We start from the raw sequence: 139570 nt of genomic DNA on the forward strand, positions 1-139570 counted from the left end.
AACCTTCAATTTTGAATGCTGATCTACAATTAAAATTTCGGGAAAAAAGTATGTTTTATCATTTTACTACGATTTTCTATATTCGGGAATTTTTACGTCAAAATAATGGCTTATTTTGAGCATGTGGTTATTCAATAGTCAGCAATAAATTGTAGTCATTAAAAAAAAAAAAATTATGTATGTTTAGTTAAGATTAGTCAAATGGTATTTTTGTCCATTTTGATTAGTTAATAATTTTAGTGGCTAATTTACAAATATTAACGAAACGTTGGCTAAAATGAAATTCAGCGTTTCTAAATGGCTACTAAACTACAATGTCTTATCTAAAAATGTTTTTTTTTTCCGTAAAGGTAAATTTTTGTCATTTATCATTTCATATTTGAAACATTTTGAAAGTATCTTCTACGAGTTTTTAATCCTAAAAACACGGATAGATTTAATATTGTAGTTTTTTGTTGTGTGATAATTATTTATAAATTAATCCTAAACAAATCATGATATTGCCTGATGAAAACGTATATTTTTTTTTTATAGAAGAATAACCAAATAATTAATTGTCGCACCTCTAAGTTTAGCAAAATAATTGAGATTTAGTCAAACTTAAATAATTCGCAAATGCCCATTAAAGCTTAGTTTTTTGTCTTATTTGTATTTAGAATAATAATCTCTAAATATGTTATGTGACTCTTTATTATTCGATTATCAAATCTGGTGCGCGACCATATTCATTTCATCCTGCGCATTCGGACGGCAGAAAATCGTCGGAACGGAATTCCGAGCATCGACTGCGCCTCGTGGAAGAACCGTCTACCGCTGGATGAAGGACGGAAATTTCCTTCCGCGGACGTGGCGGAAATGTCAGAGGAGCGCTTGACCCGGTCGCTGACCTGACGTTTGAGTTTTTTTTTTTTTTTTTTTGGTTTCATCTGGGCCGTTGGATATAAAATCCAACGACCCAGATCATGTCTGCCATTGTTGCAGGTTTCTCGCAGCTCGGAAGGAAGGCGTTCCGTCAAGTTCCGTCGAATATTCACTCGGCACGGAAATACCATTTCCGGACCCACGGAATTTTCGTGTGAAACGCGACGGAAAGCTTCCTTCCGGGAGATCGTCGGAAGGTCTTGTCCTCGGTACGGCATTTCCGATTTCGTCCGTTGCCCAGCTTGATATTCATTATGTGTTTTAACTGCGATATTTAGAATTTTAGATTGTATGTACTTTATTTTCTTTTTTTGATAAAATAGATAACAAGGCTTGAAATAGATAATAAGGCTCGTTCGTATGTACTTTATTTTCATGACTTCTGTTTACAATGCATATAAATAGCTATTATTAAAAAAAATTATTATCAGAATATAGATAGCTATTTTAATAACGTAATTTGTTGTTTTTATATCGCTTGACTATCCATAATTGCTAACATTTTTAGAATAAATAAGGTATATTAGTCTCATTGAGGTATATTATTTAAACTTTATGTTCTACATGCTCTACCAATAAATTATATACTATATATTATTATTGATGTCGGATTCGGTCACTCAATGACCACGAAACTATAAATTATGTTTAATGTATCGTATTATTTATATTTATGTGGATCTCAAGAATTCGTCGCATTTCAATCGAATAAAGCTAAAATATAACAAAAATAATAGATAATCAACGAAAATAAATAGCAAATCAAAATGTATGCTCTTATGAAATACTGATCGAATTAGTACAATTGAGGTCGAGCTCGACGCACTGAAAGGTGATGAGCTCAACAGGGATCTTACATATTAATTCGACAATAATAACGAAAATGATTAAAATAGTAACAAGTGGTTTTCGTCGTCTAGATGTAGTCTATTTATAGTTGAGGCTGATTCATCTTGATCGTCCATCTGGAGGACACGTGGTCGCGATGGAGGTCGTCAAGGAGCTCATTTCATTGGTTGGCCTAAGCTTCTCTCGGGCTGACGACGTGAGAGCTGAAACTCAATTATGCTAGAGAAGAGAGGATGCATCGGACGTGCTGGACTTGGGCTTGCGACGAGGTGAGCTCATTTTGGACAAGCTTCGTCCAAAATGAGCTGAACTCAATTATTTCACACAATCACTTGAGCTTAGACCCAACTGAACATTTTAAGTGGGGTGGTCAAATCCTACCCCTACAATTATTATTTGTAATCTCCATCATATTTGAATGAGATTTCTGATTTTTGGCTATTTTACAAAATTGTCAGTTATTTATTAAATTCACAACGTGTAGCAAATATGACGAATTGACATAGATAGATTTTTACTAAGATAAATACTGTAGCAAATTGTTTTCATCAACAACAATCAATTTTTTTTTTTTTTCACAATGATGTGATTATTATCGTGTATAATGTATTTATTGTCGCTCCTATGTTTTGAATTCATATTTCATTCATACATGTAACAATAGATTCTTTTATGATAGGGAGCAAAAAAGAAAAAGGTAAAAAAAAGTGGGGCATGGACCACTAAAATAATACAGCAATGACACTGTAAAAGAGGAGACATTAGATTTTATAAAGATGTGCAAAACCAGAGTTTTATTGTTTAATTTAATCCTTAGATTAATAATTAATTAGTGGTCGAGGTCTACACCTTTTATAAACACTCACCCACACACACTCTGTTATATGCCCCCACGCCTCCTTTTATTTAATAACCATTCATTCTTCCTCTTCTTTTTCTTTAATTCTTTTTTTATTTGTCTAATAAATATCCGACTACATATTTTTGGTATTACCCATTCTATTACGGGCTCCAAATAAATCCCCTGGATTCTGGAATTGAATCGATTTCATTTCCCGAAAAAGAGTTTTAACAAGTTATTGGTCGTGGATTTGATGTGTATAAGAGAAGGCAGTCATTGTTGTTGGACTAGACATAACTCTAAATTATCAAAAGTTTCCAATGAAAAAAAAGGTATATGATTTAAACTCTAAATTACGTCATTTTTACGTAATTATGGCTTAAGGTTATTACACGTAGAAAAAACAAAAAAACAAGAGTGTGAAATGGTTTGGGTGTTGGAACGAAAGAAAGTGAGGAAAGGAAGAGAAATTGGGATGAGAGCTTCAAACTTTATATGATAGTCGTCTAATAAGTTGCAATCTTTTTGACCATTGGACCTCTCTTTTTATTTCTTTATAGGGATGCTATTCATACATTGAATCCAAAGCAGTGATAAATAAATCATAGAATCTTGATTGGATTATTATGTGTTGCGTTTCATGTAAGTGGAATTAGAAGCAGTTGATTAGTTCACCAAAAAAAAAATAGTATTAAGAAAGGTTAATAGGCATTGAATCGAGCCACCAGGTACATTGTGACATGATGAGAGAAGGAATCTCATGTCAGTCTTTTTTGGTAGAGCACAAAATAGTTAATTTGCAGCGAGTGATGATCTTTTTTTATAATTACAAGACCCTGTGAGTCTTATTATTACAAAGTACAAATGCAACGCAGGATCTAGATTTGGCTGCTCCTAAGCTTGTATTACTCTCAGTAATTGAAATTATATATTGTATAGTAGAATGGTTCATCAGCGGAAGACGAATTTTAAAATTTATAAATGAAACACAACACTTGAGTGATAATCAAATGGAAAGAAGGAAGGCCAACACACAAAAGAGGGGGCGAAAAGAGAGTGACAGACAAAGACAGCACAAACCGAACTAGTAAAGTATACAGGCCTTGCTTTTCAACAAATAAAAATAATAAAATGATTTTTATTTGCAAATGATGATGAGTTGGTGTAATGGGCTGGAGAGAGTTGTCGGAGAAGAGAAAGGACTGGGCTTTGGACACTTGAAAATGGGCCACTTCAAGGTAAGCTTTTTAAGTGTACCTTAAGAAGCAAGCTACGGTTTTAGGACCAAAGTTCTTCAGGCAAGAGATGTGTTCCTTGCAGGAATTTTAGCCCCTTCTTCGGATCGCACTTGACCAACCAGAATGGACTGTACTCTTCCAAGATTTGCTTGATTCTGCTCCGGACTATTAACCGGGAAAGCACTCCTGATACGACGCTCAGTGTCTGCTCTGTGCAAGCCTCAAAAGCACGCAAGAAAAGAAAGCCAACTGTATAGTGGAATTGATCAAACCCAAAGCGAAAAGAGGCACGTCTTCGTCAAGTGCTATGGAATTTGATCTCGAATCCACGCCTGATTGCTCAGCAACATTTAGCAAAGAGCACAGGAATTGGAATATTCCATACGGTTAACTCATCAGCTACGACTCGTGAATATCATCCACTCCTGATATTGCTAAACCTATGGAAACCGTAGCATTGAAATTTTCTGATTGTTTGGTTTCCACTGCATGCTCGCTGCTCAGCACAGAGCTCTGTACAGCAAATAATGACAAAAAAAGTTAGCAGAGAAATCCCCACATATACATAAATATCACAGTGAGACAATGGGGTATAGAAAATGAGTAATTTCACTCTCTTTTCTCAAGTCTCGGCAACAGATGATGTTGGTAAGTGTAAGATGTTATACGTACAACATTACAGAGGAAGTGGGATCACTATTCTACCCAAGAGCCAATTCATATTTCTGAAAATACCGAAACTAAAAATCATCGTGAATGGCGTATGATCTGCTTCTCAACAACTTATCAGTGGCAACTCCAAACTCAAGGAGCTAACTATCATCAAGCAATGATTTGACTACACCGTGCCATTATTTTCTCAGTTTTATATTTCAGGTCAGAAAGAAAATACTAAGTAAGAAAGCAGGAAAGGAACAAGCATTCCTACGTCTGAGTTGCCAAGATCAGGCCGTTGCAGTAATTCGCCTTTTGTTCCCACTTGGTGGACTATACGCAAACATGTGTTCACTATATCGGAGATGCTTTACTCTTCAATCACATCGAGTGTCAATATCTTATAAACCGACGACAGAGCAACATCGCGTTTATGCTGTGCCAGCGGTGCTTCCATGTAAAAATCTCCTTACGCAAAGCTTTGAAAGACTGAATGAAGTAGTGTTCGAGCTGATCATCGCCAGACATATCTTTCCATTAGCATAGTATAGTTTATAAAGTAAGGGACAAATTTGACGAATGATTTCCCATGATCTTGTAAATTACATTCGAGGTTCAAACAGCTAAGAAAAATTATGAAACCCCAGAAGCAGGATAACAGCAATTCAACCCGATCTTAAAGCCAATAACTTTCTTACCATCATACAAACAAGCCCATTTAAAAAAAAAATGGTATTCATCATAGAATGTTTTAAGCGTCGTGATAGAAAATTTCACATTCATATCATTTAAAAACCGTGATTTAGGCACATCTGAACATGCTAGACCCGAATCAGAAAATCGACAACCATGCCATATATCTTTCACATTTTTTTGAGACTTCTAATCTCATGAGATTATATGCAGATACATTTGTGCAAATCAGGGATTATATGGTTGAACTAGACACGAAAGGTACAATTTATTTTCTCTTGGGCATCGTTGTATCTTTTATGTTCTCCTTTCTGAGTAATCAACAACAGAATGAAAATTTATCTCCAATAGAAAAAGCATAAGAAATGCAAACCTCAATGCATAAGAATATGGTCTAAGCAAGGTTTTAAAAAACGTTAAAAACGTACTTACTGAGGCGAGACGGTGGTGGTGACGATGAAACGGTGCGATACGGTGGGAGAAGGCGAGACGGCGAGCAATTTGGTATTCTACATTTAATTATATTCAGAGTTAGCGGATACATGGAGGGTGTTTGACATTATATTAATGGGTCATTATCATTTAAATAAATGGGTTAAATGATTTTATGTGTTTTCAGTAAAAAAAATAAAAAATAAAAAATAAAAATCATTCAAGTAATTAAAAATGAGCTTCAATGAAATTTTGACTATTATTTATAATTTTAGTAGATAAGTGAATTAAACTCATTTATAATGTCCATCATTTTAAATATATTAGTTTATTATATATATTTGTTCATATAAATTATATGTATATATATATATATATATTCAATTTTCATTTAAAACGATAAATTATAGATTTTAATAAATTATTATTAATCGTAGTAGCTAAATAAAAAAAATCATCTTCTTCTGTCAACAATTAAAAAATTTAGGATTTATAGTTTAATAAGATATCATCAATACATATCGATTTTATAGTTTTTATAAATAGAAGATATTAATTATTAGAAACAAGTAAATATAACAGCTAACCTTTAAACAAATTAAGGAATAACTTATATATATATATATATATATATATATATATATATATATATATATAGATCTCTAAAAATTATATTTAGAGGGTTTTACAATACATATTAATTGAGTTTTATGTATGATAATTTATTTAGTTATTTTATAATTTACATGAAAACAAGAAAATTAGGTATGTTTATATTTTTCTTGAAAAAAATGATATTGATAAGATGCTTAAGAATTGCGAATATGAATACATTTTATATCGTTTAAATAGTTGTTACTGAACGTAAATTATTTTATTTCCCGTTTGAATTGCTTTTTTCATGAAATTCTCAAACATTGATTTAAAATATCAGCATGAATGGCCTTAAAAATTTTCATTTTAAATGGAGACAATTTGAATGAAATTGCATGTTTAAATGCCGAGCCAAACAGACTCATAGACAACTTATAAGGTGTTCAATCATTTTAATTTATTCAAGTTTTCATTAATTTCTATTTTAGTATTTTTTTTCTTCTTTGTAGATTTATAAATAATGATAAATTTTATGTATATAACAGTGATTTAATAATAATGTGGAGTTCATTTTTCTTTATTGAGCGATGTGATGCATATATTAAAAGAGATCTCATTTTTTTATGTATAAATATTTATAAATAAGGGTGAATTATGCGTATATGATACTAATTTCATAATGAAGTTTTTTTTTTCTTCTTTATTAATCGAGATGATCATAAACATCACATATGTTTATATCAATTTGAGTTTGTTATATGTAGTAATATCATATTACGTATAATATATAAAGTAGAGGAAGGGGGACACTCACAAAACACTGTTCAATTAACAGTGTTTTGTAATTATTATTTTTAAAATAGTAAATTGAACTTTAAATATAAGTAGTGTTCATTTGTATCGGTTTTTTTTTTATCAGAAAGATAAAAATGTCTCTAAAAAAATTTTAAATACATTTTTTTTCAAATTTAAATATTTTTGGACATACCTTTATATATTTATTCCTCTAAACAAAAATATATAACTTATTCGGCAACGCACAATATATATTGCTTGTATAAATATAAAATATAAGATACATGTTATGTTAGCTCTAACAATATATGCATTTAAGAATATATATGTTACTTCTCTTTCTTTATTGCATGGTGACAATGTATATATGATTTAATAAATGATATTTATTTGATGGGGGAATAATAAGAGGAAGAATATTATAGGGGATGATGATGAGTTAGTGTGGGCCTAAAAGAAGGAGAGCTAGAGCTTGTCGGATATGCGGAGAAGAGTGTCGGCGAGCTTATTGAGAACGGAAAGGAGAGAGCTGGACTGGGCTTGCGACGCTTCCAAATGGGCCTTTTGGGCCTCTAAATGGGCCGTTAGAGCATTTGAGTTCCTCTCCAGCACATCCACCACTCTCCTCCTCTCACTCCCACTCTCTCCCTCCTCCTCCTCCTCCTCCTCCGCCGTTCGCTTCCGTTTTCCCTTTCCCCGCTCTTCCGCCGCCGGAGAATCAGCGCCACCGCCAGCTGGCAGTCAGACGAACAGCTGAGCAAATGAAAAAGGGAATGCGATGGAGGGAGCAGATGAGCTACCTGGGAGCACTACCGACGAGGGCTGGGCTTCGACTCTTTCGTCTTCCTTCTCGAAGTCGGAGAATATTCCTTCGTCGGCGCCGCCTCTGCGGCTGTCGAACACCAAGAGAGGGGGCTCCGCCGCCGCCGTCGGAGGGCCGTCCATGATGTCGAAGACTTCCTTGTCGAAGAAGCCTGGAAGCTTCCGCTCGCGGCGGAGGTCGTTGCGCATGGACCAGAACGAGTCGCCGCATTCCTTGATCTTCTTGAAGTCGCCGGAGAGGTTGCTCCACCGCTTCCGGCACTGCACCGGCCCTCTGTTCACGCCGTGCCGGCGGCAGTACGACGACACCGACGCCCACTTCGGCTCCACCGTCTCCGTCGCCGTCCGCACGCGCCGCACCTTGCTCTCCGCCACGCGCTTCCCCTGAATCAGCACCAGAATCTCCTGCCGCGTCCACCGTGGCAGCCGAGGTGTCCGCCCTCCCTCCTCGCCGCCGTTCGCCGGCTCGCCCTCCGACGCCATCCCGTTACGCCGTTTTCGACTGAATAAAAAAAAAAAAAAAAAGAACGATAATAACAAGTCCTGTCCTAAATCCTAATGACGATAATAATTTAAGAAATGCAAAGGAAAAACAAAATAATGAGATATGATTTTTTTTGCAACAAGGAAAGTCATTGACCCTTCCCTTCTTAACCACCCCTTAATTATTATAATTAGTAATAGTAATATGATTTTATGCCTCTTTATCACATATAATTAATTCAGGAGGCTAGGGACCAAGGGTCATTCATTCGTCCGTATCTTACCAAATCTATTCGATTTTAATTACCATTTTATAAAAATGCTTTTTACTTTTAGGCTAGGGAGGGAAGGGATACACTAAAATTTGGTCCTATATACCCCTCTATCATTTTCCTTTTTTGGACACAATTTGTTCTTAAATGCGTTTTGTGATCATTCTTCATTTGTCTCTCTCCCTTGATCCTATACAATTCACGGAATATTATTGCTCAAATAAAAAACATTTCAAGTTTTCATTTTGTAATTAGAAAAGGGAAAAGAAGAAAGAGAGTAAAACAATGGGACGGTACCCTAACCCTACCAGCACTAATAATACTTATAAGCAAGAACAAATCACTTGGAATCAATGGTCTTAATGTCCTACTTAATCGCTAATTGTTGTGCTTATGGATGGCGATGGATGGTCCCTCCATTATTAAAGCCACCCCTTTTTCTATGAGGCTACGTACCACTACCCTTCCTACTGGCCATACATCACCATCCAAATTAAAAAAAAGAGATTTGCTTAAAAGATTTAATCACCCCGCATAATCATAAATTAAAGATGATAATACAAGCCTTACAAAATAGGTTTTGGAAGCGCATGAGCTCATATGAGTCATGGGAAAGGGTTTGGGACCATTTGGGATTGGGACTGCTCACATAAGGCTTGTGATTTTTAAGCCTATCAAAGGTTTATGCCCTTATCTTCAATCTAATCTAATCCCACCATTACCCTTTTTTATGATCCACATAATTAGCCTTTTTGTTATTTACAATAATGTCACCCATTCTTACATTTTTATCTTATTATGAAATATTCAATTAGTTAAATCGTATTTTAATTGCACTTCTGGTGGGTCAACAATATGAACCCTGTAGATCTAATATACAATATAGGTCTAAGATGATTCAAAACTTTGTCCTCTAGATGATTCAATGTAGATCTGATATACATTTCTCCAAATATTACGTTTTCATTTATTTTCATTTTACATAAACGCAATCCACCTCTGTAGCTCCAGGACTGGGCTTGGTTTTATGCATCATCCATGTCCTCAGCAAGATAGAGATAGACCTAATAAACATAAAAACGTCTCGTTTTCAATGCTAATTACTGTTAGTAATTAAATGTGTTATCATTTTCAATTCCCATACCCTACGTAATCAGCTTATATATATATTCAGACATTGAGTAAAGAACACGTAATCCCTCTGTGTTTGTACGTAAACTTCCTCTCCTTACGTGACTCTACCAAAATGTATCAATCAGAAGAGCAACCAAAAATAGGAAACAATTAGAATGTATCGTTAGTCCTGAAACTCATCAATGCACTGTCTTCTTTTATTACACGAGACAAAAAATATCAAATTATTGCGCTTGCACTTCATTGTGTATCATATCTTTATGAAAGAAAATAATTAAATTATTGCTTTCAGTACTTTCGACTTCGTTGTTTATGAAAAATAAACGTCTTAAATTGTTATCCCTGTGCGTGTATATAAGTTGAAAACTGACTTCTATGGCGGAACATGATGTGAAGCACAATCTTTATTTATTTTATACAAACAGTTTTGAAACCAAAAGTAGAAGAGGTAATGAAATATAAAGAATCTACAATTACGGGCATAGTAGTAATTTCACTGTTGTTTATATGTAAATCTTAACTTTAAGGGGTCCATATTCAAAAGAGAAATCAGCATTTGGTAGGATGTCCAACTCCACCGGGATTACGTGATAATATTGTTCATCATCGTACAAATATAAAATTGGGAATTAGGTAGTAATAAGACACACAATCACTGCTCAAAATTAATTTGATTGATTATTTTTTTCCTTCTAACAATTAATTATTGGTTGTTGATAAGAAAAATAAATTCTAAAGCTTTATCAAGAAGGCAATCATTTTTTTTTTTTGGAAGAATCAAGAAGGCTAGTCATCAAATTAGATGTTTTAGGGGTCATTTCATAGAATTTTACCGGCATCTTCATAAAATGATTGTGTAATATCTTCTTTTTTTCCTGATTAAGCCATCATTAATGAATGTCACGTTGCTCGGAATACGATGATGTCGGTGTTTTTTTGAAAAATGAAGCTAGTACAATCGCCTTCTACAGCAAGTGGCACCACAAAAGCATGCCAACTTCTTAATCTTTCCATCAGAACCAACGACGCTGTCGAGTTCATAGCCATAGTCGTATGTGAGCTCCTGCGAACACGAAGTAGTAATGCATAAACAACTATTCAGCCACAAAAATGGCAATGGCGAGAGGGTTCACCTGATGGGGAACTATGTTGTCTGCGGCGAAAAGCACTATTCGAGCCAGCCTGAGGTCTCTGTGAGAGCTCATGACACACTGAACAAACAGGTTTGGCTCGCAGCTGTGATTTATGAACCTCGTAATGTTTCCCTTTGACCCGGCATCGACACAATACTCCGCTCCGCTTTCCGTGCTTCTCTTCACCGCACAATGCCGCTTCCTCGGCAGACTCACACCCCCAAATCGTCTCTGCATTTAAAAAAAACAAAATAAAAACCAATATGATGATGCAAAATGAGACGCGCACAGAGATGTTACGGCAAGTGTACCTCTCGGCTCCCGATCCCGTTAATCGTTTGCAAGCAGTCGATTTCAAAGATGAACTCGTTCTCAGTCGCGGTTTCTAGTTCATCTTCATCGCTCTTCCTAAGCACTCCGATGTATTCACACACGGGCGCGCCTGAAGGGATATAGTCCCACGACCGAACGCCCCAACCTTTATCCAAAGTCCGATACACCTGTTCACAACAATCATTCCAAATTTTGTCAACCTATTCAGTGCGAGCAGATAGTGATAATCACATTACCTCAAGCCGGTATTTTAGTCCCTGCTGCGATACACGGTTTATGCAATCACTTCCACAGCCACAGTTTGGTCCGCATTCAAAAACAACATCCTTGGGTTCAATCAATCTAGGTCAAACAGGGAAATATAACATGAGATCAAGACAAATGAGCTTAACTTCAATTTTTCCTGTGTCAGCATTGTTGAAGTACTCTGCCATAGCAATATCGAACAATTGTTTCACAAGATTGGAAGGAAATTCACAAGATGATTTCATTCATTGTTTCGTTTCTGGAACAGCGTATAGAAATCGTTTTTTACAATTGAAATTATCAACACAATTCAATATGGCTCTGGTTCACACCCATTGGTAGAAGCACTAACCTACCGCCGTTTTGAATAACATAAGGAAATTCGGAGCAATTAAGCTTGGCACAAGAGCAAGCCTCAGGATCCGTACATCTGTCTTTGCATTTACATCCACGAGCATTCGCTGGGATCTTAATGCTGCGTGAGATTTCAATAGAGGTTATGTACGTAAATCCTGCAAAAAAAAGAAAAAAGAAAAAAAAGAAGAAGAGAGGCTACAATCAATCAGAATAGAAACAAGAGCATAAGTGTTAAGACTTATGTCATTGCTATTTAGGTCTCACCTTCTGGTGCTACAGGTGGGTTGTCAACTTCATTTGTAACGGGGATCTGTATACTTTCTTTTCCATTACTAATGTCCTCGCTCACAAGCCTTACAAAACAAAAGAAAGCAATTATAAAAAACTTCAATCAAGATTAATAAGTGCAAACGCACTGCCAATGAAGCTCAGCTCATGTATTTCATACCCAACTATTTCCGAGCGAGCACTAGAGCTGGATGCACGGGCAGAACGGACCTAGAAGACATGTCAAGGGTCTCATTATAAGACGGGATGACACATTTTACAAAAGAAGCACCAGATTATATGTGCAAGTCAAAGCAATGCTCATAGAGCTTAGTTATTCTGATCCCTTAAAACACACACACACACACACGAAAAGTAAGGACCTTGTTCGAGAGCAAGCTAGGTTGTCCAGGAGATCGCTTTAAGCGGAATTTGAAAACATTGAAACCAGAAGCACCCTTTTCTTTCCAATAATCAACAACCTAGAAGAGAGAATAATGTATATAAGTAGTTGGCAAGGTCAGTGAAGAAATCAGGGCAGTGAATAGAAGAGGGGACCTGGTACAAGCCATCAAAGGTGTAAACTTTTTCGGTGTAGCTATTGGCACATTTATGCCCGCGAATAACCCTGACAGGCGTGTCGTGCTTTATGCTATTCTGCGCGCACACCAAAGACATTCATACATGAAACTGATGTGAAAGAGAGGTTAGCAAAGGAGAGACCTTTAGAGCCAAGTTAGCGTCGGTCATGAGTTGGTCTTGGATTTGAAACTTGGTAGCAAAGAGGCCGTCCGCGGCTTGACCCTTGAACACGATTTCTTCGGGACCATCGTCGTCTTCGTCGTCTTCGCCGTTGCCACACAACACGATCGCCACCGCCAGAGGGAGACTATACGGATGGATCACCGCGCTCCCCTTCTTCTGCACGCACAAAACTTTGATGATAAGTATCCAAACAAACTAGTTACGTATAGTATAGATCGGGAATCAAGTAGCTACTAGTTACTATATAACTAGAACGAGAGAGTTAACTTTTGACCTATCTATCTCATTCCTCCCTAGTCTTACTTGTCATAAAAACAAAAAACAAGGACAATGAGGGTTGTTTCTCGCTCTTTCGTGATCAAGCGCAACATTGTGGAGTTTGGATTGAATACCTTGGCGAGGTAGTCCACCGGGGACAACCAGTTGGAGTGCATTCCGGCGGCCACCATCTCTGCCCTGGAGAAGAACTGGAATCCAACCTCCATTCCTGCGCACCCACTTTCCAATCATACAAATAACATAAAACAATGAATGCATTGCGTGCCATCGAATTCGAACCTGGAATCGAGCCCACGATCTTTCCCTGCTCAACGATCTTCTTCGTCTTCGTTTTCGTCTGCCAATTACCACATCGATTATGATCACGCATTATACATAATATATACTTGAATGTGCGTGGAATACTTGCCTCGTCCTCGTGCTTTTGCCACAGAGCGTCTCTCGCTCGCCGGAGGAACTCGATTCCGTGGCGCTGGATCAGAGGGGAAGACGGAACCAGCCACCTGTAATGCTGCTCCGATTCCGACACTGCTTCGCTCTTCTTCGGCCGCCGCCGATGGCTATTGCCGTCGGAAGTACTCCGTCTCCGCCGCATCGGAGCGGGCTTAGGGTTTTGAATTGGAGGGCGTGGAGCGGGAACCACACCTCTTCTTCCCCCAACCTACAACTCACTCTGCACTTTTTATTTATTACTTACCAACTAATAATGCTTCACCTACATCTCAGTAATAATCGGCATGTTTGACTGCTTTCTCTTTTACCCACTCGAATATTTACAAATAATAAAATCACATACAATATTATAAGGAGATTGACCACTAAAATGTGCTAGTTTCCTTTTTCTCTATAACCAAAAAAATAATATCACTATTTAATTGGAACAGAAAATATTTGTAACCATAATATTGCCTCATTTAATTTTTAAACATAATTAATTTATGTCCAACAAAATACTTCTCTCACCCTAAGCATCTAGCTTCAGCGACACTACCTCCTATTATAATCTGAATTTAAAATCTTCTATAAAATGAAACTCTAATTAAAGATTTTTTTTAACGATGTCAAAACACATTGAATATTCAAATTCAGATTACATATGCTAATATTTTGCATAAATATTTAAGTATGTATGCGACCAACCAATAATTCTCGTTAAAGACAATGAGTTTTTCTAGAGTATGTGATTCGTCGTGATGACTCAAGTGATTTTTTGGCAAAGTTATCGCGACAAACCACTGAAAGAAGGCCAATCTGAACAGCATGCCCATGAACTCGAGTAGGAAAAAAAAAAGATATTGATCAATTAATAATGTTCTCACTATATATAGCAGTTTTCGACATGTTAAAACAATACAATTTTTTCGTACACGAACAAATTTGTCACGCGATATTACATTCTCATTATAGCATACTAGGAGAATATTATTGATGACAAATACTGTTCCCAAGAATATTATATATATATATTAATTAAAATTTTCACATACATGTCTTTGTCAATGCTCACCGCCCATTTTCATCTTTTTGAATTATTGATCTCACATACATGCACTGATCACTGCCTTCTTTCTTTTATGTATCGTTGGTTACATACAATTGACCAAAGAGAGAGAGAGAGAGAGAGAGAGAGAGAGAGAGAGAGAGATCACATATTTATATGCCACCAAACTAGATTATGATCATCATTCTCGCTCTTAATATATTTAAATATCATATATAACTTTGGTAAAGAAATCTATGCATATTTCATATATATGACGAACTACATACACATTGGACTTGTTTTACACGTAGTTTTCTTCCTGCATTTTACCACTGTATATGTGTGTGTATTACTAAGATTGTTAACATTTTATACCCCAAATAATCAAACCACATTCATCATATATATGCATTGCATAGATGGTGAATTATGAATAGTCAATAATAATGCGGGCTTTTATACTTGATTACAAAATATATATTATATGTATGCCGAATGTTTTATAAATGAGAATTCGTAACCCTAAAATAAATATATTATTAATATATATCACACCAAAATGTTGAAGTTTGTTGTGTCTTAATTATAGCGTGCAATTAAAATGTGTAGAAATCTCATTACGCTAGATTTAATAAGCAGAGTCCCTCAAAAAAAAAAAGATTTAATAAGCAGAGACACATGTTCAACTAGTTTATACTTTATTTGTAATTTAATAACTCAATCCCCAGTCAAAGATACACTCATTTTCTATTTATCATAAAATCAATATTAAAATAATAGAATATATACAAGTTTTAAATTTTTTGGGCTGATATTTAAAGTAGCATGTGTGTATATATATAGCAGCTATAGCTAGAGGCCTTAAAACACTGGAAGACCAAACCCTATTTTGCTTCCCTTTCCTTTGCTTTCCTTTCTAGAGAGAGAGAGAGAGAGAGAGTTGTTCGATCGGCGGTGGTGGGTAGCGTTGGATGTCTTAATCCTTTGACCTGCTAAAATAAAAGTAGGGCAAAACTAAATACATACATATATATATATATATGTGTGTATATATATAATCTAGCATAGGGATTAGGGAAGGGAGTGAGAAGAAGGCAGAAAGTGTTTATTTGATATAAGCAAAGGTGGATCCGCGGAGGCATGGAAAGTGGGAAGCGCCGTCAGAGAAAGAGAGATCGCCACCGTCGGAAGATCCTCCTTCTCATCACTCCGATCTGATGGTGCAACAACCTCCACCCATGGAAGGTACGTTTTTTAAATGCTCCAACACCATCATTTGATAGATCCCTCATTCATTTGATATCTTATTGGACTTGAAGTGAAGAATTAAAATTTCAAATTAAAATGGCACTCTCTTTTTTTTTTTTTTTACCCCCAAAATCAGTCTCCATTCGTTGTATGATACGTACATAAACAGACAAACTATTAAGTAAAGGCATATATAAAATATAAAAAAAGTCAAGTCAAAGTGTAGATGAGGAGTTCCGTGAGTTTGTGTCTCACGACCAGCATTGTATATAGATGGATATGTTTGACCTTATCTCATTTGCCGGTAATAATTGTCCTCATGGCCTTGCGTAGCATGTAATATAAAATGGGGATATAATGGTGTGTAGGAGCAGGGAATAATAATAATAATAATAATAATAATGATGGGAATGAGACGACGATGAGGCGACACTACAGAGGAGTGCGACAACGGCCGTGGGGGAAGTGGGCGGCGGAGATCAGAGACCCGAAGAAGGCAGCTCGTGTGTGGCTCGGCACTTTCGACACGGCCGAGGGCGCCGCCATCGCTTACGACAACGCCGCCCTCAAGTTCAAAGGCAGCAAAGCCAAGCTCAACTTTCCCGAGAGGCTACTCCCCGCCGCCACCCAATCATCATCGCATCCAGCGCCACCTGTCCCTCCGCCACCTGGCCATTACTACGACAACAACAACATGGCCGATATCTACCACTACGCCCAACTCCTCGCCGCCAACGACTCCGACTTCATCAATTACTCACCACCGATTATGCCACCATCCAATAATATCACTCCTCCTCCTCTTCCTCCGCCTCCTAGTGATGGCCGTGATATCAATACTCAGCAGCTCTTCAATCAGTATCAGCAACAATATTACTTCTCATCGACATCATCATCGTCGTCGTCTTCGTCTCCTCATGATTACCAATCCTACTACCCACCACCACCATCGACGTGATCTTCATATCATGGAAACCCTTTTGTGTCTGTCTTTTTTACTTGTTTTCTACTTACGTTTATGTATATCTATCTGTATCAGTACCGTTTCATGTATTCAACATCTTGGACACCACCCCACGCAACCACCGAGCTCGTTTAATTAACTTTATTCATCCCTATCTTATATATGTATTACTCGACTGCAAAGCAAACTAGCATAAATATTGGATTTTGTTTTCCGTTCACGAAACCATTTGTATGCTTACGTGACCAACTATCATTTGAGTATCTATATATGCACCTTGAATGTTCTCCTGTTTAATCCTTATTACATCTTAGTTTTATATTTATTTATGAGATATGTGTGTATGTCCATATACCGCGTACCTTATGACACGAGAGAAAGGGATGCAAACAACTCTATTTGGTTACCGTACGTGCAAGAGCGAGAAGATCACTAGGACAAAATAAAGTTTTAGACACAACAAAAATCGCGTCTAAAACTCTTAAAGTCGCGTTTAAAGTACGTACCAACAGAGTCGCGTCTGAAATTTCATCAGATATGATAGCAAACGTGAGTATATGCCCGAATTTAGACCACCTGAAATTCTTTCGCGCAGTGACGGGTAAGGAAATAGACGCGACTTGTCGCATCCATTGAGTTTCCCGCTATTTGGCAGCAGCGCATTAGACGCGATTTGTCGCGTCTCTTCATCGTCTCGCCAAACACCGTGACTTACACACACACATAGAGAGAGAGAGAGAGAGGAATGATAGACAATCACTGAAAACACTCGGCGGAGGCGAAGAGGCGGTCGATTTCAGAGAAATCGAGCGTAGAAGATAATCAGAGAAGAGATTTCATAGTGAGGGAGAAAAGAAATTTGGGGGATTTAGCTATATCTAATATTAACCTAATAGAGACGAAGTCGAGTCTATTTTCTTTTAATTCTACAGACGCGACTCAGACTCGGCTAGTCGCGTCTGTTTCTCAATTCTATTTATTCCACTGAAAAAATAGATGCAAATTTTCCTCTTTTATTTTGTCAAATTTCATATAGACGCGACTTTAGTAAATGGATGCAATTTGTCGCGTTAATAGTCAATTGAATTTATAAACAAAAAGCGGGACAAATTTTGCGATCAAAATTTTAGAAACTTTTTTATTAAGACGTCTATATAGAATATGTATTCATGTTGTGTTTCAAAAGAAAAAGGAGAGCGTCAAGGATTTTGCTGAAATTTGCACTTACTTAGTGGAATCATATCAAGCCTAAAATCTCTCGCCTAAAAGACAAGGAATCACGTCTGAAATCTTATATCCATCTTTATCTTAATAAGGACATCAAAATCGTAAACTTATATGTATCAAAACTGATAATGGCGAGCTGTCTCTTCAAGGATAAAAGAGGAATATCTTGATGGAAGTTATTTGGAATCTTGCCTCTATATATACTTTCTCGCAAACAATACATTTTGATATGTTTAAGATAGCATACACACGGATAGCATTAGGTTGCGGCGGAAAACTAAAACGGCTAGATGGACCCGGTTTAGTAACTAGTCATATGCTATATATATAAGCTAAAAAGTCGATCTAAATGAAATATGATGTCGGTACGTGACAATAAATTGTTAAATAACAAAAAGAAAAAGAGGAAATATAGAAAGTTCATCATAAACTTTTGGATTTATCGAAACGTACGCTGTTGTTGCGTAATGATACGAGGGGGAACAATCAAAAGTTTGAGCGCGTGTTAATTTAGTTTGATATCATCATAATTCATAATAATATTGGGTGCAACTAGAAAAAAGCGTACTTGTTATTTAGCAATTAGCATGTGTGTTTGGGCGTCATGCATGTAAATAATTATTATACTAAAGAAAAGTGAGAAAGCGAAGTTAATTGAGAGTTAAGGTTATAAAAGAAGGCGTAGTTTTGAATTCAAGTATTTTTTTATGAGATATTGAGAAAAAAAGAGCAGAAGATGAAGACGAACATGCATGCCTGACTTGTAGTGGGCCCACCAAAATGCTTTCCACGTTTTGTCAATATTTGCGGCTTCTTTTCCATTCACACGCCTTTTCTTATCTTCTCTAGTACTCGCTGATGATGGTCAAATAAAAATAAATAAATAAAAGAAAACGCACGCGTGGTTTTCTTTTTTGGGTTGCCATCTATTTGGATCAAAGTGGGCCACAGCCCAAGTAGTAAGACAGGCCCAAACCCAAAAGAGACGACCCAGATGGCGTAGAAAGAAAAGACAAAAATAGAAAAAACGAATGGCAATAGTCTAGTTAGACTTGAAGGAAAAAGATTCAGTGAAATGGCAGCTTCGAGAGTGTTGTTCGCGAACGTGGCTGCGAGTCCACCGTGGCCAGTGGGCGGCGGAGGAGGAAGAAGAAGAAGAGGCAGGGTTCAATTTGAGGTGAAAGCGAAGGCGGCGGGAGATAGTGGGAGCTACCAGGGTGTGTACGGCGAATGGAGGGTGGAAGAGTCGGACGTGAAGGAGGTGCTGCTTTACAGGGCAGGCCTGGTCAGCGCCGCCGCGTCGCTGGTGGCGGGGTGCTTCTGGGAGGGCGGCGAGGACGTGGCGTACGCCGTGGGGAGCTTTGGGCTGGGAGCGTCTCTGCTGCTGATCCACATCTACGTGACGCCCATCAAGCGCGCTCTCCAGGCCCTCTGGTGCCTGGGCGCCGCCGGCTCGGTGCTGACGTACGCCGCCCTGGCCGCCCCCGCCGGAGAGGGGCTGGTCCGCTACGTGCTGGACCACCCTTCCGCGGTGTGGCTGGTGGGCCCGCTCTTCGCCTCCCTCACCGGCCTCGTCTTCAAGGAAGGCCTCTGCTACGGCAAGCTTGAAGCCGCCCTCCTCACCTTCCTCATTCCCACGCTCCTCCTCGGCCACCTCGTAACCCCACTTCTCTCTCTCTCTTTTCCCTTTCCTGTCTTTTCTTCATTCATATTCTGTGTTCCTTGATTCTCCCAGTCCGGCGTCATGGACGACTCTTTCAAGCTCATCTTGCTTCGGGCCTCGCTGGTGCTTCTCGTGGTGTTCGCCGGAAGGAAGTTCTCGCAGCCCATCAAGGACGACATCGGCGACAAGTCCGTCTTCATCTTCAACGCCCTTCCTCAAGACGAGAAGAAGGCCCTCATTCGCAAGCTCGAGGAGCAGAGCAGCAACCAGAATATTGATTAGATGAACTAGCAACACAAGTCTGTAAAGTAACACATATATAAAATATTTCTTTGCTTGGTTTCAACTTTCTCAAGTAGAGCGCCATGAGTTACATTCTTAGCTTCTCCCGGATCAACCACTAATCGTCCAACTAAACATGATCCTTAATTAGGCTTCTGTCTATAAGACGACAGACTGCCAACCAAAATGGGGAAACTGAACAAAACTACTTCAAAAATAAACTAGTGTTTTTATAAAATAAAAAAAAAAAAGGGAAAATTGAAAATAAGGCCCCCCCGTGAAGGTCATTGGGCTTTGGCCCTCTTGCCCCGAGTCATTGCACCGACTGTTCCCGATGGTGAAGTCTCCGCCGCCTTCTTTCGCTTCTGGTTCTGTCTTCCTTTGCTCTCCTTTGGCGACTTCTCATCCACCGGTTTCGGCACATCTCCGTCAACTTCTGCGTCAGCTTTCAAACCACCATCTTCATCCACGGGTTTCATTTCCTCTTTGCCAGCTCTCTTTGCACCTGATTTGGTACTGCTTTTCGGTGTAGCGGCTTCCTGAACATCAACTTCTGTATCGGCTTTGGCTTCTTCTTCCACGGGTTTCGTTTCATCTTTGCTAGCTCTCTTCACAGCTGATTTGGTATTGCTTTTCGGTGTAGCAGCTTCCTGAACATCAACGTCTGTATCAGCTTTGGCTTCTTCCTCTGCTTTTGTAGGTTCATCCAGAATTTCTTGGCCCTCCTCGTTATCTTCGTCACTCACTTCAGCCTCTTGCTTTGCATCATCTACATTGTCGTCGTCTTCACTTTGCTTCAGGGTTTCTATGACATTCATCAGCTCTCGATTGACCTGTCATCCCAATACAAACAAATTGATCGTCAAGCCCGATGCAAGCAAGCAGGGTAAATTTAGTAGAGATACCTGTGGATTCTGGAGAAACTCGGCAATGTCGATAGAGCAAGAAGGGCATTTCATGATATTCTTCTGAGCGCGCAGGGTTCTTCTGCCTTCACAATTCCGCTGTTTCAATAGGCTTTGGCCGGCAAACACTTGGTCAAGACAAGCCTTGCAAAAGTTATGAGCGCACGGGGTCGTGATGGGCAGGCTCATAACTTGGCGACAGATGTTGCAGCTAAACTCTGCAAATTCCATCATTTTTGTTTTTGTCACTAATCAAGGCAAAGTAAATATTACCCAGAGTCTTGAAAAAAAGAGGTCCATACCTTTCAAAAGCCGCTCTCTGGCAGATATAGTTTGTGCACGGCGTCTTTTGATCACAACCGAGCCATCTTCTTCAATGTGTTCGGTTTGAACTGGCTTCATGCTATTTGGTGGAGCTTTCTTCCAACACCAGCACTCTTTTTCCTCCTGCCCATAATTGTTCGGTGAAAATCTTATCAAATCAAAACTACATGAGAGAGTATCGACATACATCGTAGTCCCAGTGAGGATCGGACTTTCTTTCAGTAACATCATGAGCGTTCTTCAGCTCCTTAATGACAGGGAGCGGCCTTGGGCGGTCGCCGTGGTCATCGCTGTTACACATAGCAGACAGTCAGAGAGTGAGTCGCATTGTAAAGAAGACAAGATGAGAATGTGAGAAAGAGGTGACTAACGCTGTCCACGGGGCTGGTTCGTTGTCGCATCTGACAAACAGATATCGGCACATCTTGAAGCCCTGCATTTCATAAAATCAATCAGGAAAGAGAGAGAGCAGATTGTGAAGAGCAGCGTGGCTCGGGATATACCTGTTTGCCCTCTTTGCGCCAGCATTTCTCGATTCTGTAACAGCCGTCGTATCGGACGCCAGTCTCGGGGGCATAGGCGGAGCGCTTCTCCTTGTGGGAGCGGACGACGCGGACGGGGTAGCCTTTGAGGCAGCTGAGGCGCAGGGCTTGGTTGAGCTTCTCGAACTTCTGGTCGAAGGAGTGGGTGTTGTTGGTGCGCTTGTTGCCGCTGAGGTCTCTGCCGCCGCTGCCGGTGTAGAGGAACCAGTCGCCGTGGTCCTCGTCGTCCTCGTAGCCCCCCGAGAGGGCCACCGACTGGGACCCCACCTTGGACTGCCCCGCGATGCCGGCCACGTGGGGGAAGTGGGCCCCCCACTGGCGGCACTCGAGGCGGTCCGCCCAGGACTCCCCCACGAGGACGCCCTGGCCGCGCGTGGGGTCGTAGTCCCCCGCGATGGGCCCGAAGTGGTCCGACGGGATGGTGACGAAGATCTTGCCGCTGCAGGCGTTGGCCTTGCCGCTCTTCTTGGCGCGCTCCGTGGTGAAGCACGTGTCGGGGCGGTTCTGGTTGTGCACAAAGTGGTACGCCTTGGGCTGCCCCGAGTGGGAGCTGGCCTTGGCCGCCCGAGCCGCCCGGATCGCAAACACCAGAGCCGAGTTGATGCGCGGGTTCGTCGCCACCTTCGCAGGGATGGCGCTCCGGCAGTTTGCGCAGCTGCGCTTCCCCTGACCCGTCCACTTCTCGAAGCATTTCAGGCAGAAGTTGTGGCCGCACGGAGTCTGCAACACCGTCATTATGAACTACTGGTTATCATTCAATTTCACATACAACAAATAAACAAGACAGATAAGATATGTGAAATTGTATGTGCCGAGAGAAGGGGTTACATACGGTGACGGGCTTCTCGGGGAGCTGCATGCAGATGGAGCAGTTGAGGGTTGTGCCGATGAGATCCAGAAGATCGTTCTTGTGGGACGACGACGACGCGACGGTTTCTTTGTCCTTGTCGGGGGTCTTGGACAGGAGCTGCTGGCGGCGGCGGGCCTTCTCGGCGTCGGAGAGGGAGGAGTCGGCCTGGATGGCGCGGACGGCGGTGACCAGGTCGGAGGACGGCACGGCGGAGGAGGAGACATCGGGGGAGGCGCAGTCGGGGCACACCCAGCTTGCCACGTCACCCATGGTGGCGGGGCGGGAGGAGGAGGAGAGGCAGGAGTTGTGCCACGGAGTGGCGCACGTGTAGCACGTGAGAGTCTCCTCCGCCGTCGGAGTAATCTTGCACGACATGCACACGCCGTCGCCGTCGCAGGGGAGCTCCATTGTCGTTGACTGCTCAGATCTCTCGAACCCCTTTCTTTCTTTCGTATGCCGATTTTGGAAAGATTTAATTTGAAAACAACGATTCCAATACTAATACCCTCTCTTCTTCCTTCCTGGGCGCCATTTTGAAATTTCTCTCTCTCTTTTGGGATTTCGTTTTCCCTCTTTTTTGGGATTATTTCTCATTAATATTATAGTTTATTATTTCCCGGTGGGTGTGGGCCACACACACTTCTCCACTCACCTCTTCCCTCAATCAACCTTTCGAATTCTTTCTTTTTGTTTCTCCTTATTAAAATCCTTATTATTATTACTCATTATTTACATTCCAAAAATATTAATTATCTCTATTTTGCCTCAATAATACATAATTACGTATTCTAATATTAAATATATTCTAAGATTACGTATGTGAAACATAAAGTCTATTAGTTTTTTATTTCTATATAAAAAAGTCGTATCACTTCAAAGGTTTAATTAAAATATGTAAAGACTCAAATTTCACTTAGAGACGCGTAAAAAAAAATAATGTTTAGAATCGGTTCGAAGTAAAATGTACCTAACACGTACATCGTGAGCAAAGAGTCGGAAATGATTGCACAATATAACGTTAGAAGAGTCAATCATCAAATTAAGGCAATCGACATCGTAGTAAATCATAATGGTTCCCGCCTTTTTTACATATAAATTAAATCTTTTGATAATATAATTGGATTTTTTTTTTAGTAGTAACATATTGCGATCATGTTCTTTCAAAGGAAATATACAATGTAATCAATCGCAAGGTAAATCAATTATAGAAAAACGAATCTATAATAAATTTATATATTTATCCATCTAAACATAAATTCCCATATGACAAACTTCATAGGCATATTTATGATGTCATGACCATCTTATGAATGTTTTCGACTAGATATGTTAAAGATTTTATACATAATTACAACTCGTCCTAGCTATTGGACAAGACTGAAAAAACTATTTCCGATGACCCAAATTTTCAACACTTCCAAAAGCGGAATTTTTTTTTTTCAATTAAGGTAAGAACTTCTGTGCTATCGAAAGTGGTAATTTCCAATATCATAAAAGCTTCATCGGAAATCAAAGAAAAACAGAGAAAAAAAAACCTTAAGATACTAATAATGGCAGACTGAATATGAGCCATCGGATTTTACATCCAACGGCACAAAACAAACCAGCGGAAACCATTTCTTTTGTATGCGTCAACTACCATTACTGACATGTGTCGGAATTCTTCCTGTCACTTCTGCGGGCACGGAAAACGACCATTTTCGTGAGACAATTTGAGCAAACCGAAGTCCTTCCTCCCACTATCTTCAGTGCCGATAGCCAAGATGAATTACAACTATTGTCTCATTTTACATCGTAATTTTAACTATGTTATAAAATGACGTATATAAAACATACATTTTTCAAGTTCTTATTTATTTTTCTATATCGGAAGCCGTATCATTGATACTGAGAGTTTTATTGCAAGGACTCAAGTATTGATTCAATTAGCAAAATATTACTAAAACACGTAAAAATAAATCGAAAACGTAGATGAAGTAATTAACATCTTATTAAGGCGTCGTACAAAACCTAAATAATCCAAAATTTACGTACATACTACATACACATTTATTTATTTTTAAAAGGATTAGTAGATCTTTGTAATTATAACACTTGATTAACTAATAACTATTCAATCTTAATAATATTATTAAAGTAAATAAAATATCTCAAATTTTTTTTTTCAATTCACGATATGATACCGAAAGAAATACAAAAAAACTATGTTTATCCCCGAACATCTAGTTTGGGTGGCACTACCTCCTGCATGCGAGGTCTCCTATTGCATGATGACATGAGTTCAATCATCCGAGAGAACAATTCGTCTCCATTATTTAATCTTTACAATATTTTTTTTTGTAATATGAGAAAAATTGTTCTGTGTACGTATGAATGAAAAATATATATAAAAAACAGAAACAAAAACTATTTTAAAATGGATACAAATGATTTCGAATGATCAACATTTTCAATGTTAAACATTGAGCTTCAGCATTGCTTCGTCCACGACATGAATTAAGCCATTACATTTGTAGTTGTAATGACTTAGTAGAATGTATTTTTTTTTTTTCCCGGGGTGGAGATTATAGCTCAATACAAGAAGGTTTGATACTCTGTTGCAAGTGGAAATTATTTATTTAGTACTTAATAAAACCGCAATTCATAGACAAAATCAAACTTTTTAAACGAAGTCTGGCTGTTTCATTTACCATATATAGTTGAAATAAAAAGAGGGAATAAATTACATTAGAAAAATGAAAGCGACTCCCTTTTTTTTTTAATCCTTGGAACGTGTGCTTAGAGCAAATTTGTTTAGTCATTCAACATTTGATCATCTCCCCATTGTACAGCTCTACCATAATCCTCTTTAAAAGTAAAACACACAGGGGATGATGGGAGAATGGCGAAGATAAGATATGTATATAAATAATAATAATAAAAAATGTGATTAATTTGGAAAAAAAGGTTAAGAGTTTTGAATGGGGACTAAAGAGAGTTGTCCCCCGTAAATGTCGGGGAGTTGCGAAATGTCAATGTCTTGAAGGAGAGTAGAAGCGAGCTTGGCGTTGTCGACAAAAACGATCTTCTTTTTGGAGTTGGCGTCGACGAAAGGGTACACCATATTCCAGGCGGCCATGAAGATGGGAGGGACGTGGACCATGAAGAGCTTCCCCAGCCTCTCGGGATAGCAATCTTGCAGAATGGAGAGAGCGCCCAGATATCCGCGAATGTCTGAGTTCGAGTACCCCCACCCTCCCACGTCCGCTATGGATATGAACTTCTCGTGCCCGCTCGGCATTCGCGCGCATATCTTGTCCAGAGTGTACACCACAAACCCTGCATTTCCAATCGAATCCAGTGAATAATATGTATGCGTAAACGTAGGTAATAATTACCAAGTTAATCAGTAGTTACGCTTGAAGTCTTGGAGATTGCCCTGCTTGTGCCGGCCACCAAAGACGAGCACGATGGGGCGGCCGGTCTTGTCGAGGCCTTGCATGAACAACTTGTTGTGTGCCAGGTCAGCAGCTATCTCGTCCTCCGACACGAACCCGCGCGGCACGAAAGAGCGCCTCCAACGCCACCACTTGACCACCATGGCGGAGGCCTTGCGCACGTCCATGTCGCGAGCGCGGAGAAACCGAAGAAGCGTCGCGTCGTCCAAATCCTGAGCCTTGGCCTCTCTCTCTTCTCTCATCACCGTCTCCCTCACCGCCTCTATCTTGCTCTTCTCTTCCTCCATCGAATCCAACTTCAGATCAGATCTCTCTCTCTCTCTGTTGCTTTAATAAGGCTGAACTACCAGCCAACCATATTCCTCATCCCCCAAACTCATACCACGAATTTCCAATTCTCATTTATTATTTCTGCTCAGATCTATCTACGCACTACTCGTCCTTGATGCCAAAAAGTCACACACTAACCCTCAACTATAAAAAGACATGTCGTCCTCTAAGCATCAACTATAAAAGCAAAACGACATCACACCACGTCGTCTATAATAAAAAAATAGATTTTTTTGGCTTTTCACTTGAGGCATTTTGGTCCTTAAACTTTTTTTAGAAGCACAATCATCCAACCTCTTACAATTTGGCAAAATTAGTCATTCCGTCTGTTTATTTCACATTCTCATGTGCCTTGAACATGTGGGCTGAATTGTAAGAAAAATTAAAAATCCGATATTTCATAAATTTTTAAAGTCTTATTGTTCCTTTTTTTTTTTTTTTTTTTTGAAGAAACTCACTATGAGTATGAAGTTGCTCAAAATTCAAATATAACATGATTCCATGTGATTTAGAATTAATTAATTTGAATCAAAATATAATCCCAAAAAAATAAGGTTCAATATTTTTTCTTCAGATTTGTTAAGACTTTATGTTTGATTCTTAGAGGAAAAAAAAATCAAAATGGTTGTTCAAACTTCAAAGAGGAAATAGCAGTGGACACCATTGCAAAGCTTGGATTCTCACCATCCCTCGTTTCCCACTCCATCAAGCGTGTATTCTCTGAGTGTCATTTATCTCTTCTTCTTTTTCTTCTTTTCTTCACTCTTAACACTAGAGAAAAAAAAAAACCTCAAATTTATCAAGCCCCACCATGCCGCTCGATCCGTCGCAGATTGTCGATGCCTATGTTCGAGTAATCGGCAGCGAAGTCTGGGACGTGAGCTCTCTCGCACCGTATACCTCTCAGTCTCTCGCCGAAGAAGATCGGAGAAGACATCACAAAAGAGACCCCGAAGGACTTACACGGCCTGAGAATCGACCTAGCATAAGAACAGAATGGAGATTTTTGGCTTTATTTATGGAACGATCAAATTTTAAATTTTTTTATTACAAATCAGCCCATGCACGCAAAGAACGTGAGAATTCTGTGAAATAAACTAACGGAAGGACAACTTTTGCCAAATAATAGAAGGTTGAGGATGAATTTGCTTCCAGAAAAAATTTAGGGACTAAAATGCCTCAAGTGAAAAAAGTTAGGGATCATTTAAGCCAAAAATTTAAAAAAATAAACCTATCAACCAAACACATGCACGCTTGTCTATAGAGCCGCCTATCTTATAATAAAATCTCTATTAAATTAATTTTCAACTATACAGTAGAGGTCAGACTAAAGCAAGCTTATCAAAATATCAAATATATATTCCTAATTATTATATAACCACCAACCAAGTTTCATCACGTACCTACCACCCGTTTCGTCCACCAAATACTTCTGCTTTTTTCCTTTGGTTAGCAGTCTTAAGACTTAAGAATAGATTAAGACAAACAAATATGATGATAATAATAGTATTATAAGGGAAGACATTGGTAATAGTATCACGAATGGGTAAATAAATATTTTGTATAGATTGCATCGCCTTCGTCCATTCTCAATTAGCTGTTTTTACTAACTATTACCAACCAAGCCAAAAAACCAAAAACCCCAATTCGTGTTTCTCCTCTTCTCAACAATGGCTTCAATGGCAACTCCAAGCCCCGCCACGTCATCTTCAACCCTGTTCAGGGCCAGATCTCCTCGCTTGCTCATCGGCGCTGTCTCCAGAGTCCACATCAAACCTTCTTCTTCTTCTTCTCTGAAGAAGCTGTCGCTTCCTATGAACTCCTCGCTCAGGCCATCGTTGCTGTAAGAAACCTCTCTTCAACCTTCTCATCCTTTCAAGACTCGCTTAATTAATCCATGCATACCATGTCGCAGCGTTCGATGCTCGCAAAGCTCGGGAAATGGAAGCGCAGGGAAGCGAACGACGCTGCACGATCTGTACGAGAAACAAGGACAGAGTCCGTGGTACGACAATCTCTGCCGACCCGTCACCGATCTGATTCCTCTCATCTCCCACGGCGTCAGAGGCGTCACCAGCAACCCTGCGGTAATCAATCACGTACATCACCCCAAACATCATAACTTGGATCATTTATCTAACTATGTGTAATCTCCTATTCCAGATCTTCCAGAAAGCCATATCGTCGTCCAACGCCTACAACGACCAGTTCAGGTACCATCGGAGGCTTTTCTTTTAGGTTTGAGTTTGCTCTTCGGAGAAGTGCTCTGTGATTGTGTTTACGTATTTGTTGTGTGCAGAGAATTGGTAGAATCTGGGAAAGACGTGGATTCGGTGTATTGGGAGCTGGTGGTGAAGGACATCCAAGACGCGTGCAAGCTGTTTGAGGGAATCTACGACGAAACGGACGGTGCGGACGGTTACGTCTCCGTAGAAGTGTCTCCCAAACTGGCGGATGAGACGGACGGCACCGTCGAGGCTGCCAAATGGCTTCACAAAGTGGTGGACCGCCCCAATGTCTACATCAAGATTCCGGCCACGGCTCCGTGCATCCCCTCCATTCAGAGAGTCATTTCCCTCGGAATAAGCGTCAACGTCACTGTAAGCTACAAGCTCATACTGAACATCAAATGTATGTATGTATGTGTGTGTGTGTGTGTGTTTAACCTCATCGACTGGATGTGCAGCTCATATTCTCTCTTGCGAGATACGAAGCGGTGATAGACGCGTATTTGGACGGCCTCGAGGCTTCCGGTCTCGACGACCTCTCGAGAGTCACCAGCGTGGCTTCCTTCTTTGTGAGTCGCGTAGACACTCTCATCGACAGCCTGCTCGAGAAGATCGGAACCCCGGAGGCCCTCAACCTCCGAGGAAAGGTAGTGTACTGTATGCTTTTTTTTTTTTTTTTATTTATTATTTGTAATAATAATAAAACTAGTGGGATGGAAGCTAATTGGTTTGGTTTGCAATGGGTTTAGGCAGCGGTGGCACAAGCGGCGTTGGCGTACAAGCTTTACCAGAAGAAGTTTTCAGGGCCGAGATGGGAGGCTCTGGTGAAGAAGGGCGCGAAGAAGCAGAGGTTGCTGTGGGCCTCAACCAGTGTCAAGAACCCTGCTTACCCCGACACGCTATATGTTGCTCCTCTCATTGGTCCCGATACCGTGAGTTCGATAATTGTCGTCTCTTTGCGTTGTTCCATAGCATAACACACGACACGACGTTAATGTGGCAAGCCGGGTGTGTGTACAGGTGTCCACGATGCCGGACCAAGCTCTGCAGGCGTTCATGGACCACGGAGCGGTTTCGAGGACGATAGACTCGAACGTGTCGGAGGCCGAGGGCATTTACAGTGCTCTCGAGAAGCTGGGGATCGACTGGACCGCCGTCGGGACTCAACTCGAGGACGAAGGAGTGGACTCCTTCAAGAAGGCCTTTGACAGCCTTCTCGACACACTGCAAGAGAAGGCCAACTCCCTCAAACTGGCTGCCATGTGATTCCCTCAACTGAGAGGATGAGTTTTGAGTTCAATAACAAAGCTGGTGGCTTTTGTAATTACCTGGTGCTACTGGTGTAAACATCTTCTTCCAGCTCTTTCATGCTTTTCCGTGTTATCAATTATGTTTTCCTTTTATTTTATAAAGCCGTAACTGTAATGGATTTGAGGAGCTTCATAGCTTCCTCTTTTTCGTTGGTGATGTGAAATTATGAGTATGATATGACAATATAGGTATTGAAATTTACGGCCAGATGGATAGAAGAGGATAACGTTGTGACTAGTGAGTGGTTAATATCAAGTCAACAATGCTTAAAATGGACTAAATCTGAAATAAATTTTTTTTTCAGCCCTAAATTGTTGAGGATTTAATAAGTAGTCCTGTTTTTTTATGGCAGTATTGAGTACGACCCATTCCTACAACTGACAACCAGCCCTGCATGTTCACACACGCTAATCGCACCGACATAACCCTTTTCAATGTCCATTTTGTTCATATGAGTTGGTTGCAGAAGAGCAGCCCATAGAGTACCAGAGTCAATCGAGTAGTGTATATATAATATAGTTGAATGGAATTCGCAATAATGAATGTGATCATGACAGTGGAGTGAGACTAATGAGTGATTCAAAGAGGAGTGCCGTTTGGGTTTGGGTTGGGTTCAGAAGCAGCCTATATATATATCCTTTCATTAAATGCTGTGTAACTCTCACTCCTATTCTTAATAAATGAATCTTGACGTGTTAGTGGGATCAACCTCATTAACTCTCTCCTGCCTCAACTATACAATACACCCCAACGCATAACCTCTCAAATCCTTCTGCAACTGTTCGTATGAAACTTACCGAATTGTGGCAAGAATGGACAGCAGAGAGATCAAGTCACCGGAGGCAAGAGGGATTCGTAGTAGCAGCGTTCAGAGGAAGAAGCTGGAGGTGTTCTTCATGGAGTCAGACGACAGGCGAACCGCTTTCGGGCGCGGTTACACCGGAGGAACCACTCCTGTCGATCTCCGCGGCAAACCCATCTCTGATCTTTCAACCACCGGCGGTTGGATCGCCGCCTTCTTCATTTTCGGTACTTTACGCACTCTCTTCTTCACTTTCTGTATGCACACTATAACTGTTGTCTTTTCTCTTCTCTAACTTGCCTTCATTTCTGTTCTTTCTTTCTTCCTTTCTTTCCAGGAAATGAAGTGGCAGAGAGAATGGCTTATTTCGGCCTCTCTGTGAACATGGTTGCTTTCATGTTTTACGTCATGCACATGCCCTTTTCTAGCTCAGCGAACGCCGTCAACAACTTCTTAGGAATATCACAAGCTTCGTCTGTGATAGGAGGCTTTATAGCCGACGCGTATCTCGGCCGCTATTGGACGATTGCAATCTTCACTACAATCTATCTGGTGGTAAGAGATTCAGCACCGTTGTTAATAATAATACTGTGACACACTTAATTCTGGTACCGAAAAACAGGGGTTGATAGGGATCACGTTATGTGCTTCGGTGGATGCGTTGATGCCGAAGCAAGGGCAATGCGACCAGATATCGCTGCTGTTGGGAAGTTGCGAGCCGGCAAAGCAATGGCAGATGATGTATCTGTACACGGCGCTTTACATAACGGGGTTCGGGGCGGCGGGTATTAGGCCGTGCGTGTCGTCGTTCGGGGCGGACCAGTTTGAGGAGAGAAGCAAAGAGTACAAGTCAGAGCTGGACAGGTTCTTCAACTTCTTCTACCTGTCGGTGACGGTGGGGGCGATCGTCGCGTTCACGGCGGTGGTGTACATCCAGATACGGCTCGGGTGGGGGGCGGCGTTCGGGTCGCTGGCGGCGGCCATGGGAATCTCGAACTTGGTGTTCTTCGCGGGGACGCCCATGTACCGCCACAGGCTGCCCGGAGGCAGCCCCCTCACCAGGGTGGCTCAGGTCCTGGTGGCCGCCTTTCGCAAGAGAAACGCCTCTTTCTCCGGCAGCGACTTTGTCGGCTTGTACGAGGTCCCCGGCTCGCACTCCGCCATCAAGGGCAGCAGAAAGATCCCCCACACCGACCGTCTCAGGTACATCATTCAGTTTTCAATGCCGTCGAGAGAATGAAAAGCAAACTGGAATGTGTTTGTGTGTGTGTAGATGGTTGGACAAAGCGGCTCTGCGGCTGAAGGAGGAGGAGGAGGAGGGCAGTGGGTGGCGGCTGTGCACGGTGAGTCAGGTGGAGGAGGTGAAGATCCTTTGGAAGCTGATTCCGATTGCGGCGAGCACGATCATGCTCAGCGTGCTGCTGACGGAGTATCTGACGCTGTCGGTGCAGCAGGCATACACCATGAACACCCACATCGGGCGCCTCAAGCTCCCCGTCACCTGCATGCCCGTCTTCCCGGGCCTCTCCATATTCCTCGTACTCTCACTCTACTACTCCACTTTTGTCCCTCTCTCGCGCCGCCTCACCGGCCATCCCCACGGCGCCTCCCAGCTCCAGAGGGTCGGGATCGGACTCGCCGTCTCCATCGTGTCGGCGGCCTGGGCCGGCGCCTTCGAAAGATATCGCAGGAACTACGCGGTGGAGCACGGCTACGAGTTTCTGTTCCTGAGCTCGATGCCGGAGCTGAGCGCGTACTGGCTGTTGATTCAGTACTGCCTCATCGGCATCGCGGAAGTCTTTTGCATCGTGGGGCTGCTGGAGTTCCTGTACGAGGAGGCCCCCGATGCGATGAAGAGCATAGGGTCGGCGTACGCGGCCGTGGCCGGAGGCTTGGGCTGCTTTGGGGCCACCATACTCAACACCATCATCAAGTCCGCCGCTGGGGAAGGCAACCCCTCGTGGCTATCCCAGAACATAAACACCGGCCGCTTCGATTACCTCTACTGGCTTCTCACGCTCCTCAGTCTCATCAATTTCTGCGCCTTCCTCTACTCGGCGCGTAACTACCAGTACAGGTCAAACTCGAAGATTGGATCCCCCATTCCCCATTAGAAAGATGTGTCGAATGTTATTACCATTGTAACTGTGGTTTGGTTGAACTCGGAAAAGCATACGATTATTATTGAATATGTATATTTAAGTTAGGAGGAATACGAGAGAAATGGTTGATGATCAAGTAGAGTGTTTTATTTATTTATGGATATCATTGAAGTGGGATTTCCAGTACTAGTAGCAAAAGCATGAAACAGCAAACACCATGAGGTGGGTGAACAGAATCAGATGGGTTTGAGGGCGGAGATGCGGTGGTGACGTGGCGTGAGATTGGCAGTGGAGTCGTGAAAGCAGTAAGGAGGGGCCTGCCAGGCGGCGTCGGGGAGGACGGCACCGACTTCGAAGGTCATGACATGGGCGTTCCGTCCTGCAACCAAATCAAAATCAAAATAAAAATGAAGGAAATGCAAAGGAATAGAAGGCATTGATTGAGATTACCGGTGTAGAACCGCCAGTGGACGGGCCTCTTGGTGGCCACGTCCTCGTAGTACCAGACGAAGTCGGCCTTCTCCCAGACGTTGCAGAGGAAGCCGTCGACGTGGCGCTGGCCCAGATAGGTGGCGCCGGAGAGCCAGTCGGGGGTGAGGATGCCGACCTCCAGCTGGGCGGAGGAGCAGGTGAGGTCGCCGTGGAGGGTGTAGAAGAAGGAGGTGCCGTTGTTCCACTCGAGGTCGTAGAGGACGGAGCCCAGCTGGTGGCGGATGATGTTGAAGTTGCGGCCGTTGGGCCAGTCGTACCACAGGTCTATGATCTGCAGAATGCCGCTGTAGTTCATCATCAGCACCGAGTGGAACTGCTCCGGCCACACCTCCGGCTCCGGCGCCGACTCACTCCATGCCACCGCCGTCAAGCCCAACAACACCAACACAACCACCTTCCACCACCACGCCCCTCTTCTACTATCCATCTCTCTCTCCCCCTTTCCTTATCTCTATGGTGTGTGTGGAAATCCTATAGTCGGCAACATAAAAAAACAAAATAAATATATCCTTATAATAATGTGGGGCTGTTTGGTTAACTTTTCCAAAATCGTTTTCTGTTTTCTGATTCTAAATTCTAGAAAACAGTTTTAGAAAACTTGTTTGGTTATAAATTCAGAAAACAGATTTAGAATCATGTTTCTGTTTTCTTTGAAATTTGTTTAGAAAACAGAAAACAATGAAAAGTTGTTTTCTATTTTATCTCTATACAATTGAATGGAAAACATAACCAAACAACATTTAAAATATTCTGAAACGTAATTCTAAATCTGTTTTTTAAATTTAAAAATTAGAATCAGAAAACAGAATTTAAAAACAGAAAAGGAGTTTAGAAAACTAAACCAAACGGCCCCGTATATTTTATATTTCTGCGTTTATTTTTCTAATCTATCTAACAATATATGTTATAGAATAAAAACAACTTGTCCTTCGTAATTCATATTTCGTATGGTCTTTCAGTCTATAACAAAGTCAAACCGTTGGTTAATTGTCACATGAAACTCAAATAAAAAATTATTTTGGTAAAGTTCAAATATTATTAATTTATAAAAAAAGAAAAAAGAAAAATGAAATTAAAAATAAAAGAATCAAACACTCTCTCTCTCTGAGTTCAATCGGAGCCCAAAACAAAGAAGGAAGAGTCCGATCTTCTGACTCAAAATCACTTCAGCCGCCGAAGCTCCAGCGACTTCGAGGCGCCTCCGATCTCTGTACAACTTATGGTGGATTGAATGAAGCTCGTTAAGGAGGGACACGTTGTTACAAAGGTTCTAATTTAAGAGGCATAAATGTTTTAAAATATTTTCAAGATTCAAGCAACATGTTTTCAAAACATTTTCGTCCAATAATTTCAGCTTATGATCTATATTTTTCCATTTAGACGGGTCAAAAATATTGATAATTTTTTTTACTAAAATCACATTTATCACCCTTGGTGTCCATATCAATTTCCTCTTCTTCTATGATTTTTTCACTTTTTTCATCAACCATTACAATATCACATGTTTCATCGATATTAATCTCTTTATCTAGATCTTCTTCTACAACTACTTTGTTGGACTTGTATGATGAGCGTGGCTTTGAAAAGTTGGCTCAGGAAGATTTTTTTTATTTGAAAAGGGGTTTAGGAAGATGAATTGTCGAGCATATGGGTTGTTTAAAAAAATATTGTATATGAGTCTTATGGGACAAGTGGACTTGGTTGTCTTTTAATTTGCTTTGGTTCATGTATGTACTCTCTATTTTTTTTTATATTATATATATATATAATTTTTTTTGTGGGCCTTTTGAGAAAAAGAGACCTAAAGTCTTTGCTTTACCTCTCTTACAGATGGGCCGGGCCTGATGTATATACATAATAAAATGAAGAAAGAATTAGCCAACTAAATCACGAAGAGTGTAAGACTTGCTAATTAGTTAATATTTCATAAATTTTTCAGCATGTGGGTAAGAATATTTCGCTCTAATAACTTTTGATTCTTGGTTTTAAGTGTGGTCTAGCTATGAGCAGACCCCTAATATATGTTTGTCTTGAGGTCAAAAAATGTATCCAAGAATGCAATATAACATAAAAACATATCTAACAATATAGTAGTTAGTAAATTTGATACTTATATACAAAGACATAGACATATATACATGTATAAATAATATATAAATTATGTACGTGTATCATATTATAACATATAAATAATATCATATAATATATATTACAACACAAATACGTTAAAAAATAGAATAAATATCACTTTTGCCCCTGTAGTTTGCCACATTTTTCAAGTTAATCTTCGAACTCTCAAAACGATTTTTTTAATGCTCTAACTTTGTTTTTTAACTGTTTTAGTCCTTCCGTCAAAATTTCCGTCAAAAATTCTGTTAAATGAGTTACGTGATCAATTAAATGAGGAAAATTATATTAATGCCCTCCCTCAGTTATACTTATACCCTTATTCCCTTTTTTTTATTTATTTTCTTGGTTTTAAATGTTAAAAATATTAAAATAAAAATTAAAAACACGCCCTCCCCAATCTCTCCCTCTCTCTCCACGCAAAGTTTATTTGCAGACCCAAATTTCTGTGAACGATGAGCCCATCGACTTCAATGGCTGCCCTTCTTCCTGGAACGTCGTCTGCAGCAGGGGAGCCGAGCTAGGTCTCTTTGGTCGATGAGAGTCTTTGCGTTGAAGGATTCGTCGACGGTTTCGGTGGAGCGGAGCGAGCTGTTGATGAGGTTGGACGAGAGATCCAGGAACCGGATGGCGGTGAAGCCGCTCGGGAGATCGTCGGAGAGGTAGTTGTTCCGCAGCGACACGGCGGTGAGGTTAGGCGACTGGCCGAGGTTCCGCGGGATCCTTCCCGCCAAGGCGTTGTCGGAGAGGTTGATGGTTTTGGTTTACACCTCAATCGAAGTTTCAAAAGATTGTTAGAGAGACAGAGAGACTTTGATTGTTAATGCGAAATCCACAGACATATATACAGATTCAACGATTCTGAGAACGTCCGTACCGGAAACAAACTCGCCGGCGGTGACGTTAATCCCGAGAAGAGAGTCAGAGTCTCCTGAAGAAACTAAATGGCCGTTGATGGCTTTGATCCGACGCTGAGCCGCCGAGGAATCCATGAAAGCTCGGCTCAAAGTTAAACGATTTCTCTATTAATCCGGAGGAAAAACGAACTCAGATTTCTTTTTGTTTCCCAAAAAACGAAACACAGATTATTATCGAGAAGACGAATAAAAAGAGATTAGAATGGCACGCAATCCAATGTTTTTGTTTTTGTTTTTGGTATTCTTTTTTTTTTTTAATAAATTGTTATTTTAAGAAAACTTTTTATTAAACAATTTCCTTAAAACAATCTTACTATATTGCCCCTTGTTTCATTGTCACGTGATTAAAATATGCTTATTTGACTGACAGAGTTATGCAAATATTGACGGAAGGACTAAATGGGTCCAAAAACAAAGTTCAAATATGAATACGATCGTTTTCAGAATTCGAGGACTAACTTGAAATATCTGCCATAATATAGGGGGCAAATATGTCATTTATTCTAAAAAATAATGTGCGTGTTTACAATTAAGTAATTAAAGAATAAATTTTCATGAGGTGGTAATATGAAAGCCACTTATTTGGTGTTATTAGGATTGTCTCGAAAATAATCTCATTACTTAGGTAATCACATTTTTGGGAATCTTTTTTAACATTAACTCATACCAAACAAAGTCATTTTAAGATATCCGAAAATGTAATTAACATTACCCCAATCAAACACGCTATATCTCTACCAGATTTTCATTAATGATACCATGCATATATGATCAAAAGTCTTTTTTTTTTAAAAGTAACTTGGTTGGCGAAGATTGAAGCCACGACTTTTATTTTAGAGGTGGTGTGAAATTATCAATTAGGCTATGATAGATACTCCAATCAAAAGTCCATTGAATTATGCTAATATTTTTTTTTGCATCTAGTAATTTTTTATTGACAAAAAACTTTTTTCAATTAGAATTTCAGCGTTTTTTCAAGAGCGATTAAATAAAGGATGTATTTAATGACAATTATAATCATTAAATAAAAGTTTATTAATGGAATGAAAAAAAATTCAGAGAATCCGCTGAGATCACATGAATGACATTAAAAAATTACACAAATGTCAGATTGAAAATTAATTGATTCGCCGGGAGGGAGGGATATATCTTTACATAACAAATTTAATAAGTAGTCTAGTGGTTTATAATCAAAACATCCACTCCTTTCCTGGAGTCATATGATAGCTATACGTAGATCAAGACTATCTGAGAGCGTTGTAGTGATCGTCACGTGACTCTCTTCTTCTTTCAGTACATTGCCTTCTCTATCGTCCTTCCTTGGACCTCTTGGCTTTTGGTGTTTTAGTCATGGCCTTCAAGCCAAGCTCTTTAGAATAGCCTGCTGAGATGGCCTCAATTTCAAGCCTGAGAGTTACTCGGCCATATCCATACAAAAAAAAAAGACAGGGACTATGACAGACATGAGCTACTTGGTCATGGATTCGAATTAAAACTATGAAAGAAACAACTTTCTTTCACCTCACTTGAAAATTTCCCAAAATTAAACATACAGATTGTACAGTTTACAGAGACAGATCTGAGAGAGGAAGAGAGAGTGTATGGTGTGTCTCTACACTATATCTAATAACTAGATGAACTTCAAGCCTGAAAGGTGTTGCTGTCTAGAGATTAGATACTGCGCCAATGTATAAATAATTCCCAAGACACCCAATATCCTCACTTTCAAGACATCCGTTATTATTATGGATGGGAGGTTGAGAGGCATGGTTATGAGCCGCGTCATCGAGTTGGCTTGCTTCGTGTCCCCCCACACAAATCTGTTGAACAGGATGTGGCTCGGGAAGGTGAGGATGAGCAGCGCCAGATTCTTGACCGCGAAGAACCAGTCGGGCCCGCCGATCTCGAAGCCCCACCCGGCGTTCCCGTGCCACACGTCCTCCCATATGCCGTAGAGCGCAGTGAGGACCAAGTAGGCGGATATGACCACCGTGACGGGGAAATACCTCTGCTTGTCCCCGAAGCCGGCCACAAAGTCCGAGTCCTGGTTCAGGAGCAGCAAGACGGGCGCGAGGAAGAAGACGGCGCGGTTGGAGCCGCCGGTGAGGGTGGCGTTGAGGACGAGGCATATGGCGAAGCACATGAGCGTGGCCACGTTGCCGACAGCTGGCATCCAGGCTCCCTCGGCGGCCGTGCGCTTGATGGCGACGCGGCGCTGCTGCATGAACCTCATCCTCGGAGGCGCGGAGTGGGCCTTGTCTCGCACCGCCAGGCTCAGCTCGTACTTGATCCCCAGAGCCACGAGCATGAACACGGCGGCGTACAGCCCCAGAAGCGACATCCTCGCTCCTTCCACCGCCAGGAAAGCCGAGAGCTTCCTCTCCTCCTCCCCTCCCTCGATGAACATCGCGTGGCCCTCCAGCAGGTACGTCACCGGCAGAAGAGCCACCAGCAGAGCAAACACCCACGGCAGCAACTTCGGGCTCGACGCCGACGGAAAGTGGGTGAACACCACAAACACCGACGCGCACACCATGATGGCCACGTGCAATATTCCCGCCCGCAGGAAGTACTCCGCGGCGATGTAGACGCCCAGAGCCACCCCCATGGCTACCGAGTACAACAGTCTCACCTCCACCACGTACTTGATGGGGATGATGGATGTGACCGCGGCCAGAGTGAGCACGAGCGCAGCGATGAGGAGCCACGCCGGCCACGTCGGCTTCGGCGCCACAAACCCGTATATGGAGATGTCGTCCGCAGATTGGCGGGCCGCTTTTATTAGGTCCGACCGGTACGTCCACGACAGAGGAATGGGCGGCTGCATCAGGATGAACAGCAGCCCCGTTGCGATTATCAGCACTAGGTACCTCTTCGCAAGCTGCAACACACAATCACCGCACGTTACTTGCTTGCAATATCTACGACGTGAGATACGAGAGAGCGAGAACGTACCATGGCATGGGAGAAGTGCAAGGCGACGATGGGAACGCAAGCCAAACCCGTCAAAACGATACAGAAACCGAGGAGTAAGCCATCGGACGGAGCTCTTCCGTTCCACCACTGGAGGGCCTCGAATATTGTTTCGCGGCAAAACCAGACGGACAAGGCGACCACGCCAGCGTGTGCGTAAGCCTGCAAAGGTTTCATCTTTGACCCCATTCTCGACCTGTCTCTGGAGAAGTGCATTTCTTTCCACATTAGGAATGAGCAAAGAGACGTTGGTTTAGATGGTACATAGATACATACCTGTAGAGGAGGAGGGGCGGAGAGACGGCTAACAAGAGGAGAGCAGTGAGCCATACAACAGATTTGGAAAAAATGAAGAGCATAGCGAGCTTGGAGAGATAGAGGCAGGTCAATATCCAAACTGCCTTGGCACCGATCCTGCGGTCGGCAGAGAGGCGCCTGGTGAGAGCAAGGCCGACGAAGGTGGTGAGAACGACCATGTAGCTCGGGTACATGACCTCTTCGTCGAAGCCGTAGTAGTATATGCCGGAGTAGTTGAAGAAGCGGTTCTCGATGTGGCAGAGCAGCAGCGCGTGGGAGATGAGACCCGCCTCCGTGAGGAAGGCGAGATTGGCAGGCAGAAGGGCGAGGCCGGGAACGGCCATGGCGACGATCACGCTGCCGGTTATGAGCTTGCAGAAGGACTTGAGGGACATGCCCGCGATCCAGATGTTGAGATCCCAGAAGTTGTGCATCACGAACCACATGACCATCAAGCTCCCCAGAACCACAAAGGCAAAGTAGGCCGCGAGGCTCTTCTTGGTGAGGAAGCGAGCCAGGTAGAAGCCCGCCACGCACGGCAGCGGGATGAACTGCACTCGTATTCACTCATCACAGTGTCACACTTTCAAGACAAATGAGATGATGATACATAAGTCAAGCATAAATTACATACCAGGATGGGGAAGCCGACGAGGAGGGCGGCGGCGGCGCTGACGAGGAGGGCGAGTGCGGTGAAAGCGAGGGAGGAAGCGGCGTCGGAGATGAGGCCGAGGGAGAGAGCGCCTCCCCCTCCGGCGGCTCCCAGCAAAGCGGTGGTGACGAGGATGTAGCTGAAGGGGGGCGGGACCTGGATGTAGCGCCCAAAGGAGTGGAAGACGACTCTGACCTCGAGGCAGATCACGATCACCGCCACCGCGATGGGCCCGTTGGTGCGCCGGATCTGCTCCGCGCTGGACTGGGTGACCCACCAGAGGGCCCCGCGCGTGGACGCGTAGAGCTGGAAGAGGAAGGGCAGGAAGAAGAGGAGGAGGAGGTCGGAGACGAGGAGGGCGCCGCGGTGGTGGGTGGCCACGTGGAAGACCAGCGGCAGGAACAGCAGGTGGAGGGAGTGCACGCACGCCTCCAGGTGGCCCAGGATGCTGCTGACGTGGCCGCCGCCCTGGAACTTGGACGCCTGGTTCGTCTTCAGCCCCGACGCCCTCGGCACCGAGTAGACCCAATAGAGGAGGCAGTTCCAGGCCATCAGGTAGTACGACGCCGACACGGAGAACCCCACCGCCGCCACGGCCGCCCACGCCAGCAGCGCCGCCGCCGGGAAGGGCACGCAGGCGAAGAGCACGCGCTCGAGGGCGGCGGCGACGGGGGCGTTCTCGAGGTGGATCCAGCGGAACTGGAGGGAGGCCCAGAGTCCGATGAGGAAAGTGGTGAAGGCGCAGAGGAGGGCGGCGAGGGCGGAGAGGGGGAGGGAGTTGAAGGAGTAGATGTCGGCGCTGAAGAAGAAGGCGATCTGCGCCGCCACCAGGGACGCCCACACCCCGAAGAACCCGCCGCTCTTCAGCTTCATCGAGTCCAAGATGTACGACACCATCAGCCCCACCGTCAGAGTCGCCGCCACCGCCGTGCCGCCCAGGTCCAGCAAGATTGCGCCGCACGGCACCAGCGCCACTGCCATCCGCAGGTTGTGCCCGAACGAGCCCGCCGATGCCGATCCCGGCGCCGATCTGGAGGCGGGGGTAGGGCTCCGGAGGAAGGGGGAAGCCGCCGCCCCATTGCTGTTGAAAGACGGCGCCACGTAGGGCCTGAAGGTGCGGGTCTGGAGCTCCGGTGGGATCATGGTGTTGCTGAAGCGAGTGATCTGTTCTGTCTATCGGAAATGCCCATTGTTGACTCCAATTGCGTCTTTCCATTCCATCCCCCTCGCACTGGGCCCACTACCATCGTCTCTTCGGCCCATTATCACTTTGGCTGTTGTTTCACCCACCTGCACACTTACTTGTGCCCATTGACTATGGCCCAAACACATCTACTACTATCTATTTGATAACATTTTTCCTCATTTTTTCACCAAAATCATAATTTGGACAATTCTACCTAGTAAGTCAAATGTGCAAATATTTTTTTCCCTTTCTATTTGCTTTATTTCTTTCTCATTTTCCCTTTACCCTTCACCATAATCTCTCTCTCGTCTTCGACCCCAATTCCTGCTCTCTACCCCTAATGCACACCGATTCCTTGTTCACCTAAACTTGAAGAAAATCAAATCCCCCGCGATCAAGTCGAGCAAACCAAAAAGCACAAAGTTAGACCCCCATGATCTGAACGAGCATACACAAAGGTCATCTATGAAAAAGACAAAGAAAAAACTCTCCAAGACTATAAAGTTTATGGCACAAGTCACACATGACACTAGGGGTTAATGTTATGCTGTTATTTTTCACAAGTGAAAAATTACACTCCTAATAAAAAAAGACAAGCAAACGACTCTTAAGGCGGAGTCACAAAAACGGCTCTGAAAGTTGAATCTCAAACGAATTTGAAAGCTACGTCAAAAACGACTCTGAAGGCTAAGCTACAAAACGGCTCAGAATTGGTATTTGTTTTAGTTACAATTATACGATAGTATTCATGTAATTGAAGAACGTTGACAAGTTGCTACCAAAAGTAAAATATTATAGGGAGTTTTCCAAAACTAGGAGTAAATAGAGGGCAAATGACTTTTTTGGACGTTTTTTTTAAAAGGTCAGCAATAGGACCTCTTCATTTATTTCTATTTATGTAATTACCATTATACCCTTATTTATTTTCTATTTATTTTTTTTAAGAATCCTAAAAACTAAACCCTACTCTCAATCTCTCCTTTCTTTTCATTTCGGCTTCATCTTCTTCTCCACTGCACTTGTTTCATCTCCTCCATTGTCTCCGTCGCATCACCTCCATTGGCGTCGTGTCCCATTGTCGTCGGGGTGTCTGGATCTCAGCCGGCGTCCGTCCTCTCTCTCAAACTTGACGGCCATCCCTCATCTCTCTCTTAGTTCGCGCCGTCCGTCGTCTTCCAAGGCCACCCACCTTCGCCGCCGTCTCTCTCTGCCCTTTCCGGCGCAGCAAGCTCCCACATTGACACTCTTTTCGCTCTTTATTCCGGTAAGCTCCCTCATACATAGCCATTTCGTTACAGTGTTTGTGACCAACATTGTCACGAAAGATTCAGCATGACTCAATATTTTCGTGACAATATAGTCACAAAACGAAATTATTTCGTGACTGTCACGAAACTAAATTATTTCGTGACACCCATAGTCACGAAAGCTTCAGCATGACTCCATATTTCGTGACAATATAGTCACAAAACGAAATTATTTCGTGACACTATTGTCACGAAATTAAATTATTTCGTGACACCCATAGTCACGAAAGCTTCAGCATGACTCCATATTTTGTCATTGCAGACTTTAGTTTCGTGACACTATTGTCACGATATTAAATTATTTCGTGACACTATTGTCACGAAATTAAATTATTTCGTGACACTATTGTCACGAAACTAAAGTCTGCAATGAAAAAATATGAACGATATTATATAATATGGATTCAAGTGCTTACTATATATCTGCGCATATAATAAAGTTTTATGAGAAAATAATTTAATGTGACTTTATCTCCACTATTTGTAGTTATGAAAGACATTCATACCTTCGTCAAGCATAGCGGTAGATGGGTGAAACATGAACGATACGAGGCTGGCCCTGGGTGTGCAGTGGGAATCTTAATACCGGCAAAAGCAACGTACGAGGTGTTTATGCAGCTATTGTATGCCACGCTCAATCGCTCACCTAAAAATCAAGTCCTCCGTGTTTCTTATGAGACAGAAGGGTCGGTACCCCCAGTAAGTATTGACTCCGACCTAAGTTTGAAATGTTACTTGCATCTTCGGAAGGAGAAACCGGACAGATCCAAATTTACTGAACAACTAACTTTGGAAGTTAGGTAAGAAAATTTATTTTAGCATTTACGTACAAAAGTTAGGTAAGGAATCCTCATATTTATCCGACCTTAAATATTTACCTCAGATCAAACTGATAATATTGTTCGAAAGAGTCTAACGGTGAAATGGACGCTAAAGATCCAACGACGAAGGGAAGCGATTCGAGTAAAAAGGTGTCGACGGTGAATGAGACGTCGGAGATGCCTTCAGGAAGTAGAAACTCGACCGCGAGATATTACATGATTCCATATCCGCGCCCTCCCAGGAAATTAAAGAAGCGTCATGACATGAGCGACGCTGAATACAACGAGTATGTAGAGATGCATGCAGGTGAGGATTACAAATCTCCGGTTTTGATGGCTAACTCCGTTCTTGAAGAAATATTCGGCGAGAATTGGGAGGAATTTTTGAAATCAAAGGGAGCTATTATCGAAGACCATAAAGATTTGCCGGCTTGCCAAAGGGGGGTTGACGGAAAGAAATAAAATGTAGTTCGAGATGAGGTACTCAATATTTACAATGTTTTAATGTTTTAATGTTTTGATTTTAATTCCGTGACTGGTATGTCACGAAAACGTACCGTTTCGTGACTTGAAAACTTCATTTTCGTGACAGGAACGTCACGAAATCCCCATGTTTCGTGACGGGAACGTCACGAAATCCCCATGTTTCGTGACGGGAACGTCACGAAATCCCCATTTTTCGTGACAGGAACGTCACGAATTCCCCATGTTTCGTGACGGGAACGTCACGAAGTCCCCAGTTTTCGTGACAGGAACGTCACGAAGTCCCCATGTTTCGTGACAGGAACGTCACGAAGTCCCCATTTTTCGTGACAGGAACGTCACGAGATCACTATTTTGCGTGACAGGAACGTCATGACATTCCCTTCTAGACTCTTAAATGAGTTGTTTTGGGAGGACTACCAACGCTATTAATAAAAAAATTCCAACATTAAGGAGAAATTAGAGTTGAAAACGAAATGTCGGACGACATGACGTTCAACCTCATTCACCTATGTTCATATGTTTATTAGAGTACTTTAAATTCTGTCCCTTTGAGATGATGAAATGAAATGGGACAAATGAATGTATGTTAACAACACTTCACGATACAAAACACATTAGCTCGTCAAGATGTTCTAGGTAAGTAGAACTCACTTACCATTTATCCTTCTCATATTTTCTTGATATTCAAGGTAAGTAGAACGGCTGTCCATTTATTTTTCAAATTTTATCATTTTAATATTCATAACAACCATTTATCCCCTACGACGGATTTAATGAAAAGAAGAAGAGATTTCTCATTAAATTCCATCAAAGGGAACAATTTCGTGACTGGTATGTCACGAAAACGTACCGTTTCGTGACTTGAAGACTTTATTTTCGTGACAGGAACGTCACGAAATCCCCATTTTTCGTGACAGGAACGTCACGAAGCCCCCATTTTTCGTGACAGGAACGTCACGAAATCCCCATTTTTTGTGATAAGAACGTCACGAAGTGCACAATATTCGTGACAGGAACGTCACGAAATCCACATTTTTCGTGACATGAACGTCACGAAATCCCCATTTTTCGTGACAGTAACGTCACGAAGTGCACAATATTCGTGACAGGAACGTCACGAAGTGCCCCTTTTTCGTGACAGGAACGTCATGACATCTTATAGACTCTTAAATGAGTTGTTTTGGGAGGACTACGAACGCTATTAATAAAAAAATTCCAACATTAAGGATAAATTAGAGTTGAAATCGACATGTCGGACGACATGACGTTCAACCTCATTTACCTATGTTTATATGTTTATTAGAGTACTTTAAATTCTGTCCCTTTGAGATGATGAAATGAAATGGGACAAATGAATGTATGTCAACAACACTTCACGATACAAAACACATTAGCTCGTCAAGATGTTCTAGGTAAGTAGAACTCACTTACCATTTATCATTCTCATATTTTCTTGATATTCTAGGTAAGTAGAACGGCTGTCCATTTATTTTTCAAATTTTATCATTTTAATATTCATAACAACCATTTATCCCCTACGACGGATTTAATGAAAAGAAGAAGAGATTTCTCATTAAATTCCATCAAAGGGAACAATTTCGTGACTGGTATGTCACGAAAACGTACCGTTTCGTGACTTGAAGACTTCATTTTCGTGACAGGAACGTCACGAAATCCCCATTTTTCGTGACAGGAACGTCACGAAGCCCCCATTTTTCGTGACAGGAACGTCACGAAATCCCCATTTTTCGTGATAAGAACGTCACGAAGTGCACAATATTCGTGACAAGAACGTCACGAAATCCACATTTTTCGTGACATGAACGTCACGAAATCCCCATTTTTCGTGACAGTAACGTCACGAAGTGCACAATATTCGTGACAGGAACGTCACGAAGTGCCCCTTTTTCGTGACATGAACGTCATGACATCTTATAGACTCTTAAATGAGTTGTTTTGGGAGGACTACGAACGCTATTAATAAAAAAATTCCAACATTAAGGATAAATTAGAGTTGAAATCGACATGTCGGACGACATGACGTTCAACCTCATTTACCTATGTTTATATGTTTATTAGAGTACTTTAAATTCTGTCCCTTTGAGATGATGAAATGAAATGGGACAAATGAATGTATGTCAACAACACTTCACGATACAAAACACATTAGCTCGTCAAGATGTTCTAGGTAAGTAGAACTCACTTACCATTTATCATTCTCATATTTTCTTGATATTCTAGGTAAGTAGAACGGCTGTCCATTTATTTTTCAAATTTTATCATTTTAATATTCATAACAACCATTTATCCCCTACGACGGATTTAATGAAAAGAAGAAGAGATTTCTCATTAAATTCCATCAAAGGGAACAATTTCGTGACTGGTATGTCACGAAAACGTACCGTTTCGTGACTTGAAGACTTCATTTTCGTGACAGGAACGTCACGAAATCCCCATTTTTCGTGACAGGAACGTCACGAAGCCCCCATTTTTCGTGACAGGAACGTCACGAAATCCCCATTTTTCGTGATAAGAACGTCACGAAGTGCACAATATTCGTGACAGGAACGTCACGAAATCCACATTTTTCGTGACATGAACGTCACGAAATCCCCATTTTTCGTGACAGTAACGTCACGAAGTGCACAATATTCGTGACAGGAACGTCACGAAGTGCCCCTTTTTCGTGACAGGGAAGTAACGAAGTTGCCACTGTTCGTGACAGAGAAGTAACGAAATCCCCTTTTTTCATATAAATCATATGAATTGTATTTCATATAATCACATCCAAAAGAGTATAGAGTTACATATTTAATAATTTACTGGCCCCTATACGTACTTATAAAACATAGACCATGTCTTAGTGACGACCTTGTCACACAAATTCTACAAAGGAGAATTAAGAGTCACACCGCCATCACAAAGACATTCCAAAACAATACACTTCACCCTATTTAAAAAGTTTGGATCACTAATCGCTTCTCCTACTTTCAATTCTCTTCGTCTGACTCAACATTGTTTGCCATCTTTAATGCCCCGTGCTTGTACAACTCGGTTGCCATCTTCTTTCTGTACATGGAAATATTGTCTTGATGCAAACTACTCACCGGAATCCCATGGATCATAAATTCGGCGGCCTTTACGCAAAACATGCCACAGTCTCCCCTGTTCATGGTTGCTTACTAGTATTAAATATACATCAAAATAGAACATGATATGAGAAGAGATCTTACCCATTGGATTGTTGTGGCATAGGCGCTATTACTATTTTAAATGGCTCCGAGTTGCCATCTCCCAAACCGACGACGGCCAACACAATGAGGATAAAATCCGCCATCATCTGTATGCTATCACGAACATTGCGTGCATACTTCGAGTCCATAGAGTCGTATATTGTTAGCGCTCTACGGCTTAGGGAAATTACGACAAGGAGCCAGTGGTCCGGCACATGGACAGGGACGTAGATAGTGTTAACATCTGCCCATGGAGTGTTTGCAAAACCTGTTTGTTTTTCGGCAGTTATGTAGTCAAGCACAACTAAATGGTCCGTCCAATCAAACACGTCCTTGTTCTTCGCTTTGGACCAAGCATCATGGCATCGGGTGAGCATTGGTAGAAAGTACGAGTTGGTTGTCGTAAACGGCTTTCGGACATTTCCATACTTCCCCTTCTTTCTCAAGTAGTAGAAAATGACGTCCATATGCTGCAAAATAAAAAATTCACAGAAATCAGTGACATATAAGTGTTCACTTCGTGATAATATTGTCACCAGATTCTTATCTTCATGTGGTGACAACAACACAGTTTCTGGTGACAATGTTGTCACGTACTAAATATTAACAACAAATAAATGCAGTTGACTATTACATGAAGTTCAAAAAACCAAATAAAAAACAGGTCACAACAAATAAATCCAGGTTCAGAAATTCAGTGTCACGACATATAGAATTTATTACATGAAGTTCAAAAAACCAAATAAAAAACAGGTCACAACAAAGCTAGAAAAATCATGGTTTTATCTATTTACATTGACACAAACAAAAAACAAAAAACGTCACGAAGTGCAGTGGTGTTTGTCATCCCTGGCTCTAAAAAACCTGGTTGAGCGGACGTACCTCTCCCGTAAGCCACTCAACCGGGGTCCACAAAGAGTAAAACCACGTCTTCGATGTAATCTCAACCACCGTAAAATGGAACGAGGGAGATAAATCTTCTTCTGGTGACTTGTACTTCGGACTGCTGAAAAATCACAAGTATTAGATCTCATTTTTATTTAAAATTACCAGACAATATATGTAAGAAGGAGAAAGATACTTACGCATTTTTGTGATTCGATTTAAGACCAACTTTAATCCATTTAGCCATTGCTGCAATATCTCCCACAGAAATCTCGTCTTTAGGGTAGGAGAATGGATAGACTGACGGTGGCCGAAGTGGTCGTGTGAACCTCGTAAACACAGCCGGCGCGGGTGTCGGTGTGAAGACCGCTGGCGCCCTCCTATGGCGAGTAGGCTTTTCATCAGATGATGAAATCATTATGAGCTTTCCAGGCATCTTCAACAACGAGGAACAGACCTCATCAGCCGCCTCTGGACGTCGCACAGGCGTTTTAGACTCCTGGGTCTCTTCAGCTCGGGCCTGGTCCTCGCCGGCTTGGGTCTGGTCCTCGCCGCCATCAGCGTGCGTTTGGTTCCTGTCTACTTCTTTTGGCCCTTCATCTTCAGGACCTCTCCCACCGTCTTCGTCGTCTTCACTATCATCTTTTTTCTTCTGCAGATCATCTTCTTTACATTGGCCTCCAATAGATGGCTGATCTTCATCATTTTTCTCGGCTTCTTTGTTCTCCAACTCATTTGATTTGTCCACAACTACTTCTTCCTTCTCCTCTTCTTTGTCATTCTCCTCTTCTTTGTCCTTCTCCTCTCCCTTGTTCTCTTCTTTGTCCTTCTCATCTTCTTTGTCCTTCACTTCTTCTTTGTCCTTTTCCTCTTCCTTGTTCTCTTCTTCTTCTCCTTGCTTCTCCGTCACCTCCTCCTCATATTTCTGGAGGTTGACAAAATCATCATCCTGAGATTGTTGCTTGTCCAGAACCTCTTTCAAGGTTTCTGAAATGGATCGCATTTCAGTGGAAAACTGCTTCTTCCACTCAAGAAACTCAATTCTGAAATGTTTCAGATCCTTTTCCATTGCGGACATGCGTATCTGCAATGTACAAATAATTTTGTATGAGAATAGAATCACGAAATTAAGTATTTTCGTGACATACAAGTCACGAAATCAATTATATTCGTGACATACTTTCGTGACGTAGATGTCACGACATCACGTATACTCGTGCCATAAAATCACGAATTTACTTTACTTAAGAAACCATTACCTCAATTGATGATGATGCAACAATGTCTTCTTTTTTCTTCTTCCCCCTCTTCTCAGAAGGGCTCACAACAGTCCTCGCAGTTTTCGCAGACTCTACCTCACCACCGATCGGCTTGAATTCGATCTGGAAGAGGTCCGAAGTTAATCAAAATTTAATTAAATGTACATATTCTTATCAATCATATTCATACCTCTTGGAATCGAATCTTTTGTAGTTGGGACTCCAAGACCTTCCCTGATTTAGTAGCCCAACGCCTCATCAGCGGCGTTGCGTCGGCAACGAGTATTGAGGCGAACTCCAGCTCCACGAATCGTGGGATGCACTCGTAACCCCATATCTGGAGTGGGAGCACGAAACCCGGCAGGTGGAGTTTTGGGTTCTTACCCTCCTTGATGGTCTTGGCCTTGCTCACAAAGCCCACGATAGAACCTAGAAAGAAGTTCCAGGCGACGTCTCCCCATGGGTAGTTGTTGAAAACAACCGGGTCATCCACCATTTTGATGTAGCTATCGCAGGGGAGGTTGACGGTCTTCTCGGCCGCCAAGAGAACATTGTACAGAAAGTGGAGGAGGAGTAGTCTCACCCTCCTCTCATCTGGCCATTCGTGGCTACTCTCAAGGACTGCACCAATGTTGGCCCTTTTCCGGCAAAGAGCACCATTACAGAAGGTGACATTGTATAGCCCTCCCTCAACCACATTAGCGTACCGTGGTTGTTCTGCGTAGTTTTCGCTGAATCTTAACCCTGTGATCAGGGAAAAGTGCTCTTTGGTGAACTCGCGGGGTCTTCCACCAATCTCCATGACCAGAGAATCGTTAGATGCACCGGCCTCATCATAATAACCAGATCTCAACACCAAATGACTTATTATTCTGGACGATTTTGTTATCAAGGGCATGTCTAGAAACTGCCCAAAACACGTCTTTTTGAATAAGTCTTTTTGGTTGGCGGTCATGCCGGTCTCCTTTTCGAAATCGTCCAAGTTCCCATGGAAGTTGAACGAGTAGCCGGACTCTATTTCATCTTCTTTTATCCTTCGTATGAAACCCTAAAAATTACAACATTAAACACATAAAAGTTAAAACATTAAACACATATGAGTTGGAACATTAAACACATAAACATTGTGGTTTTCGTGACAATTGTGTCACGACATTTCTGGGTTTCGTGACTCTTGTGTCACGAAACTTCTGCGTTTCGTGATAATTGTGTCACGACATTTTTAGGGTTTCGTGACACCTATGTCACGAAATTTATGGGGTTCGCTACAATTGTGTCACGAATTTCAGGGTATCGTGACATAGTTGTCACGATACCCAGAAATTCGTGATATAGTTGTCACGATACCCAGAAATTTCGTCACATAGGTGTCACGAAACCCATATATTTCGTGACACAATTGTCACAGAAATCCATAAATTTCATGACACAATTATCACGATACCCAGAAATGTGTGACACAAAACAATTCATAGAACCTACATCTAATATGAGCAAGCCTAGAAAAATCTAATTTTCTTACAAAATACACACATAATCCCCAATAACGTAAAAAATGAACACTTTTGTCAAACTAACAGTTACATGAAACACACAATAAACATGCAAACCCATGAATCAACACAAAATCCACACATAATCAACACAAAATTAACATGCAAGTAAAAAAACTCACCTTCTGATGTCTCTCGGATGTACAAGGAACAGAGGAGTCAGAATTTGAAGGCGACTCAAGAACCACCTTCCTCTTCTTCTTCGGCGGCGCAAGAACCTTCTTCCATTTCTTCGCCGGGGAGTTTTGCATTGGTGACTCCGAGCCAAAAGTCACGCGTGGACTCCGACGCGGGGATGCATGCGTCACTGGAGGTGGAGTTTCAGCCGATGATTGAGGAAGACTCCTCTTTTTAGGGTTTGGTTTTGGAACTTTAGGGGGGCGTTTGGTCGGCGACTTGTTCTTTATCTTCATTTCTTGGGCGAAGAATGGACGAGAGTGACGAAGAGATTATGGAGTTTGAAAAACAAATCGAGACGATTTGGTTAAGGAAGTTGGACGGTTTTTTTTTTTGTCGCTCGCTCTCACTCTCTCTCTCTCTCTTCTGGTTAAACTCGGTCAATGAAGAAATGAAGAGGAAGGTGACGTGGAGGCAAGGTAAATGAAGAGGAAGGTGACGTGGAGGCAAGGTAATAAATCCGGTCATTAATAAAATAGTAACATTTTTTATTTAAATTTTAATATTCACGGGGGTAAAAGGGTAATTACATAAATCAAAATTAATTACCAAGTCCTATTTGTGACCTTTTTGAAAAAAAGTCCAAAAAAGTAAAAAGCCTTTTATTTACTCCTATTTAGAGCAATTTCCCAATATTATATAGAATTATTTAGTACACCTTACCGGTCTTTTTCATGACCGGCTTATGGGCTAAGCCCAATCATTGGGTCAGGTCTGATAAATTGGATCGGGCCTTTTTACTCAGTTAAGAGGCCGAAAAGAAGCGGTATCGTTGGCGGGAAACGTTCCCGCCAAAAAGCGGGGGGTTGGAGCCGAGGGTTTATAGGCAAAGGGGAATAACACAGAGAGGGAGGAGAGAGACAGAGCGAGGCGACGCGAAGAGAAGAGAGAGAGAGAGAGAGAGAGAGAGAGAGAGAGAGAGAGAGAGAGAGAGAGAGAGAGAGAAATCGTCTGAGATGTCTGCGAATTCGCCGTCGACGCCGGAAACGCCGACATCTGGCGGGGGATTCAACACAGACCAGCTGCCGCACACGAGCGATGAGGCTGACGTGGACCCGGCGGTGCTCCCGGAAGACGAGGCGATGGCGGCGGAGGAGGAGGAAGAGGGCGAGGATCTGTACAACGACAACTTCCTGAACGACTACCGGCGCATGGACGACAACGACCGCTACGAGTCTGTTGGGCTGGACGAGTCTCTGGACGACGACCGCGATCTCGACCAGATCATGGCCGACCGCATCGCCGCCGAGCAGGAGCTCGACCACCGCGACGGCGAGCGCCTCCCCTCTCGCAAGCTCCCCCATCTGCTGCGCGACCCCGACACTGACACCGACGACGCCGAACCCCGCCCCTCCAAGAGGCCTCGCGCCGCCGCCGCCTCCACCGACGGCGACGACGACGAGGGCTCCGACGCGGACGACGACGAGGGCTCCGACGCCGACTTCGAGATGTACCGCGTGCAGGGCACTCTGCGCGAGTGGGTCACCCGCGACGAAGTGCGCAGGTTCATCGCCAAGAAGTTCCGCGAGTTTCTGGTGACGTACGTGAATCCCAAGTACGAGAAGGAGAACGGAGAGTTCGAGTACGTGAGGCTGATCAACGAGATGGTGTCAGGTTAGTAGAATGCTGAATTTGGAAATGAAAAAAATTGTGTGGGGAATTGAAATTGTGGGAATTGTGGGAATTTGGACAGCGAACAAGTGCAGCTTGGAGATAGACTACAAGCAGTTCATATACATCCACCCGAACATAGCGATATGGCTGGCGGACGCGCCGGCGTCGGTGCTGGAGGTGATGGAGGAGGTGGCGCAGAAGGTGGTGCTGCGGCTGCACCCGAACTACAGGCACATCCAGGGCAGCATCCACGTGCGCATCGCCAACCTGCCGGTGTTCGACCAGATCCGCAACATCCGGCAGATCCACCTCAACACCATGGTGCGCATCGGCGGCGTCGTCACGCGCCGCTCCGGCGTCTTCCCCCAGCTCCAGCAGGTCAAGTTCGACTGCTCCAAGTGCGGGGCCGTGCTGGGCCCCTTCTTCCAGAACTCCCACTCCGAGATCCGCGTCGGCTCCTGCCCCGACTGCCAGTCCCGCGGGCCCTTCTCCCTCAACGTCGACCAGACCATCTACCGAAACTACCAGAAGCTCACCCTCCAGGAGAGCCCCGGCATCGTCCCCGCCGGCCGCCTCCCCCGCTACAAGGAGGTCATCCTCCTCAACGACCTCATCGACTGTGCCCGCCCCGGCGAAGAAATCGTACCATTCTTCTGCTTATTCTTCTCTTCTTTACATGCTCGTTCACTCACTCACTTGTGCTTCGATTGCGCAGGAAGTCACCGGCATTTATACCAATAACTTCGACTTCTCTTTGAACACCAAGAACGGCTTCCCTGTCTTCGCCACCGTCGTCGAAGCAAACTATGTCACCAAGAAACAGGACCTCTTCTCCGCCTACAAGCTTACCAAGGAAGACAAGGACGAGATCGAGAAGCTCGCTAGAGACCCCAGGATAGGAGAAAGGGTATGAGCTTAAACATCTCCGTTTACATTATGCTTGCTGCTCTCCCTTCACTGTGGTTTTTTGGTTCAGATCGTCAAGTCGATAGCTCCGTCAATCTACGGCCACGAAGACATTAAGACTGCGATAGCGCTGGCCATGTTTGGAGGGCAAGAGAAGAACGTGGAGGGGAAGCACCGACTGCGAGGGGACATAAACGTGCTCCTTCTTGGTGATCCGGGGACAGCCAAATCGCAGTTTCTCAAGTAAGAATGAGGCGGGTCAGAGTTTGTATAGTCAGGCGAGGCAGGTTGATATTGATGTGTGTTTTTGATGCGTGAGTTCAGGTATGTCGAGAAGACTGGGCAGAGAGCGGTGTACACGACGGGTAAAGGAGCTTCGGCGGTGGGGCTCACGGCAGCGGTGCACAAGGACCCAGTCACGAGGGAGTGGACCCTCGAAGGCGGGGCCCTCGTTCTCGCGGACAAGGGCATCTGTCTGATCGACGAGTTTGACAAGATGAACGACCAGGATCGCGTGAGTATCCACGAGGCCATGGAGCAGCAGAGCATCAGCATCTCCAAGGCTGGCATCGTCACTTCCCTCCAAGCACGCTGCTCTGTCATTGCCGCTGCAAATCCCATCGGAGGAAGGTATGCAACCCAATCACTTCTCTCCAAGGCCAGCTTTCACCACAGACTCTTATTTTTTTTATGTGCTTGTGTTTGTGTTTTAGATACGATTCCTCGAAAACGTTCACACAAAACGTTGAATTGACGGATCCCATCATCTCTCGGTTTGACGTGCTCTGCGTGGTGAAGGTATTATCTGTCTCAAACTGTTGCCCTTGCTTATATTACACTCAAAGACTTGTATTTCGGTGCTGACATGGAAGCAAAATCGCAGGATGTGGTGGATCCGGTGGCAGATGAAATGCTTGCAAAGTTCGTAGTGGACAGCCATTTCAAATCGCAAGCCAAGGGAGGCACGATGGACGACAAATCCTTTGGCGAAGCCCCAGAGGATGACTATGCAACAGACACAGAGGTATATATCTCGCTTGATGGCTTGCTGTGTCTTTGTAGCTATCTGCTCATAACTGTTCTTGTGTTTACTCAGATAATTCCTCAAGATATGCTGAAGAAGTATATTACGTACGCGAAGCTGAACGTGTTCCCAAGGTTGCACGATGCTGACATGGAGAAGCTAACGCATGTTTATGCAGAGTTGCGAAGAGAATCCTCGGTAAGGAATACGTATATATATATAGATGAGATGATAATATAATTGGATGAATGAATTGAGAGTGAGTAAGAGATGTTGTGTGGTGTAGCACGGGCAAGGAGTGCCGATAGCAGTGAGGCACATAGAGTCGATGATACGGACGTCGGAAGCGCACGCGAGAATGCATCTGCGGCAGCACGTCACTCAAGAGGACGTCGACATGGCCATCCGCGTCTTGCTCGACTCTTTCATCTCCACTCAGAAGTTTGGTGTCCAGAAAGCTCTCCACAAGGTACCACCACCACTTCTTACTTTCCCTTCATTCCTGTCCCATCTAACCAACCAAAATTGCTCATGTGTTTTCGCAGAGCTTCCGAAAGTATATGACCTTTAAGAAGGATTTCAATGAGCTGCTTCTGTATCTTCTGCGAGAGCTAGTGAAGAATGCTCTGCATTTCGAAGAAATTGTGTCCGGTTCTGCTTCAGGCCGTAGCCATATCGATGTGAAAGTAGAGGATTTGCGGAGCAAGGTAAGCTACGCAACACGTTCAGAGTGTTTCTTCGCTGCACTTTATACGCTTCTTCTGACTTTGGTTTCAACAATGTTGTACAGGCACAGGAACACGAGATCTACGATCTGAAGCCTTTCTTTACGAGCACTCACTTTTCTAGAGCCAAGTTTGTTTTGGATGAAGAGCGGGGACTAATAAGGCATCACATTCAGAATGCTACATGATTTTGTATTACATAGGAATCTCGACACTTATTTATTTAATCATAGTTGGGTTTCAAAATTATTGTAATGCGCTTTTCCCCTCTTAAACAAGTTTCTTAGTACAGTTTGCACTGTGGAACGAGTGGCAAATACTTTTGGTTTTGGGTGGAGTAATGGTTGATGATCTCACATTGCATGTGCATGCTTTATTATTGGTGGTCAATGGAAAAAATAGGGCACGTCTTTCTTCTGCGTATATAGAAAGACCATACCAAGTCTGAGAGTTGAATTATTTGACACAAAGCGCGTTAGCCAATCCCACATTCAACAACCCATTCTCATTCACTTGCCTTTGGAACAAAATATTTATTGTTTTCCAAGCTCAAAATACTCCGTACGTATCATATAGTCTCTACTATTCAAATCATAATTCTTAAAAAATGAAATATTTCTTTCTTGTATTAATTTCAAATAACAATTCCTTAATAGTACTAGTAAGTAGTAATTACCGTGTCTTACGAGTGTCTACAACCGCAATAATAATCATTTTAAAAAAAGAAAACAATATTTGACACGCCGCCTCTTGCGGCGTGTATGAATGAGGTGAATAGTGTGGTTAGACTAATGTTATAAAAAAATGTTTTATGTGTTGGAACAGTCAACCCATATTCCTCAATTTTATTAAATGACATCATATAATATATAGTATTAGTATGTCTTCATTTTCATACACGACTTCCTTCCAGTTCGATTTAAAAAAAAAAGCTTCTTCGTTTATTATTCATCATTAATATAGTTTTTATATTTAAAAGTTCATACCATGGTCAACAAATTCCAACTTTCGCTAGAGTAGATTTAAAATATCAAAGTGCTTTGACCTGCTCTATTAAAAGATAATATAAAATAATAATAATTATATTGTATTTATTATAAAACTAATGTTAAAAGAGACTCAACGAACCTTAAAAAACATATTTTCAGGATTAAACATGAACAAATAGTAAAATGTCTGATATTGTTTCAAAGTAAATATTAAGAAGTTGTGTCGTTTATGCTTAACTTGAACATGAGTCTACTTAATGCCTAATTGAATTTTGATTTTGCAATTTAGTAACGCACACCACAAATGCGCAACTTTTATAGACCTTTCTGATAATTCCTATGAAAATGCAAGCAAGTTAGAATTATGCGACAACAATAATTGTTGTTGGAGAAAGTAATTAGAAGAAGGCAGGGCTTAGGGGCTTTTAGGTCTAGGGCTGCATGGTCGTTCGATCGCGTTTGACCGTTGTAGCTTAGTTTCCTACAACTTTCTGATTTATTTGTTGCGTATGAAAACAGAATACAATACAGAGCCTCACTGACTTTGACTTTGGAATTGGATAGCATTCTATATATATTTGTATGGTTATAATTTTAGAAACTTCAAAATTTACTATTGTTGACATAAGAGTGGTAGCCATCGTCTTTTTGTCATTTTTCATCCCACCCGCGTCCCACCATATTATATATGTATATATCTCGTTGATATTTTTCAACCCATTTTACTTATTCTATCTCTCTCTTTACACATTATCTTCATCATCTTCATCTTCTTCTTCTTCTTCTTCTTCTTCTTCTTCTTCTTCCTTCTCTCTCTAAAACAGCATATTAATACAGGAAGGAGGTGCAAAGAGTTATAATTTATAAGGAGAGTACTTTGGTCCGTACGTAAACATAGAATCAAGTAATTAGGTGGATATATATATATATATATATATACTAATTATTTGGGATGAATAAGAGCGAAGAATTGAGGAAGGTGAACTGGCCGGAAGAAGGAGGTGGCGATGAGGAGAAGGCGAGATCATCGAGCGGTCCTCTGATGAGCGTGGGCAGCGTGAGATCGACGGACGAAGCGTACGTGGAGATCACTCTCGACATCAGAGACGACTCCTCCGTGGCGCTCCACAGCGTGCAAGCCGCCGCGGAGGATCCCGATTTCTCTCTGCTGGGGAAGCGCGGGTCCGTGAGACGCAGCTTCAGGCAGATCTCCCAGGAGCTGAAGAAGCTGACCTCGAGGCGGGCCCCGTCCGGGAGGCGCTACGACCGCACCAAGTCGGCCGCGGCCCACGCCCTCAAGGGCCTCAAGTTCATCGCTGCCAACTCCAACGCCTGGCCCGACGTCGACGCCCGCTTCGACCGTCTCACCGCCAACTCCAACGGCCTTCTTCCCTCCTCTCTCTTCGGAGAGTGCATCGGTATGTATTGCTCATATATATCCTTTCTACATCAGATTCCTGAATATGTACATATATACATGTATGTTGATGATGATGATGTGGTGTTGCAGGGATGAACAAGGACTCGAATGAGTTTGCGGGGGAGCTGTTCCGGGCTCTGGCGCGCAGGAGGAACATCACCGCCGACTCCATCAGCAAAGCCCAGCTTCTTGACTTTTGGGAGCTCATCTCGGACGAAAGCTTTGACTCCAGGCTCCAGACTTTCTTTGACATGTAAGCCCTCCTTTACATTTTCCTTATTACCTACCGCACTCACCATATATATATATATATATATATATGGTCTTTTTTTAACATTCGTTCATTCATTCATTGCGAGAACACTGATTTAGTGGTGAATGTTTGGTACAGGGTGGACCAAGACGCTGATGGCAGGATCACTGAAGAGGAGGTCAAAGAGGTAATTAGCTCAATTAGCCGCCTCTTTTTTATTCTTATTTTCTTTTCATATCATTATTTATTAACATGATGACGTGGTTATCAGATCATCAGCCTGAGCGCTTCCGCCAACAAACTGTCTACGATTCAGAAGCAGGCGGAGGAATACGCGGCCCTCATCATGGAAGAACTCGACCCGGAAAAGCACGGTTACATCATGGTAATTAACACACTGTTTCGCTCTCTCACATTACGTACGTTGTATGGTCTCATAAATGACATGAATGTGATGTTATAGGTCCACAACCTGGAGATGCTGCTTCTGCAGGCACCGCACCAGTCGGTGCGGGTGACGGACAGCCGGCTTCTGAGCCAAATGCTGAGCCAGAAGCTGAAGCCGAGCGTGGAGAGGAATGTGGTGCGGCGAGGGTGGGTGAACCTCAAGTACTGGGGCTACGACAACTGGCAGCGCATCTGGGTGGTGGCGTTGTGGGCGTGCATCGTGGCGGGGCTGTTTGCGTGGAAGTTTGTGCAGTACCGCAACCGGTCGGCGGCGTTCGGGGTGATGGGGTACTGCGTGTGCGTGGCCAAAGGGGGGGCCGAGACCCTCAAGTTCAACATGGCCCTCATCCTCTTCCCCGTGTGCCGCAACACCATCACCTGGCTGCGCAACCACACCCGCCTCTCCCTCGCCGTCCCCTTCGACGACAACCTCAACTTCCACAAGGTCATCGCCGCCGCCATCGTCCTCGGCGTCGCGCTCCACGCCGGGGCCCACCTGGCGTGCGACTTCCCGCGCATCCTGGCCGCCACCGAGGACGAGTACGAGCCCCTGCGCCCCTACTTCGGCCACGACCAGCCCGAGAACTACTGGTGGTTCGTGAAGGGGGTCGAGGGGGTCACCGGGCTCATCATGGTGGCCCTCATGGCCGTGGCCTTCACCCTGGCCACCCCGTGGTTCAGGCGCAACAAGCTCAACATCCCCTACAAGCCCCTCAAGAAGCTCACCGGCTTCAACGCCTTCTGGTACTCCCACCACCTGTTTGTGGTGGTGTACGCGCTGCTGATCGTGCACGGGATACACCTGTACCTCACCAAGACGTGGTACGAGAAGACGACCTGGATGTACGTGGCGGTCCCCGTGGCGCTGTACGGCGGGGAGAGGGCGATGCGGGCGCTGCGGTCCAGCATCAAGGCGGTGAAGATCGTGAAGGTGGCGGTGTACCCGGGCAACGTGGTGGGGCTGCACATGACGCGGCCGCAGGGGTTCCGGTACAAGAGCGGGCAGTACATGTTTGTGAACTGCTCGGCGGTGTCGGCGTTCGAGTGGCACCCGTTCTCCATCACGTCGGCCCCGGGGGACGAGCACCTGAGCGTCCACATCCGCACACTGGGGGACTGGACGCGGCAGCTGAAGACGGTGTTCTCGGAGCGGGCTCAGCGACAGGAGAGCTTCCCGAGGATCATGATCGACGGGCCGTACGGGGCGCCCGCGCAGGACTACAAGAAGTACGAGGTGGTGGTGCTGGTGGGGCTGGGGATCGGGGCCACGCCCATGGTGAGCATCCTCAAGGACATCATCACGAGCACGGGGGGCGGAGAGGGCCCGCGCAAGGCCTACTACTACTGGGTGACGCGGGAGCAAGGGTCGTTCGAGTGGTTCAAGAGCATCCTGAACGACGTGTCGGAGGCGGACAGGGAGGGGGTGATCGAGCTGCACAACTACTGCACCAGCGTGTACGAGGAGGGGGACGCCCGCTCCGCCCTCATTGCCATGCTGCAGTCCCTGCACCACGCCAAGAGCGGCGTGGACGTCGTGTCCGGGACCCGCGTCAAGTCCCACTTCGCCAAGCCCAAGTGGCGGCAGGTGTTCAAGCGCGTCGCCCTCCACCACCCCCACTCCACCGTCGGCGTCTTCTACTGCGGGCCCCCCGCCCTCACCAAGGAGCTCCGCACCCTCTCCTCCCACTTCTCCCGCAACACCTCCACCAAGTTCGACTTCCACAAAGAAAACTTCTGATTCCAATTCTCTTTCATTCTTAATTAATTAGACATATTCAACCTCAACTGTGTTCATTGCATTCAAATTATATAGCCCCTGCTTGCTTTATTATATGCTTACTTGTGTATAATGGTTTTGTTAAAGAAGAGAAAGAATCAAGATTGAACAATAATATACTGTGTGCGTGCACTAAGGCAGACAATTAGGAAGGAACAAAGTGTGTGTAGAAAATAATGAGAATGGTTAGATGGAATGGGAAAGAGCGGAGTAGGTCTTGATCCGCCAGGAGATGAGGAGGCTGGAGAGGACGCCCAGAAGAGGGAAGAGGTAGGAGGAGAGGGAGGAGGCGGCGGCGAGGCTGCCGAGGGAGGCGTTCTGGAGGATCATCGGGAGGCAGCCCAGGGCCGTGGGGGCCAGGAAGTCCAAGAGGAACCGGACCTCCGTCGCCGCCAGGGAGTAGTTGATCACGTACGACGGCACCGGCGAGAAGCGCGCCAGCAACACGAACCTCCAGCCGTCACGCTCCACTCCTCGCCACACCACTCCGAAGTACTTGTTCCCGCGCGCCTTCTCCATCGCCCACGTCCACCGCCGCAGCACCACCCGCGCCACCAGGAACGACGCCGACGCCGCCGACACCTTCGCCGCGAACACGCACGCCACGCCCCTCCAGAACCCGAACACCAGCGACGCCGCCGCCTCCAGCAGCACCGCGTACGGCAGGCACAGGCACAGCGTCGCCGTGTGCATCGCCACGTACGCCGGCATCGCCCACACGCCCAGCCTCTCCGACCACTCCTCCACCGCCCGAACCGCCGCATCCTTCTCCATCCCGTACTTTCTCCCCGCCACCGCTATCCCTACCACCGCCGCCGCCGCTGTCATCTTCCACCATTTCCCCATTTCTTCCTTTCCGCAAACAGATCTCACCTTCCCCGGGACTCCATCCTACTCATAAGTCATATTCGCGGGCCTTGAATTTTCCACGCTACTCTAAGCCCATTTCACATCTCTGACTTTGCAATCAATTTATGCGAAGCCCACTTTGTTCAATTTTACCAATAAAATAAAGCCCATTCACCTAATATAATAGGAGAGATTTGCATAAAGTCACAAACTCGGCTCCAAATTGCAAATGAGTCACGACGAAAAAAGATGTTGCATAGATATCACTTTGATAAAAAATAGGACCAAAATACCCTTACGCAGATTTCAAAGTAGACTCACAGTCAAATATTTCGAAAAAAAGTAGACTCACAGAAGAAATTACAAAAAGTAGACTCGCAGTTGAAATTACAAAAAGTAGACTCACAGAAGAAATTAAAAAAAGTAGACTCACAGAAAAAATTACAAAAAGTAGACTCGCAGTCAAATATTTCCAAAAAAAAAAGTAGACTCGTAGGCTTTCGTGGCTGAGTGCACTCTGGCTTTGGATCCGAGCTCGATCCAGGCGTTGGAGACCAGATCGGCTCTGTTCGAGACGATCCGGTGCCTTCCTGAAGTCTACATGACTTTGAACATCTCCGGCTCCTCTACAACTCGATCCTCCGCGATCGCCGCCTTCCAAGTCCGGCATGGCGTCGCCGCCGACGAATCTGCTACTGCGAGATCCCAGGAAAGCTCTGCGCTCTCGCCGTGAAGATTCAGGACCTGAAATCTCGCCTTGCCGGAGCTTCTCCGGCTGACGTTGACTTCTACGCCCTAATCGGTCTCCGCCGTGGATGTTCTAGATCGGAGCTTGAGCGTGCTCATCTTCTGCTTCTCCTTCGTCACAAGCCTGATAAGTCGACGGCGTTTATTGATCGGTGTGAGATCTCCGACGACGGAGATATGTACTCGATACGCGATAGCGCAAAGATGTCCGCGCTTCTTCTATATCGGCTTATCCAGAAAGGCCACGCAGAGATCTGAGATTTTCGGCGTCGGAGAGACCGAAGGGAAGTTGGTGCACTTCGACGGAGCGATGGTTTTCATGGCGGACGATCTTCTGTGTGCGACGACGGCTCTCCTGCGGAAGCGGTCCCGATCTGGTCTTGATCATGTTGAGCTCTAGCGACGAGGCGAGGATCGGCGAAACGGCGGCCGGAGACTCCGTCGCCGGAGCGGGCTTCTTTGCGGCGGCGGAGGAAGATGAGGAAGGGGAGAGAGATTGGCGAGCTTATTCTTGTCGGATCTGACCGGGGAGTTTGAGAGAGGTTGATTTTATCATAAGAGGGTAATTTAGACTTTTTATAGGTGACACAAATGCAAATAAGTGATACGGATGCAATTTTAGCAAATAAGTGACACAAATGCAAAGAATGGCTGAAGATGTGACTTCAGCCGCAAATGCCACATATAATAGCGATGGATACCTCTTTTTTCCATTCTCAACCAATTTAGACATTTCTACTATGAATCAACAAATTCGACTCCACATTGTTCACAAAATTTCGGACCGGGAATGACGCACCTCTGGTGTACCAGTTATCGTGTCCACGGTAAACACTGGATAACCAAGTGCGGAGCGGATAACTGCTAAAAGCATCTAAGTAGTAAGCCCACCCCAAGATAAGTGCTCTTTTATTCCGACTTCCCAAGAGCTTGATCTAATGTATAAATACATTTTTACCCTTAACTTTTTAATTATTAACTGTAGCCATATTATTCATTTCCCTCTCAAAATCTTTCTCTCTCCGCTAATCGTATCCATTTCCAATTTACCACTTTTCAAAACCATGCTCTCTCTCTCTCTCTCTCTCTCTCTATATATATATATATATATATATCGTTCTGAAAATCGTATGTAACCACCCTCTCTCTCTCTCATTTATTCGTGCAACCCTTTTTTTCCTTCGTCATTTATGCTCTTTCTCGCTGCACACACTCTCTCTCTCAGTCGTGATCGCTAACTCCTGAAATGGTCGACCCAAAATCATCATCTGGAGCGCAGAGGAGTCCTATGATGAATAAGAAGACTCCGTAGGAGTAGAAAAACTCAATTCCACCTAAGTCTTCATTGCGGAAAGGAAGACCACCGCATTTCCCAAGAAGCAGATGAAGACCATACAAATCAAAATCTCAAACATACAGATCATTTACGATGTTTTTTATTTGGAGATATTATAATTTTTTTTCTTCTTATGTAGTGGTATTCATATATATTTTTTTGATAAAAGGGATTTCCATTAGATAGGGGTAAAATACCCACAAATACAAGATAAGTACATCTTAATACGAGGAACACTATCAGATGAACGTCCAATCTTGTGCATGCTTCCAACAAGAGGAAGAATACCGAGCACAAAAGAAATCGAGCCCACATATGGCTCTTTCAAAATATCCATAATGGAGTGGTATTCATATATATTATAAGTGTTATTTTTCTTATTTCAAAACTTGTAAAATATGAGAATTATGTCAACAAATGATGTTATTTGTTGATATATATATATATATATATATATATATATATATATATATATATATATATATATCAATAAATTACGTTATTTGTTGGCATGTCAACAAATTGTGTCATATGTGACATATATATGTAAATAAATTGTGTCATTGTTGACATATATGTAAACAAATTGTGTCATCTGTTGACATATATATGTCAATAAATCGTCAAATAGGTCCAAATATGTTGAGATATATGGGACTCAGAGAAAAAATAGAGAAAAAAGTAAAGATAAAAGGAAGTGGGTAAAATTGTACGCAATATATTCTTTCGCTTCCTTTAACTAATAAAATCGACCTAATCATCATTTTGATTGATTATGAAAATGAATTATCAAATGGTAATAGATTTGTTCATTTCCTATCTTTAAATGTGAGTACAGGTACATAAATTGATAAAACCCTTGATTTCAACACAGAATTTGAAAACTTCACAACAATTCTTCACTCTCGTGTTTCCCTAAGATCAAGACCCTACCTCAAACACTCCGTTGTTACAGACGCTTTTGACGGTAAGTCGTATCGCCGAAAGTTACGTAAATAGCGAATCTTGAAAATGGAACTATATCATTTAAATTATGTCTTTAAATTTTATCTAGCTTTTGATCATTGGGGTTGGCCAATTTGTCTTTACCTATACATAGGTCTTTTAAGTTAATGAAAAACAACTTTCAACCAACATTTTAATTTAGGGAGCAGTCTCTCTAAATTAGAGAAATTAGAAACGAAATTCAACGCGATAACTAATTCGAATACTTCTTACAAAAGACGAATCACGAGATCTAGATCCCGAGTTCATAACAGACTCTCAAACAATCTTTCTTTCTTTATCTCACTTTCTTAGGATAGATAAAGGAATGAGATCTAGATATGTTATAAAATAGTTAAATTACACAATATTTTTTTATATTTATTTTTAAAAAACAGTCCAGATTTTTCACTTAAGTTTAGTGTACTATTTAGCTGAATATCTAAATAGAAGTTAATGATGATAACTTATGAATGAATAATTGATTACTACGAGATTTTTACAGATACAACTTACAAGTGCTAGGACACACAATCTTTAGGCAAGATTTATTTGTCTTGTTCACAGCCTCGTAGGTAAAGAAAGAAGAGTAGTGTAAATGATTTGTAGAAAAGACGGATAGCGACAACACGTGTGATGTTTGAATCTTAAAAAGAAATAAACAAACAAAAGGATCATCGGTTGGTGGATGAATATAAATTTTGTTTCGTTAGATGGGAGTGGAAATGACAGAGTGCAGCTGGAAATGCGTATAGAGTTGCTGTGTGTGTAATTACTAAGCTGAAATTGAATGAGTGGACCAACATAACAGCAAGGAATTACCAAGTCAGCTGCATAGTATTACCTGTAGAAGAAGATGAAGATGAATATGAAGACGAAGACGAAGATGAAGAACAAGTTGATTACCGGCATGTGCTCAGGTTGTTCCAGCTTCCGACCATCCACATGTCTTCTGCGACTGTTCCAACCTCCTTGGTGGCCCCTCCAATAATCCAAGGCCAGCTATGTATAAAAAGGCCTTAGCGAGCTCCCATATTTCATCATCCACATTCCCTTACAAACACACAGCATTCCCATCGAGCAAAGCAATGGGCGTATTAGCAGCAGCGCTGTTTGTCGTGGTGACGGCACTGACCCCAACGTGCATGGGAGGCATTCCGAGGAGGCCGGTGGACGTCCCGTTCGGCAGGAACTACGTCCCCACTTGGGCCTTTGACCACATCTCCTACTTCAACCAGGGCTCTCAAATCCAGCTCAAATTGGACAAATACACTGGTACCTTGTATACATGATATCATTCATTCATGTCATCGTTACTAACTCGAAATGATGACAGGCACCGGGTTCCAGTCCAAAGGCTCCTACTTGTTCGGCCACTTCAGCATGCAAATCAAGCTTGTCGCCGGCGACTCTGCAGGCACCGTCACGGCCTTCTACGTGAGTTTCTGTCTCGTTGCTTATTATATGTTGTTTGATGGAGTTGCATTACTGATGGGTTTTGACGGGGACAGCTGTCGTCCCAAAACGCGGAGCACGACGAGATAGACTTTGAGTTTCTGGGGAACCGGTCGGGGCAGCCGTACATACTGCAGACGAACGTGTTCACGGGGGGCCAGGGGAACCGAGAGCAGCGCATATACCTGTGGTTCGACCCGACGGTAGGGTTCCACAGCTACGCGGTGCTGTGGAACATGGACCAGATCGTGTTCTTTGTGGACGACGTGCCCATCAGGGTGTTCAAGAACTGCAAGCGCTTGGGAGTCAAGTTCCCGTTCGACCAGCCCATGAAGATCTACTCGAGCCTGTGGAACGCGGACGACTGGGCCACGCGCGGGGGGCTCGAGAAGACCGACTGGTCCAAGGCCCCCTTTGTGGCCTCCTACCGCGGCTTCCACATCGACGGCTGCCAGTCATCCGTGCAGGCCAAGTTCTGCGCCACTCAGGGCCGCGACTGGTGGGACCAGACCGACTTCAAGGACCTCGACGCCCTCCAGTGGCGCCGCCTCCGCTGGGTCCGCTCCCAGCACACCATCTACAACTACTGCACCGACCGCTCCCGCTACCCCTCCGTTCCCCCCGAGTGCGCTGTCGACCGCGACCTCTGATCATCTAAACCAAACCCCATTCCCCTTCCTTCCTTGCTCTGTGTGCTGTGTGCTTTTGCTTTTGCTTTTCTCACTCCTCACTCATTCATACTATTAATATACTCTCCCCCATATCTATATATCTTGAACGAAATGTTCACTTTGCTTGTATTCCGTAAGTTATAAAAATGATTACAATTATAGATAAATATATATATGGCGTTCCCCGCCTTTCTTTCCGCTCAACTAAATAACTTAATACATGCGTGTGTGTGTGTGTGTGCTGAAAAAAAAACAGCGTCATTGCCTTCCTGTTCCGATCCCAATGAATCTCAGCTGCAAAAAGAGTTGATATATTAAAAGCAGGTAAACAAAAGTAGAGTAGAGTAGAGTAGATAGTGGAAGCGTACAATGTTGTTGCGAGGGTGGTTCCAATAGAATCCCTGGAGGAGAAGAGGGAGGAGGTTGCAGGCGGCGAGAGCGAAAATGAGGAGAGCATGCTTCCCCATCCACTCAAACACCTGGGCCCCGCTCCGCCTGTGTCCCCACACGTCCACCTGTCCAATAATATCGGATAAGATCAGATATCTATTTCTTGTAAAAAAACTAGACTGGGAAAAAGGGAATGTATGTTTACCACAAAGTAAATGATGACAAATAGAGTCCCAGCAGCTGCGGCTGTGACGCACGTGTAACTGAGTGTGTAGAGAGCCTTGTTCGCATGCATGCCTACACACTCCAAGGCAAAGCCCAAGACAAGAAGAGCGGCGGAGGGGATCAACCAGTGAGTGACTCTATCCCTGTGCTCCACAAAGTGCACAATCACGTGGCCGTAGTGCAGCCCCACCAAGCAGGTCACCACAGCCATCACCGAACTGCACACTCACCACCAACCATGATATAATTACGACAATAAACATATATATGAAAATAAAACACTCGAGCACCACCTCAAAACGCCCTCGGGGTCGAAAGGGGCTCGGCACCAGGATGGAGCGTCTGCAGGCAGTGGCCCGTAATCAGGGGACTTCATACTGCATTGCTGCAACAAACCACCAGTCACATTGCTGCAACACGGAACGAAATGTGCAAGCTACTTACCTGTGTGCGCGCATACACTGGTGTCGATGCGTAGAGATGATGAATCCCGAGGATGCGCCGGTCTATCATTCCCGCCGCATTACACGCTGGTCCCGTCTCTCCTCTCACTCCGCATTTCACCTGAAATATCTGTCTCATTCTCTCTACAACCACATCTACAACAAGAACACTTATCTATACATTACCAAGAATGTGGTGGGTGGAGACAGCGGGGTTTCGCTTGGAATCTGGAACTCCCAATCCGGAACGTATAAGGCATAGAGTAACACCAAATGCACGGCGCAAAGCATCCCACTCACACACCTACAAACAAAGTAACATCTCACTTCAAACTGCCAAGTTTTTTTTTGTCATATTCAGGTTGGGCGAGTTACCACTGAAGTTGATACTTCCTCAGCAGCGATGATGTTGAATTGACTTTAACGCGACGGCGTAGCCAAATCTCACACAGTGCCGCCACCAAATACGCTATGGCGATTCTCTGCGGATATTGAATGAAAAATGATTTACTGGTGAAATGTATGAAGAGAAGTTGGAGAGCCTACTTGTAAGATTCCCATCCATCTCATGTGCTGAAGATCTACGCCGTAGGTGAGATGGTTGAGGCCATGGAAGAAACCTCCTTGAAGAACGAGGCCCATCAGAAGAAGCTTGGAAGCCCGGAGCAGAGCGTTTTTAGTGGCAACGCCTCTGTGCGGCACTTTCTGAGATGGACCACCAAGCATAAGTGTGAGATGTGATTATAGGATGGATTATAAGCAACAAACGAACCTTGTAGGCAAGCGAAAGCGAGAGGCCAACGATGAAGAGGAAAAATGGCATGACGTAGTCGGCCATGGTCAAGCCATTCCAAGGGGAGTGGTTGATCACCGGCACTGCTCCTCCCGCGTCGTCCACCACGATCATCAACTGCATTCATTTTATTACTTATAATAATTTAATATACTTTTTCATAGAAAGCATGTCATAGATTCATGAACATGCATAACATAAATATAGTAGGTGCTGAAGTGTGTGGATAATAGTTTAATGCAAGTGGTTATAATTAGAAAGAAGAGTGGAATAAATGTTTTAATTAATAATAATAGACGCACTGCGACGGTGAGACCGCGAAAAACGTCGAGGGAGACCAGGCGCTGCGGTTTGGTGCGAGAGCGAGTACCGGATTCAAGATCAACAACTGCCTCATATATCAGCCCCATTCACTCTCACCTCTTTGTTACTGCTGATCACAATTATGCACAGCAGATAAGTGTTGTGTTGTTTTGAAGGGACGTCAGGTGTGTATTTATAATGGTTGGAGTTTACAACTCTAGGTGGTGGAATATGCTCACTATATAATATTACTAAGGGAGGCATTTAAAACGCAGGGGAAGGCAAGGGCGTAGTTTGTTTGTATACGACGACGCACCTAATACACTTACTTGCACTTGCGTTGCTCTTTATCATATAATAACCAAAAGGGTAGTATGGCCTTTGCAATGGAGGCAAAGGCAGGTAACCCATGAGGAAGTAAAAAGACAAGTTTAATCTCAAAACGACAAACAGAAGAGAGGAAGGGGGGGTGAATGCAACTCCATCCAGCTCCAAGTGGTTTACTTCTTATTATTATCGCTTTCTTGCTTCCTTCCCACTCTCTATCAAGTGGTTTCTTTCATTATCGTTTTCTCAACAATTACATATGTGTTTTGGTCATGTGCTACTAATTGATAAAGCGTCAAAGATGTTCCGAAACAAGGCATCCAATGCACAGGCAATAAGCAATACTTGCAGTTTTGTAAAAACAAACAAAAACAGTTTGTAGCATTGGAAAAAAATCAACACTCTGACTCTGCTACTACTCTCATCCCTCCATGGGATCATCGTCCAAAGGAAGCTGCCCCGACTTCAACGCCTGCCATGAAATGCTCATATGAATTCAAAACTTGCATTTCATTTCATGCCAAAGAGAAGAGAATAGCAACAAACGTAAACTCACCTCTTCAAGCCTTGCAACCTCTTCCAGGGTCTGCGAGTTCACAATTGCGGCCTGCACATTCATTCCAAGTCCATGATACAACAATGTTATGACTTATATGACTTATGACTTAGCAAGCGAAGCAAGTGACTGACCTTAATAGCCGTGATTTGGTCGAGCGTGGGAGCCACGGGCTTGGGTTGGGCTGTTTCTTCTTGTACAGCTTCTTCTTCCTCCTCCGCGGGCTCTGCTTGTTCCAGTGGTGGTGGTGGTTGTGCGCCGTGGAAGAGGGCTTGGGCTTGGGCTCTCTCCTTGGCCGTGACTCTCTTGAAGTCGAGGACTCGGAGGGAGGTGAGCTTGTGGAGCACGTAGAGCCTGTAGTTGGGCTTCTTGGTCACCGTGTTGTCAAGCAGGCTCAGCATCCGCAGCTTCGGAAGCGACGCCAGAGGGTCGATCTCCGCCAGGTTCACCAGCCTGTTGTTGCTCAGCACCACCGTGTGCAGGTTCGGCAGGCACTCTGTGGGACCCACGTGAGCACAGAGACACTAGAGCAGAGAGAATCGAGAAGAGAATGAGTACCTCCTATTCTGGGGGTGATTCTGGTGACTCTGTTGTTGGCGATGAGCAGCGTGGAGAGGCGGGTGAGCGTAGGCAGGTTGTCCAGCTTCACGATCTCGTTGTCACACAGGTCGATGGTGTCGAACTGGTCCTCCGTGGCGCCCAAGTTCTCGATGACGGCGATCTTGTTCCCTCGGAGATCCAACTCTCTGTCCTTGACCGCGTTGAAGAAGTGAGGGCTCTTCCATATCAACTCCGCGCTGATTCGAACCATCTCCACCGATTCCCATCCTTCCGCCCCCTTAGGGCTCCCCTTTATATTCGCACCTTCTCAAACGACACGCCGTTTCCTTTCAATTGCCTACGACAACAAATTTCAACGACAACTATTAAATCTCAATGGAATAAATGTTTAAAACAGAAAGATAAGAGCATGCTTTATATTAGGCTCATTTACATTTGTCGTTTACTTTTGGCAGATTATTCCCTCTTTTTTTTTGGTCAACTATGTGTAATGTAGGTGAATGATATTGATTGTTCTTTGATTTTTGGTTCAGGTAACTTTATAATATGGCACATTTCAGAATTGGTTCTATCCTTTGTACGTAATGTTCTATAAAATTCTCAATAATGATTTGTTTTTATTTAATCGTGTGTTGTGAAATGCTTTGGCTTTAATGAGAGAGATTTTGTTGCCTTGGAATATTATACAGCATCATCGAAATACCTGAATGCTCTAATTGGTTAGAGAATATTTGCATTGAAAATCCGTGAAAATTGCCATTTTCAAACATCTTTTGTTTCCTTTGCCTTTTTCAGTTTTGGGGGTAAGAGATTATATCTTGGATATAAAGCTATGCTTTGATTATATCCTGAATTCAGTTTTGTGGGAATATTCATACAAAAAGGACAAACAACGTAGACGTACGTATTAGTCAATTAGTTATTGGGATTAGCAGTTTCAAATAATATCCGTATCTAGCTAGCTAAGAGTAAAAAGAAAGAATAATAGAAAAGAAGTGGATGTGGGAATAAGAGATAGATGTGGATGAGCAGCGGAGGGGACGGTGGCGATGGGCTTGGCGAGGGTGGCGGAGCCGCCGTACAGGGCTTGGACGCCGCGGACGTCGTCGGGGTGGAGGCGGAGCTTCTTGGTGCGGGGGCTGAGGCGCGGGTACATGACGGCGTCCTTGAGGGAGGAGTGTCCGAGGCCCAGCACGTGGCCGATCTCGTGAGTGAGGACGGACTCGAGGTGGACGGCCGCGGGGGAGCGGTCCTCGCGAAAGTCGAGGGCCCACGCCTCGGCCGCGTCCAGGTGGAGCCCGCCGTTGCGCGGGGAGAAGGCGTGGCCCAGCACCCCCAGCGTCCCGTCGAAGGGCTGCCCGTCCCCGTGCTCCCCGTGGAAGAACCCCATCTTGATGTCCGCCGCCGAGTAGTTGCTCGCCCGCACGAACGTCAGCGGAGCCACCGCCGCCCACCGCGCGAACGACCGCCGCACCGCCGCTCGCACCGCCGCCCGGCTCAGGTGGCTCGGGGCGTTGCGCTCCGACAGCGCGTACGAGAGCGTCCTCCCGCGCCCCCACCGCGGCTTCCCCGAGAAGTACGCGAACCGGCTCACCACGCCGCACCCCGTCTCCGCCTGCCCGCCCGACATCATCATCATCATCACCACCACCAGGTACCACATGCTTTTCTTCTTTTGCCCAAACTCATTCATATATTAAATTACTCAACTTTACTTGTTCCCTTTGCTTATATACTTCCCCAACAGATTCTGCCTTGCCTTGCCGTGCCTTCCCACTTTGCCCACCAAATTATGTTTGGTCACCAATTTGGGTAACCAACCATCTATTATTTTTATTTTTACATCATCCTTCATTTCATTGCTATCACCAATTTGGATGCTACTTTGTTTATAACACACTTCCTACTACAAATATGAAGATGCATTTTGAATGGCCGTACATCCGTACTAGCTGCTACTCCACCTCTTCAATTTGCAATGCTTACTCAGCTCACAAAATAAAATCACGTATTCTTACACATCATGTGTGTATCTGTATGTGTATGTAACGCCCCAACATAAGAAATAAAATAAACGACCCAAGACGGGGAAGAACACTAGACAACAAAATAAAAAACACAAACGTCAAACATCGTTAGAAAATTAACAAAATTTTCACCTAAGGAATTTAAACACGTCAACAAAATAAAATTTAAAAACCAGTCAACAAATCATCACATTTTAGTGTAGCACCATTCATATATGATAATAACAATTCATCTAGTCATTTCAGTCAAAATATTACAGTCAATAAAATATAACAAGACTTATTTTGTTTTGAATTTAAATTTAGACTATACGTTTTTTTTAACTATAAAATATAACAAGACTTATTTTGTTTTGAATTTAAATTTAGATTCTATATTACAAAATAATTTTTTTGAATTCAATTTTACAACATTATTTCCGTCGCAATTTTCGTGTTTTACCGCAATTTTCGTCGGTCACCACAATTTCTGTTGAAATATTTTTTTCAAATTTTCACATTACGTTTGTCGCAATTTTCGTTGGCTGCCACAATTTTTGATTTTTGACGTCATCGGTACAATATCGGCAACCGGCATTTCAAACCTAATGAGCAATCACTTTGTGTAAATACTTTGTTAAGACTAATAGTTTCAACAATTCCAACTGTTACTTTCGTCGCCAAATAAATCACCGACAAGATCTCAAGGGATATATCTTTCCCGCTTCTCCTTATTTCAATTGGCAAAATAAAAAAAGTTTAAAATTTTCAGTATAATAGATAAAGATATATTGTCAATTTTTTTCCTATACCGTTATTAAATTTTAATGATTTATTTAACTGATTTCTCACTTAAAAAAATCATTATTTTGCTAATTTTAGATAAATTTTGACTACGATAGATTTGTTATCTTTAATAGGCTACTTAGATTTTAATTTATTAGTTTTTTTTTATTAAAAAATAATAAAAATGAAAGAGAAAGAGAGTATTAATAAGTGAAGGTAGATGTATTTTTGTAACTTAGATTATTTTGTGGTAAAATAAAGATGAGATGACGAATGAGTAATTGGTTTACCCAGCCCAAATCAGTTTCTCATATTCGTAGGCCCACACGCTCGTGTGCGCGTTTCGCATATCTCTACGCTCGTCTTCCTTCGGAAGCTCTGCAAGCCCCTTTCTGCTCTCTGTTTAGTTACTCTTTCATGCTCGCCAGATCTCCAATTCTTCAGCTTCTCTCAACTCCCCGGAGAGGTGAGTTTCGGATTCTCTCGATTTCTCTATCTCATGTGATCTGAGAGACTCGCGTGTTCTGTTTGGTGATTCTGAACTTTGTACTACTAATAACGTTGATCCAATGCTCTTTTTTTCGTCGTTCGATTACCTGCTTCGTTGAATGTTTGATTATCATTTTTGGTCGTATTTGATAGTACTTTTGTGTCTCGAGTGGAAGAACCACAATTGGATTCGTGTGCGTCTTAAATTTTCATGAAATTGGCTGAAATACTGGTTGCTTTGAGTTCATTGTTCAACTATGTGTGTATCCGACAAATCTTTAGGAAGCAAGAGAGCCATTTTCTTGATTTCATGGCATCTCTCCTTGAGAGTCGTCGTTTTGAAATCATCACTGCTTCAATTATTTTAGCTAATTTCTCAATTATAGGTATGTCGTCTTCTTTGTCTGGTTTCAATGGAATCTTATCCTGTATGTTTTGCTCAGAAAATGCGCAACGATGAAGCTGATATGACCAACTGTCCAATTTCAAAGGCAAGACAAGACTACCACAATTCCCGGTTCATTTCATTTGTTAATTCTATTTGTGATTTAAATGTGTTTTTTTTTTCTTCTTTTCAAATTCAGGAAGAAGAAGAGCTTGATGACCACACCAAATTCCCCCTAGACAATTCCATTCTCTTTGTCGGTGACAAGGTTGTCGATCCACTTGTTAATACAAATCAATCGACTAAACCAAACACAGATACACATATGTGTGTATATGTATATGTAATTCTTCCAGTGTGGTTTTGAATCTCCAGGAGCTCATATCTTCATTAGAGGCCGAATATGAGTCGGGCAACAAAATCTTGCTGGACAAAATCAAGGTTAGTTCTATTATAAATAAATTCAAATCTTGTTCTTGAGAAGTGGCTTCATCCTTTGGTTTATGATCAGGTACTTGGTCAAAAATATGGTGCCATACGGAGAACAAGAGGAGATGGGAATTGCTTTTACCGAAGTTTCATGTTTTCTTACCTTGTAAGTCTTCATATTCAAATCATCTTTACTTCCTTCTGTGTTGTTCTTATTCCTCTGCTTTCAGGAGCACATTTTGGAATCCCGAGATCAAGCGGAAGTTCTTCGCATCAAAACCAATGTCGAGCAATGTAGAAAAACCCTTCTCTCCTTGGGCTATGCCGAATTCACCTTTGAGGATTTTTTTGCGGTAAAATTCCAAACATTATATTTCTGAAGTTAAATTCTCAATACCATACTTTGAGTTTAAGCATCAAAACAATAGCATTTTGACTTGTGTTTCTCCGCATGCTACGGTAGACTGATTTTCAATAGACAATCCTATTTATGAACTCTATGCTTTCTACTATTGGACTGATGCTCCGAGGCAATTAAATTAAAGATATTCTAGTGAACTTCCGGATTTTTTTTAAAGAGCATTGTAATTCACAAATAATTTTTTTCGACAATTTTTTTCACTCATACAATTCATATATTTGATTAAATAGAACATTTAAGCTCAGATTACAAAGAAATCTTGTAAAAATTAAATAATTGAGACAAATCGTTGTCTCGGGGGAATGAACCCATGTCCTCATGTAGGAGGAGACCTCACAGGCAGGAGGTAGTGCTACCCAAGCTAGATGCTTGGGGGTAAAATCCTTATTAGTACATTTTTTTTTCCTTTAGAGAGAGTAGAATTTCAAACAATCTGTTGTTCTCATCTCTAATACCATGCAACAATATATTCAGCTCTTTCTTGAGCAGCTTGAAAGTGTAGTTGGAGAAAATGAAACAGCTATCAGGTATAAATTACTTAGTCTTTGCACACGTGGACCAAATCAAGTATTAAATGTTTATTTCTTGATATGGATTTTTGGTTCATGACAGCCACGATGAGCTGGTACTAAGGATTCGAGATCAGTCCGTATCAGACTACAGTGAGTCGTTGAGCCATAGTCAGTGATTTGCTGGCCTTGTAGCGTATTCCTGACAAACGTGGTTTGGTTCGGTTAGTTGTAATGTTTTTCAGATTTGTGACATCTGGAGAAATACGAAAGCGGTCGGAGTTTTTTGAGCCGTTTGTGATGGGATTATCAGAGGGAACAGTGGAGCAGTTTTGCAAGAGCTCGGTGGAGCCGATGGGGGAGGAAAGCGACCACGTTCACATCACGGCGCTCTCGGATGCCTTGGGTGTGGCCATCCGTGTTGTATACCTGGACCGCAGCTCCTGCGACAGCGGCGGCGAGCTCACTGTGAATCATCACGATTTTGTTCCAACTCTCTCCTCTCCGCCACATACTCCTTTTATCACCTTGCTCTATCGCCCGGGCCATTACGATATTCTTTATCACCACTGAAGATCTGCTTGTTTCTCGATTATGTTTTATTTTACACGGGACACTCACCGACTCATAAAGTCTACAAAGCCCGCGATTTGTCTCAAATTCCCTTTATGTGCTTTTTTTTTTATCCTCGTATACAAATGATACACTTGCTTTTGTCAACAGCTTACCATGAAAATTATAATTTTTGAAGGTAATAATATTTCATTACATAAACATCGTAGGGTGAAACGACTGATAAAAAAATGACCCACGATTAACAGGTTACAGATTAACGAAAGTTCATGATTTTCTCAGTGGGGCTAGCCTTCAAATTTTACGGCTTATAAATCGTAAAAAAAATGAACAACGGTTAACGGCTTGCAAAATTTTCAAATGTAATGATTTTCTCATAGGATACCAACCTTTGAAAAGTAAAATATCAACTTACTATCGTAAATATGGACTTTTTCATAGGTATAAATTTTACTCTATAAGCATCATATGATGAAAAGAATTGTAAAAATATGATCCAAGATTTAAGATATATGATCATTTGAAATTTCAGCATATTCTTAAGTAGTAGACTTTGAACAGTAACTTTTTAACTGACTATTAAAAAATTTAATTTTTTTTATATTTTTTTTATGGGTATCAAAATTTCATTCTATAGGCATCGTACAATGAAAAGAATCTTAAAAAAAAAAAAAAACTCACGACTAACGAGTTACAAGTTTTTGAAATTTTATGATTTTCTGAAAGGGATACCCCCTTTGGCTTCAAATAGGCTTTTCAATATTTTACTTCTTATTCAAGTGACCATTTTTTAGGGATCGAAAACTAATTATAACGCTACCTATTCTCGTAAAATATGGTAACCATCATCCTAACAAGCCAAGAATCTTAAAAATCGGGTTCCATTTGAAAGAGTTATGATACGCCTACATATTCTCGAAAATATGGTAACCATCAACAAAAAGAGACAAGAATCTTCAAAATCTCACACCATTTGAAAGAGTTATGGTAGTTTCAAATTTTGCACTTTTTTCGTGTACTAACCCCTTTGGCTTTGAAGCCGATTTGTGAAATTTTTATAGGCATCGAAAACTAATGATACGCCTACATATTCTCGAATATATGGTAACCATCAACCAAAACAGACAATTATCTTCAAAATATCACACCATTTGAAAGAGTTATGGGAGTGTCAAATTTTGAACTTTTTTCGTTTACTAACCCCTTTGGCTTTGAAGAGGATTTGTGATATTTTTATTGACATCGAAAACTAATGGTACGTCTACATATTCTCGAAAATACGGTAACCATCAACCAAAAGAGTAAAGAATCTTCAAAATCTCACAAAATTTGAAAGAGTTATGGTAGTTTCAAATTTTGCACTTTTTTCGTGTACATCCCTTTGCCTTTAAAAAGGATTTGTGAAATTTTTATAGGCATCGAAAAGTAATGATACGCATACATATTCTAAAAAATATGGCAACCATCAACCAAAAGAGACAAGAATCTTCAAATTCTCACACCATTTGAAAGAGTTATGGTAGTTTCAAATTTTGCAAGTTTTTCGTGTACTAACACCTTTTGCTTTGAAGAGGCTTTGTGAAATTTTTATAGGCATCCAAAACTAATGGTACGCCTACGTATTCTCGAAAATATGGTAATCATTAACCAAAAGATACAAGAATCATCAAATTTTGACACCATTTGAAAGAGTTATAGTAGTTTCAAATTTTGAAAGTTTTTCGTGTAATAACCCCTTTGGCTTTAAAGAGGATTTGTGAAATTTTTATAGGCATCGAAAACTAATGGTACGCCTACGTATTCTCGAAAATATGGTAACCATCAACCAAAGAGACAAGGATCTTCAAATTCTGACACCATTTGAAGGAGTTATGGTAGTTTCAAATTTTGCAAGTTTTTCGTGTACTAACCCCTTTTGCTTTGAAGAGGATTCGTGAAATTTTTATAGGCATCGAAAACTAATGGTACACCTACATATTCTCGAAAATATGGTAACCATCAACCAAAAGAGACAAGAATCTTCAAATTCTGACACCATTTGAAAGAGTTATGGTAGTTACTAATTTTGCAAGTTTTTCGTGTACTAACCCCTTTTGCTTTGAAGAGGATTTGTGAAATTTTTATAGGCATCGAAAACTAATGATACGCCTACATATTCTCGAAAATATGGCAACCACCAACCAAAAGAGACTAGAAGCTTCAAAATCTCCAACCATTTGAAAGAGTTATGGAAGTTTTAATTTTTGCAATTTTTTCGTGTACTAAACCCCTTTGTCTTTGAAAAGGATTTTGTGAAATTTTTATAGGCATCGAAAACTAATGATACGCTTACATATTCTCGAAAATATGGCAACCATCAACCCAAAGAGACAAGAATCTTCATATTCTGACACCATTTGAAAGAGTTATGGTAGTTTCAAATTTTGCAAGTTTTTCGTGTACTAACGTTACCCTTTGGCTTTGAAGAGAAGTTATGAAATTTTTATAGGCATCGAAAACTAATGATACGCCTACATATTCTAAAAAATATGGCAATATCCAACCAAAAGAGACAAGAATCTTCAAAATCTCACACCATTTAAAAGAGTTATGGTAGTTTCAAATTTTGCAATTTTTTCGTGTACTAACCCCTTTGGCTTTGAAGAGGATTTGTGAAATTTTTATAGGCATTGAAAACTAATGATACGCCTACATATTCTCGAAAATATGGCAACCATCAACCAAAAGAGACAAGAATCTTCAAAATTTCAAACCATTTGAAAGAGTTATGGTAGTTTTAAATTTTGCAATTTTTTCGTGTACTAACCCCTTTGGCTTTGAAAAGGATTTGTGAAATTTGTATAGGCATCAAAAACTAATGATACACTTACATATTCTCTCGAAAATATGGCAACAATCAACCAAATAAGACAAGAATCTTCAAATTTTGATACCATTTGAATGAGTTATAGTAGTTTCAAATTTTGCAAGTTTTTCGTTATACTAACACCTTTGGCTTTGAAGAGGATTTATGAAATTTTTATCGGCATCGAAAACTAATGATACGCCTACATATTCTCGAAAATATGGCGACCATCAACCAAAAGAGACAAGAATCTTCAATTTCTGACACCATTTGAAAGAGTTATGGTAGTTTCAAATTTTGCAAGCTTTTCGTATACTAACCCCTTTGGCTTTGAAGAGGATCTATGAAATTTTTATAGGCATCGAAAACTAATGATACGCCTACATATTCTCGAAAATATGGCAACCACCAACCAAAGCAGACAAGAATCTTCAAAATCTCACACCATATGAAAGAGTTATGGCAGTTTCAAATTTTGCAATTTTTTCGTGTACTAACCCCTTTGGCTTTGAAGAGGATTTGTGAAATTTTTATAGGCATTGAAAACTAATGATACGCCTATATATTCTCGAAAATATGGCAACCATCAACCAAAAGAGACAAGAATCTTCAAAATCTCCAACCATTTGAAAGAGTTATGGTAGTTTTAAATTTTGTAATTTTTTCGTGTACTAACCCCTTTGGCTTTGAAAAGGATTTGTGAAATTTGTATAGGCATCGAAAACTAATGATACACTTACATATTCTCGAAAATATGGCAACCATCAACCAAAAGAAACAAGAATCTTCAAATTTTGATACCATTTGAATGAGTTATGGTAGTTTCAAATTTTGCAAGTTTTTCGTGTACTAACACGTTTGGCTTTGAAGAAGATTTATGAAATTTTTATCGGCATCGAAAACTAATGATACGCCTACATATTCTCGAAAATATGGCGACCATCAACCAAAAGAGACAAGAATCTTCAATTTCTGACACCATTTGAAAGAGTTATGGTAGTTTCAAATTTTGCAAGCTTTTCGTGTACTAACCCCTTTGGCTTTGAAGAGGATCTATGAAATTTTTATAGGCATCGAAAACTAATGATACGCCTACATATTCTCGAAAATATGGCAATTACCAACCAAAAGAGACAAGAATCGTCAAAATCTCACACCATATGAAAGAGTTATGGCAGTTTTAAATTTTGCAATTTTTTCGTGTACTAACCCCCTTTGGCTTTGAAGAGGATTTTTGAAAATTTTATAGGCATCGAAAACTAATGCTACGTCTACATATTCTCGAAAACATGGTAACCATCGACCAAAAGAGACAAGAATCTTCAAAATCTCACACTATATGAAAGTGTTATGGCCGTTTCAAATTTTGCAATTTTTTTCGTGTACTAACCCTTTTGGCTTTGAAGATGATTTTTATAGGCATCGAAAACTAATGCTACGTCTACATATTCTCGAAAATATGGTAACCATCGACCAAAAGTGACAAGAATCTTCAAAATCTCACACCATATGAAAGAGTTATGGTAGTTTCAAATTTTGCAATTTTTTCGTCTACTATAACCCCTTTGGCTTTGAAGACGATTTGTGAAATTTTTATAGGGATCGAAAACTAATGATACGCCTACATATTCTAAAAAATATGGTAACCATCGACCAAAAGAGATAAGAATCTTCAAAATCTCACACCATATGAAACAGTTATGGCAGTTCCAAATTTTGCAATTTTTCATGTACTAACCCCTTTGGCTTTGAAGAGGATTTGTGAAATTTTTATAGGCATCGAAAACTAATGCTACGTCTATATATTCTCGAAAACATGGTAACCATCGACCAAAAGAGACAAAAATCTTCAAAATCTCACACCATATGAAAGAGTTATGGACGTTTCAAATTTTGCAATTTTTTCGTGTACTAACCCCTTTGGCTTTGAAGATGATTTTTGAAAATTTTATAGGCATCGAAAAGTAATGCTACGTCTACATATTCTCGAAAACATGGTAACCATCGACCAAAAGAGAAAAGAATCTTCAAAATCTCACACTATATGAAAGAGTTATGGCAGTTTCAGATTTTGCAATTTTTTCGTGTACTAACCCCTTTGGCTTTGAAGAGGATTTTTAAAATTTTTATAGGCATCGAAAATTAATGCTACGTCTACATATTTTCGAAAATATGGAAACCATCGACCAAAAGAGACAAGAATCTTCAAAATCTCACACCATATGTAAGAGTTATGGCAGTTTCAAATTTTGCAATTTTTTCGTGTACTAACCCCCTTTGGATTTGAAGGGGGTTTGTGAAATTTTTGTAGTGATCGAAAACTAATTATACGCCAACATATTCTCGAAACTATGGTAACCATCATCCTAACAAGCCAAGAATCTTAAGAATCGGGCACCATTTGAAAGAGTTATGGTACTTTCAAATTTTGCAAGTTTTTCGTGTACTACCCCCTTTGGCTTTGAAGGGGGTTTGTGAAATTTTTGTAGGGATCGAAAACTAATTATACGCTTACATATTATAAAAACTATGGTAAACATCATCCTAAAAAGCCAAGAATCTTAAAAATCGGGCACCATTTGAAAGAGTTATGGTACTTTCAAATTTTGCAAATTTTTCGTGTCCTAACCCCTTTGGATTTGAAGGGGGTTTGTGAATTTTTTTTAGCGATTGAAAACTACTTATACGCCAACATATTCTCGAAAATATGGTAACCATCATCCTAACAAGCAAAGAATCTTAAATATCGGGCACCATTTGAAAGAGTTATGGTACTTTCAAATTTTGCAAGTTTTTCGTGTACTACCCCCTTTGGCTTTGAAGGGGTTTTGTGAAATTTTTGTAGGGATCGAAAACTAATTATACGCTTACATATTCTCGAAACTATGGTAACCATCATCCTAACAAGCCAAGAATCTTAAAAATCGGGTACCATTTGAAAGAGATATGATAGTTTCAAATTTTGCAAATTTTTCGTGTACCCCTTTGGCTTTGAAGGGGGTTTGTGAAATTTTTTTAGCGATCGAAAACTACTTATACACAAAGATAGTCTCGAAAATATGGTAACCATCATCCTAACAAGCAAAGAATCTTAAAATCGGGCACCATTTGAAAGAGTTATGGTACATTCAAATTTGGCAAGTTTTTCGTGAACTTCCCCCTTTGGCTTTGAAGGGAGTTTGTGAAATTTTTTTAGCGATCGAAAACTACTTATACGCCAACATATTCTCGAAAATATGGTAACCATCATCTTAACATGCAAAGAATCTTAAAAATCGGGCACCATTTGAAAGAGTTATGGTACTTTCAAATTTTGCAAGTTTTTCGTGTACTACCCCCCCTTTGGCTTTGAAGGGGTTTGTGAAATTTTTGTAGGGATTGAAAACTAACTATACGCTTACATATTATTGAAACTATGGTAACCATCATCCTAAAAAGCCAAGAATCTTAAAAATCGGGCACCATTTGAAAGAGTTATGGTACTTTCAAATTTTGCATATTTTTCGTGTACTAACCCCTTTAGATTTGAAGGGGGTTTGTGAAATTTTTTTAGCGATCGAAAACTACTTATATGCCAACATATTCTCGAAAATATGGTAACCATCATCTTAACAAGCAAAGAATCTTAAAAATCGGGCACCATTTGAAAGAGTTATGGTACTTTCGAATTTTGCAATTTTTTCGTGTACTACCCCCTTTTGCTTTAAAGGGGGTTTGTGAAATTTTTGTAGGGATCGAAAACTAATTATTTTCCAACATATTCTAAAAAATATGGTTACCGTCAACATAACAAGCAAAGAATCTTAAAAATCGGGCACAATTTGAAAGAGTTATGGTACTTTAAAATTTTGCAAGTTTTTCGTGTACTACCCCCTTTGGCTTTGAAGGGGGTTTGTGAAATTTTTGTAGGGATCGAAAACTAATTATACGCTTACATATTCTCGAAACTATTGTAACCATCATCCTAACAAGCAAAGAATCTTAAAAATCGGGACCATTTGAAAGAGTTATGATAATTTCAAATTTTGAAAATTTTTCGTATACTAACCCCTTTGGCTTTGAAGGGGGGTTGTGAAATTTTTTAGCGATCGAAAGCTACTTATACACAAACATATTCTCAAAAATATGGTAACCATCATCCTAACAAGCAAAGAATCTTAAAAATCGGGCACCATTTGAAAGAGTTATGGTACTTTCAAATTTTGCAAATTTTTCGTGTACTAACCCTTTTGGATTTGAAGAGGGTTTGTGAAATTTTTTTAGCGATCGAAAACTACTTATACGCCAACATATTCTCGAAAATATGGTAACCATCATCCTAACAAGAAAAGAATCTTAAAAATCGGGCACCATTTGAAACAGTTATGGTACTTTCAAATTTTGCAAGTTTTTCGTGTACTACCCCCTTTGACTTTGTAGGGGGTTTGTGAAATTTTTGTAGGGATCGAAAACTAATTATACGGTTACATATTCTCGAAACTATGGTAACCATCATCCTAACAAGCCAAGAATCTTAAAAATCGGGCACCATTTGAAAGAGTTATGATAATTTCAAATTTTGCAAATTTTTCGTGTACTAACCCCTTTGGATTTGAAGGGGGTTTGTGAAATTTTTTTAGCGATCGAAAACTACTTATACGCCAACATATTCTCGAAAATATGGTAACCATCATCCTACCAAGCAAAGAATCTTAAAAATCGGGCACCATTTGAAAGTGTTATGGTACTTTCAAATTTTGCAAGTTTTTCGTGTACTATACCCCTTGGCTTTGAATGGGGTTTGTGAAATTTTTGTAGGGATCGAAAACGAATTATACGCTTACATATTCTCGAAACTATAGTAACCATCATCCTAACAAGCAAAGAATCTTAAAAATCGGGCACCATTTGAAAGACTTATGGTAGTTTCAAATTTTGCAAGTTTTTCCTGTACTACCCCCTTTGGCGTTGAAGGGGGTTTGTGAAATTTTTGTAGGGATCGAAAACTAATTATACGCTTACATATTCTCGAAACTATGGTAACCATCATCCTAACAAGCCAAAAATCTTAAAAATCGGGCACCATTTGAAAGAGTTATGATAATTTCAAATTTTGCAAGTTTTTCGTGGACTACCCTACCCCCTTTGGATTTGAAGGAGGTTTGTGAAATTTTTTTAGCGATCGAAAACTACTTATACGCCAACATATTCTCGAAAATATGGTAACCATCATCTTAACAAGCAAAGAATCTTAAAAATCGGGCACCATTTGAAAGAGTTATGGTACTTTCAAATTTTGCATGTTTTTCGTGTACTACACCCTTTGGATTTGAAGGGGGTTTGCGAAATTTTTGTAGGGATTGAAAACTAATTATACGCTTACATATTCTCGAAACTATGGTAACCATCATCCGAGCAAGCCAAGAATCTTAAAAATCGGGAAACATTTGAAAGAGTTATGGTTCTTTCAAATTTTGCAAATTTTTCGTGTAACCCCTTTGGATTTGAAGGGGGTTTGTGAAATTTTTTTAGCGATCGAAAACTACTTATACGCCATCATATTCTCGAAAATATGGTAACCATCATCTTAACAAGCAAAGAATCTTAAAAATCGGGCACCATTTGAAAGAGTTATGGTACTTTCAAATTTTGCAAGTTTTTCGTGTACTACCCCCTTTGGCTTTGAAGGGGGTTTGTGAAATTTATGTAGGGATCGAAAACTAATTATACGCTGACATATTATTGAAACTATGGTAACCATCATCCTAAAAAGCCAAGAATCTTAAAAATCGGGCACCATTTAAAAGAGGTATGGTACTTTCAAATTTTGTAAATTTTTCGTGTATTAACCCCTTTGGATTTGAAGGGGGTTTGTGAAATTTTTTTAGTGATCGAAAACTACTTATACGCCAACATATTCTCGAAAATATGGTAACCATCATCTTAACAAGCAAAGAATCTTAAAAATCGGGCACCATTTGAAAGGGTTATGGTACTTTCAAATTTTGCAAGTTTTTCGTGTACTACCCCCTTTGGCTTTGAAGGGGGTTTGTGAAATTTTTGTAGGGATCGAAAACTAATTATACGCTTACATATTATCGAAACTATGGTAAACATCATCCTAAAAAGCCAAGAATCTTAAAAATCGGGCACCATTTGAAAGAGTTATGGTACTTTCAAATTTTGCAAATTTTTCGTGTACTAACCCCTTTGGATTTGAAGGGGGTTTGTGAAATTTTTTTAGCGATCGAAAACTACTTATACGCCAACATATTCTCGAAAATATGGTAACCATCATCTTAACAAGCAAAGAATCTTAAAAATCGGCCACCATTTGAAAGAGTTATCATACTTTCAAATTTTGCAAGTTTTTCGTGTACTACCCCCTTTGGCTTTGAAGGGGGTTTGTGAAATTGTTGTAGGGATCGAAAACTAATTATACGCTTACATATTCTAGAAACTATGGTAACCATCATCCTAACAAGCCAAGAATCTTAAGAATCGGGCACCATTTGAAAGAGTTATGGTACTTTCAAATTTTGCAAATTTTTCGTGTACTAACCCTTTTGGATTTGAAGAGGGTTTGTGAAATTTTTTTAGCGATCGAAAACTACTTATACGCCAACATATTCTCGAAAATATGGTAACCATCATCCTAACAAGAAAAGAATCTTAAAAATCGGGCACCATTTGAAACAGTTATGGTACTTTCAAATTTTGCAAGTTTTTCGTGTACTACCCCCTTTGACTTTGTAGGGGGTTTGTGAAATTTTTGTAGGGATCGAAAACTAATTATACGGTTACATATTCTCGAAACTATGGTAACCATCATCCTAACAAGCCAAGAATCTTAAAAATCGGGCACCATTTGAAAGAGTTATGATAATTTCAAATTTTGCAAATTTTTCGTGTACTAACCCCTTTGGATTTGAAGGGGGTTTGTGAAATTTTTTTAGCGATCGAAAACTACTTATACGCCAACATATTCTCGAAAATATGGTAACCATCATCCTACCAAGCAAAGAATCTTAAAAATCGGGCACCATTTGAAAGTGTTATGGTACTTTCAAATTTTGCAAGTTTTTCGTGTACTATACCCCTTGGCTTTGAATGGGGTTTGTGAAATTTTTGTAGGGATCGAAAACGAATTATACGCTTACATATTCTCGAAACTATAGTAACCATCATCCTAACAAGCAAAGAATCTTAAAAATCGGGCACCATTTGAAAGACTTATGGTAGTTTCAAATTTTGCAAGTTTTTCCTGTACTACCCCCTTTGGCGTTGAAGGGGGTTTGTGAAATTTTTGTAGGGATCGAAAACTAATTATACGCTTACATATTCTCGAAACTATGGTAACCATCATCCTAACAAGCCAAAAATCTTAAAAATCGGGCACCATTTGAAAGAGTTATGATAATTTCAAATTTTGCAAGTTTTTCGTGGACTACCCTACCCCCTTTGGATTTGAAGGAGGTTTGTGAAATTTTTTTAGCGATCGAAAACTACTTATACGCCAACATATTCTCGAAAATATGGTAACCATCATCTTAACAAGCAAAGAATCTTAAAAATCGGGCACCATTTGAAAGAGTTATGGTACTTTCAAATTTTGCATGTTTTTCGTGTACTACACCCTTTGGATTTGAAGGGGGTTTGCGAAATTTTTGTAGGGATTGAAAACTAATTATACGCTTACATATTCTCGAAACTATGGTAACCATCATCCGAGCAAGCCAAGAATCTTAAAAATCGGGAAACATTTGAAAGAGTTATGGTTCTTTCAAATTTTGCAAATTTTTCGTGTAACCCCTTTGGATTTGAAGGGGGTTTGTGAAATTTTTTTAGCGATCGAAAACTACTTATACGCCATCATATTCTCGAAAATATGGTAACCATCATCTTAACAAGCAAAGAATCTTAAAAATCGGGCACCATTTGAAAGAGTTATGGTACTTTCAAATTTTGCAAGTTTTTCGTGTACTACCCCCTTTGGCTTTGAAGGGGGTTTGTGAAATTTATGTAGGGATCGAAAACTAATTATACGCTGACATATTATTGAAACTATGGTAACCATCATCCTAAAAAGCCAAGAATCTTAAAAATCGGGCACCATTTAAAAGAGGTATGGTACTTTCAAATTTTGTAAATTTTTCGTGTATTAACCCCTTTGGATTTGAAGGGGGTTTGTGAAATTTTTTTAGTGATCGAAAACTACTTATACGCCAACATATTCTCGAAAATATGGTAACCATCATCTTAACAAGCAAAGAATCTTAAAAATCGGGCACCATTTGAAAGGGTTATGGTACTTTCAAATTTTGCAAGTTTTTCGTGTACTACCCCCTTTGGCTTTGAAGGGGGTTTGTGAAATTTTTGTAGGGATCGAAAACTAATTATACGCTTACATATTATCGAAACTATGGTAAACATCATCCTAAAAAGCCAAGAATCTTAAAAATCGGGCACCATTTGAAAGAGTTATGGTACTTTCAAATTTTGCAAATTTTTCGTGTACTAACCCCTTTGGATTTGAAGGGGGTTTGTGAAATTTTTTTAGCGATCGAAAACTACTTATACGCCAACATATTCTCGAAAATATGGTAACCATCATCTTAACAAGCAAAGAATCTTAAAAATCGGCCACCATTTGAAAGAGTTATCATACTTTCAAATTTTGCAAGTTTTTCGTGTACTACCCCCTTTGGCTTTGAAGGGGGTTTGTGAAATTGTTGTAGGGATCGAAAACTAATTATACGCTTACATATTCTAGAAACTATGGTAACCATCATCCTAACAAGCCAAGAATCTTAAGAATCGGGCACCATTTGAAAGAGTTATGGTACTTTCAAATTTTGCAAGTTTTTCGTGTACTACCCCCTTTGGATTTGAAGGGGGTTTGTGAAATTTTTGTAGGGATCGAAAACTAATTATACGCTTACATATTCTCGAAACTATGGTAACCATCATCCTAACAAGCCAAGAATCTTAAAAATCGGGCACCATTTGAAAGAGTTATGGTACTTTCAAATTTTGCAAGTTTTTCGTGTACTACCCCCTTTGGCTTTGAAGGGGGTTTGTTAAATTTTTGTAGGGATCGAAAACTAATTATACGCTTACATATTCTCGAAACTATGGTAACCATCATCCTAACAAGCCAAGAATCTTAAAAATCGGGCACCATTTGAAAGAAATATGATAATTTCAAATTTTGCAAATTTTTCGTGTACTAACCCCTTTGGCTTTGAAGGGGGTTTGTGAAATTTTTTTAGCGATCGAAAACTACTTATTCGCCAACATATTCTCGAAAATATGGTAACCATCATCTTAACAAGCAAAGAATCTTAAAAATCGGGCACCATTTGAAAGAGTTATGGTACTTTCAAATTTTGCAAGTTTTTCGTGTACTACCCTCTTTGGCTTTGAAGGGGGTTTGTGAAATTTTTGTAGGGATCGAAAACTAATTATACGCTTACATATTATCGAAACTATGGTAACCATCATCCTAAAAAGCCAAGAATCTTAAAAATCGGGCACCATTTGAAAGAATTATGGTACTTTCAAATTTTACAAATTTTTCGTGTACTAACCCCTTTGGATTTGAAGGGGGTTTGTGAAATTTTTATAGCGATCGAAAACTACTTATACGCCAACATATTCTAGAAAATATGGTAACCATCATCTTAACAAGCAAAGAATCTTAAAAATCGGCCACCATTTGAAAGAGTTATGGTACTTTCAAATTTTGCAAGTTTTTCGTGTACTACCCCCTTTGGATTTGAAGGGGGTTTGTGAAATTTTTGTAGGGATCGAAAACTAATTATACGCTTACATATTCTCGAAACTATGGTAACCATCATCCTAACAAGCCAAGAATCTTAAAAATCGGGCACCATTTGAAAGAGTTATGGTACTTTCAAATTTTGCAAGTTTTTCGTGTACTACCCCCTTTGGCTTTGAAGGGGGTTTGTGAAATTTTTGTAGGGATCGAAAACTAATTATACGCTTACATATTCTCGAAACTATGGTAACCATCATCCTAACAAGCCAAGAATCTTAAAAATCGGGCACCATTTGAAAGAAATATGATAATTTCAAATTTTGCAAATTTTTCGTGTACTAACCCCTTTGGCTTTGAAGGGGGTTTGTGAAATTTTTTTAGCGATCGAAAACTACTTATTCGCCAACATATTCTCGAAAATATGGTAACCATCATCTTAACAAGCAAAGAATCTTAAATATCGGGCACCATTTGAAAGAGTTATGGTACTTTCAAATTTTGCAAGTTTTTCGTGTACTACTACCCCCTTTGGCTTTGAAGGGGGTTTGTGAAATTTTTGTAGGGATCGAAAACTAATTATACGCTTACATATTCTCGAAACTATAGTAACCATCATCCTAACAAGACAAGAATCTTGAAAATCGGGCACCATTTGAAAGAGTTATGGTACTTTCAAATTTTGCAAGTTTTTCGTGTACTACCCCCTTTGGCTTTGAAGGGGGTTTGTGAAATTTTTTTAGGGATCGAAAACTAATTATACGCTTACATATTTTCGAAACTATGGTAACCATCATCCAAAAAACCCAAGAATCCTAAAAATCGGGAACTATTTGAAAGAGTTATGATACTTTCAAATTTTGCAAATTTTTCGTGTACTAACCCCTTTGGCTTTGAAGGGGGTTTGTGAAATTTTTTTAGTGATCGAAAACTAAGTATACGCCTACATATTCTTGAAACTATGGTAACCATCATCCTAACAAGCCAAGAATCTTAAAAATCGGGCACCATTTGAAAGAGTTATGGTACTTTCGAATTTTGCAAGTTTTTCGTGTACTACCCCCTTTGGCTTTGAAGGGGGTTTGTGAAATTTTTGTAGGGATCGAAAACTAATTATTTTCCTACATATTGTAAAAAATATGGTAACCATCATCCTAACAAGCAAAGAATCTTAAAAATCGGGGAACCATTTGAAAGAGTTATGGTACTTTCAAATTTTGCAAGTTTTTCGTGTACTACCCCCTTTGGCTTTGAAGGGGGTTTGTGAAATTTTTGTAAGGATCGAAAACTAATTATACGCTTACATATTCTCGAAACTATGGTAACCATCATCCTAACAAGCCAAGAATCTTAAAAATCGGGCACCATTTGAAAGAGTTATGGTATTTTCAAATTTTGCAAATTTTTCGTGTACTAACCCTTTTGGATTTGAAGGGGGTTTGTGAAATTTTTTTAGCGATCGAAAACTACTTATACGCCAACATATTCTCAAAAATATGGTAACCATCATCTTAACAAGCAAAGAATCTTAAAAATCGGCCACCATTTGAAAGAGTTATGGTACTTTCAAATTTTGCAAGTTTTTCGTTTACTACCCCCTTTGGCTTTGAAGGGGGTTTGTGAAATTTTTGTAGGGATCGAAAACTAATTATACGCTTACATATTATCGAAACTATGGTAACCATCATCCTAAGAAGCCAAGAATCTTAAAAATCGGGCACCATTTGAAAGAGTTATGGTACTTTCAAATTTTGCAAATTTTTCGTGTACTAACCCCTTTGGATTTGAAGGGGGTTTGTGAAATTTTTTTAGCGATCGAAAACTACTTATACGCCAACATATTCTCGAAAATATGGTAACCATCATCTTAACAAGCAAAGAATCTTAAAAATCGGGCACCATTTGAAAGAGTTATGGTACTTTCAAATTTTGCAAGTTTTTCGTGTACTACCCCCTTTGGCTTTGAAGGGGGTTTGTGAAATTTTGGTAGGGATCGAAAACTAATTATACGCTGACATATTATTGAAACTATGGTAACCATCATCCTAAAAAGCCAAGAATCTTAAAAATCGGGCACCATTTAAAAGAGGTATGGTACTTTCAAATTTTGTAAATTTTTCGTGTATTAACCCCTTTGGATTTGAAGGGGGTTTGTGAAATTTTTTTAGTGATCGAAAACTACTTATACGCCAACATATTCTCGAAAATATGGTAACCATCATCTTAACAAGCAAAGAATCTTAAAAATCGGGCACCATTTGAAAGGGTTATGGTACTTTCAAATTTTGCAAGTTTTTCGTGTACTACCTTTGGCTTTGAAGGGGGTTTGTGAAATTTTTGTAGGGATCGAAAACTAATTATACGCTTACATATTATCGAAACTATGGTAAACATCATCCTAAAAAGCCAAGAATCTTAAAAATCGGGCACCATTTGAAAGAGTTATGATACTTTCAAATTTTGCAAATTTTTCGTGTACTAACCCCTTTAGATTTGAAGGGGGTTTGTGAAATTTTTTTAGCGATCGAAAACTACTTATACGCCAACATATTCTCGAAAATATGGTAACCATCATCTTAACAAGCAAAGAATCTTAAAAATCGGCCACCATTTGAAAGAGTTATCATACTTTCAAATTTTGCAAGTTTTTCGTGTACTACCCCCTTTGGCTTTGAAGGGGGTTTGTGAAATTGTTGTACGGATCGAAAACTAATTATACGCTTACATATTCTAGAAACTATGGTAACCATCATCCAAACAAGCCAAGAATCTTAAGAATCGGGCACCATTTGAAAGAGTTATGGTACTTTCAAATTTTGCAAGTTTTTCGTGTACTACCCCCTTTGGATTTTAAGGGGGTTTGTGAAATTTTTTTAAGGATCGAAAACTAATTATACGCTTACATATTCTCGAAACTATGGTAACCATCATCCTAACAAGCCAAGAATCTTAAGAATCGGGCACCATTTGAAAGAGTTATTGTACTTTCAAATTTTGCAAGTTTTTCGTGTACGGTCCCTTTGGATTTGAAGGGGGTTTGTGAAATTTTTGTAGGGATCGAAAACTAATTATACGCTTACATATTCTCGAAACTATGGTAACCATCATCCTAACAAGCCAAGAATCTTAAAAATCGGGCACCATTTGAAAGAGTTATGGTACTTTCAAATTTTGCACGTTTTTCGTATACTACCCCCTTTGGCTTTGAAGGGGGTTTGTGAAATTTTTGTAGGGATCGAAAACTAATTATACGCTTACATATTCTCGAAACTATGGTAACCATCATCCTAACAAGCCAAGAATCTTAAAAATCGGGCACCATTTGAAAGAAATATGATAATTTCAAATTTTGCAAATTTTTCGTGTACTAACCCCTTTGGCTTTGAAGAGGGTTTGTGAAATTTTTTTAGCGATCGAAAACTACTTATTCGCCAACATATTCTCGAAAATATGGTAACCATCATCTTAACAAGCAAAGAATCTTAAATATCGGGCACCATTTGAAAGAGTTATGGTACTTTCAAATTTTGCAAGTTTTTCGTGTACTACTACCCCCTTTGGATTTGAAGGGGGTTTGTGAAATTTTTGTAGGGATCGAAAACTAATTATACGCTTACATATTCTCGAAACTATAGTAACCATCATCCTAACAAGACAAGAATCTTGAAAATCGGGCACCATTTGAAAGAGTTATGGTACTTTCAAATTTTGCAAGTTTTTCGTATACTACCCCCTTTGGATTTGAAGGGGGTTTGTGAAATTTTTGTAGGGATCGAAAACTAATTATACGCTTACATATTCTCGAAACTATGGTAACCATCATCCTAACAAGCCAAGAATCTTAAGAATCGGGCACCATTTGAAAGAGTTATGGTACTTTCAAATTTTGCAAGTTTTTCGTGTACTACCCCCTTTGGATTTGAAGGGGGTTTGTGAAATTTTTGTAGGGATCGAAAACTAATTATACGCTTACATATTCTCGAAACTATGGTAACCATCATCCTAACAAGCCAAGAATCTTAAAAATCGGGCACCATTTGAAAGAGTTATGGTACTTTCAAATTTTGCAAATTTTTCGTGTACTAACCCCTTTGGAATTGAAGGGGGTTTGTGAAATTTTTTTAGCGATCGAAAACTACTTATACGCCAACATATTCTCGAAAATATGGTAACCATCATCTTAACAAGCAAAGAATCTTAAAAATCGGGCACCATTTGAAAGAGTTATGGTACTTTCAAATTTTGCAAGTTTTTCGTGTACTACCCCCTTTGGCTTTGAAGGGGGTTTGTGAAATTTTGGTAGGGATCGAAAACTAATTATACGCTGACATATTATTGAAACTATGGTAACCATCATCCTAAAAAGCCAAGAATCTTAAAAATCGGGCACCATTTAAAAGAGGTATGGTACTTTCAAATTTTGTAAATTTTTCGTGTATTAACCCCTTTGGATTTGAAGGGGGTTTGTGAAATTTTTTTAGTGATCGAAAACTACTTATACGCCAACATATTCTCGAAAATATGGTAACCATCATCTTAACAAGCAAAGAATCTTAAAAATCGGGCACCATTTGAAAGGGTTATGGTACTTTCAAATTTTGCAAGTTTTTCGTGTACTACCTTTGGCTTTGAAGGGGGTTTGTGAAATTTTTGTAGGGATCGAAAACTAATTATACGCTTACATATTATCGAAACTATGGTAAACATCATCCTAAAAAGCCAAGAATCTTAAAAATCGGGCACCATTTGAAAGAGTTATGATACTTTCAAATTTTGCAAATTTTTCGTGTACTAACCCCTTTGGATTTGAAGGGGGTTTGTGAAATTTTTTTAGCGATCGAAAACTACTTATACGCCAACATATTCTCGAAAATATGGTAACCATCATCTTAACAAGCAAAGAATCTTAAAAATCGGCCACCATTTGAAAGAGTTATCATACTTTCAAATTTTGCAAGTTTTTCGTGTACTACCCCCTTTGGCTTTGAAGGGGGTTTGTGAAATTGTTGTACGGATCGAAAACTAATTATACGCTTACATATTCTAGAAACTATGGTAACCATCATCCAAACAAGCCAAGAATCTTAAGAATCGGGCACCATTTGAAAGAGTTATGGTACTTTCAAATTTTGCAAGTTTTTCGTGTACTACCCCCTTTGGATTTTAAGGGGGTTTGTGAAATTTTTGTAAGGATCGAAAACTAATTATACGCTTATATATTCTCGAAACTATGGTAACCATCATCCTAACAAGCCAAGAATCTTAAGAATCGGGCACCATTTGAAAGAGTTATTGTACTTTCAAATTTTGCAAGTTTTTCGTGTACGGTCCCTTTGGATTTGAAGGGGGTTTGTGAAATTTTTGTAGGGATCGAAAACTAATTATACGCTTACATATTCTCGAAACTATGGTAACCATCATCCTAACAAGCCAAGAATCTTAAAAATCGGGCACCATTTGAAAGAGTTATGGTACTTTCAAATTTTGCACGTTTTTCGTATACTACCCCCTTTGGCTTTGAAGGGGGTTTGTGAAATTTTTGTAGGGATCGAAAACTAATTATACGCTTACATATTCTCGAAACTATGGTAACCATCATCCTAACAAGCCAAGAATCTTAAAAATCGGGCACCATTTGAAAGAAATATGATAATTTCAAATTTTGCAAATTTTTCGTGTACTAACCCCTTTGGCTTTGAAGAGGGTTTGTGAAATTTTTTTAGCGATCGAAAACTACTTATTCGCCAACATATTCTCGAAAATATGGTAACCATCATCTTAACAAGCAAAGAATCTTAAATATCGGGCACCATTTGAAAGAGTTATGGTACTTTCAAATTTTGCAAGTTTTTCGTGTACTACTACCCCCTTTGGATTTGAAGGGGGTTTGTGAAATTTTTGTAGGGATCGAAAACTAATTATACGCTTACATATTCTCGAAACTATAGTAACCATCATCCTAACAAGACAAGAATCTTGAAAATCGGGCACCATTTGAAAGAGTTATGGTACTTTCAAATTTTGCAAGTTTTTCGTATACTACCCCCTTTGGATTTGAAGGGGGTTTGTGAAATTTTTGTAGGGATCGAAAACTAATTATACGCTTACATATTCTCGAAACTATGGTAACCATCATCCTAACAAGCCAAGAATCTTAAGAATCGGGCACCATTTGAAAGAGTTATGGTACTTTCAAATTTTGCAAGTTTTTCGTGTACTACCCCCTTTGGATTTGAAGGGGGTTTGTGAAATTTTTGTAGGGATCGAAAACTAATTATACGCTTACATATTCTCGAAACTATGGTAACCATCATCCTAACAAGCCAAGAATCTTAAAAATCGGGCACCATTTGAAAGAGTTATGGTACTTTCAAATTTTGCAAATTTTTCGTGTACTAACCCCTTTGGAATTGAAGGGGGTTTGTGAAATTTTTTTAGCGATCGAAAACTACTTATACGCCAACATATTCTCGAAAATATGGTAACCATCATCTTAACAAGCAAAGAATCTTAAAAATCGGGCACCATTTGAAAGAGTTATGGTACTTTCAAATTTTGCAAGTTTTTCGTGTACTACCCCCTTTGGCTTTGAAGGGGGTTTGTGAAATTTTGGTAGGGATCGAAAACTAATTATACGCTGACATATTATTGAAACTATGGTAACCATCATCCTAAAAAGCCAAGAATCTTAAAAATCGGGCACCATTTAAAAGAGGTATGGTACTTTCAAATTTTGTAAATTTTTCGTGTATTAACCCCTTTGGATTTGAAGGGGGTTTGTGAAATTTTTTTAGTGATCGAAAACTACTTATACGCCAACATATTCTCGAAAATATGGTAACCATCATCTTAACAAGCAAAGAATCTTAAAAATCGGGCACCATTTGAAAGGGTTATGGTACTTTCAAATTTTGCAAGTTTTTCGTGTACTACCTTTGGCTTTGAAGGGGGTTTGTGAAATTTTTGTAGGGATCGAAAACTAATTATACGCTTACATATTATCGAAACTATGGTAAACATCATCCTAAAAAGCCAAGAATCTTAAAAATCGGGCACCATTTGAAAGAGTTATGATACTTTCAAATTTTGCAAATTTTTCGTGTACTAACCCCTTTGGATTTGAAGGGGGTTTGTGAAATTTTTTTAGCGATCGAAAACTACTTATACGCCAACATATTCTCGAAAATATGGTAACCATCATCTTAACAAGCAAAGAATCTTAAAAATCGGCCACCATTTGAAAGAGTTATCATACTTTCAAATTTTGCAAGTTTTTCGTGTACTACCCCCTTTGGCTTTGAAGGGGGTTTGTGAAATTGTTGTACGGATCGAAAACTAATTATACGCTTACATATTCTAGAAACTATGGTAACCATCATCCAAACAAGCCAAGAATCTTAAGAATCGGGCACCATTTGAAAGAGTTATGGTACTTTCAAATTTTGCAAGTTTTTCGTGTACTACCCCCTTTGGATTTGAAGGGGGTTTGTGAAATTTTTGTAGTGATCGAAAACTAATTATACGCCAACATATTCTCGAAACTATGGTAACCATCATCCTAACAAGCCAAGAATCTTAAGAATCGGGCACCATTTGAAAGAGTTATGGTACTTTCAAATTTTGCAAGTTTTTCGTGTACTACCCCCTTTGGCTTTGAAGGGGGTTTGTGAAATTTTTGTAGGGATCGAAAACTAATTATACGCTTACATATTATCGAAACTATGGTAAACATCATCCTAAAAAGCCAAGAATCTTAAAAATCGGGCACCATTTGAAAGAGTTATGGTACTTTCAAATTTTGCAAATTTTTCGTGTACTAACCCCTTTGGATTTGAAGGGGGTTTGTGAAATTTTTTTAGCGATCGAAAACTACTTATACGCCAACATATTCTCGAAAATATGGTAACCATCATCTTAACAAGCAAAGAATCTTAAAAATCGGCCACCATTTGAAAGAGTTATCATACTTTCAAATTTTGCAAGTTTTTCGTGTACTACCCCCTTTGGCTTTGAAGGGGGTTTGTGAAATTGTTGTAGGGATCGAAAACTAATTATACGCTTACATATTCTAGAAACTATGGTAACCATCATCCTAACAAGCCAAGAATCTTAAGAATCGGGCACCATTTGAAAGAGTTATGGTACTTTCAAATTTTGCAAGTTTTTCGTGTACTACGCCCTTTGGATTTGAAGGGGGTTTGTGAAATTTTTGTAGGGATCGAAAACTAATTATACGCTTACATATTCTCGAAACTATGGTAACCATCATCCTAACAAGCCAAGAATCTTAAGAATCGGGCACCATTTGAAAGAGTTATGGTACTTTCAAATTTTGAAAGTTTTTCGTGTACTACCCCCTTTGGATTTGAAGGGGGTTTGTGAAATTTTTGTAGGGATCGAAAACTAATTATACGCTTACATATTCTCGAAACTATGGTAACCATCATCCTAACAAGCCAAGAATCTTAAAAATCGGGCACCATTTGAAAGAGTTATGGTACTTTCAAATTTTGCAAGTTTTTCGTGTACTACCCCCTTTGGCTTTGAAGGGGGTTTGTGAAATTTTTGTAGGGATCGAAAACTAATTATACGCTTACATATTCTCGAAACTATGGTAACCATCATCCTAACAAGCCAAGAATCTTAAAAATCGGGCACCATTTGAAAGAAATATGATAATTTCAAATTTTGCAAATTTTTCGTGTACTAACCCCTTTGGCTTTGAAGGGGGTTTGTGAAATTTTTTTAGCGATCGAAAACTACTTATTCGCCAACATATTCTCGAAAATATGGTAACCATCATCTTAACAAGCAAAGAATCTTAAATATCGGGCACCATTTGAAAGAGTTATGGTACTTTCAAATTTTGCAAGTTTTTCGTGTACTACTACCCCCTTTGGCTTTGAAGGGGGTTTGTGAAATTTTTGTAGGGATCGAAAACTAATTATACGCTTACATATTCTCGAAACTATAGTAACCATCATCCTAACAAGACAAGAATCTTGAAAATCGGGCACCATTTGAAAGAGTTATGGTACTTTCAAATTTTGCAAGTTTTTCGTGTACTACCTACCCCCTTTGGCTTTGAAGGGGGTTTGTGAAATTTTTGTAGGGATCGAAAACTAATTATACGCTTACATATTCTCGAAACTATAGTAACCATCATCCTAACAAGACAAGAATCTTGAAAATCGGGCACCATTTGAAAGAGTTATGGTACTTTCAAATTTTGCAAGTTTTTCGTATACTACCCCCTTTGGATTTGAAGGGGGTTTGTGAAATTTTTGTAGGGATCGAAAACTAATTATACGCTTACATATTCTCGAAACTATGGTAACCATCATCCTAACAAGCCAAGAATCTTAAGAATCGGGCACCATTTGAAAGAGTTATGGTACTTTCAAATTTTGCAAGTTTTTCGTGTACTACCCCCTTTGGATTTGAAGGGGGTTTGTGAAATTTTTGTAGGGATCGAAAACTAATTATACGCTTACATATTCTCGAAACTATGGTAACCATCATCCTAACAAGCCAAGAATCTTAAAAATCGGGCACCATTTGAAAGAGTTATGGTACTTTCAAATTTTGCAAATTTTTCGTGTACTAACCCCTTTGGATTTGAAGGGGGTTTGTGAAATTTTTTTAGCGATCGAAAACTACTTATATGCCAACATATTCTCGAAAATATGGTAACCATCATCTTAACAAGCAAAGAATCTTAAAAATCGGCCACCATTTGAAAGAGTTATCATACTTTCAAATTTTGCAAGTTTTTCGTGTACTACCCCCTTTGGCTTTGAATGGGGTTTGTGAAATTGTTGTAGGGATCGAAAACTAATTATACGCTTACATATTCTAGAAACTATGGTAACCATCATCCTAACAAGCCAAGAATATTAAGAATCGGGCACCATTTGAAAGAGTTATGGTACTTTCAAATTTTGCAAGTTTTTCGTGTACTACCCCCTTTGGATTTGAAGGGGGTTTGTGAAATTTTTGTAGTGATCGAAAACGAATTATACGCCAACATATTCTCGAAACTATGGTAACCATCATCCTAACAAGCCAAGAATCTTAAGAATCGGGCACCATTTGAAAGAGTTATGGTACTTTCAAATTTTGCAAGTTTTTCGTGTACTACCTCCTTTGGCTTTGAAGGGGGTTTGTGAAATTTTTGTAGGGATCGAAAACTAATTATACGCTTACATATTATCGAAACTATGGTAAAAATCATCCTAAAAAGCCAAGAATCTTAAAAATCGGGCACCATTTGAAAGAGTTATGGTACTTTCAAATTTTGCAAATTTTTCGTGTACTAACCCCTTTGGATTTGAAGGGGGTTTGTGAAATTTTTTTAGCGATCGAAAACTACTTATACGCCAACATATTCTCGAAAATATGGTAACCATCATCTTAACAAGCAAAGAATCTTAAAAATCGGCCACCATTTGAAAGAGTTATCATACTTTCAAATTTTGCAAGTTTTTCGTGTACTACCCCCTTTGGCTTTGAAGGGGGTTTGTGAAATTGTTGTAGGGATCGAAAACTAATTATACGCTTACATATTCTAGAAACTATGGTAACCATCATCCTAACAAGCCAAGAATCTTAAGAATCGGGCACCATTTGAAAGAGTTATGGTACTTTCAAATTTTGCAAGTTTTTCGTGTACTACCCCCTTTGGATTTGAAGGGGGTTTGTGAAATTTTTGTAGGGATCGAAAACTAATTATACGCTTACATATTCTCTAAACTATGGTAACCATCATCCTAACAAGCCAAGAATCTTAAGAATCGGGCACCATTTGAAAGAGTTATGGTACTTTCAAATTTTGCAAGTTTTTCGTGTACTACCCCCCTTTGGATTTGAAGGGGGTTTGTGAAATTTTTGTAGGGATCGAAAACTAATTATACGCTTACATATTCTCGAAACTATGGTAACCATCATCCTAACAAGCCAAGAATCTTAAAAATCGGGCACCATTTGAAAGAGTTATGGTACTTTCAAATTTTGCAAGTTTTTCGTGTACTACCCCCTTTGGCTTTGAAGGGGGTTTGTGAAATTTTTGTAGGGATCGAAAACTAATTATACGCTTACATATTCTCGAAACTATGGTAACCATCATCCTAACAAGCCAAGAATCTTAAAAATCGGGCACCATTTGAAAGAAATATGATAATTTCAAATTTTGCAAATTTTTCGTGTACTAACCCCTTTGGCTTTGAAGGGGGTTTGTGAAATTTTTTTAGCGATCGAAAACTACTTATTCGCCAACATATTCTCGAAAATATGGTAACCATCATCTTAACAAGCAAAGAATCTTAAATATCGGGCACCATTTGAAAGAGTTATGGTACTTTCAAATTTTGCAAGTTTTTCGTGTACTACTACCCCCTTTGGCTTTGAAGGGGGTTTGTGAAATTTTTGTAGGGATCGAAAACTAATTATACGCTTACATATTCTCGAAACTATAGTAACCATCATCCTAACAAGACAAGAATCTTGAAAATCGGGCACCATTTGAAAGAGTTATGGTACTTTCAAATTTTGCAAGTTTTTCGTGTACGGTCCCTTTGGATTTGAAGGGGGTTTGTGAAATTGTTGTACGGATCGAAAACTAATTATACGCTTACATATTCTAGAAACTATGGTAACCATCATCCTAACAAGCCAAGAATCTTAAGAATCGGGCACCATTTGAAAGAGTTATGGTACTTTCAAATTTTGCAAGTTTTTCGTGTACTACCCCCTTTGGATTTGAAGGGGGTTTGTGAAATTTTTGTAGGGATCGAAAACTAATTATACGCTTACATATTCTCGAAACTATGGTAACCATCATCCTAACAAGCCAAGAATCTTAAGAATCGGGCACCATTTGAAAGAGTTATGGTACTTTCAAATTTTGCAAGTTTTTCGTGTACGGTCCCTTTGGATTTGAAGGGGGTTTGTGAAATTTTTGTAGGGATCGAAAACTAATTATACGCTTACATATTCTCGAAACTATGGTAACCATCATCCTAACAAGCCAAGAATCTTAAAAATCGGGCACCATTTGAAAGAGTTATGGTACTTTCAAATTTTGCACGTTTTTCGTGTACTACCCCCTTTGGCTTTGAAGGGGGTTTGTGAAATTTTTGTAGGGATTGAAAACTAATTATACGCTTACATATTCTCGAAACTATGGTAACCATCATCCTAACAAGCCAAGAATCTTAAAAATCGGGCACCATTTGAAAGAAATATGATAATTTCAAATTTTGCAAATTTTTCGTGTACTAACCCCTTTGGCTTTGAAGAGGGTTTGTGAAATTTTTTTAGCGATCGAAAACTACTTATTCGCCAACATATTCTCGAAAATATGGTAACCATCATCTTAACAAGCAAAGAATCTTAAATATCGGGCACCATTTGAAAGAGTTATAGTACTTTCAAATTTTGCAAGTTTTTCGTGTACTACTACCCCCTTTGGCTTTGAAGGGGGTTTGTGAAATTTTTGTAGGGATCGAAAACTAATTATACGCTTACATATTCTCGAAACTATAGTAACCATCATCCTAACAAGACAAGAATCTTGAAAATCGGGCACCATTTGAAAGAGTTATGGTACTTTCAAATTTTGCAAGTTTTTCGTGTACTACCTACCCCCTTTGGCTTTGAAGGGGGTTTGTGAAATTTTTGTAGGGATCGAAAACTAATTATACGCTTACATATTATCGAAACTATGGTAACCATCATCCAAAAAACCCAAGAATCTTAAAAATCGGGAACTATTTGAAAGAGTTATGATACTTTCAAATTTTGCAAATTTTTCGTGTACTAACCCCTTTGGCTTTGAAGGGGGTTTGTGAAATTTTTTTAGTGATCGAAAACTAAGTATACGCCTACATATTCTTGAAACTATGGTAACCATCATCCTAACAAGCCAAGAATCTTAAAAATCGGGCACCATTTGAAAGAGTTATGGTACTTTCAAATTTTGCAAGTTTTTCGTGTACTAGGTACCCTTTGGCTTTGAAGGGGGTTTGTGAAATTTTTGTAGGGATCGAAAACTAATTATACGCTTACATATTCTCGAAACTATGGTAACCATCATCCTAACAAGCCAAGAATCTTAAAAATCGGGCACCATTTGAAAGAGTTATGGTACTTTCAAATTTTGCAAATTTTTCGTGTACTAACCCCTTTGGATTTGAAGGGGGTTTGTGAAATTTTTTTAGCGATCGAAAACTACTTATACGCCAACATATTCTCGAAAATATGGTAACCATCATCTTAACAAGCAAAGAATCTTAAAAATCGGCCACCATTTGAAAGAGTTATCATACTTTCAAATTTTGCAAGTTTTTCGTGTACGGGCCTTTGGATTTGAAGGGGGTTTGTGAAATTGTTGTAGGGATCGAAAACTAATTATACGCTTACATATTCTAGAAACTATGGTAACCATCATCCTAACAAGCCAAGAATCTTAAGAATCGGGCACCATTTGAAAGAGTTATGGTACTTTCAAATTTTGCAAGTTTTTCGTGTACTACCCCCTTTGGCTTTGAAGGGGGTTTGTGAAATTTTTGTAGGGATCGAAAACTAATTATACGCTGACATATTATTGAAACTATGGTAACCATCATCCTAAAAAGCCCAGAATCTTAAAAATCGGGCACCATTTAAAAGAGGTATGGTACTTTCAAATTTTGTAAATTTTTCGTGTATTAACCCCTTTGGATTTGAAGGGGGTTTGTGAAATTTTTTTAGTGATCGAAAACTACTTATACGCCAACATATTCTCGAAAATATGGTAACCATCATCTTAACAAGCAAAGAATCTTAAAAATCGGGCACCATTTGAAAGGGTTATGGTACTTTCAAATTTTGCAAGTTTTTCGTGTACTACCCCCTTTGGCTTTGAAGGGGGTTTGTGAAATTTTTGTAGGGATCGAAAACTAAATATACGCTTACATATTATTGAAACTATGGTAAACATCATCCTAAAAAGCCAAGAATCTTAAAAATCGGGCACCATTTGAAAGAGTTATGGTACTTTCAAATTTTGCAAATTTTTCGTGTACTAACCCCTTTGGATTTGAAGGGGGTTTGTGAAATTTTTTTAGCGATCGAAAACTACTTATACGCCAACATATTCTCGAAAATATGGTAACCATCATCTTAACAAGCAAAGAATCTTAAAAATCAGCCACCATTTGAAAGAGTTATCATACTTTCAAATTTTGCAAGTTTTTCGTGTACTACCCCCTTTGGCTTTGAAGGGGGTTTGTGAAATTATTATAGGGATCGAAAACTAATTATACGCTTACATATTCTAGAAACTATGGTAACCATCATCCTAACAAGCCAAGAATCTTAAGAATCGGGCACCATTTGAAAGAGTTATGGTACTTTCAAATTTTGCAAGTTTTTCGTGTACTACCCCCTTTGGATTTGAAGGGGGTTTGTGAAATTTTTGTAGGGATCGAAAACTAATTATACGCTTACATATTCTCGAAACTATGGTAACCATCATCCTAACAAGCCAAGAATCTTAAAAATGGGGCACCATTTGAAAGAGTTATGGTACTTTCAAATTTTGCAAATTTTTCGTGTACTAACCCCTTTGGCTTTGAAGAGGGTTTGTGAAATTTTTTTAGCGATCGAAAACTACTTATTCGCCAACATATTCTCGAAAATATGGTAACCATCATCTTAACAAGCAAAGAATCTTAAATATCGGGCACCATTTGAAAGAGTTATAGTACTTTCAAATTTTGCAAGTTTTTCGTGTACTACTACCCCCTTTGGCTTTGAAGGGGGTTTGTGAAATTTTTGTAGGGATCGAAAACTAATTATACGCTTACATATTCTCGAAACTATAGTAACCATCATCCTAACAAGACAAGAATCTTGAAAATCGGGCACCATTTGAAAGAGTTATGGTACTTTCAAATTTTGCAAGTTTTTCGTGTACTACCTACCCCCTTTGGCTTTGAAGGGGGTTTGTGAAATTTTTGTAGGGATCGAAAACTAATTATACGCTTACATATTATCGAAACTATGGTAACCATCATCCAAAAAACCCAAGAATCTTAAAAATCGGGAACTATTTGAAAGAGTTATGATACTTTCAAATTTTGCAAATTTTTCGTGTACTAACCCCTTTGGCTTTGAAGGGGGTTTGTGAAATTTTTTTAGTGATCGAAAACTAAGTATACGCCTACATATTCTTGAAACTATGGTAACCATCATCCTAACAAGCCAAGAATCTTAAAAATCGGGCACCATTTGAAAGAGTTATGGTACTTTCAAATTTTGCAAGTTTTTCGTGTACTAGGTACCCTTTGGCTTTGAAGGGGGTTTGTGAAATTTTTGTAGGGATCGAAAACTAATTATACGCTTACATATTCTCGAAACTATGGTAACCATCATCCTAACAAGCCAAGAATCTTAAAAATCGGTCACCATTTGAAAGAGTTATGGTACTTTCAAATTTTGCAAATTTTTCGTGTACTAACCCATTTGGATTTGAAGGGGGTTTGTGAAATTTTTTTAGCGATCGAAAACTACTTATACGCCAACATATTCTCGAAAATATGGTAACCATCATCTTAACAAGCAAAGAATCTTAAAAATCGGCCACCATTTGAAAGAGTTATCATACTTTCAAATTTTGCAAGTTTTTCGTGTACTACCCCCTTTGGATTTGAAGGGGGTTTGTGAAATTGTTGTAGGGATCGAAAACTAATTATACGCTTACATATTCCAGAAACTATGGTAACCATCATCCTAACAAGCCAAGAATCTTAAGAATCGGGCACCATTTGAAAGAGTTATGGTACTTTCAAATTTTGCAAGTTTTTCGTGTACTACCCCCTTTGGCTTTGAAGGGGGTTTGTGAAATTTTTGTAGGGATCGAAAACTAATTATACGCTGACATATTATTGAAACTATGGTAACCATCATCCTAAAAAGCCCAGAATCTTAAAAATCGGGCACCATTTAAAAGAGGTATGGTACTTTCAAATTTTGTAAATTTTTCGTGTATTAACCCCTTTGGATTTGAAGGGGGTTTGTGAAATTTTTTTAGTGATCGAAAACTACTTATACGCCAACATATTCTCGAAAATATGGTAACCATCATCTTAACAAGCAAAGAATCTTAAAAATCGGGCACCATTTGAAAGGGTTATGGTACTTTCAAATTTTGCAAGTTTTTCGTGTACTACCCCCTTTGGCTTTGAAGGGGGTTTGTGAAATTTTTGTAGGGATCGAAAACTAAATATACGCTTACATATTATTGAAACTATGGTAAACATCATCCTAAAAAGCCAAGAATCTTAAAAATCGGGCACCATTTGAAAGAGTTATGGTACTTTCAAATTTTGCAAATTTTTCGTGTACTAACCCCTTTGGATTTGGAGGGGGTTTGTGAAATTTTTTTAGTGATCGAAAACTACTTATACGCCAACATATTCTCGAAAATATGGTAACCATCATCTTAACAAGCAAAGAATCTTAAAAATCGGGCACCATTTGAAAGGGTTATGGTACTTTCAAATTTTGCAAGTTTTTCGTGTACTACCCCCTTTGGCTTTGAAGGGGGTTTGTGAAATTTTTGTAGGGATCGAAAACTAATTATACGCTGACATATTATTGAAACTATGGTAACCATCATCCTAAAAAGCCCAGAATCTTAAAAATCGGGCACCATTTAAAAGAGGTATGGTACTTTCAAATTTTGTAAATTTTTCGTGTATTAACCCCTTTGGATTTGAAGGGGGTTTGTGAAATTTTTTTAGTGATCGAAAACTACTTATACGCCAACATATTCTCGAAAATATGGTAACCATCATCTTAACAAGCAAAGAATCTTAAAAATCGGGCACCATTTGAAAGGGTTATGGTACTTTCAAATTTTGCAAGTTTTTCGTGTACTACCCCCTTTGGCTTTGAAGGGGGTTTGTGAAATTTTTGTAGGGATCGAAAACTAAATATACGCTTACATATTATTGAAACTATGGTAAACATCATCCTAAAAAGCCAAGAATCTTAAAAATCGGGCACCATTTGAAAGAGTTATGGTACTTTCAAATTTTGCAAATTTTTCGTGTACTAACCCCTTTGGATTTGGAGGGGGTTTGTGAAATTTTTTTAGCGATCGAAAACTACTTATACGCCAACATATTCTCGAAAATATGGTAACCATCATCTTAACAAGCAAAGAATCTTAAAAATCGGCCACCATTTGAAAGAGTTATCATACTTTCAAATTTTGCAAGTTTTTCGTGTACTACCCCCTTTGGCTTTGAAGGAGGTTTGTGAAATTGTTGTAGGGATCGAAAACTAATTATACGCTTACATATTCTAGAAACTATGGTAACCATCATCCTAACAAGCCAAGAATCTTAAGAATCGGGCACCATTTGAAAGAGTTATGGTACTTTCAAATTTTGCAAGTTTTTCGTGTACTACCCCCTTTGGATTTGAAGGGGGTTTGTGAAATTTTTGTAGGGATCGAAAACTAATTATACGCTTACATATTCTCGAAACTATGGTAACCATCATCCTAACAAGCCAAGAATCTTAAAAATCGGGCACCATTTGAAAGAGTTATGGTACTTTCAAATTTTGCAAGTTTTTCGTGTACTACCCCCTTTGGCTTTGAAGGGGGTTTGTGAAATTGTTGTAGGGATCGAAAACTAATTATACGCTTACATATTCTAGAAACTATGGTAACCATCATCCTAACAAGTCAAGAATCTTAAGAATCGGGCACCATTTGAAAGAGTTATGGTACTTTCAAATTTTGCAAGTTTTTCGTGTACTACCCCCTTTGGATTTGAAGGGGGTTTGTGAAATTTTTGTAGGGATCGAAAACTAATTATACGCTTACATATTCTCGAAACTATGGTAACCATCATCCTAACAAGCCAAGAATCTTAAGAATCGGGAACCATTTGAAAGAGTTATGGTACTTTCAAATTTTGCAAGTTTTTCGTGTACTACCCCCTTTGGATTTGAAGGGGGTTTGTGAAATTTTTGTAGGGATCGAAAACTAATTATACGCTTACATATTCTCGAAACTATGGTAACCATCATCCTAACAAGCCAAGAATCTTAAAAATGGGGCACCATTTGAAAGAGTTATGGTACTTTCAAATTTTGCAAATTTTTCGTGTACTAACCCCTTTGGATTTGAAGGGGGTTTGTGAAATTTTTTTAGCGATCGAAAACTACTTATACGCCAACATATTCTCGAAAATATGGTAACCATCATCTTAACAAGCAAAGAATCTTAAAAATCGGCCACCATTTGAAAGAGTTATCATACTTTCAAATTTTGCAAGTTTATCGTGTACTACCCCCTTTGGCTTTGAATGGGGTTTGTGAAATTGTTGTAGGGATCGAAAACTAATTATACGCTTACATATTCTAGAAACTATGGTAACCATCATCCTAACAAGCCAAGAATCTTAAGAATCGGGCACCATTTGAAAGAGTTATGGTACTTTCAAATTTTGCAAGTTTTTCATGTACTACCCCCTTTGGATTTGAAGGGGGTTTGTGAAATTTTTGTAGTGATCGAAAACTAATTATACGCCAACATATTCTCGAAACTATGGTAACCATCATCCTAACAAGCCAAGAATCTTAAGAATCGGGCACCATTTGAAAGAGTTATGGTACTTTCAAATTTTGCAAGTTTTTCGTGTACTACCCCCTTTGGCTTTGAAGGGGGTTTGTGAAATTTTTGTAGGGATCGAAAACTAATTATACGCTTACATATTATCGAAACTATGGTAAACATCATCCTAAAAAGCCAAGAATCTTAAAAATCGGGCACCATTTGATTTTGCAAATTTTTCGTGTACGTCCCTTTGGATTTGAAGGGGGTTTGTGAAATTTTTTTAGCGATCGAAAACTACTTATACGCCAACATATTCTCGAAAATATGGTAACCATCATCTTAACAAGCAAAGAATCTTAAAAATCGGCCACCATTTGAAAGAGTTATCATAGTTTCAAATTTTGCAAGTTTTTCGTGTACTACCCCCTTTGGCTTTGAAGGGGGTTTGTGAAATTGTTGTAGGGATCGAAAACTAATTATACGCTTACATATTCTCGAAACTATGGTAACCATCATCTTAACAAGCAAAGAATCTTAAAAATCGGGCACCATTTGAAAGAGTTATGGTACTTTCAAATTTTGCAAGTTTTTCGTGTACTACCCCCTTTGGCTTTGAAGGGGGTTTGTGAAATTTTTGTAGGGATCGAAAACTAATTATACGCTTACATATTCTCGAAACTGTGGTAACCGTCATCCTAACAAGCCAAGAATCTTAAAAATCGGGCACCATTTGAAAGAGTTATGGTACTTTCAAATTTTGCAAATTTTTCGTGTACTAACCCCTTTGGATTTGAAGGGGGTTTGTGAAATTTTTTTAGCGATCGAAAACTACTTATACGCCAACATATTCTCGAAAATATGGTAACCATCATCTTAACAAGCAAAGAATCTTAAAAATCGGCCACCATTTGAAAGAGTTATCATACTTTCAAATTTTGCAAGTTTTTCGTGTACTACCCCCTTTGGCTTTGAATGGGGTTTGTGAAATTGTTGTAGGGATCGAAAACTAATTATACGCTTACATATTCTAGAAACTATGGTAACCATCATCCTAACAAGCCAAGAATCTTAAGAATCGGGCACCATTTGAAAGAGTTATGGTACTTTCAAATTTTGCAAGTTTTTCGTGTACTACCCCCTTTGGATTTGAAGGGGGTTTGTGAAATTTTTGTAGTGATCGAAAACTAATTATACGCCAACATATTCTCGAAACTATGGTAACCATCATCCTAACAAGCCAAGAATCTTAAGAATCGGGCACCATTTGAAAGAGTTATGGTACTTTCAAATTTTGCAAGTTTTTCGTGTACTACCCCCTTTGGCTTTGAAGGGGGTTTGTGAAATTTTTGTAGGGATCTAAAACTAATTATACGCTTACATATTATCGAAACTATGGTAAACATCATCCTGAAAAGCCAAGAATCTTAAAAATCGGGCACCATTTGAAAGAGTTATGGTACTTTCAAATTTTGCAAATTTTTCGTGTACTAACCCCTTTGGATTTGAAGGGGGTTTGTGAAATTTTTTTAGCGATCGAAAATTACTTATACGCCAACATATTCTCGAAAATATGGTAACCATCATCTTAACAAGCAAAGAATCTTAAAAATCGGCCACCATTTGAAAGAGTTATCATACTTTCAAATTTTGCAAGTTTTTCGTGTACTACCCCCTTTGGCTTTGAAGGGGGTTTGTGAAATTGTTGTAGGGATCGAAAACTAATTATACGCTTACATATTCTAGAAACTATGGTAACCATCATCCTAACAAGCCAAGAATCTTAAGAATCGGGCACCATTTGAAAGAGTTATGGTACTTTCAAATTTTGCAAGTTTTTCGTGTACTACCCCCTTTGGATTTGAAGGGGGTTTGTGAAATTTTTGTAGGGATCGAAAACTAATTATACGCTTACATATTCTCGAAACTATGGTAACCATCATCCTAACAAGCCAAGAATCTTAAGAATCGGGCACCATTTGAAAGAGTTATGGTACTTTCAAATTTTGCAAGTTTTTCGTGTACTACCCCCTTTGGATTTGAAGGGGGTTTGTGAAATTTTTGTAGGGATCGAAAACTAATTATACGCTTACATATTCTCGAAACTATGGTAACCATCATCCTAACAAGCCAAGAATCTTAAGAATCGGGCACCATTTGAAAGAGTTATGGTACTTTCAAATTTTGCAAGTTTTTCGTGTACTACCCCCTTTGGATTTGAAGGGGGTTTGTGAAATTTTTGTAGGGATCGAAAACTAATTATACGCTTACATATTCTCGAAACTATGGTAACCATCATCCTAACAAGCCAAGAATCTTAAAAATCGGGCACCATTTGAAAGAAATATGATAATTTCAAATTTTGCAAATTTTTCGTGTACTAACCCCTTTGGCTTTGAAGGGGGTTTGTGAAATTTTTTTAGCGATCGAAAACTACTTATACGCCAACATATTCTCGAAAATATGGTAACCATCATCTTAACAAGCAAAGAATCTTAAAAATCGGCCACCATTTGAAAGAGTTATCATACTTTCAAATTTTGCAAGTTTTTCGTGTACTACCCCCTTTGGCTTTGAATGGGGTTTGTGAAATTGTTGTAGGGATCGAAAACTAATTATACGCTTACATATTCTAGAAACTATGGTAACCATCATCCTAACAAGCCAAGAATCTTAAGAATCGGGCACCATTTGAAAGAGTTATGGTACTTTCAAATTTTGCAAGTTTTTCGTGTACTACCCCCTTTGGATTTGAAGGGGGTTTGTGAAATTTTTGTAGTGATCGAAAACTAATTATACGCCAACATATTCTCGAAACTATGGTAACCATCATCCTAACAAGCCAAGAATCTTAAGAATCGGGCACCATTTGAAAGAGTTATGGTACTTTCAAATTTTGCATGTTTTTCGTGTACTACCCCCTTTGGCTTTGAAGGGGGTTTGTGAAATTTTTGTAGGGATCGAAAACTAATTATACGCTTACATATTATCGAAACTATGGTAAACATCATCCTAAAAAGCCAAGAATCTTAAAAATCGGGCACCATTTGAAAGAGTTATGGTACTTTCAAATTTTGCAAATTTTTCGTGTACTAACCCCTTTGGATTTGAAGGGGGTTTTTGAAATTTTTTTAGCGATCGAAAACTACTTATACGCCAACATATTCTCGAAAATATGGTAACCATCATCTTAACAAGCAAAGAATCTTAAAAATCGGCCACCATTTGAAAGAGTTATCATACTTTCAAATTTTGCAAGTTTTTCGTGTACTACCCCCTTTGGCTTTGAAGGGGGTTTGTGAAATTGTTGTAGGGATCGAAAACTAATTATACGCTTACATATTCTAGAAACTATGGTAACCATCATCCTAACAAGCCAAGAATCTTAAGAATCGGGCACCATTTGAAAGAGTTATGGTACTTTCAAATTTTGCAAGTTTTTCGTGTACTACCCCCTTTGGATTTGAAGGGGGTTTGTGAAATTTTTGTAGGGATCGAAAACTAATTATACGCTTACATATTCTCGAAACTATGGTAACCATCATCCTAACAAGCCAAGAATCTTAAAAATCGGGCACCATTTGAAAGAGTTATGGTACTTTCAAATTTTGCAAGTTTTTCGTGTACTACCCCCTTTGGCTTTGAAGGGGGTTTGTGAAATTTTTGTAGGAATCGAAAACTAATTATACGCTTACATATTCTCGAAACTATGGTAACCATCATCCTAACAAGCCAAGAATCTTAAAAATCGGGCACCATTTGTAAGAAATATGATAATTTCAAATTTTGCAAATTTTTCGTGTACTAACCCCTTTGGCTTTGAAGGGGGTTTGTGAAATTTTTTTAGCGATCGAAAACTACTTATACGCCAACATATTCTCGAAAATATGGTAACCATCATCTTAACAAGCAAAGAATCTTAAAAATCGGGCACCATTTGAAAGAGTTATGGTACTTTCAAATTTTGCAAGTTTTTCGTGTACTACCCCCTTTGGCTTTGAAGGGGGTTTGTGAAATTTTTGTAGGGATCGAAAACTAATTATACGCTTACATATTATCGAAACTATGGTAACCATCATCCTAAAAAGCCAAGAATCTTAAAAATCGGGCACCATTTGAAAGAGTTATGGTACTTTTAAATTTTGCAAATTTTTCGTGTACTAACCCTTTGGATTTGAAGGGGGTTTGTGAAATTTTTTTAGCGATAGAAAACTACTTATACGCCAACATATTCTCGAAAATATGGTAACCATCATCTTAACAAGCAAAGAATCTTAAAAATCGGGCACCATTTGAAAGGGTTATGGTACTTTCAAATTTTGTAAGTTTTTCGTGTACTACCCCCTTTGGCTTTGAAGGGGGTTTGTGAAATTTTTGTAGGGATCGAAAACTAATTATACGCTTACATATTATCGAAACTATGGTAAACATCATCCTAAAAAGCCAAGAATCTTAAAAATCGGGCACCATTTGAAAGAGTTATGGTACTTTCAAATTTTGCAAATTTTTCGTGTACTAACCCCTTTGGATTTGAAGGGGGTTTGTGAAATTTTTTTAGCGATCGAAAACTACTTATACGCCAACATATTCTCGAAAATATGGTAACCATCATCCTAACAAGCAAAGAATCTTAAAAATCGGGCACCATTTGAAAGAGTTATGGTACTTTCAAATTTTGCAAGTTTTTCGTGTACTACCCCCTTTGGATTTGAAGGGGGTTTGTGAAATTTTTGTAGGGATCGAAAACTAATTATACGCTTACATATTCTCGAAACTATGGTAACCATCATCTTAACAAGCCAAGAATCTTAAAAATGGGGCACCATTTGAAAGAGTTATGGTACTTTCAAATTTTGCAAATTTTTCGTGTACTAACCCCTTTGGATTTGAAGGGGGTTTGTGAAATTTTTTTAGCGATCGAAAACTACTTATACGCCAACATATTCTCGAAAATATGGTAACCATCATCTTAACAAGCAAAGAATCTTAAAAATCGGCCACCATTTGAAAGAGTTATCATACTTTCAAATTTTGCAAGTTTTTCGTGTACTACCCCCTTTGGCTTTGAAGGGGGTTTGTGAAATTGTTGTAGGGATCGAAAACTAATTATACGCTTACATATTCTAGAAACTATGGTAACCATCATCCTAACAAGCCAAGAATCTTAAGAATCGGGCACCATTTGAAAGAGTTATGGTACTTTCAAATTTTGCAAGTTTTTCGTGTACTACCCCCTTTGGATTTGAAGGGGGTTTGTGAAATTTTTGTAGGGATCGAAAACTAATTATACGCTTACATATTCTCGAAACTATGGTAACCATCATCCTAACAAGCCAAGAATCTTAAAAATCGGGCACCATTTGAAAGAGTTATGGTACTTTCAAATTTTGCAAGTTTTTCGTGTACTACCCCCTTTGGCTTTGAAGGGGGTTTGTTAAATTTTTGTAGGGATCGAAAACTAATTATACGCTTACATATTCTCGAAACTATGGTAACCATCATCCTAACAAGCCAAGAATCTTAAAAATCGGGCACCATTTGAAAGAAATATGATAATTTCAAATTTTGCAAATTTTTCGTGTACTAACCCCTTTGGCTTTGAAGGGGGTTTGTGAAATTTTTTTAGCGATCGAAAACTACTTATTCGCCAACATATTCTCGAAAATATGGTAACCATCATCTTAACAAGCAAAGAATCTTAAAAATCGGGCACCATTTGAAAGAGTTATGGTACTTTCAAATTTTGCAAGTTTTTCGTGTACTACCCCCTTTGGCTTTGAAGGGGGTTTGTGAAATTTTTGTAGGGATCGAAAACTAATTATACGCTTACATATTATCGAAACTATGGTAACCATCATCCTAAAAAGCCAAGAATCTTAAAAATCGGGCACCATTTGAAAGAATTATGGTACTTTCAAATTTTACAAATTTTTCGTGTACTAACCCCTTTGGATTTGAAGGGGGTTTGTGAAATTTTTATAGCGATCGAAAACTACTTATACGCCAACATATTCTAGAAAATATGGTAACCATCATCTTAACAAGCAAAGAATCTTAAAAATCGGCCACCATTTGAAAGAGTTATGGTACTTTCAAATTTTGCAAATTTTTCGTGTACTAACCCCTTTGGCTTTGAAGGGGGTTTGTGAAATTTTTGTAGGGATCGAAAACTAATTATACGCTTACATATTCTCGAAACTATGGTAACCATCATCTTAACAAGCCAAGAATCTTAAAAATGGGGCACCATTTGAAAGAGTTATGGTACTTTCAAATTTTGCAAATTTTTCGTGTACTAACCCCTTTGGATTTGAAGGGGGTTTGTGAAATTTTTTTAGCGATCGAAAACTACTTATACGCCAACATATTCTCGAAAATATGGTAACCATCATCTTAACAAGCAAAGAATCTTAAAAATCGGCCACCATTTGAAAGAGTTATCATACTTTCAAATTTTGCAAGTTTTTCGTGTACTACCCCCTTTGGCTTTGAAGGGGGTTTGTGAAATTGTTGTAGGGATCGAAAACTAATTATACGCTTACATATTCTAGAAACTATGGTAACCATCATCCTAACAAGCCAAGAATCTTAAGAATCGGGCACCATTTGAAAGAGTTATGGTACTTTCAAATTTTGCAAGTTTTTCGTGTACTACCCCCTTTGGATTTGAAGGGGGTTTGTGAAATTTTTGTAGGGATCGAAAACTAATTATACGCTTACATATTCTCGAAACTATGGTAACCATCATCCTAACAAGCCAAGAATCTTAAAAATCGGGCACCATTTGAAAGAGTTATGGTACTTTCAAATTTTGCAAGTTTTTCGTGTACTACCCCCTTTGGCTTTGAAGGGGGTTTGTTAAATTTTTGTAGGGATCGAAAACTAATTATACGCTTACATATTCTCGAAACTATGGTAACCATCATCCTAACAAGCCAAGAATCTTAAAAATCGGGCACCATTTGAAAGAAATATGATAATTTCAAATTTTGCAAATTTTTCGTGTACTAACCCCTTTGGCTTTGAAGGGGGTTTGTGAAATTTTTTTAGCGATCGAAAACTACTTATTCGCCAACATATTCTCGAAAATATGGTAACCATCATCTTAACAAGCAAAGAATCTTAAAAATCGGGCACCATTTGAAAGAGTTATGGTACTTTCAAATTTTGCAAGTTTTTCGTGTACTACCCCCTTTGGCTTTGAAGGGGGTTTGTGAAATTTTTGTAGGGATCGAAAACTAATTATACGCTTACATATTATCGAAACTATGGTAACCATCATCCTAAAAAGCCAAGAATCTTAAAAATCGGGCACCATTTGAAAGAATTATGGTACTTTCAAATTTTACAAATTTTTCGTGTACTAACCCCTTTGGATTTGAAGGGGGTTTGTGAAATTTTTATAGCGATCGAAAACTACTTATACGCCAACATATTCTAGAAAATATGGTAACCATCATCTTAACAAGCAAAGAATCTTAAAAATCGGCCACCATTTGAAAGAGTTATGGTACTTTCAAATTTTGCAAATTTTTCGTGTACTAACCCCTTTGGCTTTGAAGGGGGTTTGTGAAATTTTTTTAGTGATCGAAAACTAAGTATACGCCTACATATTCTCGAAAATATGGTAACCATCATCCTAACAAGCAAAGAATCTTAAAAATCGGGCACCATTTGAAAGAGTTATGGTAGTTTCAAATTTTGCAAGTTTTTCGTGTACTACACCCTTTGGCTTTGAAGGGGGTTTGTGAAATTTTTGTAGGGATCGAAAACTAATTATACGCTTACATATTATCGAAACTATGGTAACCATCATCCTAACAAGCCAAGAATCTTAAAAATCGGGCACCATTTGAAAGAGTTATGGTATTTTCAAATTTTGCAAATTTTTCGTGTACTAACCCCTTTGGATTTGAAGGGGGTTTGTGAAATTTTTTTAGCGATCGAAAACTACTTATACGCCAACATATTCTCGAAAATATGGTAACCATCATCTTAACAAGCAAAGAATCTTAAAAATCGGCCACCATTTGAAAGAGTTATGGTACTTTCAAATTTTGCAAGTTTTTCGTGTACGGTACCTTTGGCTTTGAAGGGGGTTTGTGAAATTTTTGTAGGGATCGAAAACTAATTATACGCTTACATATTATCGAAACTATGGTAACCATCATCCTAAAAAGCCAAGAATCTTAAAAATCGGGTACCATTTGAAAGAGTTATGGTACTTTCAAATTTTGCAAATTTTTCGTGTACTAACCCCTTTGGATTTGAAGGGGGTTTGTGAAATTTTTTTAGCGATTGAAAACTACTTATACGCCAACATATTCTCGTAAATATGGTAACCATCATCTTAACAAGCAAAGAATCTTAAAAATCGGGCACCATTTGAAAGAGTTATGGTACTTTCAAATTTTGCAAGTTTTTCGTGTACTACCCCCTTTGGCTTTGAAGGGGGTTTGTGAAATTTTTGTAGGGATCGAAAACTAATTATACGCTTACATATTATCGAAACTATGGTAACCATCATCCTAAAAAGCCAAGAATCTTAAAAATCGGGCACCATTTGAAAGAGTTATGGTACTTTCAAATTTTGCAAATTTTTCGTGTACTAACCCCTTTGGATTTGAAGGGGGTTTGTGAAATTTTTTTAGCGATCGAAAACTACTTATACGCCAACATATTCTCGAAAATATGGTAACCATCATCTTAACAAGCAAAGAATCTTAAAAATCGGCCACCATTTGAAAGAGTTATGGTACTTTCAAATTTTGCAAGTTTTTCGTGTACGGTACCTTTGGCTTTGAAGGGGGTTTGTGAAATTTTTGTAGGGATCGAAAACTAATTATACGCTTACATATTATCGAAACTATGGTAACCATCATCCTAAAAAGCCAAGAATCTTAAAAATCGGGCACCATTTGAAAGAATTATGGTACTTTCAAATTTTGCAAATTTTTCGTGTACTAACCCCTTTGGATTTGAAGGGGGTTTGTGAAATTTTTTTAGCGATAGAAAACTACTTATACGCCAACATATTCTCGAAAATATGGTAACCATCATCTTAACAAGCAAAAAATCTTAAAAATCGGGCACCATTTGAAAGGGTTATGGTACTTTCAAATTTTGTAAGTTTTTCGTGTACTACCCCCTTTGGCTTTGAAGGGGGTTTGTGAAATTTTTGTAGGGATCGAAAACTAATTATACGCTTACATATTATCGAAACTATGGTAAACATCATCCTAAAAAGCCAAGAATCTTAAAAATCGGGCACCATTTGAAAGAGTTATGGTACTTTCAAATTTTGCAAATTTTTCGTGTACTAACCCCTTTGGATTTGAAGGGGGTTTGTGAAATTTTTTTAGCGATCGAAAACTACTTATACGCCAACATATTCTCGAAAATATGGTAACCATCATCTTAACAAGCAAAGAATCTTAAAAATCGGCCACCATTTGAAAGAGTTATCATACTTTCAAATTTTGCAAGTTTTTCGTGTACTACCCCCTTTGGCTTTGAAGGGGGTTTGTGAAATTGTTGTAGGGATCGAAAACTAATTATACGCTTACATATTCTAGAAACTATGGAAACCATCATCCAAACAAGCCAAGAATCTTAAGAATCGGGCACCATTTGAAAGAGTTATGGTACTTTCAAATTTTGCAAGTTTTTCGTGTACTACCCCCTTTGGATTTGAAGGGGGTTTGTGAAATTTTTGTAGGGATCGAAAACTAATTATACGCTTACATATTCTCGAAACTATGGTAACCATCATCCTAACAAGCCAAGAATCTTAAGAATCGGGCACCATTTGAAAGAGTTATGGTACTTTCAAATTTTGCAAGTTTTTCGTGTACTACCCCCTTTGGATTTGAAGGGGGTTTGTGAAATTTTTGTATGGATCGAAAACTAATTATACGCTTACATATTCTCGAAACTATGGTAACCATCATCCTAACAAGCCAAGAATCTTAAAAATCGGGCACCATTTGAAAGAGTTATGGTACTTTCAAATTTTGCACGTTTTTCGTGTACTACCCCCTTTGGCTTTGAAGGGGGTTTGTGAAATTTTTGTAGGGATCGAAAACTAATTATACGCTTACATATTCTCGAAACTATGGTAACCATCATCATAACAAGCCAAGAATCTTAAAAATCGGGCACCATTTGAAAGAAATATGATAATTTCAAATTTTGCAAATTTTTCGTGTACTAACCCCTTTGGCTTTGAAGGGGGTTTGTGAAATTTTTTTAACGATCGAAAACTACTTATTCGCCAACATATTCTCGAAAATATGGTAACCATCATCTAAACAAGCAAAGAATCTTAAATATCGGGCACCATTTGAAAGAGTTATGGTACTTTCAAATTTTGCAAGTTTTTCGTGTACTACCCCCTTTGGATTTGAAGGGGGTTTGTGAAATTTTTGTAGGGATCGAAAACTAATTATACGCTTACATATTCTCGAAACTATGGTAACCATCATCCTAACAAGCCAAGAATCTTAAGAATCGGGCACCATTTGAAAGAGTTATGGTACTTTCAAATTTTGCAAGTTTTTCGTGTACTACCCCCTTTGGATTTGAAGGGGGTTTGTGAAATTTTTGTAGGGATCGAAAACTAATTATACGCTTACATATTTTCGAAACTATGGTAACCATCATCCTAACAAGCCAAGAATCTTAAAAATCGGGCACCATTTGAAAGAGTTATGGTACTTTCAAATTTTGCAAGTTTTTCGTGTACTACCCCCTTTGGCTTTGAAGGGGGTTTGTGAAATTTTTGTAGGGATCGAAAACTAATTATACGCTTACATATTCTCGAAACTATGGTAACCATCATCCTAACAAGCCAAGAATCTTAAAAATCGGGCACCATTTGAAAGAAATATGATAATTTCAAATTTTGAAAATTTTTCGTGTACTAACCCCTTTGGCATTGAAGGGGGTTTGTGAAATTTTTTTAGCGATCGAAAACTACTTATTCGCCAACATATTCTCGAAAATATTGTAACCATCATCTTAACAAGCAAAGAATCTTAAAAATCGGGCACCATTTGAAAGAGTTATGGTACTTTCAAATTTTGCAAGTTTTTCGTGTACTACCCCCTTTGGCTTTGAAGGGGGTTTGTGAAATTTTTGTAGGGATCGAAAACTAATTATACGCTTACATATTATCGAAACTATGGTAACCATCATCCTAAAAAGCCAAGAATCTTAAAAATCGGGCACCATTTGAAAGAATTATGGTACTTTCAAATTTTACAAATTTTTCGTGTACTAACCCCTTTGGATTTGAAGGGGGTTTGTGAAATTTTTATAGCGATCGAAAACTACTTATACGCCAACATATTCTAGAAAATATGGTAACCATCATCTTAACAAGCAAAGAATCTTAAAAATCGGCCACCATTTGAAAGAGTTATGGTACTTTCAAATTTTGCAAATTTTTCGTGTACTAACCCCTTTGGCTTTGAAGGGGGTTTGTGAAATTTTTTTAGTGATCGAAAACTAAGTATACGCCTACATATTCTCGAAAATATGGTAACCATCATCCTAACAAGCAAAGAATCTTAAAAATCGGGCACCATTTGAAAGAGTTATGGTAGTTTCAAATTTTGCAAGTTTTTCGTGTAGTACACCCTTTGGCTTTGAAGGGGGTTTGTGAAATTTTTGTAGGGATCGAAAACTAATTATACGCTTACATATTATCGAAACTATGGTAACCATCATCCTAACAAGCCAAGAATCTTAAAAATCGGGCACCATTTGAAAGAGTTATGGTATTTTCAAATTTTGCAAATTTTTCGTGTACTAACCCCTTTGGATTTGAAGGGGGTTTGTGAAATTTTTTTAGCGATCGAAAACTACTTATACGCCAACATATTCTCGAAAATATGGTAACCATCATCTTAACAAGCAAAGAATCTTAAAAATCGGCCACCATTTGAAAGAGTTATGGTACTTTCAAATTTTGCAAGTTTTTCGTGTACGGTACCTTTGGCTTTGAAGGGGGTTTGTGAAATTTTTGTAGGGATCGAAAACTAATTATACGCTTACATATTATCGAAACTATGGTAACCATCATCCTAAAAAGCCAAGAATCTTAAAAATCGGGTACCATTTGAAAGAGTTATGGTACTTTCAAATTTTGCAAATTTTTCGTGTACTAACCCCTTTGGATTTGAAGGGGGTTTGTGAAATTTTTTTAGCGATTGAAAACTACTTATACGCCAACATATTCTCGAAAATATGGTAACCATCATCTTAACAAGCAAAGAATCTTAAAAATCGGGCACCATTTGAAAGAGTTATGGTACTTTCAAATTTTGCAAGTTTTTCGTGTACAACCCCCTTTGGCTTTGAAGGGGGTTTGTGAAATTTTTGTAGGGATCGAAAACTAATTATACGGTTACATATTATCGAAACTATGGTAACCATCATCCTAAAAAGCCAAGAATCTTAAAAATCGGGCACCATTTGAAAGAGTTATGGTACTTTCAAATTTTGCAAATTTTTCGTGTACTAACCCCTTTGGATTTGAAGGGGGTTTGTGAAATTTTTTTAGCGATAGAAAACTACTTATACGCCAACATATTTTCGAAAATATGGTAACCATCATCTTAACAAGCAAAGAATCTTAAAAATCGGGCACCATTTGAAAGAGTTATGGTACTTTCAAATTTTGCAAGTTTTTCGTGTACTACCCCCTTTGGCTTTGAAGGGGGTTTGTGAAATTTTTGTAGGGATCGAAAACTAATTATACGCTTACATATTATCGAAACTATGGTAACCATCATCCTAAAAAGCCAAGAATCTTAAAAATCGGGCACCATTTGAAAGAATTATGGTACTTTCAAATTTTGCAAATTTTTCGTGTACTAACCCCTTTGGATTTGAAGGGGGTTTGTGAAATTTTTTTAGCGATAGAAAACTACTTATACGCCAACATATTCTCGAAAATATGGTAACCATCATCTTAACAAGCAAAAAATCTTAAAAATCGGGCACCATTTGAAAGGGTTATGGTACTTTCAAATTTTGTAAGTTTTTCGTGTACTACCCCCTTTGGGTTTGAAGGGGGTTTGTGAAATTTTTGTAGGGATCGAAAACTAATTATACGCTTACATATTATCGAAACTATGGTAAACATCATCCTAAAAAGCCAAGAATCTTAAAAATCGGGCACCATTTGAAAGAGTTATGGTACTTTCAAATTTTGCAAATTTTTCGTGTACTAACCCCTTTGGATTTGAAGGGGGTTTGTGAAATTTTTTTAGCGATCGAAAACTACTTATACGCCAACATATTCTCGAAAATACGGTAACCATCATCTTAACAAGCAAAGAATCTTAAAAATCGGCCACCATTTGAAAGAGTTATCATACTTTCAAATTTTGCAAGTTTTTCGTGTACTACCCCCTTTGGCTTTGAAGGGGGTTTGTGAAATTGTTGTAGGGATCGAAAACTAATTATACGCTTACATATTCTAGAAACTATGGAAACCATCATCCAAACAAGCCAAGAATCTTAAGAATCGGGCACCATTTGAAAGAGTTATGGTACTTTCAAATTTTGCAAGTTTTTCGTGTACTACCCCCTTTGGATTTGAAGGGGGTTTGTGAAATTTTTGTAGGGATCGAAAACTAATTATACGCTTACATATTCTCGAAACTATGGTAACCATCATCCTAACAAGCCAAGAATCTTAAGAATCGGGCACCATTTGAAAGAGTTATGGTACTTTCAAATTTTGCAAGTTTTTCGTGTACTACCCCCTTTGGATTTGAAGGGGGTTTGTGAAATTTTTGTATGGATCGAAAACTAATTATACGCTTATATATTCTCGAAACTATGGTAACCATCATCCTAACAAGCCAAGAATCTTAAAAATCGGGCACCATTTGAAAGAGTTATGGTACTTTCAAATTTTGCACGTTTTTCGTGTACTACCCCCTTTGGCTTTGAAGGGGGTTTGTGAAATTTTTGTAGGGATCGAAAACTAATTATACGCTTACATATTCTCGAAACTATGGTAACCATCATCATAACAAGCCAAGAATCTTAAAAATCGGGCACCATTTGAAAGAAATATGATAATTTCAAATTTTGCAAATTTTTCGTGTACTAACCCCTTTGGCTTTGAAGGGGGTTTGTGAAATTTTTTTAGCGATCGAAAACTACTTATTCGCCAACATATTCTCGAAAATATGGTAACCATCATCTAAACAAGCAAAGAATCTTAAATATCGGGAACCATTTGAAAGAGTTATGGTACTTTCAAATTTTGCAAGTTTTCGTGTACTACTACCCCCTTTGGCTTTGAAGGGGGTTTGTGAAATTTTTGTAGGGATCGAAAACTAATTATACGCTTACATATTCTCGAAACTATAGTAACCATCATCCTAACAAGACAAGAATCTTGAAAATCGGGCACCATTTGAAAGAGTTATGGTACTTTCAAATTTTGCAAGTTTTTCGTGTACTACCCCCTTTGGCTTTGAAGGGGGTTTGTGAAATTTTTGTAGGGATCGAAAACTAATTATACGCTTACATATTATCGAAACTATGGTAACCATCATCCAAAAAACCCAAGAATCTTAAAAATCGGGAACTATTTGAAAGAGTTATGATACTTTCAAATTTTGCAAATTTTTCGTGTACTAACCCCTTTGGCTTTGAAGGGGGTTTGTGAAATTTTTTTAGTGATCGAAAACTAAGTATACGCCTACATATTCTTGAAACTATGGTAACCATCATCCTAACAAGCCAAGAATCTTAAAAATCGGGCACCATTTGAAAGAGTTATGGTACTTTCAAATTTTGCAAGTTTTTCGTGTACTACCCCCTTTGGCTTTGAAGGGGGTTTGTGAAATTTTTGTAGGGATCGAAAACTAATTATACGCTTACATATTCTCGAAACTATGGTAACCATCATCCTAACAAGCCAAGAATCTTAAAAATCGGGCACCATTTGAAAGATTTATGGTAGTTTCAAATTTTGCAAATTTTTCGTGTACTAACCCCTTTGGATTTGAAGGGGGTTTGTGAAATTTTTTTAGCGATCGAAAACTACTTATACGCCAACATATTCTCGAAAATATGGTAACCATCATCTTAACAAGCAAAGAATCTTAAAAATCGGCCACCATTTGAAAGAGTTATCATACTTTCAAATTTTGCAAGTTTTTCGTGTACTACCCCCTTTGGCTTTGAAGGGGGTTTGTGAAATTGTTGTAGGGATCGAAAACTAATTATACGCTTACATATTCTAGAAACTATGGTAACCATCATCCTAACAAGCCAAGAATCTTAAGAATCGGGCACCATTTGAAAGAGTTATGGTACTTTCAAATTTTGCAAGTTTTTCGTGTACTACCCCCTTTGGCTTTGAAGGGGGTTTGTGAAATTTTTGTAGGGATCGAAAACTAATTATACGCTGACATATTATTGAAACTATGGTAACCATCATCCTAAAAAGCCCAGAATCTTAAAAATCGGGCACCATTTAAAAGAGGTATGGTACTTTCAAATTTTGTAAATTTTTCGTGTATTAAACCCTTTGGATTTGAAGGGGGTTTGTGAAATTTTTTTAGTGATCGAAAACTACTTATACGCCAACATATTTTCGAAAATATGGTAACCATCATCTTAACAAGCAAAGAATCTTAAAAATCGGGCACCATTTGAAAGGGTTATGGTACTTTCAAATTTTGCAAGTTTTTCGTGTACTACCCCATTTGGCTTTGAAGGGGGTTTGTGAAATTTTTGTAGGGATCGAAAACTAAATATACGCTTACATATTATCGAAACTATGGTAAACATCATCCTAAAAAGCCAAGAATCTTAAAAATCGGGCACCATTTGAAAGAGTTATGGTACTTTCAAATTTTGCAAATTTTTCGTGTACTAACCCCTTTGGATTTGAAGGGGGTTTGTGAAATTTTTTTAGCGATCGAAAACTACTTATACGCCAACATATTCTCGAAAATATGGTAACCATCATCTTAACAAGCAAAGAATCTTAAAAATCGGCCACCATTTGAAAGAGTTATCATACTTTCAAATTTTGCATGTTTTTCGTGTACTACCCCCTTTGGCTTTGAAGGGGGTTTGTGAAATTGTTGTAGGGATCGAAAACTAATTATACGCTTACATATTCTAGAAACTATGGTAACCATCATCCTAACAAGCCAAGAATCTTAAGAATCGGGCACCATTTGAAAGAGTTATGGTACTTTCAAATTTTGCAAGTTTTTCGTGTACTACCCCCTTTGGATTTGAAGGGGGTTTGTGAAATTTTTGTAGGGATCGAAAACTAATTATACGCTTACATATTCTCGAAACTATGGTAACCATCATCCTAACAAGCCAAGAATCTTAAGAATCGGGCACCATTTGAAAGAGTTATGGTACTTTCAAATTTTGCAAGTTTTTCGTGTACTACCCCCTTTGGATTTGAAGGGGGTTTGTGAAATTTTTGTAGGGATCGAAAACTAATTATACGCTTACATATTCTCGAAACTATGGTAACCATCATCCTAACAAGCCAAGAATCTTAAAAATCGGGCACCATTTGAAAGAGTTATGGTACTTTCAAATTTTGCAAATTTTTCGTGTACTAACCCCTTTGGATTTGAAGGGGGTTTGTGAAATTTTTTTAGCGATCGAAACCTACTTATACGCCAACATATTCTCGAAAATATGGTAACCATCATCTTAACAAGCAAAGAATCTTAAAAATCGGCCACCATTTGAAAGAGTTATCATACTTTCAAATTTTGCAAGTTTTTCGTGTAATACCCCCTTTGGCTTTGAAGGGGGTTTGTGAAATTGTTGTAGGGATCGAAAACTAATTATACGCTTACATATTCTAGAAACTATGGTAACCATCATCCTAACAAGCCAAGAATCTTAAGAATCGGGCACCATTTGAAAGAGTTATGGTACTTTCAAATTTTGCAAGTTTTTCGTGTACTACCCCCTTTGGATTTGAAGGGGGTTTGTGAAATTTTTGTAGGGATCGAAAACTAATTATACGCTTACATATTCTCGAAACTATGGTAACCATCATCCTAACAAGCCAAGAATATTAAGAATCGGGCACCATTTGAAAGAGTTATGGTACTTTCAAATTTTGCAAGTTTTTCGTGTACTACCCCCTTTGGATTTGAAGGGGGTTTGTGAAATTTTTGTAGGCATCGAAAACTAATTGTACGTTTACATATTCTCGAAACTATGGTAAACATCATCCTAACAAGCTAAGAATCTTAAAAATCGGGCACCATTTGAAAGAGTTATGGTACTTTCAAATTTTGCAAATTTTTCGTGTACTAACCCCTTTGGATTTGAAGGGGGTTTGTGAAATTTTTTTAGCGATCGAAAACTACTTATACGCCAACATATTCTCGAAAATATGGTAACCATCATCTTAACAAGCAAAGAATCTTAAAAATCGGCCACCATTTGAACGAGTTATCATACTTTCAAATTTTGCAAGTTTTTCGTGTACTACCCCCTTTGGCTTTGAATGGGGTTTGTGAAATTGTTGTAGGGATTGAAAACTAATTATACGCTTACATATTCTAGAAACTATGGTAACCATCATCCTAACAAGCCAAGAATCTTAAGAATCGGGCACCATTTGAAAGAGTTATGGTACTTTCAAATTTTGCAAGTTTTTCGTGTACTACCCCCTTTGGATTTGAAGGGGGTTTGTGAAATTTTTGTAGGGATCGAAAACTAATTATACGCTTACATATTCTCGAAACTATGGTAACCATCATCCTAACAAGCCAAGAATCTTAAAAATCGGGCACCATTTGAAAGAGTTATGGTACTTTCAAATTTTGCAAATTTTTCGTGTACTAACCCCTTTGGATTTGAAGGGGGTTTGTGAAATTTTTTTAGCGATCGAAACCTACTTATACGCCAACATATTCTCGAAAATATGGTAACCATCATCTTAACAAGCAAAGAATCTTAAAAATCGGCCACCATTTGAAAGAGTTATCATACTTTCAAATTTTGCAAGTTTTTCGTGTAATACCCCCTTTGGCTTTGAAGGGGGTTTGTGAAATTGTTGTAGGGATCGAAAACTAATTATACGCTTACATATTCTAGAAACTATGGTAACCATCATCCTAACAAGCCAAGAATCTTAAGAATCGGGCACCATTTGAAAGAGTTATGGTACTTTCAAATTTTGCAAGTTTTTCGTGTACTACCCCCTTTGGATTTGAAGGGGGTTTGTGAAATTTTTGTAGGGATCGAAAACTAATTATACGCTTACATATTCTCGAAACTATGGTAACCATCATCCTAACAAGCCAAGAATATTAAGAATCGGGCACCATTTGAAAGAGTTATGGTACTTTCAAATTTTGCAAGTTTTTCGTGTACTACCCCCTTTGGATTTGAAGGGGGTTTGTGAAATTTTTGTAGGCATCGAAAACTAATTGTACGTTTACATATTCTCGAAACTATGGTAAACATCATCCTAACAAGCTAAGAATCTTAAAAATCGGGCACCATTTGAAAGAGTTATGGTACTTTCAAATTTTGCAAATTTTTCGTGTACTAACCCCTTTGGATTTGAAGGGGGTTTGTGAAATTTTTTTAGCGATCGAAAACTACTTATACGCCAACATATTCTCGAAAATATGGTAACCATCATCTTAACAAGCAAAGAATCTTAAAAATCGGCCACCATTTGAACGAGTTATCATACTTTCAAATTTTGCAAGTTTTTCGTGTACTACCCCCTTTGGCTTTGAATGGGGTTTGTGAAATTGTTGTAGGGATTGAAAACTAATTATACGCTTACATATTCTAGAAACTATGGTAACCATCATCCTAACAAGCCAAGAATCTTAAGAATCGGGCACCATTTGAAAGAGTTATGGTACTTTCAAATTTTGCAAGTTTTTCGTGTACTACCCCCTTTGGATTTGAAGGGGGTTTGTGAAATTTTTGTAGTGATCGAAAACTAATTATACGCCAACATATTCTCGAAACTATGGTAACCATCATCCTAACAAGCCAAGAATCTTAAGAATCGGGCACCATTTGAAAGAGTTATGGTACTTTCAAATTTTGCAAGTTTTTCGTGTACTACCCCCTTTGGCTTTGAAGGGGTTTTGTGAAATTTTTGTAGGGATCGAAAACTAATTATACGCTTACATATTATCGAAACTATGGTAAACATCATCCTAAAAAGCCAAGAATCTTAAAAATCGGGCACCATTTGAAAGAGTTATGGTACTTTCAAATTTTGCAAATTTTTCGTGTACTAACCCCTTTGGATTTGAAGGGGGTTTGTGAAATTTTTTTAGCGATCGAAAACTACTTATACGCCAACATATTCTCGAAAATATGGTAACCATCATCTTAACAAGTTAAGAATCTTAAAAATCGGCCACCATTTGAAAGAGTTATCATACTTTCAAATTTTGCAAGTTTTTCGTGTACTACCCCCTTTGGCTTTGAAGGGGGTTTGTGAAATTGTTGTAGGGATCGAAAACTAATTATACGCTTACATATTCTAGAAACTATGGTAACCATCATCCTAACAAGCCAAGAATCTTAAGAATCGGGCACCATTTGAAAGAGTTATGATACTTTCAAATTTTGCAAGTTTTTCGTGTACTACCCCCTTTGGATTTGAAGGGGGTTTGTGAAATTTTTGTAGGGATCGAAAACTAATTATACGCTTACATATTCTCGAAACTATGGTAACCATCATCCTAACAAGCCAAGAATCTTTAAAATCGGGCACCATTTGAAAGAGTTATGGTACTTTCAAATTTTGCAAGTTTTTCGTGTACTACCCCCTATGGCTTTGAAGGGGGTTTGTGAAATTTTTGTAGGAATCGAAAACTAATTATACGCTTACATATTCTCGAAACTATGGTAACCATCATCATAACAAGCCAAGAATCTTAAAAATCGGGCACCATTTGAAAGAAATATGATAATTTCAAATTTTGCAAATTTTTCGTGTACTGACCCCTTTGGCTTTGAAGGGGGTTTGTGAAATTTTTTTAGCGATCGAAAACTACTTATACGCCAACATATTCTCGAAAAAATGGTAACCATCATCTTAACAAGCAAAGAATCTTAAGAATCGGGCACCATTTGAAAGAGTTATGGTACTTTCAAATTTTGCAAGTTTTTCGTGTACTACCCCCTTTGGATTTGAAGGGGGTTTGTGAAATTTTTGTAGGGATCGAAAACTAATTATACGCTTACATATTCTCGAAACTATGGTAACCATCATCCTAACAAGCCAAGAATCTTAAAAATCGGGCACCATTTGAAAGAAATATGATAATTTCAAATTTTGCAAATTTTTCGTGTACTAACCCCTTTGGCTTTGAAGGGGGTTTGTGAAATTTTTTTAGCGATCGAAAACTACTTATACGCCAACATCTTCTCGAAAATATGGTAACCATCATCTTAACAAGCAAAGAATCTTAAAAATCGGCCACCATTTGAAAGAGTTATCATACTTTCAAATTTTGCATGTTTTTCGTGTACTACCCCCTTTGGCTTTGAAGGGGGTTTGTGAAATTGTTGTAGGGATCGAAAACTAATTATACGCTTACATATTCTAGAAACTATGGTAACCATCATCCTAACAAGCCAAGAATCTTAAGAATCGGGCACCATTTGAAAGAGTTATGGTACTTTCAAATTTTGCAAGTTTTTCGTGTACTACCCCCTTTGGATTTGAAGGGGGTTTGTGAAATTTTTGTAGGGATCGAAAACTAATTATACGCTTACATATTCTCGAAACTATGGTAACCATCATCCTAACAAGCCAAGAATCTTAAGAATCGGGCACCATTTGAAAGAGTTATGGTACTTTCAAATTTTGCAAGTTTTTCGTGTACTACCTCCTTTGGATTTGAAGGGGGTTTGTGAAATTTTTGTAGGGATCGAAAACTAATTATACGCTTACATATTCTCGAAACTATGGTAACCATCATCCTAACAAGCCAAGAATCTTAAAAATCGGGCACCATTTGAAAGAGTTATGGTACTTTCAAATTTTGCAAATTTTTCGTGTACTAACCCCTTTGGATTTGAAGGGGGTTTGTGAAATTTTTTTAGCGATCGAAACCTACTTATACGCCAACATATTCTCGAAAATATGGTAACCATCATCTTAACAAGCAAAGAATCTTAAAAATCGGCCACCATTTGAAAGAGTTATCATACTTTCAAATTTTGCAAGTTTTTCGTGTAATACCCCCTTTGGCTTTGAAGGGGGTTTGTGAAATTGTTGTAGGGATCGAAAACTAATTATACGCTTACATATTCTAGAAACTATGGTAACCATCATCCTAACAAGCCAAGAATCTTAAGAATCGGGCACCATTTGAAAGAGTTATGGTACTTTCAAATTTTGCAAGTTTTTCGTGTACTACCCCCTTTGGATTTGAAGGGGGTTTGTGAAATTTTTGTAGGGATCGAAAACTAATTATACGCTTACATATTCTCGAAACTATGGTAACCATCATCCTAACAAGCCAAGAATATTAAGAATCGGGCACCATTTGAAAGAGTTATGGTACTTTCAAATTTTGCAAGTTTTTCGTGTACTACCCCCTTTGGATTTGAAGGGGGTTTGTGAAATTTTTGTAGGCATCGAAAACTAATTGTACGTTTACATATTCTCGAAACTATGGTAAACATCATCCTAACAAGCTAAGAATCTTAAAAATCGGGCACCATTTGAAAGAGTTATGGTACTTTCAAATTTTGCAAATTTTTCGTGTACTAACCCCTTTGGATTTGAAGGGGGTTTGTGAAATTTTTTTAGCGATCGAAAACTACTTATACGCCAACATATTCTCGAAAATATGGTAACCATCATCTTAACAAGCAAAGAATCTTAAAAATCGGCCACCATTTGAACGAGTTATCATACTTTCAAATTTTGCAAGTTTTTCGTGTACTACCCCCTTTGGCTTTGAATGGGGTTTGTGAAATTGTTGTAGGGATTGAAAACTAATTATACGCTTACATATTCTAGAAACTATGGTAACCATCATCCTAACAAGCCAAGAATCTTAAGAATCGGGCACCATTTGAAAGAGTTATGGTACTTTCAAATTTTGCAAGTTTTTCGTGTACTACCCCCTTTGGATTTGAAGGGGGTTTGTGAAATTTTTGTAGTGATCGAAAACTAATTATACGCCAACATATTCTCGAAACTATGGTAACCATCATCCTAACAAGCCAAGAATCTTAAGAATCGGGCACCATTTGAAAGAGTTATGGTACTTTCAAATTTTGCAAGTTTTTCGTGTACTACCCCCTTTGGCTTTGAAGGGGTTTTGTGAAATTTTTGTAGGGATCGAAAACTAATTATACGCTTACATATTATCGAAACTATGGTAAACATCATCCTAAAAAGCCAAGAATCTTAAAAATCGGGAACCATTTGAAAGAGTTATGGTACTTTCAAATTTTGCAAATTTTTCGTGTACTAACCCCTTTGGATTTGAAGGGGGTTTGTGAAATTTTTTTAGCGATCGAAAACTACTTATACGCCAACATATTCTCGAAAATATGGTAACCATCATCTTAACAAGTTAAGAATCTTAAAAATCGGCCACCATTTGAAAGAGTTATCATACTTTCAAATTTTGCAAGTTTTTCGTGTACTACCCCCTTTGGCTTTGAAGGGGGTTTGTGAAATTGTTGTAGGGATCGAAAACTAATTATACGCTTACATATTCTAGAAACTATGGTAACCATCATCCTAACAAGCCAAGAATCTTAAGAATCGGGCACCATTTGAAAGAGTTATGATACTTTCAAATTTTGCAAGTTTTTCGTGTACTACCCCCTTTGGATTTGAAGGGGGTTTGTGAAATTTTTGTAGGGATCGAAAACTAATTATACGCTTACATATTCTCGAAACTATGGTAACCATCATCCTAACAAGCCAAGAATCTTTAAAATCGGGCACCATTTGAAAGAGTTATGGTACTTTCAAATTTTGCAAGTTTTTCGTGTACTACCCCCTATGGCTTTGAAGGGGGTTTGTGAAATTTTTGTAGGAATCGAAAACTAATTATACGCTTACATATTCTCGAAACTATGGTAACCATCATCATAACAAGCCAAGAATCTTAAAAATCGGGCACCATTTGAAAGAAATATGATAATTTCAAATTTTGCAAATTTTTCGTGTACTGACCCCTTTGGCTTTGAAGGGGGTTTGTGAAATTTTTTTAGCGATCGAAAACTACTTATACGCCAACATATTCTCGAAAAAATGGTAACCATCATCTTAACAAGCAAAGAATCTTAAGAATCGGGCACCATTTGAAAGAGTTATGGTACTTTCAAATTTTGCAAGTTTTTCGTGTACTACCCCCTTTGGATTTGAAGGGGGTTTGTGAAATTTTTGTAGGGATCGAAAACTAATTATACGCTTACATATTCTCGAAACTATGGTAACCATCATCCTAACAAGCCAAGAATCTTAAAAATCGGGCACCATTTGAAAGAAATATGATAATTTCAAATTTTGCAAATTTTTCGTGTACTAACCCCTTTGGCTTTGAAGGGGGTTTGTGAAATTTTTTTAGCGATCGAAAACTACTTATACGCCAACATCTTCTCGAAAATATGGTAACCATCATCTTAACAAGCAAAGAATCTTAAAAATCGGCCACCATTTGAAAGAGTTATGGTACTTTCAAATTTTGCAAGTTTTTCGTGTACTACCCCCTTTGGCTTTGAAGGGGTTTTGTGAAATTTTTGTAGGGATCGAAAACTAATTATACGCTTACATATTATCGAAACTATGGTAAACATCATCCTAAAAAGCCAAGAATCTTAAAAATCGGGCACCATTTGAAAGAGTTATGGTACTTTCAAATTTTGCAAATTTTTCGTGTACTAACCCCTTTGGATTTGAAGGGGGTTTGTGAAATTTTTTTAGCGATCGAAAACTACTTATACGCCAACATATTCTCGAAAATATGGTAACCATCATCTTAACAAGCAAAGAATCTTAAAAATCGGCCACCATTTGAAAGAGTTATCATACTTTCAAATTTTGCAAGTTTTTCGTGTACTACCCCCTTTGGCTTTGAAGGGGGTTTGTGAAATTGTTGTAGGGATCGAAAACTAATTATACGCTTACATATTCTAGAAACTATGGTAACCATCATCCTAACAAGCCAAGAATCTTAAGAATCGGGCACCATTTGAAAGAGTTATGATACTTTCAAATTTTGCAAGTTTTTCGTGTACTACCCCCTTTAGATTTGAAGGGGGTTTGTGAAATTTTTGTAGGGATCGAAAACTAATTATACGCTTACATATTCTCGAAACTATGGTAACCATCATCCTAACAAGCCAAGAATCTTAAAAATCGGGCACCATTTGAAAGAGTTATGGTACTTTCAAATTTTGCAAGTTTTTCATGTACTACCCCCTTTGGCTTTGAAGGGGGTTTGTGAAATTTTTGTAGGAATCGAAAACTAATTATACGCTTACATATTCTCGAAACTATGGTAACCATCATCCTAACAAGCCAAGAATCTTAAAAATCGGGCACCATTTGAAAGAAATATGATAATTTCAAATTTTGCAAATTTTTCGTGTACTGACCCCTTTGGCTTTGAAGGGGGTTTGTGAAATTTTTTTAGCGATCGAAAACTACTTATACGCCAACATATTCTCGAAAAAATGGTAACCATCATCTTAACAAGCAAAGAATCTTAAGAATCGGGCACCATTTGAAAGAGTTATGGTACTTTCAAATTTTGCAAGTTTTTCGTGTACTACCCCCTTTGGATTTGAAGGGGGTTTGTGAAATTTTTGTAGGGATCGAAAACTAATTATACGCTTACATATTCTCGAAACTATGGTAACCATCATCCTAACAAGCCAAGAATCTTAAAAATCGGGCACTATTTGAAAGAAATATGATAATTTCAAATTTTGCAAATTTTTCGTGTACTAACCCCTTTGGCTTTGAAGGGGGTTTGTGAAATTTTTTTAGCGATCGAAAACTACTTATACGCCAACATGGTAACCATCATCTTAACAAGCAAAGAATCTTAAAAATCGGCCACCATTTGAAAGAGTTATGGTACTTTCAAATTTTGCAAGTTTTTCGTGTACTACCCCCTTTGGCTTTGAAGGGGTTTTGTGAAATTTTTGTAGGGATCGAAAACTAATTATACGCTTACATATTATCGAAACTATGGTAAACATCATCCTAAAAAGCCAAGAATCTTAAAAATCGGGCACCATTTGAAAGAGTTATGGTACTTTCAAATTTTGCAAATTTTTCGTGTATTAACCCCTTTGGATTTGAAGGGGGTTTGTGAAATTTTTTTAGCGATCGAAAACTACTTATACGCCAACATATTCTCGAAAATATGGTAACCATCATCTTAACAAGCAAAGAATCTTAAAAATCGGCCACCATTTGAAAGAGTTATCATACTTTCAAATTTTGCATGTTTTTCGTGTACTACCCCCTTTGGCTTTGAAGGGGGTTTGTGAAATTGTTGTAGGGATCGAAAACTAATTAAACGCTTACATATTCTAGAAACTATGGTAACCATCATCCTAACAAGCCAAGAATCTTAAGAATCGGGCACCATTTGAAAGAGTTATGATACTTTCAAATTTTGCAAGTTTTTCGTGTACTACCCCCTTTGGATTTGAAGGGGGTTTGTGAAATTTTTGTAGGGATCGAAAACTAATTATACGCTTACATATTCTCGAAACTATGGTAACCATCATCCTAACAAGCCAAGAATCTTAAAAATCGGGCACCATTTGAAAGAGTTATGGTACTTTCAAATTTTGCAAGTTTTTCATGTACTACCCCCTTTGGCTTTGAAGGGGGTTTGTGAAATTTTTGTAGGAATCGAAAACTAATTATACGCTTACATATTCTCGAAACTATGGTAACCATCATCCTAACAAGCCAAGAATCTTAAAAATCGGGCACCATTTGAAAGAAATATGATAATTTCAAATTTTGCAAATTTTTCGTGTACTGACCCCTTTGGCTTTGAAGGGGGTTTGTGAAATTTTTTTAGCGATCGAAAACTACTTATACGCCAACATATTCTCGAAAAAATGGTAACCATCATCTTAACAAGCAAAGAATCTTAAGAATCGGGCACCATTTGAAAGAGTTATGGTACTTTCAAATTTTGCAAGTTTTTCGTGTACTACCCCCTTTGGATTTGAAGGGGGTTTGTGAAATTTTTGTAGGGATCGAAAACTAATTATACGCTTACATATTCTCGAAACTATGGTAACCATCATCCTAACAAGCCAAGAATCTTAAAAATCGGGCACTATTTGAAAGAAATATGATAATTTCAAATTTTGCAAATTTTTCGTGTACTAACCCCTTTGGCTTTGAAGGGGGTTTGTGAAATTTTTTTAGCGATCGAAAACTACTTATACGCCAACATATTCTCGAAAATATGGTAACCATCATCTTAACAAGCAAAGAATCTTAAAAATCGGCCACCATTTGAAAGAGTTATGGTACTTTCAAATTTTGCAAGTTTTTCGTGTACTACCCCCTTTGGCTTTGAAGGGGGTTTGTGAAATTTTTGTAGGGATCGAAAACTAATTATACGCTTACATATTATCGAAACTATGGTAACCATCATCCTAAAAAGCCAAGAATCTTAAAAATCGGGCACCATTTGAAAGAGTTATGGTACTTTCAAATTTTGCAAATTTTTCGTGTACTAACCCCTTTGGATTTGAAGGGGGTTTGTGAAATTTTTTTAGCGATAGAAAACTACTTATACGCCAACATATTCTCGAAAATATGGTAACCATCATCTTAACAAGCAAAGAATCTTAAAAATCGGGCACCATTTGAAAGGGTTATGGTACTTTCAAATTTTGTAAGTTTTTCGTGTACTACCCCCTTTGGCTTTGTAGGGGGTTTGTGAAATTTTTGTAGGGATCGAAAACTAATTATACGCTTACATATTATCGAAACTATGGTAAACATCATCCTAAAAAGCCAAGAATCTTAAAAATCGGGCACCATTTGAAAGAGTTATGGTACTTTCAAATTTTGCAAATTTTTCGTGTACTAACCCCTTTGGATTTGAAGGGGGTTTGTGAAATTTTTTTAGCGATCGAAAACTACTTATACGCCAACATATTCTCGAAAATATGGTAACCATCATCCTAACAAGCAAAGAATCTTAAAAATCGGGCACCATTTGAAAGAGTTATGGTACTTTCAAATTTTGCAAGTTTTTCGTGTACTACCCCCTTTGGCTTTGAAGGGGGTTTGTGAAATTTTTGTAGAGATCGAAAACTAATTATACGCTTACATATTCTCGAAACTATGGTAACCATCATCCGAACAAGCCAAGAATCTTAAAAATCGGGAAACATTTGAAAGAGTTATGGTACTTTTAAATTTTGCATATTTTTCGTGTAATCCCTTTGGATTTGAAGGGGGTTTGTGAAATTTTTTTAGCGATCGAAAACTACTTATACGCCAACATATTCTCGAAAATATGGTAACCATCATCTTAACAAGCAAAGAATCTTAAAAATCGGCCACCATTTGAAAGAGTTATCATACTTTCAAATTTTGCAAGTTTTTCGTGTACTACCCCCTTTGGCTTTGAAGGGTTTTTGTGAAATTGTTGTAGGGATCGAAAACTAATTATATGCTTACATATTCTAGAAACTATGGTAACCATCATCCTAACAAGCCAAGAATCTTAAGAATCGGGCACCATTTGAAAGAGTTATGGTACTTTCAAATTTTGCAAGTTTTTCGTGTACTACCCCCTTTGGATTTGAAGGGGGTTTGTGAAATTTTTGTAGGGATCGAAAACTAATTATACGCTTACATATTCTCGAAACTATGGTAACCATCATCCTAACAAGCCAAGAATCTTAAAAATCGGGCACCATTTGAAAGAGTTATGGTACTTTCAAATTTTGCAAGTTTTTCGTGTACTACCCCCTTTGGCTTTGAAGGGGGTTTGTTAAATTTTTGTAGGGATCGAAAACTAATTATACGCTTACATATTCTCGAAACTATGGTAACCATCATCCTAACAAGCCAAGAATCTTAAAAATCGGGCACCATTTGAAAGAAATATGATAATTTCAAATTTTGCAAATTTTTCGTGTACTAACCCCTTTGGCTTTGAAGGGGGTTTGTGAAATTTTTTTAGCGATCGAAAACTACTTATTCGCCAACATATTCTCGAAAATATGGTAACCATCATCTTAACAAGCAAAGAATCTTAAAAATCGGGCACCATTTGAAAGAGTTATGGTACTTTCAAATTTTGCAAGTTTTTCGTGTACTACCCCCTTTGGCTTTGAAGGGGGTTTGTGAAATTTTTGTAGGGATCGAAAACTAATTATACGCTGACATATTATCGAAACTATGGTAACCATCATCCTAAAAAGCCAAGAATCTTAAAAATCGGGCATCATTTGAAAGAATTATGGTACTTTCAAATTTTACAAATTTTTCGTGTACTAACCCCTTTGGATTTGAAGGGGGTTTGTGAAATTTTTATAGCGATCGAAAACTACTTATACGCCAACATATTCTCGAAAATATGGTAACCATCATCTTAACAAGCAAAGAATCTTAAAAATCGGCCACCATTTGAAAGAGTTATGGTACTTTCAAATTTTGCAAATTTTTCGTGTACTAACCCCTTTGGCTTTGAAGGGGGTTTGTGAAATTTTTTTAGTGATCGAAAACTAAGTATACGCCTACATATTCTAGAAAATATGGTAACCATCATCCTAACAAGCAAAGAATCTTAAAAATCGGGCACCATTTGAAAGAGTTATGGTAGTTTCAAATTTTGCAAGTTTTTCGTGTACTACCCCCTTTGGCTTTGAAGGGGGTTTGTGAAATTTTTGTAGGGATCGAAAACTAATTATACGCTTACATAGTATCGAAACTATGGTAACCATCATCCTAACAAGCCAAGAATCTTAAAAATCGGGCACCATTTGAAAGAGTTATGGTATTTTCAAATTTTGCAAATTTTTCGTGTACTAACCCCTTTGGATTTGAAGGGGGTTTGTGAAATTTTTTTAGCGATCGAAAACTACTTATACGCCAACATATTCTCGAAAATATGGTAACCATCATCTTAACAAGCAAAGAATCTTAAAAATCGGCCACCATTTGAAAGAGTTATGGTACTTTCAAATTTTGCAAGTTTTTCGTGTACTACCCTCTTTGGCTTTGAAGGGGGTTTGTGAAATTTTTGTAGGGATCGAAAACTAATTATATGCTTACATATTATCGAAACTATGGTAACCATCATCCTAACAAGCCAAGAATCTTAAAAATCGGGCACCATTTGAAAGAATTATGGTACTTTCAAATTTTACAAATTTTTCGTGTACTAACCCCTTTGGATTTGAAGGGGGTTTGTGAAATTTTTTTAGCGATCGAAAACTACTTATACGCCAACATATTCTCGAAAATATGGTAACCATCATCTTAACAAGCAAAGAATCTTAAAAATCGGGCACCATTTGAAAGAGTTATGGTACTTTCAAATTTTGCAAGTTTTTCGTGTACTACCCCCTTTGGCTTTGAAGGGGGTTTGTTAAATTTTTGTAGGGATCGAAAACTAATTATACGCTTACATATTATCGAAACTATGGTAACCATCATCCTAAAAAGCCAAGAATCTTAAAAATCGGGTACCATTTGAAAGAGTTATGGTACTTTCAAATTTTGCAAATTTTTCGTGTACTAACCCCTTTGGATTTGAAGGGGGTTTGTGAAATTTTTTTAGCGATAGAAAACTACTTATACGCCAACATATTCTCGAAAATATGGTAACCATCATCTTAACAAGCAAAGAATCTTAAAAATCGGCCACCATTTGAAAGAGTTATGGTACTTTCAAATTTTGCAAATTTTTCGTGTACTAACCCCTTTGGATTTGAAGGGGGTTTGTGAAATTTTTTTAGCGATCGAAAACTACTTATACGCCAACATATTCTCGAAAATATGGTAACCATCATCTTAACAAGCAAAGAATCTTAAAAATCGGCCACCATTTGAAAGAGTTATGGTACTTTCAAATTTTGCAAGTTTTTCGTGTACTACCCCCTTTGGCTTTGAAGGGGGTTTGTGAAATTTTTGTAGGGATCGAAAACTAATTATACGCTTACATATTATCGAAACTATGGTAACCATCATCCTAACAAGCCAAGAATCTTAAAAATCGGGCACCATTTGAAAGAATTATGGTACTTTCAAATTTTACAAATTTTTCGTGTACTAGCCCTTTTGGATTTGAAGGGGGTTTGTGAAATTTTTTTAGCGATCGAAAACTACTTATACGCCAACATATTCTCGAAAATATGGTAACCATCATCTTAACAAGCAAAGAATCTTAAAAATCGGGCACCATTTGAAAGAGTTATGGTACTTTCAAATTTTGCAAGTTTTTCGTGTACTACCCCCTTTGGCTTTGAAGGGGGTTTGTGAAATTTTTGTAGGGATCGAAAACTAATTATACGCTTACATATTATCGAAACTATGGTAACCATCATCCTAACAAGCCAAGAATCTTCAAAATCGGGCACCATTTGAAAGAGTTATGGTATTTTCAAATTTTGCAAATTTTTCGTGTACTAACCCCTTTGGATTTGAAGGGGGTTTGTGAAATTTTTTTAGCGATCGAAAACTACTTATACGCCAACATATTCTCGAAAATATGGTAACCATCATCTTAACAAGCAAAGAATCTTAAAAATCGGCCACCATTTGAAAGAGTTATGGTACTTTCAAATTTTGCAAGTTTTTCGTGTACTACCCCCTTTGGCTTTGAAGGGGGTTTGTGAAATTTTTGTAGGGATCGAAAACTAATTATACGCTTACATATTATCGAAACTATGGTAACCATCATCCTAACAAGCCAAGAATCTTAAAAATCGGGCACCATTTGAAAGAATTATGGTACTTTCAAATTTTACAAATTTTTCGTGTACTAACCCTTTTGGATTTGAAGGGGGTTTGTGAAATTTTTTTAGCGATCGAAAACTACTTATACGCCAACATATTCTCGAAAATATGGTAACCATCATCTTAACAAGCAAAGAATCTTAAAAATCGGGCACCATTTGAAAGAGTTATGGTACTTTCAAATTTTGCAAGTTTTTCGTGTACTACCCCCTTTGGCTTTGAAGGGGGTTTGTGAAATTTTTGTAGGGATCGAAAACTAATTATACGCTTACATATTATCGAAACTATGGTAACCATCATCCTAAAAAGCCAAGAATCTTAAAAATCGGGCACCATTTGAAAGAGTTATGGTACTTTCAAATTTTGCAAGTTTTTCGTGTACTAACCCCTTTGGATTTGAAGGGGGTTTGTGAAATTTTTTTAGTGATAGAAAACTACTTATACGCCAACATATTCTCGAAAATATGGTAACCATCATCTTAACAAGCAAAGAATCTTAAAAATCGGGCACCATTTGAAAGAGTTATGGTACTTTCAAATTTTGCAAGTTTTTCGTGTACTAACCCATTTGGATTTGAAGGGGGTTTGTGAAATTTTTGTAGGGATCGAAAACTAATTATACGCTTACATATTCTCGAAACTATGGTAACCATCATCCTAACAAGCCAAGAATCTTAAAAATCGGGCACCATATGAAAGAAATATGATAATTTCAAATTTTGCAAATTTTTCGTGTACTACCCCCTTTGGCTTTGAAGGGGGTTTGTGAAATTTTTGTAGGGATCGAAAACTAATTATACGCTTACATATTCTCGAAACTATGGTAACCATCATCCTAACAAGCCAAGAATCTTAAAAATCGGGCACCATTTGAAAGAAATATGATAATTTCAAATTTTGCAAATTTTTCGTGTACTAACCCCTTTGGCTTTGAAGGGGGTTTGTGAAATTTTTTTAGTGATCGAAAACTAAGTATACGCCTACATATTCTCGAAAATATGGTAACCATCATCCTAACAAGCAAAGAATCTTAAAAATCGGGCACCATTTGAAAGAGTTATGGTAGTCTCAAATTTTGCAAGTTTTTCGTGTACTAACCCCTTTGGATTTGAAGGGGGTTTGTGAAATTTTTTTAGCGATCGAAAACTACTTATACGCCAACATATTCTCAAAAATATGGTAACCATCATCTTAACAAGCAAAGAATCTTAAAAATCGGGCACCATTTGAAATAGTTATGGTACTTTCAAATTTTGCAAGTTTTTCGTGTACTACCCCCTTTGGCTTTGAAGGGGGTTTGTGAAACTTTTGTAGGGATCGAAAACTAATTATACGCTTACATATTATCGAAACTATGGTAACCATCATCCTAACAAGCCAAGAATCTTAAAAATCGGGAACTATTGCAAAGAATTATGGTACTTTCAAATTTTGCAAATTTTTCGTGTACTAACCCCTTTGGATTTGAAGGGGGTTTGTGAAATTTTTTTAGCGATCGAAAACTACTTATCCGCCAACATATTCTCGAAAATATGGTAACCATCATCTTAACAAGCAAAGAATCTTAAAAATCGGGCACCATTTGAAAGAGTTATGGTACTTTCAAATTTTGCAAGTTTTTCGTGTACTACCCCCTTTGGCTTTGAAGGGGGTTTGTGAAACTTTTGTAGGGATCGAAAACTAATTATACGCTTACATATTATCAAAACTATGGTAACCATCATCCTAACAAGCCAAGAATCCTAAAAATCGGGAACTATTGCAAAGAATTATGGTACTTTCAAATTTTGCAAATTTTTC

At 39.2% G+C, this 139570-nt stretch overlaps 18 protein-coding genes across 18 annotated transcripts; 8 read left to right on the plus strand and 10 right to left on the minus strand.

Annotated features, from left to right (window-relative positions):
* Positions 1–7304: 7304 nt before the first annotated feature.
* Positions 7305–8580, minus strand: LOC149403639 (Homeodomain-like superfamily protein). The gene is made up of 2 exons (XM_089608173.1): positions 7818–8580; positions 7305–7751 (listed from the first exon to the last, which is right to left on the minus strand). Exons 1-2 carry the CDS (start codon positions 8320–8322, stop codon positions 7483–7485), a joined length of 774 nt encoding a protein of 257 aa, XP_089464299.1. The 5' UTR covers positions 8323–8580; the 3' UTR covers positions 7305–7482.
* Positions 8581–10592: 2012 nt separating this feature from the next.
* Positions 10593–13974, minus strand: LOC149403640 (histone-lysine N-methyltransferase, H3 lysine-9 specific SUVH4-like). Its single transcript, XM_089609115.1, has 13 exons — positions 13518–13974; positions 13388–13445; positions 13222–13316; positions 12788–12985; positions 12623–12721; positions 12448–12546; positions 12246–12295; positions 12062–12150; positions 11793–11952; positions 11431–11536; positions 11173–11361; positions 10862–11092; positions 10593–10791 (listed from the first exon to the last, which is right to left on the minus strand). Exons 1-13 carry the CDS (start codon positions 13701–13703, stop codon positions 10678–10680), a joined length of 1674 nt encoding a protein of 557 aa, XP_089465241.1. The 5' UTR covers positions 13704–13974; the 3' UTR covers positions 10593–10677.
* A 1451-nt stretch (positions 13975–15425) lies between these two features.
* LOC149403641 (uncharacterized) lies at positions 15426–17106 on the plus strand. Its single transcript, XM_089609117.1, has 2 exons — positions 15426–15836; positions 16208–17106. The coding sequence occupies exons 1-2, from the start codon at positions 15809–15811 to the stop codon at positions 16795–16797; spliced, it is 618 nt and encodes a 205-aa protein (XP_089465243.1). The 5' UTR covers positions 15426–15808; the 3' UTR covers positions 16798–17106.
* Positions 17107–19046: 1940 nt separating this feature from the next.
* Positions 19047–20048, plus strand: LOC149403642 (integral membrane family protein). Its single transcript, XM_089609116.1, has 2 exons — positions 19047–19687; positions 19766–20048. Exons 1-2 carry the CDS (start codon positions 19106–19108, stop codon positions 19973–19975), a joined length of 792 nt encoding a protein of 263 aa, XP_089465242.1. The 5' UTR covers positions 19047–19105; the 3' UTR covers positions 19976–20048.
* Positions 19994–23196, minus strand: LOC149403643 (E3 ubiquitin-protein ligase ORTHRUS 2-like). Its single transcript, XM_089609113.1, has 7 exons — positions 22579–23196; positions 21708–22466; positions 21576–21637; positions 21392–21494; positions 21183–21327; positions 20881–21098; positions 19994–20808 (listed from the first exon to the last, which is right to left on the minus strand). Exons 1-7 carry the CDS (start codon positions 23002–23004, stop codon positions 20260–20262), a joined length of 2262 nt encoding a protein of 753 aa, XP_089465239.1. The 5' UTR covers positions 23005–23196; the 3' UTR covers positions 19994–20259.
* A 2178-nt stretch (positions 23197–25374) lies between these two features.
* On the minus strand, positions 25375–26811 carry LOC149403644 (uncharacterized). Its single transcript, XM_089608212.1, has 2 exons — positions 25993–26811; positions 25375–25914 (listed from the first exon to the last, which is right to left on the minus strand). Exons 1-2 carry the CDS (start codon positions 26318–26320, stop codon positions 25544–25546), a joined length of 699 nt encoding a protein of 232 aa, XP_089464338.1. The 5' UTR covers positions 26321–26811; the 3' UTR covers positions 25375–25543.
* Positions 26812–27806: 995 nt separating this feature from the next.
* TRA2 (Aldolase-type TIM barrel family protein) lies at positions 27807–30109 on the plus strand. Its single transcript, XM_089608942.1, has 7 exons — positions 27807–28206; positions 28279–28450; positions 28527–28576; positions 28663–28963; positions 29050–29238; positions 29341–29523; positions 29612–30109. The coding sequence occupies exons 1-7, from the start codon at positions 28034–28036 to the stop codon at positions 29855–29857; spliced, it is 1314 nt and encodes a 437-aa protein (XP_089465068.1). The 5' UTR covers positions 27807–28033; the 3' UTR covers positions 29858–30109.
* Positions 30110–30714: 605 nt separating this feature from the next.
* LOC149403646 (Major facilitator superfamily protein) lies at positions 30715–32972 on the plus strand. Its single transcript, XM_089608941.1, has 4 exons — positions 30715–30931; positions 31042–31259; positions 31327–31907; positions 31978–32972. Exons 1-4 carry the CDS (start codon positions 30715–30717, stop codon positions 32816–32818), a joined length of 1857 nt encoding a protein of 618 aa, XP_089465067.1. The 3' UTR covers positions 32819–32972.
* On the minus strand, positions 32932–33802 carry LOC149403647 (uncharacterized protein At4g14100-like). The gene is made up of 2 exons (XM_089608943.1): positions 33257–33802; positions 32932–33185 (listed from the first exon to the last, which is right to left on the minus strand). The coding sequence occupies exons 1-2, from the start codon at positions 33723–33725 to the stop codon at positions 33043–33045; spliced, it is 612 nt and encodes a 203-aa protein (XP_089465069.1). The 5' UTR covers positions 33726–33802; the 3' UTR covers positions 32932–33042.
* Positions 33803–37737: 3935 nt separating this feature from the next.
* On the minus strand, positions 37738–41470 carry NEF1 (no exine formation 1). The gene is made up of 4 exons (XM_089608940.1): positions 40247–41470; positions 39592–40163; positions 39298–39517; positions 37738–39223 (listed from the first exon to the last, which is right to left on the minus strand). The coding sequence occupies exons 1-4, from the start codon at positions 41405–41407 to the stop codon at positions 37973–37975; spliced, it is 3204 nt and encodes a 1067-aa protein (XP_089465066.1). The 5' UTR covers positions 41408–41470; the 3' UTR covers positions 37738–37972.
* Positions 41471–52069: 10599 nt separating this feature from the next.
* On the plus strand, positions 52070–55814 carry MCM2 (minichromosome maintenance (MCM2/3/5) family protein). Its single transcript, XM_089609496.1, has 11 exons — positions 52070–52785; positions 52865–53427; positions 53501–53692; positions 53762–53934; positions 54016–54321; positions 54405–54489; positions 54575–54715; positions 54788–54913; positions 55002–55184; positions 55261–55422; positions 55506–55814. Exons 1-11 carry the CDS (start codon positions 52128–52130, stop codon positions 55626–55628), a joined length of 2712 nt encoding a protein of 903 aa, XP_089465622.1. The 5' UTR covers positions 52070–52127; the 3' UTR covers positions 55629–55814.
* Positions 55815–57132: 1318 nt separating this feature from the next.
* On the plus strand, positions 57133–60441 carry RBOHD (respiratory burst oxidase homolog D). Its single transcript, XM_089609497.1, has 5 exons — positions 57133–57847; positions 57940–58102; positions 58241–58289; positions 58374–58487; positions 58566–60441. The coding sequence occupies exons 1-5, from the start codon at positions 57382–57384 to the stop codon at positions 60285–60287; spliced, it is 2514 nt and encodes an 837-aa protein (XP_089465623.1). The 5' UTR covers positions 57133–57381; the 3' UTR covers positions 60288–60441.
* On the minus strand, positions 60425–61350 carry LOC149403651 (SNARE associated Golgi protein family). The gene has a single exon (XM_089609502.1). It carries the CDS (start codon positions 61170–61172, stop codon positions 60513–60515), a length of 660 nt encoding a protein of 219 aa, XP_089465628.1. The 5' UTR covers positions 61173–61350; the 3' UTR covers positions 60425–60512.
* Positions 61351–65255: 3905 nt separating this feature from the next.
* LOC149403652 (xyloglucan endotransglucosylase protein 2-like) lies at positions 65256–66565 on the plus strand. Its single transcript, XM_089609498.1, has 3 exons — positions 65256–65517; positions 65579–65679; positions 65754–66565. Exons 1-3 carry the CDS (start codon positions 65331–65333, stop codon positions 66345–66347), a joined length of 882 nt encoding a protein of 293 aa, XP_089465624.1. The 5' UTR covers positions 65256–65330; the 3' UTR covers positions 66348–66565.
* On the minus strand, positions 66521–68862 carry LOC149403653 (heparan-alpha-glucosaminide N-acetyltransferase-like protein (DUF1624)). The gene is made up of 10 exons (XM_089609503.1): positions 68522–68862; positions 68199–68336; positions 67973–68131; positions 67802–67908; positions 67613–67730; positions 67428–67547; positions 67277–67368; positions 66964–67201; positions 66737–66883; positions 66521–66662 (listed from the first exon to the last, which is right to left on the minus strand). The coding sequence occupies exons 1-10, from the start codon at positions 68627–68629 to the stop codon at positions 66627–66629; spliced, it is 1263 nt and encodes a 420-aa protein (XP_089465629.1). The 5' UTR covers positions 68630–68862; the 3' UTR covers positions 66521–66626.
* Positions 68863–69113: 251 nt separating this feature from the next.
* Positions 69114–70255, minus strand: U2A' (U2 small nuclear ribonucleoprotein A). Its single transcript, XM_089609499.1, has 4 exons — positions 69964–70255; positions 69540–69901; positions 69406–69456; positions 69114–69321 (listed from the first exon to the last, which is right to left on the minus strand). Exons 1-4 carry the CDS (start codon positions 70214–70216, stop codon positions 69271–69273), a joined length of 717 nt encoding a protein of 238 aa, XP_089465625.1. The 5' UTR covers positions 70217–70255; the 3' UTR covers positions 69114–69270.
* A 480-nt stretch (positions 70256–70735) lies between these two features.
* On the minus strand, positions 70736–71635 carry LOC149403655 (metalloendoproteinase 4-MMP-like). Its single transcript, XM_089609500.1, has one exon. It carries the CDS (start codon positions 71627–71629, stop codon positions 70925–70927), a length of 705 nt encoding a protein of 234 aa, XP_089465626.1. The 5' UTR covers positions 71630–71635; the 3' UTR covers positions 70736–70924.
* Positions 71636–73050: 1415 nt separating this feature from the next.
* On the plus strand, positions 73051–75711 carry LOC149403656 (ubiquitin thioesterase otubain-like protein). Its single transcript, XM_089610008.1, has 9 exons — positions 73051–73224; positions 73634–73738; positions 73832–73900; positions 74008–74073; positions 74144–74227; positions 74292–74414; positions 74957–75009; positions 75095–75144; positions 75221–75711. The coding sequence occupies exons 2-9, from the start codon at positions 73661–73663 to the stop codon at positions 75562–75564; spliced, it is 867 nt and encodes a 288-aa protein (XP_089466134.1). The 5' UTR covers positions 73051–73224; positions 73634–73660; the 3' UTR covers positions 75565–75711.
* The last annotated feature ends 63859 nt before the right edge of the window (positions 75712–139570 follow it).

The sequence above is a fragment of the Urtica dioica genome, chromosome 3, assembly GCF_054948205.1.
Source record: "Urtica dioica subsp. dioica isolate 48M chromosome 3, U.dioica_male_clone48M_v1_H2, whole genome shotgun sequence".
Classification (NCBI taxonomy): Eukaryota; Viridiplantae; Streptophyta; class Magnoliopsida; order Rosales; family Urticaceae; genus Urtica; species Urtica dioica.

What these genes read in the sequence shown, in the direction of transcription:
- LOC149403652 (XM_089609498.1), top strand. Translation starts at nt 65,331, where the DNA reads ATGGGCGTATTAGCAGCAGCGCTGTTTGTCGTGGTGACGGCACTGACC. An exon ending in CAAATTGGACAAATACACTG is followed by an intron (nt 65,518 to 65,578) that starts GTACCTTGTATA and finishes AAATGATGACAG; the next exon opens with GCACCGGGTTCCAGTCCAAA. An exon ending in GCACCGTCACGGCCTTCTAC is followed by an intron (nt 65,680 to 65,753) that starts GTGAGTTTCTGT and finishes TGACGGGGACAG; the next exon opens with CTGTCGTCCCAAAACGCGGA.
- LOC149403641 (XM_089609117.1), top strand. Translation starts at nt 15,809, where the DNA reads ATGGTGCAACAACCTCCACCCATGGAAG. An exon ending in ACAACCTCCACCCATGGAAG is followed by an intron (nt 15,837 to 16,207) that starts GTACGTTTTTTA and finishes AATGGTGTGTAG; the next exon opens with GAGCAGGGAATAATAATAAT.
- LOC149403656 (XM_089610008.1), top strand. Translation starts at nt 73,661, where the DNA reads ATGGAATCTTATCCTGTATGTTTTGCTCAGAAAATGCGCAACGATGAA. An exon ending in CCAACTGTCCAATTTCAAAG is followed by an intron (nt 73,739 to 73,831) that starts GCAAGACAAGAC and finishes TTTCAAATTCAG; the next exon opens with GAAGAAGAAGAGCTTGATGA. An exon ending in GTTTCATGTTTTCTTACCTT is followed by an intron (nt 74,228 to 74,291) that starts GTAAGTCTTCAT and finishes CTCTGCTTTCAG; the next exon opens with GAGCACATTTTGGAATCCCG.
- LOC149403655 (XM_089609500.1), bottom strand. Translation starts at nt 71,629, where the DNA reads ATGTGGTACCTGGTGGTGGTGATGATGATGATGATGTCGGGCGGGCAG.
- LOC149403647 (XM_089608943.1), bottom strand. Translation starts at nt 33,725, where the DNA reads ATGGATAGTAGAAGAGGGGCGTGGTGGTGGAAGGTGGTTGTGTTGGTG. An exon ending in CCACTGGCGGTTCTACACCG is followed by an intron (nt 33,186 to 33,256) that starts GTAATCTCAATC and finishes ATTTGGTTGCAG; the next exon opens with GACGGAACGCCCATGTCATG.
- LOC149403644 (XM_089608212.1), bottom strand. Translation starts at nt 26,320, where the DNA reads ATGGAGGAAGAGAAGAGCAAGATAGAGGCGGTGAGGGAGACGGTGATG. An exon ending in CAATCTCCAAGACTTCAAGC is followed by an intron (nt 25,915 to 25,992) that starts GTAACTACTGAT and finishes TTGGAAATGCAG; the next exon opens with GGTTTGTGGTGTACACTCTG.
- LOC149403639 (XM_089608173.1), bottom strand. Translation starts at nt 8,322, where the DNA reads ATGGCGTCGGAGGGCGAGCCGGCGAACGGCGGCGAGGAGGGAGGGCGG. An exon ending in CTCGTCGGTAGTGCTCCCAG is followed by an intron (nt 7,752 to 7,817) that starts GTAGCTCATCTG and finishes TCTGACTGCCAG; the next exon opens with CTGGCGGTGGCGCTGATTCT.
- TRA2 (XM_089608942.1), top strand. Translation starts at nt 28,034, where the DNA reads ATGGCTTCAATGGCAACTCCAAGCCCCGCCACGTCATCTTCAACCCTG. An exon ending in TCGCTCAGGCCATCGTTGCT is followed by an intron (nt 28,207 to 28,278) that starts GTAAGAAACCTC and finishes ACCATGTCGCAG; the next exon opens with CGTTCGATGCTCGCAAAGCT. An exon ending in GCGTCACCAGCAACCCTGCG is followed by an intron (nt 28,451 to 28,526) that starts GTAATCAATCAC and finishes CTCCTATTCCAG; the next exon opens with ATCTTCCAGAAAGCCATATC.
- LOC149403653 (XM_089609503.1), bottom strand. Translation starts at nt 68,629, where the DNA reads ATGGGGCTGATATATGAGGCAGTTGTTGATCTTGAATCCGGTACTCGC. An exon ending in AGGAAGTATCAACTTCAGTG is followed by an intron (nt 67,731 to 67,801) that starts GTAACTCGCCCA and finishes CTTTGTTTGTAG; the next exon opens with GTGTGTGAGTGGGATGCTTT. An exon ending in ACCACCCTCGCAACAACATT is followed by an intron (nt 66,663 to 66,736) that starts GTACGCTTCCAC and finishes CTCTTTTTGCAG; the next exon opens with CTGAGATTCATTGGGATCGG.
- RBOHD (XM_089609497.1), top strand. Translation starts at nt 57,382, where the DNA reads ATGAATAAGAGCGAAGAATTGAGGAAGGTGAACTGGCCGGAAGAAGGA. An exon ending in CTCCAGACTTTCTTTGACAT is followed by an intron (nt 58,103 to 58,240) that starts GTAAGCCCTCCT and finishes TGTTTGGTACAG; the next exon opens with GGTGGACCAAGACGCTGATG. An exon ending in AAAAGCACGGTTACATCATG is followed by an intron (nt 58,488 to 58,565) that starts GTAATTAACACA and finishes GTGATGTTATAG; the next exon opens with GTCCACAACCTGGAGATGCT.
- LOC149403640 (XM_089609115.1), bottom strand. Translation starts at nt 13,703, where the DNA reads ATGCGGCGGAGACGGAGTACTTCCGACGGCAATAGCCATCGGCGGCGG. An exon ending in CGGTGGACTACCTCGCCAAG is followed by an intron (nt 12,986 to 13,221) that starts GTATTCAATCCA and finishes TTGTGCGTGCAG; the next exon opens with AAGAAGGGGAGCGCGGTGAT. An exon ending in ACAACATAGTTCCCCATCAG is followed by an intron (nt 10,792 to 10,861) that starts GTGAACCCTCTC and finishes TCGTGTTCGCAG; the next exon opens with GAGCTCACATACGACTATGG.
- LOC149403643 (XM_089609113.1), bottom strand. Translation starts at nt 23,004, where the DNA reads ATGGAGCTCCCCTGCGACGGCGACGGCGTGTGCATGTCGTGCAAGATT. An exon ending in GAACCAGCCCCGTGGACAGC is followed by an intron (nt 21,495 to 21,575) that starts GTTAGTCACCTC and finishes TATGTGTAACAG; the next exon opens with CGATGACCACGGCGACCGCC. An exon ending in CAGAGAGCGGCTTTTGAAAG is followed by an intron (nt 21,099 to 21,182) that starts GTATGGACCTCT and finishes TGGAATTTGCAG; the next exon opens with AGTTTAGCTGCAACATCTGT.
- LOC149403651 (XM_089609502.1), bottom strand. Translation starts at nt 61,172, where the DNA reads ATGGGGAAATGGTGGAAGATGACAGCGGCGGCGGCGGTGGTAGGGATA.
- LOC149403642 (XM_089609116.1), top strand. Translation starts at nt 19,106, where the DNA reads ATGGCAGCTTCGAGAGTGTTGTTCGCGAACGTGGCTGCGAGTCCACCG. An exon ending in CGCTCCTCCTCGGCCACCTC is followed by an intron (nt 19,688 to 19,765) that starts GTAACCCCACTT and finishes TGATTCTCCCAG; the next exon opens with TCCGGCGTCATGGACGACTC.
- LOC149403646 (XM_089608941.1), top strand. Translation starts at nt 30,715, where the DNA reads ATGGACAGCAGAGAGATCAAGTCACCGGAGGCAAGAGGGATTCGTAGT. An exon ending in CGCCGCCTTCTTCATTTTCG is followed by an intron (nt 30,932 to 31,041) that starts GTACTTTACGCA and finishes CTTTCTTTCCAG; the next exon opens with GAAATGAAGTGGCAGAGAGA. An exon ending in CCCCACACCGACCGTCTCAG is followed by an intron (nt 31,908 to 31,977) that starts GTACATCATTCA and finishes GTGTGTGTGTAG; the next exon opens with ATGGTTGGACAAAGCGGCTC.
- U2A' (XM_089609499.1), bottom strand. Translation starts at nt 70,216, where the DNA reads ATGGTTCGAATCAGCGCGGAGTTGATATGGAAGAGCCCTCACTTCTTC. An exon ending in AATCACCCCCAGAATAGGAG is followed by an intron (nt 69,902 to 69,963) that starts GTACTCATTCTC and finishes TGGGTCCCACAG; the next exon opens with AGTGCCTGCCGAACCTGCAC. An exon ending in ACCAAATCACGGCTATTAAG is followed by an intron (nt 69,457 to 69,539) that starts GTCAGTCACTTG and finishes ATGAATGTGCAG; the next exon opens with GCCGCAATTGTGAACTCGCA.
- NEF1 (XM_089608940.1), bottom strand. Translation starts at nt 41,407, where the DNA reads ATGATCCCACCGGAGCTCCAGACCCGCACCTTCAGGCCCTACGTGGCG. An exon ending in TCGTCGGCTTCCCCATCCTG is followed by an intron (nt 40,164 to 40,246) that starts GTATGTAATTTA and finishes ATACGAGTGCAG; the next exon opens with TTCATCCCGCTGCCGTGCGT. An exon ending in CCGCCCCTCCTCCTCTACAG is followed by an intron (nt 39,518 to 39,591) that starts GTATGTATCTAT and finishes GCACTTCTCCAG; the next exon opens with AGACAGGTCGAGAATGGGGT.
- MCM2 (XM_089609496.1), top strand. Translation starts at nt 52,128, where the DNA reads ATGTCTGCGAATTCGCCGTCGACGCCGGAAACGCCGACATCTGGCGGG. An exon ending in GCAAATCCCATCGGAGGAAG is followed by an intron (nt 54,322 to 54,404) that starts GTATGCAACCCA and finishes TTTGTGTTTTAG; the next exon opens with ATACGATTCCTCGAAAACGT. An exon ending in AGTTGCGAAGAGAATCCTCG is followed by an intron (nt 54,914 to 55,001) that starts GTAAGGAATACG and finishes TGTGTGGTGTAG; the next exon opens with CACGGGCAAGGAGTGCCGAT.